The sequence below is a fragment of the Phodopus roborovskii genome, unplaced genomic scaffold (assembly GCF_943737965.1).
Source record: "Phodopus roborovskii unplaced genomic scaffold, PHOROB, whole genome shotgun sequence".
Classification (NCBI taxonomy): Eukaryota; Metazoa; Chordata; class Mammalia; order Rodentia; family Cricetidae; genus Phodopus; species Phodopus roborovskii.
In genome coordinates this window covers 2161973-2302220 of record NW_026126611.1, presented here as the reverse complement: position 1 = coordinate 2302220, position 140248 = coordinate 2161973, and the positions used below count along the sequence as shown (strand labels likewise).

Sequence of the window (140248 nt, the reverse complement as noted above, 5' to 3'; positions counted from 1 at the left end):
CACAAGGTGAATGGATCCTGCCAAATGTCCCCACCAATGACAAACACTAGGCACAAGACAGAAGGAGAAAGGTAAGGCTTACCTGGTAGTAATTGATAGATGGCTTGATCCCAAACTTTAGCAGTACACTAAAATAAAATTTGAAAATCGGCTGCATTATGACAGTACATAGCACTTTGCTCTTCTCACCGGATCCCAGAGTGAAAATTAGGACACTTTTTAAAGAAGCGTGTCCTCCCCACTTCCATTAACAAGAACAGCAGAGACGCAGTCCCCCAGTCTATGCGGGCACTTCTAGGATCTGAAGCGGCAGAGCAGGTACCAGTCCACACCACCCCATCCAAAGCAACATACCCTGTGCGACCTGCAAGATAGCTTAGCAGGGCTCACCCTGAAGGTCTGTGCTGGGCAGACCTTCAAGGAATTAAAAGACACATAGCCTAGAATCCTATCATAGTTTCTCGAAACACGCTTAAATCCCTAGACCACTCACTCTGAAGGAATTCTCTGGATAGATCAGGCTTGTGATCCAAAGGGGTAGGTTTGAGGCTGCATGTCCTTCTAATTGCCATCAGTCTGTGGCAGCAAGGGACAAGGTCCCTGGAACCCCAGAAATGCACCCCCCACACACACAAAGCCACCTAAGTGTGACACTGCCTGCCCTGGCTTGTCAGTCTATGAACAACACAGGGTTCCAAGAAAGTATAAAATATTCCAACTTCAAAGCAACATTTACTATAAGTTAAAAAAACTTTAGTGCTCTGAATAACATGTTATGTTAACGTGTTAATGTAATTTTTGACCAGAGGGTTTTTTTTTTAAACTGTTGTTTTTTAATAGCATTACCAGAAAATGTTGCTGAGCATCTGTGGGTTAAAAGCACTGTAGGAGTCTCTAAGGAGGAGCTAGGGGGGTTCAGAGGATACAGACAGGAGCTACCAGTCACTCTGGCCACTCTCAGATCATAGCAAGAGTTATTCTTCTCCTGTTTGTTACGTGAATTAGCCTCAACTCACACCACAGTGTGTGGCTACCAGGCTGGTACCTTCTCACCAGAAGATGCTCCCAGCCTTCCTGCCGCCTTCCTGTGCTCCAGAAGCACATGACTCGCCTTCTTGAGGGGTTCCTCACAGTGGCTTCCAAGAGCCTCGTAGATTTCCAAAAATCCTTCACTTTGGAGGTCAAGGATTACTGCATGAGACACTGTCTTCTCAGAAAACCCCACAGGTTAAATAAACTATATACAGAACTCACGATGCCGAGGGCCTGTTACAGTCCCTGGTACGTACCTCCCAGTATGTACTTAATAATGCAGATATTTGGACATTTTATTTTGTTTTGAGACAGGGTCTCACTGTGGAGCCCTGGCTCTCCTGGAATTTGCTGTGCAGAGCAAGCTGGACTCAACCTTACAGAGATCCACCTGCCTCTGTCTCCAAAGTGCTGGGGTGAAAGGCGTGTGCCACCATACCCAGCCTAATAAGGCAAAATTTTAAAAGAAAAAAAGCAACTTCAAAATCTGAGCACTACCCAACCATTCTTTTTATATCACAGGGATAAGATCTAAAGAGGTCTTACAACCAAATCGGACGATTTATGTCAGAAAGGATCACAAGGCCTTCGGTCCTATGCTTCAAGGCCTTCTCAGGCTTTTTATTTTATTTTATTTTTGGTTATCTCATCTCTCCAAAGGCACCCGCCTTTCCTGTTCTACTGCCAGATTAATTGATCAAACCCCAGCTGCTTTTGAGACCCTGAAAACTATGTGTGAGAAGATGACACATCATCTTTCTGTGCTAAAGATGCAAAGCCTGTGTGCAGAGGACCAATCGGGGCTTACTCATCTCTTCAGCAGATCGAATTCATGAACCTCAAATATGGTTGATGAGCAAAGGATCTTGGGATTATTCTCGTCTGAAGAACTGCTCTGAGTAGAACAAGCTGTGCAAATGGCAAGCAGTGTGCAGACGCTGAAAAACTCCCTCGTTATCAGCAGACATTTATTCCTCACATGTCTAGAGGCTGGGGACTCTTGAGATCAAAGTTCTGTGCCTGGTGGTCTCACAGTCTGTATATCTGTGTCCTTACATGGGGGCGGGGTTAACAAGCTCCCTGACCCTCCAGAGGTTGCTGTAGGGGAACTAATTCCACTCATGACAGCTCCATACTCATGGACCACCTGCCTAGGGACGAAGATTTCAGTCTACAAATTCTGAAAGCTATCTACACTCAGCCCACTGCAGGCTGAGCCCCTACTCTGAGCCCTCTCCTTAATCTCGCAGAGTTCGTTGGTTTATAGTGTTCACTCACAATAAGCAACACTTAAGAGCCTGCAAGATGGCTCAGCCGAACTACCCGGGTTCAATCCCCAGGACCCACCCGTGCAATTTGTGGAAGAGAACCATCTCCAAAGTTGTCCTCTGACCTCCCCCTATGCATGTGTGCATGAGCGTGCGCACGCACGCGCACACACACACACACACACACACTAATAAACAATAAACAAGAAACACTTAATACACTTGGCACAATACAACATGTTGTTCTTACATATTTACTACCATCCAGAACTGAGGTCAGGGCAGGCAGTAAAAATCTACATGGATTTGGCTTATTTCTAGGGCTTAAAGGACCCTTGGCCACCACCTCACACTGGTTCAAGGAGCACTACAACCAGATACGAAGATCGACTGACGCCCGGTGCCTCTAGGGAAATGATCTTAAGGCAGCAACTTTTCCAGAGACGTGCCCGCCAGTCAGGCTTCACTTCCCAGGGGCCGATGATCATTAATAACACCATGAGGCAGGCTAGGTCTGTGCACTCTGTGGTCGTAAACTAAAATCATCAAAGACTTTTCAGGGGCTCAATTACTTCCCGGGAGTGAGCCCAGCACACCACTTTTGGGGACCGTGACACACAGGTCGTTAGCAGGAGTGGCTGACCTCAAGTCAATGACAGAAAGCCTACGGTGAGATGTGTACACACCTGTTGAGGTCAAGCTGCTTGTACAGATCCAGGCTCTTCCCAAAGTATTTCTTCTCGGAATTGAGGGCATCCACCTGGGCAGCACACGTGCCATGTTTATCCCACTCATGTTTCCTGTGAGATTCACGGTAAGAATGCTCAGACAGGTCCTCTAGACCAGAGCTGTCACATGCACTGAGCCGTGCCACTGCATTCACAAAGCAAGGTCAGATACCCTGTGCTAAAGAGCAAGGCCCCAGCAACACGCAATGATCGCCAGAGAGCATTGCTCACTCTGCGCATGTTTTCCATGCCAGGGCATCTCTAAACCACAACACACTCCAGGCGGCGGTGGTGCACGCCTTTAATCCCAGCACTTGGGAGGCAGAGGCAGGTGGATCTCTTGTGAGTTCGAGGCCAGCCTGGTCTACGGAGTGAGTTGTAGGGCAGCTAGGATTGTTACACAGAGAAACCCCTGTCTCAGAAAAGAAAGACAAAAAGAACAAACAAAAACCCAACAGACTCAAATAATGACAATTTAACTGAGGAGGAAAATGTCACTGTTGTGACATCTGGCCCATTACACAGCAATGTGTGGTCCTCTGTAGAGCCAATGCATAACTTCGGAGAGTGGCACAATCCATTCATGACTCCATGGAAGGCCCAAAGAGGGGGCGGGGTGGTTTGTCACCATGATCCCGTTCCCCGTCAGCCTCCAAATTAACACCACTCACAGAGGTATTCTCCAATTCATTATAGCCATTAAGTTGAAGCACTTTCTAGAATACAGGCTATCAAAGACAAGTTCAAGGCTTGCCTACACTGCAAAATGAGTTCAAGGCTACCCTGAGCAACTTAGTGAGCAGCTTCCTCAGAATTAACAATACTGGGAGTCTAGCTCAGAGAGCTCAGAGTGGAGGGGACAGCCTAGATTCCATATAGTAAGCTATTCATTACCCAGGCTCTCACTGAATGTTCTGATCGTCTAAGGGTGATCACAACCATGGATCCTAAAATAGCACGCCCTCCAGAAAAAAAGTCATCCTCCACGCTATGATCCAGGAAGGGGCATTGTTTATATTCAGCTGCTTTAAATCACTTTACCAAACTTAAGCTTTTTATTCCCCTAAAAATTCTACACACAAATATTTCTAGGTTAAATTGAGGTGTCTGGAAGCTGTAATATGAATTACAAATTTTCACATTGAAAGACGATGTAGGAAAAAAAATCACCTTTACTTGAATCAATTTTATTTACTTTTAAAAGCACAGTGCTTTTCAAACAACTGGATTAATTCCAGGCTGACCTCCTGCTGACCTGGAAGGAGTCTGTCCCTGTAGACTGTCCCTGTGATACTCTCAAGTCTCTGGCCAGATCACCATGAGATCACTATCTTTAAGGCATGCTCTGTGTGTGTGTACGTCTGATTTGGATTTTTTTTTTTTTTTTTTTAAATATGCCAGCATTTGGCTTGCTAAATTTTAGGAGATATGGCTTTTTAAATGAAGCAATGGGTGAAATAACAACAGACTAGAAAAACAAGCTCGTAACATAAAAACCACCTGACCCATCCATCTTAACCCACTGGATAGAGGCCTTCAAAGCTACACACCAGAACCATTTCTTGACAAAAGGCAGCGCTCGGCCTCTAGAGACAGTCTTTCACCTGTTCTCCCTCCCACAAGCTGCCATCCAGAGCACCCTGAGAAATTCTTCACCCCCTACATTAAAAATGCATATGGCCATCGGAGACTCACACTCACCAGAACTGGCTGCGATTGGAAGATGGGTGAATTACATCGGGCCAGTAGATCTTCATGTCTCGCAAAAGGTCCTGTGTGTAATTTAAACACAAAGTTTACCCAGGACCTAACAAACTCAAATTTAACAAGCTAATATACTAAGCAAAGGGCATTCAAGCGCTGACAATTTAACTAAGCAAAATGATTGTTATGTTTCTTATGCGTGAAGTGTGTGGTGGCACACGCCTTTAATCCCAGCACTTAGGAGGCAGGGGTAAGCAGGCCTCTGAGTTCCAGACCAGCCTGGTCTACAGAGGGAATTCCAGGACAGCTGGAGCTATACAGAGAGAGAGAGAGAGAGAGAAAACCATAGACAGACAGAGGCAGAGAGAGAGAGAGAGAGAGAGAGAGAGAGAGAGAGAGAGAGAGAGAGAATATAAAGGGAATGATAAACTGATGAAAAAATGAGCCTCTAAAACTACAAAAACACATGAGGAACTTTAAATGTACTTTGATGTGTGATAGCAGCAGACTGGAAAAAGCCATGTACTGTACAACTCCAACCACAAGACATTCTGGAAAAGGGCAAATCCTGAGTCACGGTGAGATCCCTCAGCCCCAGTGAGACCTCTGACAATAGTCTAGGGAGATGATGTAACTTACAGCCAAACGAGGGCACTTTCCTGTTGGAGACACACTCCATCAGACATTAATGCTACACAAGCAAACCAGGATTCTCTGAAGGAGAAACAATAGAGCCTGGCCACTACAGACCCACTGGCCCAATGCTGGCAGAAGTCAGCTCAACCCTGCAGTTCTCAATCTCCCCCGGTGAGACGGCTAGCAGTGAAACCACTTAACCCTCCCCTCTCCTGGCCTCCTTTGCCCTGGTTGCTTTACAATCACCTTGTACAGTGGGCTCTGTGCAGCAACAGCATCATATCCAATGAGGTTCCTCCCAGGTTCAACTGTTGCTAACTGAAAACTTTGCCTCGTACCTCAGCGTGATGGCTTGCAAAATAGTGGGCACTGGCAACTTCTTATACTCTCTACAGAAACTGAGTGATTTTGGTTTTAAGGAAAATGAACTTCGTAAAAAAAAAAAATGTAATTTATTTTTATCTTCTGTTCACTGGTGTGTTGCCTGCATGTGTTGTCTCGTGGAGGATGTCAGGAAGTCCTAGGAAATGGGTGCTGGAATTGAACCCAGGTCCTCTGGAGGAGCAGCCAGTGCTCTTAATCACTGAGCCATCTCTCCAGACCCCAATGTGGTTTTAATAAATTACAGTCAGCTATGACTGGGTAGTCAGCTACAGTCAGCCTCGCTATCTACGTTTACCTCAGCATCTGTTTCCTGGAGGACCTGGCCTGACACAGACAGACTTGGCACCTGGATTCTTGAGAAACCAGAGAAGCCTGGAATTGTCTGCAGTTTTTATGTGCCGCTGGCAAACTTCTATTGCTCTCCCCAAAGTGTAGCAAGGACTGATAACACAGTAACCACCCGGTGATGGGTCACATGATAGCTGTAACGTATGCATAGTTACATAGTGTAAAGTCAGACACTTAATAAAAGACAGTTATTCCTGTCACCCAAAAACATGTTTGGCTCTTTACATTCACCTGGTGGGCCTGCCATGACCAAACACAGTTGTTGTTGGTGTCCCTTAAGGAAAGATGGAACACGTACGAGTAGGTTCAATACGCCACGGGAATCTCACAAGCATTTCTGTTAAAATCTCTCATAAGCTCATGACTTAGAATCCTACCATCTACCTGTAGCAGGGATTTTGACGCCGGAGAGGTCTATCAATTCCTCCTTGCTAAGAGTTCCTACTTCGAAATGCATAGCATCTATGGCCAGAATGACCAGCCTTGGGTACCATGTACCTACTCTCCAAGCCACAGCTGTCTGGAAGTGTGTCATCCTTACCACCCAGACCAAGGGCCCACTTAAACACTCACTGACCCAGAAGCCCCAGGGCTAAGGACTTCCTAGGGCTGGCATATGAGCATAAGAGTCTGGGCAGACAGGACAGACTCTGCTACCACCTGAACTTGCTTCTAGCAGCCACTCAGACCTAAGACAAGGAGGAGAAAGGTGGACTTTGTTTCTTCCTTTTGTGTTGATGAGGCTGCTGTAGAGTGCAGTAATTACTCCATAGACCAAGGGGCTCAGGGCTAGTGTATTCATTTATGAGGCTGCTGTAGAGTGCAGAAATTACTCCATAGACCAAGGGGCTCAGGGCTAGTGTATTCATTCCACACCCTGTGATTTTAAGCATGACTTTGAAGGCAGACTTTTGAAGAACGAGCTCATTTAGCTCAACACTCTACTTGCAATAGGGGTGTAACAAAAAGACGACGGATACCTTAATCTCGTATAAGTGGAACTGCCAGGACGGGTTGCAGTCTTCTGCTCTATCAGGCCTTGAGATCCAAATGGAAAGAGAAGAGGAATTATTAGTCTTAGTGAGGGAGCCTTGTACCTGGCATTACGACACTAGAAAGTGCTCTCCTTAAAGTCTGAACTAATCAGGGACCCCCTACTCCAAGCCAGAACGGTCCTGAGTAAGCCCTTTGTTCTGAAAAAGGGACAAACGGATTCAGTCAGGCCCAGCTTCAGACAGACAGACAGACAAGCTGGACTGTCAGGATGGGAAACAGACCGGGACTGAGTCCACTCTACAGATGGCAAATGAATATGCACACTTCAACACCACAAGTGCACGCATAGAGAAAGGGCTAAAGAGAAAGGCAGCAGCCAACCACGGTGGGGGCTGGCTGACTGTAAAATGTGTAAAACCGATTATTTGTCTGTTTATCTACTGGCCTAACACTTTGAGTTTTAAATATTTATTTATGATGGTCCCTAAGAACAAAGTAAGAGAGGAAACAGGACGTCTGCTTCTCTTTGATAATAGGTAAATCACCTATTATAAAATTTACAATTACAAATTAGGAGGCTGGAGGGATGGCTCAGTGGTTAAGAGGTTAAGAGCACCGCCGGCTGCTCTTCCAGAAAAACCCTGTGTTCAATTCCAGCACCCACATGGTGGCTCACAGCCACCTGTAACTACAGCTCCAGGGATAACGCCCACTTCTGGCATCCTTAAGCACACACACACACACACACACACACACACACACACACAGGTAAAACATCCATACACACATAAGAGTGTGTGTGTGTGTGTGTGTGTGTGTGTGTGTGTGTGTGCATACACATGAGTCTGGTCAGCTAAATAAACACCTAACAAGGGTGACATGTCTAATTATGGTGACTAGACTCAAGCTAGCTTTTCCCCAACTGCTTCTATGGCTTCTACTGAATTGGATGCTTGCCATAGTCCATGTATCGTCCAATAATCCAGAGTGTCTCGGCAGCTGTTAACTTCCTAGAGGAAAGAAAAGGAAAAAAAAAAAAAAACACACAGGTAAGGTAGGTAATTGGTTGTTTAAGTATTTATCAACTCTGTTTTCTTTTAATGTACATCAACTAGACATACGCACATTACTAATAGGAGGTAAATCCGGTGTTAGCATTGTGCAAGTATAGTTTAGCATCATACTCATGAGGAAATACCGGGCTGGGCAGCGTAGGTCAGTCCTCAAACAACTGAGCTGAAACTAGTTTTGCCCTTTTCATGCATTCACAGATATGGATGCGCACATTTACCTATGAACAATCCACTCACCAGAAGCAAACGTGTAAGAAAACCCCAATACTCTATGACTCTGAAGCCTGCTCTGGTACCAGACCCAAAGGCATCAGTAAAGCAAGAAGTACTGAACACTTGACACCAACAAGTGTAATGGAGTGAGTGTATCCCTGACTTCAACCATAAAGATAAAATCAGAGACGAAAAGATAAAAAAGACCTTCTTAGAGCCCTCTAAGGTGAAATTTTTCCATAATAAATGATAATAGAAATAAACATACTTGGGTTATCAGACCAGATGAAATGGAACAGAAGTCAGGATACACACACACACACACACACACACACACACACACACCAGTAACCAGGCAGATGTGACGCTTGGACCCACTTACTCCAGACAAACATGCACCTCTTGTCCAGTCACCTTCCCACTACGAAGCCTCTTGCTGTGGGGGGGTCAGTCTAATGAGTCCCGCTCGGGTGACTGAGTCGCTGGGGAGAGCCGCCTGCTACAGGATGACTGAATGACTAGAGCAACTGGCCGTATGCTATACCTCAGCCAACACCCCAACTCCTCTGTGAAGGAGAGCTCATGTCTCCTGTGGGTACTCTGTGACTGAGAGAAGCCCTTGACGAGCTCCAGTCAGGCTTCTATGAAGGTAACCCAGATAAGAGGAGACTTTCTTCCTCAATCAGAAAACACTGAGGTCTCTCTGGCAGATATGCCCCGGTGTAATTCATACATGTGTCTATCTCACTGGGGTGGGGTTGGGGGTGGGGGGAGGGACACACAAGACAGCAGAAGGGCACACTGAGGTAGGAGCTGTCCCATCCCTGTGGGCCATCAGTGACACTTTTACAGTGACTGATTTCCTCCGAGTTGAATCCCTCAAGTTTTAAGGCAGGAGGGCATGTCCACGCATACTCGTGGCACAGGCACACCTCCTCAAACAGGCCAGACTAGCCTTGTTCCTCCTTGAGGGCAAACTCTAGTGCTGGCCTGAAGCAGAGCTCTTTTCACATGGGCCCTGCAATGGGAGTCATCCCTGCTCTGAGAAGAGCCAATGGGGTCCTAGCTACCCCCACACCAGAGCCAGGGAACCACAGTGGTTTGGTGTAGCAAGAGCGCTACGGCAAGCTTCCAGGCCAAGAGTATGACTTGGCAACGATAACAGAAATGTCTCTTCATTTGTCAACAGGAAATTAAGACAGGGGAAGTGAAAAATAAAATTCCCACTACTCCAAGCTCAAGGAGAGACACAAAGCAGGAACTCTCTCAACCTGGGGAGAGATGATCAAACTGCATCAAAGCCGCTGGATACATAGTATCTGCTGCATAATTAAACTCAAATAGGTTTTCAGAAAAACTATCAACAAGACTAGTGCCCAATCGGATACACACAGAGATACTGTATTTGTGTGTGTGTGGGGGGGGGGCTGAATGAATTGACTCCCACAGGTACATGTATCTGAACGCTCAGTTCCAAAATTGGTGGCACTCTCTGGGAGGTGTGGCTTCATTGAAGGAGGTTTACGGAGCTTTGAAGTTTCCAAAGCCGCAGCCATTATCGGTACCTCTCTCTCTGCCTCCTGTCTGCATCTCAAGATGTGAGCTCTCAGCTACCGCTCCTGCACAGGCCTGCTGGCCACCTGGCCATCATGCTCCCCTCCCTGATAGTGATGGACTCTAACCCTGTGAAACAGCAACCACACACACACACACACACACACAAAACAAAACACCTCTTGCTTCTACAAGTTGCCTTGGCCATGGCGTCTTGTCATGGCAAACAAAAAATAAAATGAGTAAGACACCACACGATGAAGGCAGTCGTTGGAGTGGTGCGTGTATAGGTCTAGGACACTAAGGGCTGTCACCTCTAGTAGGAGCTGGGCAAGAGAGCGGAACAAATAGTCCCAAGAATCAGTCGCACTAATTGATGCCTTCATTTCATGCTTCCAGTTCCAGTCCTGAGAGAGAGCGTACTCCCAAAGTTCCAAGGCGTTCCAGTCACCCTCAGAATCCGACACATGCAGATCACCTGTCAGGAGGTCCAGTTACACTACAGCCACTACACAGACTTAATGCACCTGGCATACAAGGTGGGCACGTGTGTGTACACCCAAAGCAACCCATACAGGTTTTACCGGATCAAGAGAGCCGGTCAGAGCAGAGCTCACCTTGCACACTGTGGGGGGCCAGTGCTGGGTCATAATTAGTTTCTTCCACTCGTGGCCGCCACTGTGAAGAGACAAATGTATTTTTCAGGAATGTTTTAAAGTGACAAACGTCCACCCATCCAATCGACCACTCTTTGGACATGGAATCTATAGGACTAGACATAGTTCTAGGGACAAACTCCCCTACCTCCTGAAGCACACGCCACAGAGCAAGGCAGAAAACAAACGAATAGCATGGCACGTATTTGTGTGTGAGGGAGAACGCAGACACAGCCAGAAGAGGGTGGGCTGTAGCCAGGAAGGTCTGCTGGTGAAAAGGAACTGAGCCATAAGTTGCCTTCCCAGGATGTTCGGGCGGTTCATGAGCACTGACTCACAATCCCTCAGCTATCTTTGTGAACCCCAGGCCCTGAAAACTTACCCTTTTCCCTCTAATTCAAGCGGCGAAACAAACCACGGCCCGAGAAAACACTACCAATACCCTATTCGGAGTTTAGCTTCACCTAACCCTGATCACAGGCTGCCACTTCAGAGACCATCGTGGATACGAATGTCACCTAGAGCCTGGTCCGTGCGTGATCCCTGGTCACGTGCATTGGACACAGTGTAACCTGGGTAAGGAGCCTTGTTACAGGTTAGCTAGGGTATGGAAATGGCATGGGCTCTATGCCTTGTCACATGTTACCTAGACTACAGTATGCACACCAAGGGGCTTATATCACAAGCCTATGAGCTGAGGCTCCCCCATCCAGAGACCTCACACAGGGACTCTGGAGCTGTCGTGCGGTTGTCCCCAACGGTCCCTATGTTAGAGGCAGAGTTTAAGCAACAGTGGTTAGATATGGGACCAGCTGGGATTCATTATGTCCCTGGTGGCATGCCCTTAGGAGGATTATGGTAGTTCTCCTGGGAATCGAGACATCTGGTTAGGCTTTTATGGCCTAACCAGATGAAGAAAGCCTTCTCCACAGAAGAGATAGGACACACAAAGTTAAAGCTCTGGCCATCCCGTAGCAGAAACTTTCTCTGCAATTTTTACATGAGCCAGGGAGGTAAGACAGCAGCGGCCTTGGAACAAACCTCAACCAAACTATCTCTATTCAGACAAAAAGATAAAACACCTCAGGCCTCACCTACTCCAATACTCCAGGTCAAAGACACAGGGAAGCTAAAGGGAGACCCACCTAACACAACGGATTCGCCTGGCCTTGGGGCTTGAATTCCCTGGTGCCTAATCATTCTTTCAGCTGCATACATTACGCTGGTTATAGGAGAATTGCACACTGCAACCTAGGGTGCCCTCAGCTGACATTCATTGCTCCAGGTGATATATACCTTAGCTGCTCACAGGTACCAACCGTGTCGCGAAGGGCAGGTCTGCGAGTAGGTGGGGCTCCAAGGTCACACTCCTAGACAGGGACTAACTTTTGTGCACACATACACACCCCGCACACCACGTCCCGCCCTGGGATGGGCCCTGCCTTAAAAACAGATAGGAAAGCAAACAAATGCAACCGCTTTTCAGTTACTCTCTGGGAACACGGTACTTCTAGCGAGCAACTAAGCCCCCCCTCTTCCGCTCCAGCGGTGTAAACACGGAAAGCTTTTGCTAAAGTTACATACAACGCAGAGGAGCGGGGAAAGTCAGAATGTGTTGCCGGGATTAACCTGGCAGAATTGAAGCAGAGACGATCAGAGCTAGCCGGTGCGTCCCAGAGAGACCGAAGGGGCGCGTGCGAGCGCGCGGAGGTTTGGGGAGGGAGGGGGGGGTAGTTGGTGAGGACGAAAGACTTGAAAAAGAAGAAGAAGGGCATCATCCTCCGGCTCGAACCCAGCCTCCAACGCTGCGGGCATGCTCGCCACCCCGCCGGCGCTCACCTCCACAGCGGGACCGCCCCGCACAGGCACCACAGCGCCAGGCCCCAAGCCAGCACGGAGACCCAGCCCGGGAGCGCTCCGCGAGCCACCGCCGGCGCCATCGCGCTGCCCAGGGCTCCACGGCCTCCCAGCAGCCTTCGCGCGCCAGCACCGGCACAGCTGCTGGACCGACAGACGGACGGACCGACCGCTACCGCCGCTGCAAGGAGGAAGAAGCCTTCTGCCAGTCGGAGCCACGCCCCGGGTCCCCGGGCGGACACGCCCCCCACAGCCCCGCCCAGAAAAGTCCCGGGGCTCCAGTTCCGGACGCCGGACCTGCGGGACGCGCTCGCCCGGGAAGGACCCACGCTGCAGGGGCAGCTGCAGACCACCTGATCCCGACCGACTCGCTCGCCCGCTCGCCCCCAAAGCAAACGCTCCCTTTTAAGGGACACGCCCCCCTCGCCCCGGCCCACCTGACCGACCTCACCTGCTGCACCTCGTGCCCTGCACCCTGCGGGCCGCCCCCAGAGTCACGCCCCCTCCTCGTGCAGCCCATCCTCCCACACCCCCGGTCCCTCCTGTGTAGGAGCTGCACTGTAGCCAAGGACACGTAAAACTGTGGCTTAACACGAAGGCATAGCTGACTTAAAACATGAGGGTTTTTTTGTTTTGTTTTGTTTTTGTTACTGTTTTGCAATCATGATTCCCTAGGATAAGCGTAGAGGATAATACATTGTGTCACACTGTCAAAAGTCTAGATAATGCAGACACCCACGGTTCTGTTTTGTCTCTCGTGGATAAAAATAACTATAAATCACCCCCCCCCGAAACAATACCCCGAATCCTACTTCAGCCACTATTCTGTCTGTTTAAACATCTCAGAGAAGCCTGCTTTGACTCAGGCCAACAAAAGTCAAACCTGCACTTCCTAAGGCTAGGTGTTATTAGGGATGGTTGTGGCAGGGGGTTGACTGTGACCTACCCACCCGCAATCATGAATAGTCTCTGTGAATCTCCTGGCTTAGCACAAAATGTTGGGGTGTGGCTTTACGGCTGTACCAGAGAGCAACCTCTTCTTAGAGAGTGCCAGCCGAGGCCCCCTCTGCCTGGGTAGAGAGGAGCTTAGCCATCCATGGCTTGGAGCAATGGGCCTGCCTTTTATTTAGGTCACAGTGAGCCGCTTTCCAGAACCCAAAGAGTGAGGGTTTTGGTTTTGTAACATTTGCCATCGTTTGTAAGGAACCACTCAGGCATTTATTCTCAGCTTCAATAGTAAGCCAGGCATCAGGGAGGCGGAGAAGTTCTGGGGGTGAATGGCTCCCATAGCGCAGTGTGAGGGGACAAATGATGAGGTTTAAGGGATGGATGGGCTTCTGCTCGCGATTTCCCAGGGATGGGCACGGTGAACCAGGCAAATTAACTGGCTTCTTTCCAGTCTGCTTTTCCATGCCATGTGGCGTGGACAGAAAGTGTCAGTGACGGGCTCGGGAACCATTATACACCCAGTCCTCTGGAAGACTGCTTGGTGGTTTATATCTCCTAGGACAGAGGCTGGGGACCGGCAAATCAGGGTTTCCCCGTGGAACTGCCTTGGGCTTGACTGTAGGCTTCTGTGTGTGTGTATGGTTCCTGCTTTATCCCATATTCTGAAGAGCTTTGTCATACGATGGGGGGTCTCACTTTAAACCCCTCTGTAGTCTGTGTCTTGAGAAAAGCCAGCTCTGGTTTGTTCTGCCTGTTTTCTCCTTGGGGTGCTTTGCCGCGTGACCATGTGAAGTTGGCTATTGTGGGATGGATTTTATAGTTCTGTATTCCGAGCTATGGCTACGACAAAACAGGTGTTCCTTGAAATGTCATTTTTTTTTCTTGTAGATGTCACGGAGATAACTAGAGCCACAAGGATGAAGCAGAATAAACCAGACGCCCTGATGCTCTGCCATGTGAAAAACGTTATTTTTTATTATTCCACAGTCAAGTTCTGCACCTCTGACCAAAATATCATCTACAAAATTTTACCCTAAAAAAAAAAAAATCTATTATCTGTATATTTCTGACTCATTTTACAAAGGATATTTACTCTTGGGGGAAAAAAAAAGACAACTGTGCTTACTCACATGCAGTCATATGTACAGACGCCCACATGCACCTATAAACACTCCTACGTGGGTATTATGAAAGGCTGTTTACTTGACTTTTTTTTAAGCATCATCTTGAGGGAAATAAGCCAGCCATAGTAGACTCCGCGTGAATGCGGGGGCAAGGTGAGCACCCAGGCCCTGCCCCTCCCCTCCAGAGATGCTACAACCTTGGCCTGGTTTCCTCTGTCTTGGGACCCTGGCTGAAAAATAAATACTGGGCACTTTCAAATGACCTTCACCAAGGTCCCCGTTAAAGGCTGGCCCACATAAGGGACTCCTTCTGTCCTGGTACCCAGCCTCTGACACTCCCTCTGACACTGTTGAAAGTTGACTCCCACTGTGAGGTATTCACAGACTAGAGACTGAATCCAACCTTGGATTGTAGGGCGGGGCTTATGGGGACTGAGTATGGTCGCAGGCAGAAGGCTCCCAATTGTATCTGTGGCTGGAGAAGGAGAGAGAGAGAGTTTAGAGGATGAGTACACAAGATGGTTCCTGTTCCCACGATGCTACCAGCACCACCTTGGGACAAGAAAACTGTCAATGACCAGGGTTAGTCTGTGGTATTGTGTCACTAACAACAGAGAGCAGACCTAGAGGACCTGAGACCCTGGGAAGCAATTAAGCCGCCCAGATGTTGCATTTCTATCAATGTGATAAAATACATCCAAAGGAACAAACAAAATGAAGAAATGTGTATTTGGGCTCCAGGGTTAAGATGTATCAGGCCAGGGCCAATTTGTTTTGCTATTCCGTGGTGAAGCAGAACATCTTGTTGGGAGGGCGTGCTGGGAGAAATGGGGGGGTAGGGTTAAAATCTAGGCCAGAAGGCAGCCTAGACTCCTCAAATAGGCTTTACCAAATAGAGTTCCAATCAATTAGAAAGCCCTCAATGAGTAAGCCATCGATGAGCTCAGAACCCTCAGGATCCAGTCAGAAATCCCATTGGCTGGCAACCAAGATCTTAGATCCATACTGTAACATTCCCATCATACTGTAGGTGGTGGTCAGCGTCTGGATCAGGTGTCTCCAGGCTTTTGCGATCTTTCTTGTTCAAAGAATTAAAAGCTCACACAAATTGCAAAGCAGCGAGGAAACACTCCTCTAAGCAAAGCAATAATACAGGTTAAAGAAAAACTGTCAAGATCGACAGCAGGCTCTAACGTGCTCGGGAGAAGGACGCGTTTGGCCACATAGGAAGGGTAGCTGTCTATTTTGATTGACAGGCTTTTAAGTTATACAACCTTCTCCCTACCATGCATATCACGTCCTATGATGCACCTGATTTTTAAGCACGCATGTACCCAATTATGCACAGACAGTAATAGGGGATTTCTCCTTACACGTTCACTCTGAAGACACAGTTTGCCTTATTGCACACACGTGCCCAAAGCAAACAGGTCAGATCAGCCCTCCCACCTTCAAACCTTTTCATAACTGGAATAGGATAGAATAGAATGTCTAAGGTTGATGGTTGTTATGAGAAGAAGAAATCCATTGCTTCTTCTCTTATTTCCGCTGTTCAAAGAGGGATGTGCATGCAGGTTGGTGCAGGTAGGGGACCTACGTTGATGCAGGTTCTTAGATGCTTCTTTCAGAGAGGGGAGTGTGTGTCGAGAATGTGCAGGTCAGGATCTCAGGCTACAGTCTAAGCCAAATAGGATCCTATGCTGTTGAACTGTCCCCTATTCTTCCCTGACTCGAAGCCTTGTCCAACTTTGCAACCCACAGAATGTACCCAATGCCTGTGCAAGCCACTAAGCTTTGGGGGTAATTTGTTGCGTCGTCATGGCAACTGGAAGAAAAGATTGTCAATAGAAGAACAGACAAATGGGATAGCATGGAAGACACATTTCTTTGAACTTGACTGTCTCGTGGACTTGACCTTGGCCTGGTGTATACGTTCTTTATAATTATGAAGCAAAACTTGATGCTTAAATGGCAACGCCTAATAACAAAAAAAAAAAAAAAAAAAAAAAAAAAAAAAAGGTAGAAGGGTTGTGTGGAATGAGACATGGGTTGGTTGCCACGTCTCACAGTAGGATATTTCATAAGGAAACCAAAACCAAACAAAGCAGCAGAGAAATCTTAGACTGCCTTCAGTTTCCATTTTGTCAATGATTACATAATACAATGAATCCAAATACATAGAGCAAATAAGTAATGACGGTGATGGTAGGGATAGCTGGTGTTTAGAGGGATGAAGAGAATCAAAAATTGGATGAGAGAGATGGCTCAACTGGAAAGTGCCCCCTGCCAACCTGGACAAACTCGAGTTTGAGCTCCAGAACCCCGGGGGCGGAAGGAGAGAACGGACTTTCTGGAACTGTCCTCTGACCCCAGTGATAATGAGCAACTCAGGGCCATAAGCCCCTTAGGACAAGAGCATCTGAGTTCACATCTTCACTGAAAGGAGCCAGGACCTCTTAGAGAAGCCTGCCTTTGTGGGGTAGCAGAGGAATGCCTTCGATTGACCTCCAGCGCTGTGCCAGATGCACCTCGGGTTAGCCAAGCAACCTGGAAGCCCCCATCATCCTAACTGCGTGGGATACAGCGGGACAGACGCTAGCACGGCTTCATGCAGCCTTGAAGTCTGGCACTGCTCTGCCCTTTCTGCTGTTTGGGGCTGCAGGTCATGACACTCAACATGTTTGGTTGTTTGCAACATGAGCCTTTTAGCCTCCCGTTCCACAGCCATGGTTTTCGCGTGCTTACTCCACTCCGAGTTCACTCTGTCAAGCGGGGCTGGTGGTTTGGAATTCTGTGTGGACCCCCACAGCCAGGCTCACGGAGAAGGACTTCTCCTCGCCACTAGGCTAGTCCTTTCTAACCCTGCTTGGGAGACGGCGATGGGAGATGGTCCTGTTTGAGTTCACAGTGTCATTTGTGGATCTCACTTGGGATGAGGGACTCCTTCATCTTGCTTCTTTGTGTTTATGGGCTTTCCCACTTTCCTTTAATGTCTTACGAGCATTTGGCCACGGATTAACAAGGGCGTTCTGTTTTGTCTAAATGGCACCCTGCTCCATCTTCAAAATATAACTAGTCATTAAAGTAATTCTCCCTGGTCCCTGGGGGGCAGACTCTGTTTTAGAAAGCTGGTTAAACCACAGAGAAGTCTCCCTGGACCAGATTGAGGTGGCGACACACGGCTGGCCTCTGCCAATTTAAAAGCCAGCACGATCCCACCGTGAGTTACTTTCATCGTTGCTTTAGAAGCCTAGCGGAGGCGGAGGCGGTGGCCACTTGGCGCATTGTTAATATTAACCTTCTTACATGTCTGTCGGGACAGACTTCAAAAAGATGTGTAGGGGTGGAGAGAGTGTGGAAGTGGTTGCCGGGGCGGGGAAAGAAGGCCACCCTCCCTCACCAGGAACAGGATACAGTGTAAAAGACTCCCCAAGATGCAGTCAGCCACGTACACGAGCTGGAACACTGGAAACCTCTTCCTAAGCACCCTGACGCTGGCACGGCACAGAGCTGTCTCATGATCTTGCATGCTATCACAGAGAACCTGAGTGACACGTAGGGGCTTGTATTGTTTCTTTCTTACTTCCAGCCACTCAATCCAGGACACTCTGTCCACAGACATCCAACCATAATGCTAAGAAAAAGAAAGAGACAGCCGCTGTTGGGTCAGTACACACTTAACTTTCATTATCTTCTTTAGTTTTCTTAGAGACCTATGTCTAGAAAACCAGGTGTCTGTGCCCCCCACACTGGGACGGAAATTGGTGATGCTTGCTTGGTGTGTGTCAAAATAAGACACATCACTAAAAATGCTGTGAATGCCACCAAGGCCTCAGGGCTCTGAGCTGTTGCTGTGTGCTAGCATTTTAGTTCCAGCAAACTTCCCCCCCCCCACCCAAGACATCTATGGCAATGGTGGTCAGGGTATGGGGCACATGCTTCCAAGGTTTTGATGCCCCGTACAAGACTGATGTAAAGTTTCAAGCAAATTCAAGATTGCAAAGCAGGAAGAGCACTTTATTCATGCAAAGTGCAGATAAGAAATACCCACCACAGTTATATAAAATAAATGAAAAAAAAAAAACCAAGGTTAAATCAAATTAAAAAAATTAAAAGAAATACCTTGTCAACAGTGACAACCAGTGGACTGGAGCAGTTGGCTCAGCGGATAAGAGCACTGGCTGCTCTTCCACAGGACCAGAGTTCAATTCCCAGCACCCACATGTCAGCTCACTGCTGTCTGTAACTGCAGTTCTAGGGGGCCTGGCATCCTCACACAGACATGCAGACAAGACACCAGGCCGCATGAATGAGGACAAGATGGACTCCAATTATTTTTATTTTCAAGAGAGGGAGTTTTGGTTGCTAAGGAGCATGTCATAGATGGTTCTCTGATTGATTGGCAGGCTTGAATTACTTAAGCCTTAGGTTGCCGTACATTCCCACAATGCATCTGATCTTAATCACATACGTGTTGAATCAATGATGAATGCATAAGAAGGTGAGTAGGGAATTCTCCCTAGAAATTCACTTAGAGCCCGCAGTTTAGTTTATTGCGCATGCACCCAAATCAATTCAGGTGAGATCCGCTCCCCACCCTGCTCACCCTTGTACGGGGCCCAGGGTTGCTAATAGGTTGCTGGGTGTATTATTAGGAAAAGGGCACTACTTAGCCCAGGGCCAGTGAAGAGCCCCAGCTTGCTAAGCTACTCCATATTTGTCCACGTCTACAATTATTCCAAGTTAGAACTGAGAACATTTTAAAAAAAAACACTAATTAAAAAATAGCTTTGATAAACCACTGAATGACTTGAGGGAGTCAGTTCACTCCGTCAAACACGTAGGTTCTGGAGATCAATCTCCGGTTGCCTGCCTTGGTAGCAAGTGCCTTTACCCAGGGGTCCATCCCCCCCCCAGCCCTCTGATGGCTTTTCAGACACTGTTATTTTTCATTGCTGTAGCTCCCGACCTGACAGAATTAAAGAAAGATAGTCATCCGAGCTCACAATTATAGAGAGTTCCAAGCCCAAGCGGGGTGGGGGGAGCTGCCAGCAGTATGGGGGAGGCTATCCACACCTCGGCAGACAGGGAGACAAGGCACTAGGAGGCAGCAGCTGTTGGTGACATTCATAGTCCCTGCAGTAGTGGACCTGCTTCCGCCAAAAATGCCCCACTTCGAGAAGGTTCCTCAGCATCCCTAAGCACCACCACCAGCTGGAAAGGGGCTCCTGTGGAGGAGCATCTCAGATCTAAACCACCGTGGCGCTGACGGGGGGGGGGGGGAACCACACAGATTATCTCAAAGGAGACAGGAGACAGTTTATTCTGGAACCGTATGTGGGAACTGGGATTCGGATTGCCCCGAATACCACGTTCTCGTGTAGTAGTAGTCTCTTGACGTTTTCAGTAACACGACGACGACGACAGCATGGTAAGTCGACGTGCTTTCAAACCCATTGATATTAACGCTAGGCAGGTGGGTCACCACGCCAAAGCAGGAAATCTCTGTTACAGACTTCACGCCTTTGGGATTTGCCTGCTAGGCGCAAGGATGGAGGTGAGGCAAAAAAACACGCGGAGGGGAGGGCAAGTGACTGGCGATTTGTGGGCTAAAGGTGGCCCAAGATAATGTGGCTATGGGCCAGCAAACTGCACAACCACAGAAGTCCAGCCTGTCAGTCAGCCTGGTGGAATTTCCCCCAAGAAATGCCCCTGCCCCTTCTTACCTCACCATGGGATCTTAATCCCATTGAGAGCTTCCGTTCACAATACTTAGCTTTCTTTATCAACAAATGCTTGGACGTGTTAAGAGTGGTCATATTATATTCTTTCTAAATTTATTTACCATTTATGTGTATGAGTGTTTGGCCTGCAATGGTATCTGTATATCATGTGCAGGCCTGGAAGACAGCGCTGGGTCTCCCGGAACTGGAGTTATAAATGGCGGCGAGCCACCGTGTGGGTGCTGGGGTTTGAACCTGGGTCCTCTGCAAGAGCAACGTACTATTACGGTGTGGGGAGTGGCGGGGGCGGGGGGGGGGGGGATGCAGGCGGAGGTCAAAGGGCAACTCCACGGTCAGCCCTATGAGCCCAGCCGTCTCACGGGTTCCCACATCCGGGAAGACCTACCCCCCTCTCGTGATATAGAGCATTTCCTCCTGGCCCCCGAGAACGCCCCTCCCCCTTCTCTGCTTCCCATCTCACGGAGCCCCAAAGCTCTGAGTCCCAGCAAGTGGGTTCTGCCCGTCTCCTTGAAGATAGGAAAAGGCGAAACAAAAGAATGTGCGAAGTTTTGTGTCTGGCACCTGTTGTTGCTCAGCGTTGTGTTTGTGACATCCACCCCACCCGTGTCTCACACGGTTATTGCTCGTTCCTTTTTATCAGTGACTGCTATTCCACCGTAAAAATACCACCGCCGTGGTTTATTTCTTCCCTGCATTTGGATAGCTTCCAGGTTTGGCTACAATAAATAAAGCCACTATGCGCGTCTCTGTGTAATTCTTTTTAAGTTTCTGTTTCTTTCCAGTAAGCATTCGGGAGCATTGCTTGAACACAGAAAAAGAAAAGAAAAAAAAAAGTTGTCTAGTGGGATTTAGTCACAGTGTGACTAAATCTGCAGTGCAGGACCCAGATGTTCCAACCTGTGGGGATTGGTTCTGTGTGGGCTGGTCTAGACTCTGTCACCTCTACGTTTCTACATGCTGCCTGGAAGGTGTTTCCTGAGATGTGCTTGCGATGTAAACGACTAGAATTTGAGGTGCTTTTAAGGCCCTCGTGTTCATGGGATTTTGCTATGGCCTAGGGCCTGTGCTGGAGAAGTGTTGGCCCCAGAAATCTGCATGCACTCTTAACGGCTGAACCGCCTCTCCGGTCCCCTTTCTCTGCTTCTTTTGGACGTAACTACTTTTCCAGTTAGTGGTGCATTGTTGAGACAGAATGGATTTTCCTTTAGGAGTACTGAAGGTCAGTGCCTGCGCCCTTCCCAGAGTTCATGGTCTGCAAACTGGACTCCAACCACAGGGGTGTGGCCATAAAGCCGAAGAAAGCGTGGTGGCATTTCCCCAGTCCTGACCCCTGGAGCTCTGTCTTATTTCCTCCGCTCTACTGTGCCGGCTCACTTCTTGGTTTTTGGTTACACTTCCCTGCGGCTTTGTTTGGAAATTCTGCTGCCATTCTCTCAAGGCCGCAGCACTGTGGAGTGTCTAATGTCCAATGGAGTTGTGCTGTTGTGAGGCGCTAGACCCTTGACAACTCTCCCAGACAACCTTCACAGATACATACCCCGTACATTCTTCCCATTCCTATACAGCTGTCACTTGTATGGAAAAAATAAAATTAAAAAAGCTACCCTGATTTGCATAGCGGTCGTTTATCTCTCTGTAGTTTTATTACCCAAATGGGCACCCTCAAACACTGTAATTCCAATCTCCTTCCTCCCTCCCTCCCTTCCTTTCTTAAATGTCTTTAAGCCTGTTTTAAATTGTAGCTTCCCATACCTCTTCTCACCCTGAGACTTCTTAAAGCGTGTTCTATAATCAAGGCTTCCTTCCTCGAGTTTCCCCAGTGGGGATTAGAATATCATTCTTCTGCATTTCATATGCATTGGTAGCCAGCCAGAGACTTGTTGAGGTGCAGGCTTGGGTTTGTTTGTTTGTTTTTAGTTTTGCTTGTTTGATTGTTTTTGGTTTTTCAAGACAGGGTTTCTCTGTAGCTTTGGAGCCTGTCCTGGACCTAGCTTGGTAGAGCAGGCTGGTCTCGAACTCACAGAGATCCGCCTGGCAGGCTTGGTTTTTGACATTCATCTACATCGTAAGTGTTAGTCTGTCCATTCTCAGAATGATGTCTTGTGTCTTTGTGTTCATGTGCATTGTTATGGTATTCCTTGAATGATTGAAACATAATAATTAAATTATGTTGGTTCCCTTAAAAAAGACTGTTTTATTAGTGTGTGTGTGTGTGTGTGTGTGTGTGTGTGTGCACGTGACTGCAGGTGTCCATGAAGGCCAGAGGTATGAGAGCCCTCTGAAACTAATCCACAGTGCCTATGCACCACTCAACATGGGTGCTGGAAGCCACACTTGGGTCTTCTGTAAGAAGAGCTTGTGCTCTTAACCAGATCTCTCCAGCTCCCTCCCAACACCCCTCCCTGTTTTGATAATGAGTACCATTATGCAGCTCAAGATAGCCTAGTCGAGAACTCACCATGAAACCCAGGCTGGCCTCAAATTCATAATCCTCCTGCCTCAGCCTCATGAGTAACTGAGATTATAGGTGTGCATAGACACCTGGCTTGTCATTATTTGCCCCCCCTCCAAAAAAAAATCTATGAATTGGAATTTCTCCTGGTATTCTACTTGAAGACACAATAGTATAATTTGAATGAGGAAGGCATCAGTTTCTAAATTCTGTCTGTCTGTCTGTTTCTGTCTTTGTCTCTCTCTCCCTCCCCACTCTCTCTCTCCCTCCCCTCCCTCCCCCTTCTCTCTCTCCCTCCCACTCCCTCCCTCCCCTCCCTCCTCTCGGTTCAGGGGACTGAACTTAGAAATTGTGCATTGCTAGGCAAGCACTCTGAGTTACATCCCCAGCTCTCCCCCATTATAGGTCATGATCTTCCAATCGTCCTGCCTCCTCACCGTCTAAGCAGCTAGGATCAGACCTGTGACACTGGGTCCAAAATCACTTTATTCTCATTTTTTTTAAAAAATAAGGGGTTAATGAATAATATTCTTTTTAAAGTTCAAATTTTTTTTTCTAACATTTTGATGGTAGTAGGTAGGTGTGTCCGCGCTTGTGTGTAGCATGTCCATGTCCATGTTGGGAGGTTGCTGGGGGTGGGGGTGTGGGGGGGGGTTGTAATGGAGGGCAGAGGTCAATGTTGGTACTTAGATTTATTTATTAGTTTACGTGCGTGAGTGTTTTGCCTGTGTGTAAGCCTGTATGCCACCCGTAGGTCTGACGCCCTCAAAGGTCAGAAGAAGGTATCAGCTAACCGGGGACTGAAGCTACAGATGGTTGTGAGCTGCCATGTCGCTGCTGGGAATGGAACCTGGGTCCCCTGAAAGAACAGAGTTTTCTTAACCACTGATCCAACTCTACTGCCCCCGCCTTTTGAGACGGAGTTTCTTACTGAACCTGGAGTTAACCAACTGTCTACACTGGCTGACCACAGGACTTCACAAATCTTGTCTCAGACCTAGCTTCCTTCGCCCCAAGTCCCGGAAGTACTGACACCTACCACTCACTCCTAGCTTTCTGTGGAATCAGTGTTCAGGTTCCTGTCACTGTAAGGCAGATACTTGATTGACAGGAGCTCCCCCCCCCCCACCGCCTGAGCCATCTCTCCAGCCCGAATTAACAATTTTTTAATTAAAATACTATTGGCAGATAACTGGGGTGGGGGTGAGGTCTTTGTCAGATTTACAATGTTAGCTTAGCACACAGACTTCCAGCCCCAGTATGAGAAAAATGTCTTTAATTTAAAATATCAAATAATATCAACACCTGTTTATCTTAGCACCATGTCTTAGAGTCTGGTCAGATTCTAAGCACAACTGTGGAATGCACTTAAGCAGTGGATTGAAATGGTGGGCTAGCAACAGCCGGAAGCCGTTTTTCAGAATTGTAACTCCAGCCACAGCCACTGCAGCTCTAAGAACCTTCCCAGGCTTCGATGTACCAGGTATTGCGCCGTTGCCATGGGGACAACTTTTGAACCTATCAGTTTAGCATAGGCACGTACTTAGCAACAAGATAATTACATTTATAAAAAGAGCTAGGCAGTGTGAAATAGGAGGCAGAAATAAATAACAAGACACTCAAAAGCTTTCTCCTATTGCTCAGATTTAAGCATGGAGCTACAGCTCAGTGGTCGAGTGATCGCCTACTATGTGAGAGGGCCTGGAGACAAAAAAACAAACAAACAAACAAACAAACCAAAAAAAACCCTTAGGGTGGGCATGAACTTACCTGATGACACGGGCTGCACACCTCTGCATGGTAGGAGAGGCATTTCCTCTCTACCCATTTCAGTGTCTGGCCAAGAGGTTACGGGAAAAGCAGACAGAAGCACACCCTCACATGCCGTGAAGGGCCCAGAGGCTAGTAGGAGGGTGGCTAGAGGAGAAACTGGGCTTTTATACCCTGGAAAAGTGGTGGCATGTTTGATAAAAAACTGTGGTTCCAGGGCAGGAAACGTGGGCAGATGCGCGCGTGCACACACACACACACACACACACACACACACACACACACACACACGAGACCTAGTGGCAGAAGGGGGCTGGCGAGCATGGTTTGATCCCTCAGTACCTCCCAGGCTGCATGGGGGCTCATAGTAACTGGCTTTCCTTTTGCCTGGTAGGGAGAGACATAGACGACACCTTTGTAAATGCTTATCCTGCCGGTAGGCAGAGAGGCAGAAGACAGACGTTTTAAAAACACATACCTGCTTCTACTAAATTGCCTCCAGCTCAAAATAGTCTTTATGCCAAAGTGGGTCTTGGGGGTGGCATTTGAGGGGATCAGAAGGTATGGCAAACTCTAGTTACCAAGTCTTTGAGCAGGTAATTAAAGAAAAAAAGACCCTGTTCCTGTTCTGCTGCAATGCTGCCCTCTGGTGGCCGTGGGTATGAACTTCTCTCGCCAAGGTCCACTTGTCTTTGGCTTCCCATTTTATTACTAATTTTATTTTATTTTATCGCATGACTGCTGAGGCTTAAAGGTTTCCAGTAAGTCCGTGTGCTTACAAGTAGTCCCCATTGCCCTTCAGGAGGGAGGAGCCCCTGCGATGGCATTAGTGGCTTTATGAGGAAACAAACAAACAAACAAAAAGCCTGGGCTAGCATACTTGCCGTGGGTTGCCTCACCAGAAGCCAGAGACAGAGCTAATCTCCAGAGACAGGAGCTAAATGAACCCTGTTCTTTATAAGTTACTGTTACAGCCACAGAAGACAAAGCCAGACAACTACAGCTTACAATATCGGAAGAAAGTAAGACGGCACTCACTGTGAGAGCAGGGATCCAAATAATCTTGGCTGTGCACAATGGGGAAAACCACTTATGTTTTCTAGGTTTTGGGTCTTCTCTGGGGCATGAAGCTAGTAAGAAAATACAAACAAACAAAGAAAGAAACCAAGCAGTTTCTTCACAGCATCAAACAAATTTCCAAAATAGTAAGTTTTAACAGTGCATTATATGTTTCGGACATTGAATGCTAGCTACCAATAACAAAACGCACATCCATTCGCACAAACACATACCTGCTGCACTCTGGTCCTGTTTGCAAATGAGAAACCGAGGCACAGAGAGGCTCAGTAAGTTGCTATAATCGATACATCTGGATGGCGTATTGAAACCCAGGCAACGCAGCCCCAAGGCCCACGCTAAACTTTAACCACTATCCATAACCTGGTGGCAAATCTTTGTGCAGATAACGGCCTGAGCGATTCCAGTACGCCCTGGTGAATATTCTAACAGAGGAAGAGTGAAATTCGTCTCTTTCCCCCAGCAGACCACATCACATGCACAGCCCGTAAACATTCGTGGAGCTTGGTGGGCCACAGAGAACATTCCATTCTCTACCTGCCTGATCCTCTCTGCCCTTTCTAGTGAGAAAGAGCTAGTACCCCTGTGTCCAGACAGAGACCATCTCCATGATCCCAGACACATTTTTAATAGCAAAGAAATATCCAACAGATCTCAAGTGGAAACTGGGAACTCATTCTCCCTGCGTGACCCTTTGTTCTTAGAGGAACCTAGCTACGTGCATCTTTTTCAAATCGTTTTGTTTTTGAGACAAGTCTCACGTTCTCCAGATTGGCCTCAGATCTGAATACAATGGAGGATAAACTTGAACTCCTGCTTCTAATCTCTGAGAGACTACAGGCATGCACCGGCTAGTTTTATGCGTTAACTTTACTGGGCCACCGGTACCCAGCCTGTGACGCAGTTTAAATTTTGGTAGCTGGAGTAAAGTGTGTAGTGTATTGCTTCCTCTAATTGGGTGGCACGTTCTCACTTTAAAATTTGCTTTCTTACATTTGAAGGAAGATTTTGTTTTTTGTTTTTTTTTTTTTTTTTTTTTACTTCATGTGTATAGGCATTTTGCCTTCATGTACATATGTGCACCCCATTGTGCAGTGCCTGTGGTGGCCAGAAGAGGGTACTGAACCCTCAGAACTGGCAGTCAGTTGCCATGTGGGGTCTGGGAATCAAACACAGAGCCTCTTAACACCAAGCCTTCCTTTCGGTCCTTATTTGTGTAGGTATGTGTGTATTTATGCATCCGCAGGCATCTCTATACCCCCCCTATACACAGTAATCGTCCTTTTGGTCCTGACCCTGCACTCTGGCTAGCTCCTTCTGTCTGGAGTACCCTTTCCTCCTCACTCAACAGTAAGCTGTAGAGCATCACCTCCTTGGGGGAGCCATCGGGCTTTGGCAGCTCAGCCTGCCATAACAAAATACCACAGAGCTGCGTGCTCAACAACAGAAACCAGTCTTGGTCCTCAGCTCTGGGAAAGTGGAGTTTGGGAGCTTGGCCCCCACTGATTATGACCTCACCCAGCCTTCACTGACCTGTGCAGGTCCCGCCTTCAAATGTAACCACACTGGGGTTTGCAGTTCTGAGTCCTGAGCACCCCCCAGTCTCCTTCCCGACCCTCTAGCTGCACTTTCTCCCGTCCTCCCCACAAGGGCTTCATTCAGACGGCTTGTGGGGGTTGTTATCTGAGTTCAGGGACTGAGGGCTACCTGGCTGTGGGAAACAGGTTCTGATCATCTCCAAGCCACTTAATTTAGGGCCTAGAACTAAGTAGGCATTCAATTTAAAAGTGCCGATTAAATGCATCTCACACCCTCCTGAACATCCAAATCTAGGTATCAGCTGAGGCCTCAAAGCGCTTTATTCTCCAAACTAACACGTCGTTATCTGCACTGGACCAGCTCCTCCCTGAGCCCACCTTCCTTCTACCAACCACGCCAATGTTGCTTTCACTGCACGTGGGCCAAGCTAAGCACAGACAGGTTTCCTCCTTGCCTGGAGCGCACTCTCCTCCATCCTCCCCTAGCTTGAAGTTTGCACACTCCAAGGACCCCTCTTAGTTTGCCCATTTCTTTCTTTCATGGAAGTACTCTTTGTGGAAGGATCCATATCAGCCTCGGGAGGAGGAAGTGGCCACCTTGGCGGCTAGCAGCTTCAGGAATCTAAGCTGACGGTTTTTCCGCAAGGCAGAGCCACGCTCGCCCCGCTGGAGCTGGGCAGAGCCGCTTCATGTCTTCCCCCTCTGACTCATGATGCTCTTCGTGTTAGGTGTGCGCCTTCCAGCCTCTAACTGTCCTCCTTACCCGCCGGTTTTTAAAAACTAACCTCTCGGCTCCATCAACCGAAAAGCTTTCCACGACGCACAGCGACAGCACGCCCTGCTCGCCTCGCCCCTGCCACCCAGAGCCCTCACCAGAGCCTCCGGGGTCTCTTTGCTCTCGCCGGGACCGGGAAAACCAAGGGCAATTGAGTTGAATGGCGCTGCTAAATCAATTCAGGGACCACAGGGGGCGTCGCCAAAACCCGGCCCCGCCCACTTCCCCGCCCACCCGGAGGACCCGCCCACCGCCGCGTCATGAAACCCGAGGCCCCGCCCCCTACGTCACCATGAACCCCTGAGGCCCCGCCCCCCGTGCCTGCCCCTCCTCCCGCGACGGCGTCGAGGGGCGGGGCTGCGACTGCGCGCTCGCGCGCCCTGCGGCTTCCGCGGCCGCCGCTGGCCGTTAGCGCGGCTTGGGGTGGTTGTCTTGGAGAATCAAGATGGCGACGACGGCGGCGGCGACGACGGCGGCCGCGGTGGTGGCCGAGGAGGACACGGAGCTGCGGGACCTGCTGGTGCAGACGCTGGAGAACAGCGGCGTCCTCAACCGCATCAAGGTGCGGCGGGCGGGCGGGCGCCGATGCGGGGCGGGCGGGCGCCGATGCGGGGCGGGCGGGCGGGCGGGCGGGCGATCACCCTCGCGCCCGTCCCTGTCGCGTAGACGGCGGGCGGGCGGGACGCTGCAGGTTTGCGCGACTGACTCGGGGTCGTGTCTCCCGCGCGCGTGTGTTCCTTTTGCAGGCTGAACTCCGAGCGGCCGTGTTCTTAGCACTGGAAGAACAAGAAAAGGTAGAGGTAAGCGATCGCCCCGCCCCAGACCTGGACGGGACCTCGCCTCCAAACGCCCCACTTCCATTAGGTCAGAAAGCCGTTCAGTGCAAAGTGTGCAGAGGAGAGGGTGCTGGCCCAGGCTAGCTGGAGGTCATTCCGGCGCTAAGGACTGCGCTTTTTGATTTGTTTTGTTTTTAACTGCTGCCCATCCTCTCTACACCGTCGTTTGCATGTCAGGGTGGCCTTATGTGCCACGCTTGGTTCCGGCAGACCGCACTGGTAGCTGGATCTCCCTCCCTCCCGGGACTTGCTCAGTGAGTGACGACCTGCAGGGTTTGCTCTGAGCAAGCTACACCAGTACATGCACTCTGTGGACGTCTTGTTGGTAAGGGGGGGGGGGGTGGAACAATGCAACCTGTCCCCAAATTCTGGCTGGTCGGTTAAAACTCTGGCCATTCGATGACTTTAAAATCGTCTCAAACAAGCAAAAAATATCAGGAAAACCCGTGCGTTTAAATGGTTGCCGTTCTTCCCGCCCCCGTGGACCTGCATGCGTGTCTACTACTCTGTGACTGTCCGGCCTCTTCCTTCCTTGTCTCTATCTGCATCATCCTTTCTATGGGCTCCAGGCTGGTCTAGATCCCACTGTCCACCCCTCAGAGGCCCACATGTCTTTGCTGTCTAGTTATATCGCGACCAGCTTCTGAGCCAGCAGACTGTCTCCTCCTACTGTTCCTGTCTGTATACGCATTGCCAAAGAGAAGTCACTTAACTCCCTGACCCCCTGCAGATGCGGAGTGGTGGCACTAACCCCGGCTGGGTGAAGGTGCCCTCCTGGCTGCCTTCACTTTACCTTCGCTCTGTTCAGGTGGCCCGTCTCCCCCCTCACAGGTAGAGTAGAAGTTGCTAGGTCCTAACTCTGTATCCTGTCAGTGCAGGGAAAGCTTACCTGTGTCCGTGTGGATCTGAACCCCATCTGTCCTGTTTTAGGAGAGGAGGCTCTGTGTAGCCAAATATGATTTGCCTGGTGGTATCTCCCACGTATTGTCATCTCCTCAGTTAGTGACTGTGTCTCTGACTTTTCTCCTGGCTCTTTTGAGCATGAAGCTGTGTAATTGCTCTTTAAATAGTTTTCTTTTCCCTACTCTCTTGACCACCGAGTTTTGAAAGAATGTGTGTGTGTGTGTGTGTGTGTGTGTGTGTGTGTGTGTGTGACCAGCTGCGCCTCGCTCCATTGGAAGTGTGTGTGAATGTAGCAATGCTCCACCCCGGGACTCACCCTTGTTGTGGTCGTAGGCTCCTGCAGCTGAGTGTACTTCAGTTCTCCCTGTATTTGGTCACTGGGGCATCTGTTGGTACTTACGCTGTGGCAGCTCCCCGGTGGTAACCATGGAAACTTGGCACCACTTGGAACTTCGCCACCCTCACATCTTCAGTACACACCTCCCTCCCCTCCTGAGCTCCAGACCTGTATGTATGTCAGACTGTCCTGCACACTGACGCCCCTCGAGGGAGGGGGCTCGAGTGCCTGTCTCACTCGGGCTTTTCCAGAGTGGGCTTCCAACTCTTCACGCTCTGTCGCGCCCTCACCCTTCCCCTCAGGCCTCCATTGTCCCGGGCTGCCCATCTGTAATGCAAACCTGATGCTGTCCATTCCATTCCATTCCATTTTCTTTGGTTGTCATGAACTCTCTAGGCCATGTACTTCTGTTTCATTTTAACAAGATACGGTTGTTTCTGTAAACTCACACTTTAAAATGTCAGATTTGATTAACATTTACAGGATGTGAACTGCACAGCCAGAAAGAGACAATAGCTACTATCCTTTAACTTTTCCTTATCTCTTTGTAAGCTGCTTTCCTCAACATCATCAGAGCCACACTGATGGGAACATGTAGAATGAACGACTTATGGACTTCTTTAAGTCTGGGGTCTTTTATTCAGCATAATGTGGTAGTGTTTGTCATTCCTCCATTTAATCCTGACATGAGGAATTGTGGGCCATCCCATTAGTCGATGGGTGGGCATTGATCATTTGTGTAGTCCTGTATACTCCGATGCTATCTTCGGGTTGTCCTGTTTTTCACTTGTAGAAAAGGCTGCTGTGATGAGCATGTCCAGATCATTGCTGGGGTCTGGAATTTATCTGGAGAAAATGCTTGACAGTAGAATGCTAAGTTTATATGCTACGGGTGTGGGAACCTAAAAACAAACAAACGTCCTCCAAACTGTTTTCCAAAGTATCCCTCCTGCCTTTTTGTATTTCCATCACCAAGATGCGAGTCTGCCCGGGAAAGCCCGTCCTTTGTTGCCTACATTAGCCTCACTCTGAACAGTTACCACAGGCTCCATTTGCAAGAAGTGAGTTTTACAGTACTTGTTCAGATCTGTAATCCAAAAGAATAAGTTGGCCTATGACCACACAAAATCATGTCATATACTACTGATTAATTTGGAATTACAGTGTATACGTTGCAAACGTATCTGAGATGATAAATTTCAAATTGCATATACTTGAAATATAGAGTTAAAGTAATACCACATAGATATTCATAAACAGTTTCAAAAGCAGATAAGTTATAAAATGTTGAAGAAATAGGTGGTGTAGGCGAGTGTAAGAGCTCTTACCTGTCATGTGCAAGGCCTTGAGTCCAGTCCCCAGAAGTGTAAAAAAATGGTTCAAAAAGTTGAGAATAAGTATCTTCCTGTACAGTTTGGCTTCATTACCTTGAAAAGTTATTAAGTAGCACAAAGCAAGGGCTATTCTAAGTAAACAGTTATAAAATGGATTTCACAAAACCATGATGTTTATGAATGGCAACGTATATGTTCTTTATATCTTTGCCAAAATAAGGAAACATGGCTGTTGACACTCAGCTTGGTCTGCTCTCCACTCTGGACAGTGTCCTTTGCACTTTTTATTTGCTCATTTGCTAATAATAAACTTTGGCAATGGGGCAAAGAGAACATTAATGTGTGCTTTTTAGTTATTTTAGAGTAAACACATGACATGTAAAATATGTCTTTTTATTTTTAACAGAACAAAACTCCTTTGGTCAATGAGAGCTTGAAAAAATTTTTAAATACAAAAGATGGTAAGATGTTATTCTTGTGTTTATTTATTGTATCTGCCTCTGAGTTTTAAAATTCTACCGATATTTGGGAGAAAAATCGTCTACCTCTGTGGCTTGTGCTGGCCTCTAACCCTCAGTGACCTTCTTGCACGAGGATGACTTTACACAGGAGTATACCACCATGTCTGGCTTAGTATGGAAAGTGAAACATTGAAGTCCATTTATGAAATCCTACAGTTGCAGATTGTTGATCCTAAATGGCGGGCGGGGAGGGGGGGAGGGGGGATGGGAAGACTGGGATTTTTATACTTAATTGAATTATTCAGAGAAGGAATACGTAATTTTAAAGAACTTAGAAACTTCCCATAGAATGCTTCAGGCCACAAAGAAAACTGAGAATTATTCTGGCTTTGTTGACAGATCTTTTTCTTGGTCTTTACAGGTCGTTTAGTGGCTAGTCTCGTCGCAGAATTTCTTCAGTTTTTTAGCCTTGACTTCACCTTGGCTGTTTTCCATCCTGAAACTAGCACAGTAAGAAAAATGAGTTTGCATTTATGCTGTTTAACGTGAAGCTGCTAAGAAAGGAACGCTTCTGTAGAGTTGATCCTACTAAGATATGATATTACCCTGCAGCTGTCAGGGGAGGCCTTACACGTAGATGTTGTGTATAAAACGGCCAGACTTGATGCAGATACACAGTTAGCCTTTTGACTTTAGAGACGTCTTTAAGTTCCTAAAATGCTCCCTTTCCCACCTGATTTCTTCTGCTATATTTTTCTACGCCTAAATCTTCTTTCCTTTCTAGTTTCAGGGTCTTGAAGGACGGGAGAACTTAGCCCGAGATTTGGGTATCATTGAAGCAGAAGGCACTGTAGGTGGCCCCCTACTGTTAGAAGTGATTCGGCGCTGTCAACAGAAAGAGAAAGGGCCTGCCAGTGCAGAAGTAAGTGTCCAGTGCTGCCCTTTGTATCTGATTTTAGTAACTGGACAGGGTGCGTGCATAATAACTGAGGCTTGTATAAAAATGGGAAGGACTGAGATGGTATGTAACTATTTTAATTACAACGAAGATATGCAGATAGTCCTGTGTACCTGCCTTGGCCATTGGTCCGTCCTCAGAATGTTATGTTTGGGAGCCGGACCAGCTGTTGACCTTGCCACTTCAGCTCTCCACGGCGGCCTCCTTTATAAATGAGGCAGCAGGAAAGTGTGAACGGAAACAAACGCTGTGAGAGTCATTGGTGCTCGTCAAGACCGGGTGGCCCGTAGAAGGTGGCTAAGGGAGTAGTCTGCAGGTGACTGGAATCTGGGTGGCGCATGTGTATTCAAACTAGAGGGCAATCTAGCTAGTGAAGGTATTTGTGAAGAGTGTCTGTCGGCATGGTGATCCTAAATGCTAAAATACTGACGTTCATTGGCGTGATGACGCTTTAGTTTCAGTTTAAACTGATTTTTAGGGTGCACTGGACCTGTCTGATGGACATCCTCCATCAAAGTCACCTGAAGGGAAAACAAGCGCCAACTCCACCCCAAGTAAGGTGAGTCTGCGCGGACAGTGAATCGGGCACTGTAGCAGACACGTGGGGCTCTGCTCTTACCTGGTACCTGTAAATTTCCTTTTGTGACAAATCATTTTAAAGTTCCTAAAGGTAATTTCCCTCTTTTCATTAAGTAGGTGTTTTTGCTTTTGTTTTTTTTTTTTTTTTTTTTAAGTTGCTTCTTGTGTGTCATTGGTAATATTTTGAATTTTGTATCTGAGGACATTGATACTTAGAATATTTTTGTATTGCATTAAGAAGGCTTTCCTTACTTTGCATAAACTCTGAGCTTGAGAGCATGAGGTCCCAGAATATAAAAGGTTGTAGTTGAGTTTGTAGACTTTTAGATGACCAGATTTGGAAGCATGGCGGTATTTAATATTAATGAACTATTTTTGACAAGATTTTTAGGAAAGTGTACTATGGTATGTATGTGTGTGTGTGCGCGCGCATGGTACTAAAGATAATACCTGATTTCAGGAATAGTACATGAAGAAGAAAAACATGGAGTTAATATTTAATAATAGGAGATTTAATAAACAGTGATGGTCTCCCATGGCTGGCTAGAGTATATCTTGATTGGTTCTAGTTGTCCTGTGAAATAATGGGTTGGGTCCCGTCTTAGCCCTCCCAAGCCACTGTCGCGAACTACCACAGACGGTGTGGCTTACAGCAGGAGACGCTGATCTCTCAGATTGAGGCACTGGCAGGTTTGGTGTCCGGTGTATTGTCAGCTGCTGGGACCTTGTACCCACCCTTATGGCTGGGAGGAGAAGAACTCAGTAACCCTGTAGCCCATGCACAGTGCTCCACTCTTGACTTAATGACTCCCCAGGGGCCCCTCAGCTCTCATTACCTTAGGGTTGGGCTTTCAGCATACTGGGGGGGTTCTTAGGAGGCGGCTAGGCCAGCACTGCAGTTCATCACAGGTCAGCATTGTACTCTGTGGCTCTTCCATAGGGACACTGCTGTGTTACCTGTGTTGCTTGATCTTGACAATTTGTTCCTTTTTAAGCTTTGAAAGCCAAAGAAACTTCGTATTTCTAGCCAACAGGGCTACTCTGCTAGTGTGGCTCCCCCTGAGATGGCCAGGCCTTTCCAGATAAGGAGTATTTAAAGATGTTTTCTTTCTCTTGATGCTTATGGAAAGTTGTAACCCTGGTGACAACAAGTCATGAGTAACTTTTATAAATTCCTTTACATGATGAGAAAGAGCCTGTGGAAGAAGCATTTTCCATGACAATGTCAGGTATTAGAAAAAAACAACATTCCAGACATCTCTCAGTACTTGAGGCATTGAGCTGCTTGGAAATGCACTTGCTCATAAATTATTTTTAGGAGTGGTACTGACATTCCCTGTATAGTTTACCCTCAAGAAAAAAAACACAGTAAAATCTGTTAGTAGGTGCTGTACTTTAGTGTTGTGATGATACTGTTCTGAGTGTTTTAAGGACAGTCTCAAAGGCTAGTGTGGGGAGGGGCCTGTGTCTCTCCTGGGTTGGGTGGCTGCCACCTTTCATTTCTTTTCGGAGCAACCCTTGAAATACGTCCTTGTCACTTAACCCTACCCCACCCTGACCCCCATTAGTCCTCACCCGCCTTGTGAGCCCAGAGAGTGAGACTGTGAGGGACCCTGGGAAGTTGTAGCCAAGGCTTAGACTTGGCCTTTAAAAGCCAGTCTTGTGTGGCCTTGAGGAAGGTCGAGTCAGGCTAGGCGGGCCCTGGGCAAGCTGCTTGGGATTCTCTCCATGCCAGTGCGGCACGGAGCTAGAGCGGCAGCCGGAACGCTGCATACGAGGATGAGGCTGATGGGGAGAGCCCTGCTGTAGCTGACCGGGAGCCTGTTGGGAACGTGCCTTCAAAAGCAGCCAAGCGTTAGTTTTTGCATTGACAGACTGCCTAATAGGAGTCTTTACTAGTCTGGTAGTGAGTTAGTTTATTTTTAAAGATTTATATTTTATGGTAAAATGTCATTTTATTCTCATGCTCAGATACCAAGGTATAAAGGACAAGGTAAGAAGAAGACAAGCAGGCAGAAGTCCGGTGACAAGGTAACAGAGCAGAAGAGAGAAGCAGCCTGTGCTGAGGCGGCCTTCACACTCACGGGCCCCTGCCGGCCTGGGTTCCAAGCTTCCTTTAAACATTACTGTCGTCTGTTAGCAGACCATGAGAGCTAGGCATAGCGGCACAGGCCTGCCATCTGAGCCGCTTGAGAGGGTGATGAAGGGCTGCAGTTCAAGACTGGCCCAGGCAATTTAGTGTGATCATGTCTAAAACTAAAAAGTCAATAAATAGGCTGGAGATCTAGTTATCTGGTATACACTGGACGCACAGATGTACACTGGACACACAGATGTACACTGGACGCACAGATGTACACACTGGACGTACAGATGTACACTGGACGCACAGATGTACACTGGACGCACAGATGTACACTGGACGCACAGATGTACACACTGGACGTACAGATGTACACTGGACGCACAGATGTACACTGGACGTACAGATGTACACTGGACGTACAGATGTACACTGGACACACAGATGTACACTGGACGCACAGATGTACACTGGACGCACAGATGTACACTGGACGCACAGATGTACACTGGACACACAGATGTACACTGGACGCACAGATGTACACACTGGACGCACAGATGTACACACTGGACACACAGATGTACACACTGGACGCACAGATGTACACTGGACGCACAGATGTACACTGGACGCACAGATGTACACTGGATGCACAGATGTACACTGGATGCACAGATGTACACACTGGACGCACAGATGTACACAGGACGCACAGGTGTACACTGGACTGGCATGGACTAAGCCCCAGGTTCAGTCGTCAGTAATGAGAAAAGGAAGTAAGTGCAAAGAATTGTGGGATTAAAAAAGAAAGAAAAATCAATTCTCAGAGGTCCATCAGTCCAGTGTGGAGTCTGATGTCTAGACATTTTCCTAAGTTAAAAACTTCAAAAGTAAAGGCTTTTTTAGCTTAGATTTTTCTCTTTTAACTGGCTTTTTAGTTATAGGGATTTCAAAGGCAAACTCTCTTTGTAATCACTGTTCTTCATCCATTGTTCAGTGAAAAGGTGTTCCATTGTCCAGTGCAAACTTTTGGAACATTTGCATAGTGAAGATGCTTTGTTTGAACTCACAGTCTAACTGGAAAGATGGGACACCTAGAGACTATATAAAGATATTAACCTGTGGTTTGTGTTATTAAGATTCATTGAACTGGTTTTTTTTTTTTTTTTTTTAGAATTTTTAAGTTAGATGCATGTTTCATAGTATTGAGTTTTTATAACCTTACTAGTTCTTAGGTCTTTAACTTAAAACATTTGGAGTAAATTAGTATGTAACACCAGCGCACACTGACACAGTCTCACTCTGTGTAATGTGACGAGGCTGTGGTGGGGCCAGACTTTAGCCTTCAAGAGCTCGCTGACTTGAGGGGACTCGAGGATCTGATGGGCCCTTCCTCGTAACGGAGACTGTAAGTCTAGCTCCTTGTGTGTCGCTACTGTGCTCTAGAGTCCAGATGTCTCCTCGGTCATGTGGCAACTCTTTGTCCCTTCTCTCCTGTCTTATTTCTCAGCATTGTGTCTTTCCATCCTTAGCTGGCTCGGCCCTTCCCTCTCCCTTCCTCTGCCTCTTTTGCTTTGCCCCCTGCATGCAGCAAGTTTTCAGTTTCCAGAGCGTTGTTAGCAGCATAATCGAGACTCCTAGTTGCATGTAGTGGTTGGGTTATGCCCACCAGTATGCCAGTGGGAGCCATTGCTGTGGCAGGTGAGTTTTTTTTACGACTGCAGGAGCCTCATCCATGGCATCAATAGATAGGAAGCATGCACAGTATGCGTGTATGATTCGGAGGTCTGGAGCAAAAACAAGGAAGCTCAAGGTGGTGCTTTCCGTTGAGCTCTGGAGCTCTGAAACAGCCTGTGGGCACCTGCTCATTAATTCTGGGAGTACACTTGTGAGTTGTCCTTATGTAGTCTCGGTGTGGCCACAGACTTCTGTAACCTCAGCACTCCAGAGACAGAAGCAGATGACGGTGGCCAGGGCTGTTATACTGAGGCCTGCCTCAAGAAACCAAACAGCATATTTTAAATAAGTGTGTGCTTGTGTGCGTGCATGTGTAAATGTAACCGATGTGTGCAAGGTTATCAGTGAAAGGGCTCTGCTTTTGTTATAAAGAAATAATACATAGAATGGATAGATTCAGAATACAGAGATTAAATGAGGAGGAGTTCTTTAGTGAATTAGATTTTTTTTTTTTTTTTTGCATCTAACTATATAGTGTGTGTTCATATAGTTGAACGTGTACCAAAGTACATGTTAAGTCAGAGAACAACGTAAGAGTGAGCTTTTCTTCCATCATGGTGGGTCCTGGGGATGGAGCTCTGGGTACCAGGCTTGGGCGGATGCTTACCTGCTGAGACATCTCACTGGCTGTAAAGCGTGAGCCTTAGCACCAAGCAGCGCCTGTGATTATATCTTTGTGTTACCGTTTTGTTTCACCAAATAATAACTCAGTTGTCTGAGAAATGAACCTGCGGAACCCCTACTCCTGAGAGGAGTTGGACAACACACTGGACTTTGATGCAGACGGTTGGGGAGGAGGGACTCCGTTGATGGGAAGGGAGGAGGGGGTGACTGTGTTCAAAATACATCGTGTGAAATTCTCGTAAGAATTAACAAAAATGTTCCTTACAATATGATGAAGTCAGGGACTGGGACAGCTAGGTGTAGTGTGTGCCTGTTTCCCACTCTTGAAAGCAGAGGCAGGGGTATTGATAGTTGGGAGCCAGTCTGGGCTGTGTGGTGAGTTCTAGGTCAGCCTCTTCTATGTAGTGCGACCCTCTCTCAGACTCACAGCAGACTTCACCGAAGCTCTGCTCTTCGGATCTGTACCATTTGATGGGAAAAGCAAACCAGGGTGGCTTTGTTTCCTTTCTGGCTGGGCTGGGGCGGGGGTGGGGTGGGGTGGGGTGGGGGGACCTTTAAGGCCTTGGGTTCGTTCGGTGCAGTCACTTTCCTGCTGAAGGACCTTCGGTTCTAGAGTGAGTGCTTTGCATCGTACCACCAACGCCTACATGAGACGTCGCCCTTCATTAGTCTCCAGCCCAGTGTGTATTGAGGCATTTTTACTTTTAGTTCTTAACGTCACATTTCAAGTCATTATTCCTTTTCAGAATTCTTGAATAAATTGAATTTCATGTTCATGTTGGGCATTGGTCACAATCACGCTGTGTGTGCCTTTCAGGATAGGTTTCTTTGTGTCTGTGGCTGTCACCTCAGGGTGTTCTGTATGAGTGTTGTTTACTCTTTATTGGACGGTTGGAAACCGGCACTTACCCAGCCCTCTGGTCCCTACCTCTTGAGCCTCTGGACCTGAAGTTTGGTACTGGCCCTCATACGAGTCTGAGCTGCTAGAGCTGAAGGAACAAGGTGGACACACCTGTGCAGGGGCCAGCTGTTCTGTCCCGTGATGGCTCCCGAGGGCCGTGGGTGGGGAGGAACCCTGGAGGTTACAGATTGGTTGTGGGGGGCAAATTAAACTTTGTAAGTATAGTGCCCGTTTTAATAAAATTTTTTCAATACTTTGTTAGTAAATATTAGAAGTACTAAGAGTAAGCTTCATAAGTAAGTCATGAATCAAAAGCTGCCTTTGGCAGAGTAGAGGAGGAGGAGGCAGAGGGTGATAGAGGCCTGGGCAGGGAAAAGAAATGCTGCAGGAAAAGGCTTGAAACATTTGTAAAACTCTTGTGAACAGTGCATAGTAAGCTTTCATTTTGGAAACACAAATTATATTGTCCTTTTTTTCCCCTTAGTACTGAGAGTTGAGGCCTTTGTGCCAGCAAGTCCTAACTTTGAGCCATACCTAAGCCCTTCCTTGGGTTCTTAAAGACTTTGTAGCAATAATTCAATTTTTGCCTATTAGACAAAGAGTATTTTCCATTGTGAAACCTTTCTTTGATGCTCATTTTCTATTATTTTTTAAATGATTAAAACTGTGATTGTTTTACTGGAAAAACTTATTATCATAATTTACCATACAGTTTGATAATCCTGAGCTCCATCGAAGGGAATGGCTGATGCAGTGCAATTCAGTAAGTCCCTTCACTCTTCTAAAATGACAAAGCTAAGTGTCGTACTATAGGCAGCTATGAGAGAGCTAGGAGTCGTGTCACCAACAGCTGTGACTTTCCTCAGCGCTTGTACCAAAGTTTGTGCAGTCTGAAGGCAGAGCAGAAGGAAAGCGTCCCTCTCGGCTGCAGTTGGTTGGAGCAAGCCTGGGGGTGGCCTTTGCCTTATGACTGCCAGTCTCTCTGCCCGCCCCACACAGGCTCTGCCATCATTTGTGTCTGCGTGGACTCACTCCGGTGTGCTTTAGGAATTGAACTTGAGCACTGCTCACAGCAGAAATTGAAACGGATGTGAATCTAATTTAGGTACATATAAACACACTGTACTTCTGTATTTCACAGTGCCAGAACTTGAAGAAAGTTGTGAGGGGATTTTTTAAAGAACCTTCTTGGAAGTTTCCTACGTTGTTTAAAAGATTAGCATGAATAATTTGCTTTTCCAGACATCTCTTTATGACCATTAGTCTATCACTGTTAATAGCCCATAGACTGCATAGTTCCATCCAAGCCCCTAGAACGATATGCCTTGCCTCTGGAAATTAACCAAGGCCTCGGGTCTAAAACCGTAAGTGTGCACCTGAGTAAGGCGTGCTGTGCTCTGTGCGTGTGGGCACACGGGACAGCCCCAGCGTTGTGCCGTGTGTGTGTGGGTCTACTCCACTGACTCCGCTTCTCGCCTCGCTGCTGGTGAGCTTTGCCCCAGCCTGTTTGTAACTTAATGTGCACACTGGCCTCATTGAATTCTTGATGAAATTCATGTCAGAACACATTCCCTAAGATCACACAGGACTGGCCCAGGACCGGCACTTTCCGGGTTCCTGACTTCAGGCATGACATCACACTCTCCTATAGTTGCAGTCATTGGGAGGCAAGAGCAAGGAGATGGGGGTTCAAGGCCACCCTCAGCTAGTCAGCCACCTCAACGCTACCTGTGCCACATGAATCCATACAGATAACACACCCTGCATGCATGCATGGCCTGAAGATTGCGTGAGCATTTGCGTAGTCTCCGTAATTGTTAGTCACTGCTCTTACTACTGCCATCATTTTTGTTCCTAAAACAGTTAAAACCAGGTGGCCCACACCTTTAATCCTAGCACTCGGGAGGCAGAGGCAGGTGAAGCTCTTGAATTTGAGACCGGCCTGGTCTACAGATTGAGTTCCAGGACAGCCAGGGCTATTACAGGGCTGTCTCAAAAACAAAGGCCAGATACAGACTAAAACTGTGCTGTGGTGGTCAGGGTAAACCACACACTCTGATGTTCATGCTGTGTGTCAGTGGGCAGAAACAAGCTTCTCAGTAGGGATTTTTAGTGTTGGTTTAAGATAGCTAAAGGGTTTGTGTGTCTGCTTGTGGACATTACATGAAGTGTGGGGTTACTAAATAGCCCAGCAAGCCTGAACTAAGGTAATTGTCATAGCCAGCTCTGCTTGTTGGAAATGTGAGCATTCAAAGGCCGTGGCTTTACCTTGAGGCTTTCATTGATGTTGGGTAGAAAACCACTCTCCCTTCTGATGAATAGTGCAATTTAGTTTATTTTTATGACATAGTCTTGTTAACACTTTACCGTTTGAAAGTTGCCCGTGTCAGGGAGCCTAGGAAAGCATAGGAGGCTGCACTGTAGTTCTTGCTGTGGAAGGCCAGGCACAGGGTGCACGCGCACACATACATACATACAACACACACACACACCTATGTTGACGACTGTTATAAAATATCTTAGAAGTTTTATTACCACGGAGACCTCTCCCTTCCTCTTTCTTAGAAGACCAACAGCGAGACCAGTCAGAGCGAGACCAGTGTCTCCTTGTCAGAGCCAAAGAGCAAGAGCAGCCTGCACTCCCTGGCCCATGAGACGAGAGTTGCATCCTTCTTGAGCAGCAGCACTTTGGATGCAAAAGACAAAGGTGCCCTTTGTGCAGAGGAAGATGATGCAGACGGGGATTCTTTCTTTGATGACCCCATTCCTAAGCCAGAAAAAACTTACGGTTGGTGAGTAGACAGCTTTGGATCATCTGACTTGTGATGTAAAAACAAAATTTCTAAAATGCTTTCATTTTATATTTAAAACTAATGATCTGCTAACAACTACATAGTTATTGAATACGTAAGTCTAGTTTTGTGTCAGTAAAACCTAGTGTGTTATAAAATAATGCCAGGATTATTGAAGGCACCGGGTATGAGCCATTTTCACCAGATGAGTCTGTCTGTCAGGTGCTCACCATGTGATAGAAGCTGCTTCAGGGGTTCAGTCTGTGCGTGTGTGGATGCTTGCTAGTATCGGGGAACACCTGGGGGGGGGGTAGAATAAGGCAACAGTATTCCTGGAGTGCTGTCCTGTGGTAGACTCCAGGGAAGAGTTGTCAGCAGAATGGAGGGGGTGGTCAGAGTAGACCCCGATGATGGCAGTGCCTGGGAAGTTAGGAATGCACGAAGTTGTGACGAAACAGCCCTAACAGGTTGGAGGGCTTCTGCAGCTTCCTGAACAGTTGTGCATTTGAGAGGTAATGCTTACTTGTTGATTCTTGTACTGTGTCTTGTGTTTCTGGGAGATGGAGGAGCCTTCTGAAGGCGATCCTAGACAGTGCAGGTGTTGAAGGTCCGCTCGCTCGCTTGGCTGAGAGAGAGAGATAGCAAACAGCTGTGAATTTAGGGGAGCTGGCGCTTTACCTGCAACCTTGTTTACGATTCTGTAACCGTACACGTCGGCCCTGTAGGAATGCTGTATGATTTTCAGTCTGTAAGAGCCCATGTCCAACCTTATGTGCATATTTAAATTGCTCTTTTATGTTTATAGAGTAAAGGGCAAGGTCTGAAATTATCATGTAACTGTCAATTGCTTCCTGTTAGGAGAAGTGAACCTAGGAAGCAAGTGGGAAGTCTGGCCTCGCTCTCCGACATACCCCCCTTAAGGAGTGGTCTCAGCTCCCTGGCAGGAGCCCCTTCATTAACAGATACTGAGAGTAAGTACTTGAGCACCCCAGGTTGTAATGATACCATGTTTGTACTCTAACAAATAAAGCTTGCCTGAAGACCATAGAGGTCTGGAGGTCTGTACAGACAGACAGGAAGTGGTAAGTGATGAGGTGGGAGGGAGAGGGGCTCCGTCTCTTTTCAGCTGGGAAGTTAGCAAGGTAAAGGTGGCTGTGCCTTGCCCCTGGCCTCTGTATCTGACTCCAGGCTTCTATTATTATTATTATTATTACTCTTGCTACATCTTCATTTGTTACAGTATAAGCAAGAAATCACTACACCAGGTTTTTGTTGTTGTTTTTCCACATAAGTATAAAATCATGATCAAAAGTAATTGAGGAAGGAAGGGATTATTTCCGCTCTTCCTGAAAGGAGGGCAGGGCAGGAGCGGAAACGGGCCGTGGAAGAGCACCTTCCTGGCTTACTCCCCGAGGCTTACTCCGTTTGCTCTGTGATGAAACCTATGCAGGTGTAGCTCCGCTCACAGTGAGCTGGGCCCTGCTACACCAATCTTTAATCAAGAAAATGTCCACAGGCTTACCCTACTGGCCAGTCTGGCAGAGGCAGCCCCTCCGTTGATTGTTTAGTCTCCCAAAGGACTGGCTTGTGTCAGGTTGAAAAACAAAATTTAAGCAGTCACATGTGATAGCGATTATTCTCCACCATTTGTGTCCTCCTCTGCTGTGCTATCAAGATAGTGTTAGGAAGCTGACTTTTTAACTGCTTTAGACTCTCCGTAGTTATTCTGTTTTTAAATTTTATACAGAAGTAATACACAATACTTCAAATTTAGTCTTGGTTTTACTCTGGCTGCAGTGACATGTCCCTCTGTGTTTTATCAGCATGCTGATAGATAGCCACGTGATCACTGGGGAAGGTAAATGGCGACGCTACAGCGTACTGCTGGGCTGGGGTGGTTAGTAGGTTAGGCATGTCCAGTAGAGTTTTGAGAGGAGTATTGTCAACCTAAGATGAGTGTTAGGTGCTGCTCCAATTCAAGACAGACATTGTAGCCTGTAAGTCATGCCTCATAAACCCGTAGAATAACTGTAAAGTTTAGAAGAAGTTCTGTGGTAGAGTGATCATCACAGTTACTCTGCCGTCAGGCTTGTGTCTGACCTTTTTATGTGAACAGAGGAGAGGCTGCTCGCAAGGCAGAAGGGTAGCCAGCCCCCTGCACTTCCCAACTCATCCTATCCTCACCCCTGGGAAAGCGTTGCCGCGGCTTTAAAGAGCGTATGTGGACATCACCCTGTCATAGTCAGAGTATGTAACCAGGTGTGCAGAGGGAGCATCAGCAGAACTTCCTAGGGTGCGCCCACTTGATTCACAGTACTGGGTTTTGTGTGCGATTTTAGTTTGGTAGTTATGTTCCAACAAAGAATAGTGTAATGTGGCTTCTCTCCATCACATGAGTGTAGCCTCTACTGATTATAATTTTACTCTTAGGGGTATAAATGCTTGGTGTGGCTTAGAGAATGCTGCCCTGAATTCTTTCACACGAGTACTTTTTCCTGCCTGCAGGTAGAAGAGGAAGAGCGGTCCTGAAGGATCTGAAATTGGTCAGTGAGAAGATCGGATCGCTTGGGCTAGGTAACTAACTGGCTTTCAGTTTAGTGTGTTGTTGAAATCATCTTCCAGGTCTACATGGAGAGTCTTCCTGGTGTCACCAGCAGGTGTTGGGGAGTTAGCATGTGTCTGGAGTTGGCCCTGTGTGTGTGTGTGTGTGTGTGTGTGTGTGTGTGTGTGTGTGTGTCATGTCTGCATACACATAAGTACAGTATCTGGCTCAGGGGCATCTCCAATGCTAGTTTCCTTCCCCATTTGTAGCCATCTGCAGAAGAACAGGCGTTCCCTGGGTTGCTGGGGGCTTGTTCCACGCAGTGCCCTGGAATCTTGCTACCTGCCACTGCACCAGCCAGGTGTGGTTGACTGGAGAAGTTGTTGGCACCTTGCTGTTATGTGTCTTATTGGTCTGTTTTTGTGGTCATGAGGGTAGAGCCAGGGTTCATGAATATGCTAATAATATGCTAATAAGAAAGTGCTGTGCCACTGAGCTCCACCCCAGCGGGCTTCACTAGGTCACAGGGACCACCACTGCCCGTGACTGCCCCATGAAAGCCTCCTGAACCTGGAACACAGACAGGGTGTTTACTTTTACCATGTGGTTGAATCACTTGAGCAGCTATAGTAATTTCCTTCCTTTTATGCAGTAAAATGCTGAGGAAGAGATGGCCCGGTGATCAGGAGTATGTGTCGCTTTTCTAGAGGACCCAGGTTCATTTCACAGCACCCACGTGCTGGTTCACCACCATCTGTAACTCTGCTTCCAAGGACCCCAAGACTCTTTTCTTTGGCCACCGGGCACACACATGATACATATACATACTATACATGCAGGCAAAATTTTCATACATATAAAAATCAATCTCAAAAAATTTTAAATACTCTTTTGGTACTTATGTCTTCATGATGTAATATTCAGCAATGTATTCTTTTGGCAGGAAACACACTTATTTAAAACAAGTACTTTTCTGTAAGCATGTAATAACATATTTCTTTTCTTAAACTCATTACCAGGAACTGGAGAAGATGAAGACTATATTGATGATTTTAATAGGTAAGAAAAACCTTGAGGTGACTATGTAAATCTTTTAAATACTTTCTGAGTACAACAGGTCTGGCAAAATTACATTAGGATTTACTCTACCCTTGATTCTCTTGCTCATGCTGACTGAAAGAACAGACAGGTGGTTCAACCACGAATGTGTTTTAGAGTGGGAACTCTAATGAGGGTGCAGACGATTATGCGTGTAGTATTGGGAGAGTTGGGGATAATAGGATAAAGAAATGACATTGAGGGTTGACCTGTCCTTTGGAACCAAGTCAGTAGCTTATCCTGGTTTTTCTTGTGCCCTTTGTCTTTGTGGTGGGCATTGTCTGTGTTTGGCTTTAAACAAAACAGCTTCTTCAACATGACATTACTTAACATTTTGTTGGAGGTAAGTTGTATGAATTGCCTACTAATATGAAGGTAATTTTGTTATAGATGTGATTAGAAAATTTAAATTACATACCTCAGAATTCTGACAGTGTCTTGATTAGAAATGTCTGTCTATTTATTACAGTAATTTATGGTACTGTATTTTAGAGCTAAGAATAGCGTGTGATGAGTGACAGTGGAGAAATGCAGGTTTTCTGTGTGATGACCCTGTAAGTTTCCCTAGATGACATGTAAGAAATTGATGTTTAATGTTGCGTGTTACTTGCCACATTTAACTAGGGCTAAAAATCTCTGGAAACTGGTGGTTTACTCTAGACTCCTCTTCATTTTCCCTCTCTGCATAATGCTAGCCATCGCTCAGAAAAAAGCGAGTTGAGTATTGGCGAAGAAATTGAAGAAGATCTTTCCGTGGGCGTAGACGATGTCAACACCAGTGATAAAGTAAGGTGCTAGCACAGTCTGTGGCTGTCTCTGTCCGTTTGTTGATTTTCTGTGAGGCTTTGTACACTTATATGACTAGTAAAAAAAAAAAAAAAATGTTTGAAAATTGGTAAAAGTTGGTGACAGTCCCCTGTGCTAAGCCTGAAGCAAATGTTGAAGGGCATGTGACTCACAGCTGTCATTATTTGGTATTTGTACTCTGGCAGGCCTGGGTTAAGGGCGGCATCAAACTTGTCTCACTTGGATTTAAAAGTGAGGTTGCGTCTGTGGGGCATCTGGTCATCTCAGGCTAGCCAAGGTCAGGCTGGGACAGAGCTGCGGAGGCAGGGTAGCAAAAGGCTTGAGGTCCACATCGGCGCTTTCGTGAAGTAGAGGAGAGCTGTGGCATCTCTGTTGTTCACAGCCTGGCAGGTCTGATGCCGGCCAGATGAGGTGGGTGTAGGGTGTGTTCAGATTATCACAAGAAGAGGGAACCCTCGAGAGAGGTTGTATTTTAAAACGACTAAGAAGAATTTGGGTTGTGTCGTTTTTTAGTGTGTTCTCTGGTTTGGATTTTTTGAGCTAGGACCCTGGTTTAAGTTCCAGGCTGGCCTTGAACTTGGCATGTAGCCCAGGAAGGCCTCAAACTTGAACCAAATCTCCTGCGTCCACCTTGTGGTGCTCGGTGTCTTGGGTAAGCCTGAGGCTCTCCTCTCGGTCTCTTTTGTGTGTTTTCTGTTGGTGTTTGCTTTGTTTTGTTTTTTGAGATAGGGTCTCTGTCTGTTGTGGAACTCACTCTGTAGACCAGGCTGGCCTCAGACTCACCAGCCTCTGCCTCACGAGTGCTGGAATTAATGGCATGCCCGCTACTATGCCCAGCTTCATCTCAGTTTCTTTTAAGGTGAAAATATTGATACTTAAATGACAATAGGTGATAAATCATATCTAATTGCTGTCCCAGTATATAAGCAAATATCCACTGTTCCTCATCAGTGAGAGGCAGTGAGCGCTCTTATCAAAGACTACTACGGACTGTTTAGCATTTGTGATGAAATTCATATTGGAGGTCCACTGGTAACTCAGCTTCTCGGTGATATCACGGATTTCAGAACAGACGAAGGGGTAAGCAGTGAGCACTTTTGTAGCGAGCACGAGGCCTTGGGATTGATTCCCAGCAGTAGGTAGCACCAACTGAGAGGGGAAGGGAGAGAGGAAATGAGGGTTCTGAACAACTACTGTTTTTCAAATTTTCACAGCATTCAGCATTTTCTGTGCTTTTATTTAACCCAGTGCAGGAGATCCTAGCCAAAGCAATCAGGCAAGAGAAAGAGTAAGTACCCAGATAGGAAGGAAGAAACCAAATTGACATTGTTTCAGCTGGCTTTATTGTAACACATGTAAAATACGAAGGAGTCCGCCTTAGAGCTATTAGAATTGATAGCAGACTGAGCACAGCTACAAAATCATAGAGTCAGCAGCATTGTCTGCATTAAAGCACAAAGCACAGTCCTGCTTGCTGTGGTCTTCCCTTGCTTTCAGTCAAGAAACTACAATCCCCTCGGCTAACTGTAGGCGGCCGAGGGTCACTTTCTATCCATAGTTTCTCTTCATTCTAGTCTAAAGTTAGCATTAATACAGAATTCAGTTGTCTTGCAAATAAAATGCAATGCCTTAATGAGTTCATTATTTATTAGTGGAGAGAAACAAAGTGTCAGTGTTACCTACTTCTCAGGATGTGGGCTTTTCTGAGTTTTGTTTTTAAAAATGCAGTGACTTGGGCCGGGCAGTGGTGGCGCACACCTTTAATCCCAGCACTTGGGAGGCAGAGGCAGGCGGATCTCTGTGAGTTTGAGGGCAGCCTGGTCTACAGAGCGAGTTCCTGGACAGCCAGGGCTACACAGAGAAACCTGTCTCAAAAAACAAAACAAACCAAAAAGGTCAAAGGGGACAAAACGAACTGGGGAAAGAAAACCAGCTTTCAAAAAAAAAAAAAAAAAAAAAAGAAAAGAAAAAGAAAATGTAATGGCTTAAGGTTCCCGATTACAGATTTCCTGATGGTTGTATGCCAAAATTAATGTTTGAACAAGAGGGAGGGAGAAAATGAGGGAGATTTATTTAAAATGATTTCATTTCTGACATTTCCAAAGAATAACAAATGAGACGCTGTGAAGAGCCAAGTGCTCAGACCTAGGGGAGTGTGTCGCCCGTCTGGAGAGGCCCCTGTTGGCCATCTCAGCAGGTGGCAGGAGATAAATCGGTTATAAAATAGCAATGTGCTTTACAGATTGAGTCTGACTGTGTTGTAGACTGATTCTTCTCTTTGTTTTGGACAATGAAGCTCGATGACCTCACACAAGACCTGACTGTTTCCCAGCTCAGCGATGTGGCCGATTATCTGGAAGACGTTGCATAGACAGGAAAAGGAAGTATTCTGACCAACAGAAGAGAAGGAACGGACTTGTCGGCTCCGTGGTCCCCAGTCAGTCACTCTTGCTGGAATGTGTGCCCCTGCTGGTGCCTTGCATTTCAAAGACTGCAGATATTTTTAAACGTTAGCTTTTCAGTTTAGTAAACAAAATACTTCCTATGTGAGCCCATGTCTAGGAAGTTAATATTCTTAATTTGGTTTAGCTGTACATCGCCAGGGAGACTGTGCATTACAGCAAGGGAACCCCTGAAGTAACAGGTGTTAAAAACAGCAGAAAGCGGGATCAGGACAGCCGTAGTTTGTGTCACTGTTTCTCTGGCTGCTGCTGAGATCTCTTAGACCTTACGTTAGCCACAGAAAGCTAACCCACTTAATGTCCGTTAGGTGAGTTAGCCCCAAGTTGGTGACCTGATCTGATAAATCTGTGATGCTGACGTGTGTCAGTCAGTACGAGCTAAATTGGGTAATTGGGTGTCTGAACTTGATGTTGTATTTCCTTCCATTTGGAAGGTTTGTTAGACCATTAAGGTTATATTATAAGTACTCTGTGCTATTAGTTTTGCTTGTTTTAAACTAGAAGTGGTTAGGACTCTTCATTCATAGACTTGTCAGTAACAGTTAAGGTTTAAGGTCACATTTCTTCCTGCTGTCTGTAAGCAGCTGTAGACACAGATTACTTCATTGCAGTCTTAATTTATTTCTCAAGATGCCGTGAAACATTCAGTACCAAAATGCATCTGAAACCGTTAAGCAGTGCTTTTATTTCAGATCTGTAAGTTGATTATATTTAAATCCAAATTGGAATGAAATAGTAGTAATGGCCTAAGACCATGTATATTCAGTTTGACAAACTTTGTATACTGTACATAACTGCATTGTAGTCCTTTAAAAATAGAGCCAATATTGGAATTTCTGGCAAATTTGGATCATGTTGTTGTTGAGCCCCAGAGGTATAGGCCGTTGGCGTCTGTAATGCTGAAGTATTTAAATGTGTGAGGAGGAAACTCAGTCCTACGCATGCATAGTCATCCCGCAGCTAAGTCAAATTTAGGAGCTGTGAAACTTTGATACATTTTATTTCCACTGTGACTGTTAAAAGTTACCTTTATTAATAAAAAAAAAAAAGGGAAATTAGAAAAATTGTCCATCCATGTTGAATAAGTGAGCAGAGGCTGTGGTTTTTGTCAATGCCACTTTCCATTCCAGAATTGCTAAGTAGAGCAAGTGACATTTATCAGGCTGCCAGTGCAGAGGAAATGAAAACGAGTGAAGATTCCGACAGTGGAGTCTGGCTTTTTAAACCCTGAGTGACAGTGAACTATAAACGCCGAGAGGAAGTAGGCACAGGAAATGGGCCGTGCGGCCTGGAGCCCCTGGGTGTTTCTGTCCTCCGTCTGCCTGACATGGTGCTGTCTGTGTTTCCTGTTTGCTCTTAGAAACAGTGCTGTATGAAGACACTGTCTGCTTGTTAGAAACTGCATTGCCCTGGGTCGTCTCTCCACGGCTCTGTGAAAGCGCTGGAGCTCGTGGACCCCTGGAGTCCAGAGCAGACGAGATTTGATAGTCGGTGGGCACTACCTATGAGTGGACTGGCCTGCGAGCAAGGCAGGATGTGGCTTTCCAATGGTCAGATGTGAAATCTGTCACTTTCTATAACCCAGTGACTGACCTTTTGCTCATTCTTGAGAAGGTGGAGGAAAAAGGCCAAGCTGCTACTTTGTGGTCAGCACTACATAAGGTATTGAATAATTCTGTACAACGTGAAATTCAACAAGCAGGAAGCTGCTTCCAAGTATCCCTTGCTTAGGTATTGTGAACCTGTTAAACTTGAGCAGGTTCTGCATATAATAATGTCTCTTTTGTTTAAAGTGGATTAAAATGCTGGCCTGCATTTTACAGTGGTTTTGTTTGGTTTGGTTTTGACGCTAACAGGACTTTGATTTTGTAGCGTGCTTTGATGAGCAGCTTTCCTGCCCTCTTACCCGCCGCAGCAGTGGTACCGTGATTGACAAGGCACGTATTACATATTACTCCCGCCTCCCTCTCACCTCGTCCGCCCCAGGCCGCCCTCTGTCCACTCTCCTGGGGCTGAGCACTGCAGGCCGTGCAGCCTGTGCAGCCTCAGCTGCTCAGGGTGCTGTATTCGCCTCCCCTTGTCTGAAAAGGCTTCCCTGCAGCCACACAAGGCTGATTATCGGAGCAGCCTGAGTCCTAGACTGGCCGCCCCTCTCTACATCGGTGTTTTTCCTTGTGTTCTATTTATCTCACTGTTATGAGAGATATAAGCAACGCCATTCACTCTGGGTAGGATACCAACAACAGACCAAAGAAACACTTCAGGTCCTGTAGCCCATACCAGCACACATGACTGCTTACATCAGCATGCTTGGAGCTTCCCAGTCAGCTTGAAGGAGCTCTGCTGGAGTCTTCTCCTGGCAGCTGGACTGCATGCATGTCTAACCTTGGAGAGGGGAGTGGCACACCAGCTTTGTAGCTTTCTAAACTCCCGAGTCTACACAAGTTTTCTTAGCCTTGTCCTAGAGAAGGGAGTGTTTGGATTGGGAGGTCTCCAGAGTGCTCCCTGTCCGTCCCGAGTGCTCCCTGTCCGTGTGTGTCGTCTGGATGCTCCAGAAGAGCAGGAACTTTTCTAAAAAGTAGTTTCCCTAGTAATAGGGCAGGTTCGGGAGAGCAGAAGCCGCTCTCCTGGAGGGAGGTGCCCAGCGCCAGCTCTAGGCCCTGGACTAGGAGGTGGTCCCCATGGTTCTCTGCCTGTGTGCATTAACACGGCGCGCTGCTAGACCCCCGTTGTAGGAAGGTACTAGGGGGGAGATAACGTCCAGAGGATGTTTTAGCCTAAGCAGATGAAGTCAAACCTATCAAGCTGGTTAGATTGGAGATGACATTTTTTTCTACCCTAAAACACATTACTGTGAAAGAAGAATGAACTAAAAATGTTTTCCTTTAGTTTTATTTTATTCTTGTGGGTGTCTTGCCTGCATGCATATCTGTACCAAATGTGTATAGTGGCCACAGAAGCCAAAAGGTGGCATTGGATCCCCTGATCTAAAGTTAATGATGGCTATGAGCCATCATGTAGGTACTGGGACTTGAACCCAGGTCCTCAGGAAGAGCTCTTAACTGCTAAGCCATCTGGCCAGGCCTATGGGTTTTTGTTGTTGTTTGTTTGTTTGTTTTCTTCTGCATGGGTTCCCGCCATGTTGCCTGGGGTGTTTGGGGCTTCGGATGTGTACCAGTGTGGCTGGCTGACTCTCAAGTGAATTTGGATTTTAAATTGTTGGGCTAGGATTAAGGGCTGGAAGGTAGATGGACAAGACATATCCTGACCTTACTTGTGAATTTACAGGTTAATCCAAACAATTCTCTTTACAAAAAGGCCCAAGATGACACAAACAGTTGGAAAACTTGGACAGAGGTCCATGTCCCCACCCACTGAGGTGGAGAACAGATGTCCCCCCGGGTAGGATCCTGCAAAGGAGGCCATGGTTCCCAAGAAGATCTGTACTTATACCATGCCAGTGAGGTCGGCATCATCAGAAGTTTCACCGTAGTCCTACCGGGCAAATCTACTGCCAAAGGCAGTGCCTTCCTTCCAAGGGCCCCAGACAGCTTCTAGAAGGTTGTGCTATCCGTGTCCACCTGTCTTTACAGCAGCTGTATGGATTGAGGTTTATTTCTGTAGACCTGCCCCTCTTCCTAAGAAACAGGAGCCAGGAAGGGGAAGGTCCTTGTAGCCAGCTGAGTCCGTGCTATTATGAGGGTGAATGGACAAGGGCACCCAAGATAATCTCAGTCTCTGGCATCTCCGTTGGGAGCTTGGTTTGGACTCTTACAAACTCAGTGAGTTTCCTGTTCAACTTTTCAGAGCCTCCTCAATGAAGCCTCTGTGTTGCACACATTTTATGTGGCGGAGGGGGCTCCGTTGACATTTTAACTGTTGCTGTTGGTGATGAAGGCCCTACTGATGCAAGGTTATGAGTAGGAAAGACCTTTCTAGGCACAGCCATTCTTGACTCAAAGACCTAGGGTGCCAGACGGACATAGTCAACAAAGATGGCTCAGGGACAGTAGTAGCTCACAGGTCCATTATCTCTGCTGCTAAAAACTAAAGACACACACAGGCACTTGTGAGCATATTCAACGTGGAGGCAAGCTTTACCGACGAGAATTACAGGAGAAAGTAAAAAGTGAGAGAAACTCCAGGGTGGGAGGGATTTCCAAGAGGAAAGAGCTTTTATAGGACCTTGGCAGAAACTGGGTAAAAGCTGAGGTAATTACTGTGAGACTGGGCCATTATGGGCCATGCTAGTAGAGGTCACACGTGCTTCGTGTACGCCCCCCCCCCCCCCCCCGTCCCAACAGAGCACGGTCATGTACTTGTGCCTGCCTCAGTGGGGACCTGAGCTCCCAGGGTTCACCTCTGTGGACAATGAGACCTCCCCTCCCGCCCCCATTTTGCCAGCCAACCCTGTCTCCGGGAGGACAGCCTTCTCTTGCTCCGAACAAGGCTCCCACACTTCCCAGAGTTTGTACCCTGGCATGTGTCATGCAACTTACTGTGGTTTCTCACGAATGGCCCGGGGTTTTTTCACTTATGTTTCAAGTATTTAGGGAAGAAAACTTTCATAGCTGTCTGTGAGCATTTAAGGGATCATGATGGGCCCTTCACCGTGACAGTCTAGAGGAAGCAGAAGCTGCTTCCTCTGCACAGCTCCCCAGCAGCAGCAGGAGAGAGGGGGCTGCCAGAGATGGTCTCTGCCCTCCACCTCTCAGTGCATCCGCCCACTGATGGCTAGTGACGTTTGAGATGCAATTCTCGCAAAGCTGGAGGATTAGTGTTTTCTTTGTTCTCTGTTATCTGTCTTTGGGGGAAACATCTGTTACATAACAAAGATGAGTAATGGCAAAAGAAGGTCCGGATGGTTTCCCTGACACATTACCCTAAAACCACTGCTTCTGTGGTGGTCTTTTATGCGCATGCGTGTTCACGTGTGAGTGTTGGGGCATTCATGCCAGGGCACGCTTGTAGAGGTCAGAGGACATCCTCAGATACTGGTCTTCACCTGCCACGTGGCTTGAGACAGTCTCCTGTTCACCGTTGTGTGTAGTAGGGTAGTTGACTGACCCTCATGTTTCTGTGTACCCTGTCTGCACCTCAAACCTCACTGTAGGACACGGATTACAGGTGGGCACTGGGGAGTCCTCGCACTTCGGAGGGAAGCACTTCATCCACTGAATTTATCCATTGAATCTTTCTTTAAGTAGACAATGATGTGTTACTTTTTTTTTTTTAAACCCTGCATTTGTTTAACTATGTAAAGATGTGTTGCATTTGCGTTAAGTAAATTGACCTGAGCTCAGAGAGGCGGGGGTTAGCAGCTGGTTGATAGGAAGTAGAGGGGAGGAGGGTAGCCTGGGTTTTTTAGTTGGGGCGGTGTGGAGAGAGAGAGAAATTTAGCCAGTTGCTAGTCTAGCTGGCTGAGCTGGCTCTTTTCACAGTCAGTGTATCCATCTCCAGACTGGGCCTTAAATATTAATCAAAATAGATGTCAGAGTGAAGCTTGGGTCAAATAGTTAATCAGCCTGTATTTGTAAGTATGTGTCCTGAGTGAGACAGCACATACAAATGACAAGTGACAGCTTACTCAGGGAGCGTAGGACGTGCCCCTGCCTGTGGTCACACAGCGTCTGGGTCCTACTGTTCGCTTCACAGCCTGTGTGGTAGGGTGAGACCCCCCCATCTCTTCCTCAGAGCTGTGGCAACCCTCGCTCTCGGGGGTCGGGAAAGTGCCCCTCTCCTCCCCACAATGTGACTTCTCCCTAAATGGCTGCGTGGACTCCAGGACTTTGGAAATGACTAGCTAGTGCTGTGCAGATCTGTTCTCGGGCCTCAACCAGGGCCGTGGGCCGCAGGCTGCCAGGCCATGCAAGGCTTGGTGAGGGACGCCAGTGGACCTTACGGCTCACCAAGGGAACATACCAAAGAAGCCATCTACCCCTGATCCTCAGGATGAGACGAGAAATCAGCCTGGCCTCCAAGGTCTGGGAAAGCTGTGCTCAGAATCAGTGAAGGAAGAACTAAATGTCTCAAAAGCTCACCTTGAAAGAGTATTCAAAAACACCTTCATGGTGTTGTTTGTTCTGTGGTGTCTCAGCGAGATCACACGAAATGCCCCACAGTGAGGGCAAAAGGAACTAGGTCACCCACCCTGCCCTGCCGCTGGGGTTCTGGGGTGGCTTATCAAAAGGGATTTTTCACTTCTTTGAAAAAAGAAAAACAAAAATCACCATGGGCTTACAAAAATATTTGGCAGTGAGCCCTAAGAAACACTAGCTACTTTACAAATCACACACACACACACACACACACACACACACACACGTGAATTGGGGGCTCTGAACGATTGGAGGAATGAACTTTTCTAGGCTAAGGCTAGAGCTTTGTGGTGAAACACTTGCCTGACAAGGTCCTGGGTCCAACCCCTAGTCCACCAAAATAAGTAAGTATGCAAATGAAAACACCGACCTGTAGATGGAAATTGTGTTTGATTGAGCAGTTTTGTATGACCAGGTAAGTACTCATCTAGTTCACTGTACTCCAGTTCCCGATCCAATCTATCCAGTCTACCCAAAATGACAGGTTCCAGATGTAAGGAGAGCTTCTATCTCAAAAAGCAAGCCGGAACGGGGGTTAGATGGGCTCAGCAGGTAAAAGCCTACTGGCCTCAGTTTGGAAGGGGACCAAACGCTGTCCTCTGACCCCACCTGTGTCCGTGCATTCACGTACTCTCCCCCTCCCATACCTACACAACCACACGCGCAGATAACAAACAAGAAAGCACTCACACATGGGTGTACACAGGCACAGAAATATAGGCCACGTTAGATTCGTGCCCCAATAGGAAGGCTTGCAAAAGATTATCTTGCCGGTTCTCCCCAGATAAGCCAAATTTTTCCACTGTGGTTTGACTCGTGTGGTTTTAGAAGTAATGTAGCCGCTGAGAGTGAGTCCTGTCGTACCGCAGCGGTGCGCTGACTTGAGTCCTAATTCTCCGGTCCCCAACTCAACCCGTAGCCTTGCCTAGCAGGACCACTCAAAGACGGGGTGCCCAACTCACCGGCTCAATCTTCTCTTCAAGTGGAAGAATTACCGACGTCAGTATCAGTAATATGCGTAGACTGCAATTCAGTTGTTTGATAAATTGTTCCTTAAAGATCTGACTTCTTTTGTGAAGTCAAGGACACCCTCCTCAGTGTCAACCACCATTTAATCCTTTAGATGTTCCTGCAGGGCCAAGCTAAGTGTCAAAGGTTACCATCTGTCAGTGGATTTTCTTTTTTTTACTGGAATCAGAAAATCAAGCTTCACATGGACCAGGACGTTTCTTTTAGAGTCAGTTTCGTCAGCCATTCTTTCCTACCTTGGGTCCTGTAAAAGCATCTTCTAGAAACAAACGTCTTGTAGGTGGAAGTTTCCTGTCTCATAGTTGCTCGGTCGGTCCCAAATACCCAGCAGCCACTCCCAAAATTACCATACAGAGGATTAATAATACTTACAAATGCTTGGCCAATAGCTCAGACTTATTAACTTGGTCTTACATTTTAAATTTGCCCATATTCCTTATTTACGCCACACGGTGGTGCCTCATCTCAGCAAGGCATGCCCATGTTGCTCTCTCCGCATCTGGCTGGCAACTCCTCACTCCGCCCTTCTTCCCACCAACAAAAATTACATCCCTATTTCGACAAAAGTTCTTGTTTGCCAGAATACCACAGCTGTGCCAAGAATCGAACATTTGTTTTGCTATAAAAAGAATCAGTGTGCTCTTTATTACTTGACCAATGCCCGAGGCCCAGGGAAAACTCCCCACAAGTGGCAAACTCAGTGGACAGCATCGAGACTCCTCTGCCACATAGAATTATATTTGGCGAGAGAAACAGCAATTATGTGATTAAATTTTATTAAACTAAGTTTTGGAATCTGCTTCACCAAATGAGTTCATTACTTCTGAATTCAGCCTCACTCCGATTGTCACAGCAACTACAAAGCAGACAGGGTTTGCCAGGCTGTGACACCAGTGTTCTCCAGCCTGGTCCCAGTGGACCCCTGTCCCCTCCCGTCTGAAACCCCGGGAGCCGAGCCCACTCTTGACTTGTGCGATAGCCCTGTCATCCCCGTCTTCCAGGCTCACACCAGATGGCCCGGAATGTTCTGCTCCCAGCATGGGAGGGCTCCTCACCCTCCCAGAGTCCTCTCACACGCCGGTTCCAAAGGCCCAAGTCCACATGATCATATTTGGTCACAGCCATCACTTCCTGAGTTTTAAGTGTCCCACAATGCAATGGTCATAAAAGGACAGCGCTGACACAAACAGAGAAATGGAAATCAGAGAGGAACTGGGAGCAGAGAAGTAAAACCAGGACACCCACAGCCAGCTGAATTCTGTTAGTGAGCCAAGTCCATCTACTGTAGAAATAGCCTTCTCTATCGTGATACCAGATGAGCAGTCCTCAACCTTCCCGACGCCGCAGCCCTTACTTAATACGGTTCCTCATGTCCTGGTGACCCCCAACCATAACTTTCTTTTCTGTTGTTGCTACTTCACAACTCTAGTGTTACTACCGTTAATGAATCATAATGTAAATATTGGGTATGTAGGATGTCTGATAGGTGACCCCCAAGGGGTCATGACCCACAGGTTGAGAAGCACTCACTGGGCTAGATTAAACGAGTAGACGCCTGGAAAAGAACAGCAGCTAATGCTCACCTCACGTTTTATACAAAAACTAATTTAAATGGAGTAGGAACAAGGTTTTTTTTTTTTTTTTAATCATCCTCTGGCATCCATATGCATGCATGCTGTGGCTTCATGCCACCCCACCCACGCACAATACATAGATGGATAAATAATAAATAAATAAAGTAAAAAAACAAAGAAATGGGTCACAGCCTTTAAGATCAAAACTAAACTACTTCAAAGAAATTATGAATATAAACCTTGGCACTATTGTGTTTGGCAAAACGTTCCTGGATAAATAACCCCAAGTCCAAGGGATAAAATAAAACGGGATAAAATACAATAAATTTGCTTTCATCAAATTTGCAAACGTAGTGATGATAATGATGGTGATGATTGTTGTACATTTTTTTTTTTTTACTCTTTGGCTCTTTGAGGGGACCCACCACACTGGTCCCAAATAAATCACTCGTGGAGGCTTATTTTTACCTGCAAACGCCCAGCCTTAGCTTGGCTTGTTTCTAGCAAGCTTTTCTTAAATTACCCCATCTACGTTTTGTCTCGGGGCTTTTTCCTTTTCTTACTTCTGTATATTGTACTTTCACTCTTACTCTGTGGCTGGGTGAGTGAGTGACCCCTGGCCTCCTCCTCTCCTTCTCTCCGCTCCTTTCTCCTCCCAGATTTCTCCTCCTAGTTATCCTCTCTGCCTGCCAGCCTCTCCTGTCCTTGCCCCCGCCTTGCTATTGACTATTCTGATCTTCATTAGACCATCAGATGTTTTAGACAAAGAATCACAGCCTCACCAAGTTAAACAAATACAGCATAAACGAAAGTAGCACACCTTACAATAGTCTACGACAGATGATGATGGAAAGCAGAAATACTGCAAGGGGAAAAATATGGAAGAGAAATAGTTGATCCAAGTGGTCCAGCTACTAGAGACCCTGAACTTGTATCCAAAACCTTTCAACGAAGGAAGCTCCAGATGCCACAGTTGTCACAGATATCACCAGTCACTTCCTCAAAACACAGAGGGACCAAGTCTGCTCATTAGTGAAGAGTGATTCAGTGATGCCAAAACCAGATAACGGAGAAGAAATTAAGACATCACACCAATGTTTTTCACAAGCAAAACCAAAAATAGAGAAAATATCATCAAACCAAATCCCAGTGTAGACGAAATTAGTAATATACACAGGGTAGAGAGGAGTTGGGAATGTAAATGAGAGCTACTACGGTGGCGATCTATACTTCCAGGCATAAAGGGGTTGTTTCGAAACCGTTGGAGATATCGGTGAGCTTCCGGCATCTTAAATATATTATACATTAATTGTGTAAGTAGGCCAATGGTCAAACAGAGACTTAAATTTTAAGGAGGGAAACAAACTGAGTTAACATCAGAATCGCGTGGGAGAGCTTGTTTAAAAACGAAGCACCCGGAACTTTCTGGGTCCCACTCCCACTTGTGAGGGTCTAAGGTGTGGGCTTCCAGGTGAGGCCCCTGTGTTAAAGGGACAACCTCCACTGTCAAGGGCTTTGCTCATAAGAGGAGGTTGCGCCCAATTTCAATGATTGCTGGAGAATAAAAGGCAGGAGATTCATGGCCCCACGTTCGTGAGTGGCTGTTGTCTTCTCCAATAAGGGGTACTGCTTTCAAGGCCGGGTTCAAGAGGCAGAGCCGGTTAGGCCTTACTTAAGACAGTGAGCCCTGGCTGAAGCCTGGGAAACCCCTTCCTGTTCAGATGCTGTTGTACTGGGGTGGTCCTCAGGAAGAAGCAGGGATTCCTGGGGACTCCAGTGTCACCGGCCCACACCAGCCTTTAGAGTGGTCTTCTGTAAAGGGAACGGGAACTCTAGGGCCCTGTGCAGACAGAGTGGGAACGTAGAGTCCCTGTGGGTACAACTGGAGTGTAGGCACTTGTGTGGAGAGACCTAGGGACCTAGGGTCCCTTTTGGGACATGTAACCAAACCAGATCTCTGATGTCTGCTGTCTCTCTCAGCCACTCTGCCTCTTGGAGCTATTTTGTTCTTTCCTTCCATTTTTTGGTCCCCACACCTTCTATTTAGAGAATCCTTTGTGTCGGGCATTGTGCATAGTTCACATGGAGACAGACCTATAGACCTTATGCCTGAATTCACCTATTTCTCCCATCAGCTTTCTGAAGAGACGGCTCCCAGAAAGCGCCATCAAGTTAACAGTACAGAACTGTAGCTGTTTAGTGTGAGCATTTAGCAATATTCTGACAAGTCAGATCCATAAAAACTCAGGTCTGTGGTATCCATACTTTAATAAGAATTAGACGTGAGTTGTCCTGCTTTCCCTCTGACTCTTTATATCTGGTGTGTGTCGAATTTGTGCTTTTAAAGTAGTCACATTGGTGTACATTCCAGAAGAGAAAACAGAGGCTCAGAGACAAGACTCCTATGCCAGCCCATGCCCTCAACTTTAGAGCCCTCTGACCTTTCATTCCAATAAACATCCCATGTATCTTGCCAGCCCCTACATCCCAGGGGCTCTCATCTCTTAGGGCTGCATTTGCATCTGCTTCTGTTTCTCAGGTTTGTGCCCATGATGCTCTGGTCATCTTGACTGGATTGGGAATTGCCTAGTAGATACAGTGCTGAGTGTGTCTGTCGAGGTGTTTTCAGAGAAACTGAACTGAGGAGAGGATACTCACTCTGAACATCAGTGGCTCTATCCAAGGGCCGGGCTCCTAGGCTGAATAAAAAGGGGGGGAACGAGACGGCAAATCGGACAACAGGGTTTGCCGCTCTGCTTTCGGATTTGAGACATGGACGAGGTCCCATGGCTACAGCCGTGGGCCACTCCTGTCCCTCCGTGATGAACAGCACCTTCAATCCATCACTCCAAATAAACCCTTCCCCTTTCGAGTTACTTCCTATCAGTTGCTCGGTAACAGAGATGGGAAAAGTAACTAACTCAGAGTGCCATACCAGTGTTGTGAGAGAGGGTTGACCACTTTAAAAGGAAACTGAGAAGTGATACCGTCCAGGATGTAACCCAGTAATAATGTCTGCAGTTGTTATCTAATGGCTGGAATGGCCTTGTGGATTTTGCCAAGCATGGAAGCTCGGCTTAGGGAGATATTTGATGTGTCTGCAGGGACCTGAGCACGGTGGCAAATGAGCAGGATCTCCGGTAAGGAGAGGTTGAGAAGGAAGTTCTACCTCTTCTGTGTAAAGACCATCCACGGCTTTTCTTTTTCAAGTCAAAATCTCTTCCCCTCTGAGGACGACAAATCGCAAAGCTGGCTTGCCCCAGATTGATGCTGCTTTGCCTATCTCTGCATCAACTCAACATTGACACAAGATCGGTTCTACAGATTGCTGCAAAAGTGAGATTAAACGTATATATAAAAACCCACACTCTGGTTTCCAGCGCCAATCACTGCTTTCAATTCTCAGTGTAAATGGTCCAGTCCGTTAGCACCTTACTCACGTGGCCCTAACCCAAACAACGGTGACAGCTGCCCATCTACGGGCGCTGAGCACATCCAGGGGACAGCATGGTTGCCATGGCGACTGGTATAAACAGGGAGGGAAGTGGAACTTAGAACTTGGTCATTTTCCCTATGAACCTGTAAATCCTACTGGTCGCACAGGGTTCTGAGGCAACTGGGTGGCCCCAGGGAGTCCAGAACAGAACATAGACATGATCCAAATACCACTAAACCATCTCTTCCTTCCCTGAGGGGGCAGGCTTACAACTGCTCTGACACAGCCTTCGCGGTGGAGGCCTCATGGCGGATCTGCAGCCATGAGCTCTCACCCCTCCCCAGCCTAGGACCCAAACACAGCCTCACCATCTTCACTGCCAAGGCTGGGGGGGGGGCTTATATTTTAATAGCAGATCTCCTGGCATAATTGACATACAGCTAAATGCATTCACTTGAAGACTGTTTCAGTGAGTTTTAGCAAGTCCATACCATTAGAGCCAAAACAACCAAGACATAGTGTATCTGAATCCTGGCCCACACCCCCAACTTACCATCCGCACAGTCCCCTGCATCTTCTCCTCCCATGTCCCGCCCTCTGACAGACCCTGACTTCCTGTCCCCATGTCCCGCCCTCTGACAGACCCTGACTTCCTGTCCCCATGTCCCGCCCTCTGACAGACCCTGACTTCCTGTCCCCATGTCCCGCCCTCTGACAGACCCTGACTTCCTGTCCCCATGTCCCGCCCTCTGACAGACCCTGACTTCCTGTCCCTCTCCCAGTCTCTGTAGCAGCTGATCCTAAAGAGCATGTTCTCTGAACGTGGGTTCTTTCACACACGGACACCTTCAGTGTCTATGTTGTGGCACTGAACGCAGCCGGCAGACGCTGAGTCAGCCCCATCACAGCCAGGAGTACAGACCCTACAGAAACAGGCAGGCTCTTTTGTCCTGAACACCGATGGGCCTAACGCGTCGTCCACCCTGGTGTATCCGCTCATTCCGTGTGGGTTCCTGGTCACTCTTCTGCCTAAGCTGGTACACAGTCACGGTTTCCTGCCCTGTCACCTTTCCACCCCCCCCCCAGACCCCTGGGGCTGTGACCTGGGCGCCTGTCCCACCAACAAGGGCATAGATAAGGAGACATGAAGATGCCAAACCGTCCCCGGCTTGACTGTGGCCAGGAGGCAGGGATGGAGGTCAAGCTATTTCACATTGCCCTTGCTTCTGTATCCAGAAGGGCTTTCCACGGTGTCATCTTGTATCACGGTTCTCAGCTGTGCTCGGCAGGCGTCAGTATGGACTACTCCCCAGGGCCTGCAGCTGTGACAGGAGTTCCCTGACCAGTCTCTGCAGGACGCCTGGAGCTCACCTAACCTCCCTGGGTCCTGGCAGGTCTCCATTTCCTCTTACTTATGGCTTAGTTCCTCTGTGAGCTTCAGGAACTAATAAAGGACCCTCAAAAGCTGTCCGACATTGGGGCAGAATTTCCTGCCTTCCCCCAAGAGATGAATATTTATGCAAACTCAAAGTCAGGCAGAAGGCAGCTCTGGGCGACAACTGGCTTTCCATACCACCTTCCGCAGATGATTTTTGCCTTTCTTCTAGCAGCCACCGTCTGTTCTGAGCTTCCCGCTGATTGGTCAGATACCTCTCAGCATCTAAGGACGGCTTCAGTGTCGGGGTGCCCTCCTGTGTGCTACCCGTGCATCGGAATTCCTGGGCTTGATGTGTCTTGGTGTGTGAGGAAACAGGCATTACTCAGTCCCGGGCTTTCCACATAAGACGGACATCTTGTGGGCTGACTTGCAATCCTGGTTCTTTCTCTTAATGGCCTGTTTCACGGTAAAGGAAACACGAGGCCTGTGGTCAAACAGCAATGAGGAATTTGTGATCTGCGTGGAGTACCACCCCACAGTCTGTTTCCCTTCCAGTCTGCACCAGTGTCTCGTGTGATCTGGGGCTATTCAGACGCTGTGCACTTCTCCACACTTCAACGTAACAGGAGGATTTGCTAAGCACGTGCTAGTCAAACACTACATGACGCCCCCTCCAGACGCAGCCCTCCCATTAAAGCTCTTTGTAACTCGCTCCTATAAGTACGAAGTTATGTGTCCCACAGGCAGAGAAATCGCGGGGACAGAGGGGGTGGAGAACCAGGGACTCTTGTCCTTGTGTCCTGCCTAAGCACGTTCAGATTCAGCCGCCCTGTGTCAGCTGAATTTGAGACACTGGTGTCCAGGTCCATTTGTTAGACCACTGTGCTTCAGGTCCAGCTTGGTTCCTGGTATGCAACCTATAGACGCTCTAGGGGAAGTGAGAACAGGGCTGTTTTCTTCACCACCACAGCTCTGCACAACCTCAAGACAGCTACCACGATACCCACACCTTCCCAGTTTGGAGTGCACTCATTCAGACCGACCGAGCTCTGAGGCAACACACGTGTGCTAGTCCATGGGCTGGGTCCATGGGCAGAAAAGGCCCACTTTATTGTCTGAGCAGTAAATAAATTGGAGCCGGGCGTTGTGGTGCACACCTTTAATCCCAGCACTCGGGAGGCAGAGGCAGGTGGATCTCTGTGAGTTTGAGGCCAGCCTGGTCTACAGAGCTAGTTCCAGGATAGGCTCCAAAGCCACAGAGAAACCCTGTCTCAAAAAAAAAAAAAAAGGAAAAGAAAGAAAGATAGGAAGGAAGGAAGAAAAAAAGAAAAAAAGAAAAAGAAAATTGGTGAGACTCTTGTTCCCCACATCTGGTGCCCTTCCCAGTGGGTGAAAGGCACTGGAACTGGATGAGGAGGGTCCAGTACCCCTATGTTTTGGGGGTGTGGCTTCACAACTCGTCCTTTCACAGGCCACAAGATTCCTGCTTGACCTGACACATGCTCTGATTGAGTGCAGCTTAAGGACTGAGTTCTAGGCTCCCAGCCTCCCCCATAGCATGAACATGGTGTGAGTGAGAACTTCTGGCCCGCACAAGCAAATTCAGACAGCAAAGACTCTCCCTAATGAGAGCTACTCTGTCTGTCCAAATGCTGTGTGTGTATGTGTGTGCATGTGATTGTGTATGCTTGTGTGTGTACATGCTTGTGAATGTGTGTGCACTGCATGTGAGTGTGTGTGGGCATGTGTGTGTGAGTGTATGTAAGTGCACACACATGTGTGTGTGCGTGTGCGTGTGTGTGTGTGTGCAGAGGTGGCTGTCCAGTGTCTTCCTCCGTTGCTGCACCCTATTTTTTTCAGACACTCTCTCACTGAACCTGTAACATATCAATTATCTCTGTAGCTTGGCCACTGGGTTCCCAGGATTCATCTGACTGTACTCACTCCAACCCCCCAGGGCTGGGGTTACAGATGCAAGCTGCTCCACCCAGCTTATGTGGGTGTTCTGCTGGTTTTGCATGGTGTCAGGGACCCTAAACTCAGGTACTAATGCTTACGCCGGAGGCTCTTTACTAAGACATCTCCTTAGCCCTACCCAGAGGGTTTGAAATGCACTAAAGTGGTTTGCAAAGACCAGGATGTGTTTGTGGCAACACAGCTCTGTTCTAACCCCATTACCTCAGCTGCACCCAGGCTCAGAGCCACCCAGGAAGGAAGCAGGTTGCTCGGTGACTCAGGAAGGTGAGCCCGATACCTTTTCTATGAGCTCACAGAGTCTACAGCATATACTAAAATCTTTCCAGGAACTCAGTCAGAACCACCCACTTCCTCATCATGCTCTGTTTAGATCCTGGGATCTTTGGGTCCAGCTCCAAATTCCTTCCATCCTCAGCTGTCCTGTGGGAGCATAGACCCTGTGTGTGAGTCACTCAGGAAACTCACACAGGAGAGACTAGGAGGTGGTCAAGGAAACGTGTGGTCCAGAGAACTCCATAGAGCTGCTCTGATCCTGAAACAGACGTGGAGCCACATCTGGAACTTTCTTGAAGCTGTTGGTCGGAACTTCTTGCCCCGGAGTTGTCATTGGTACCCTTCCCGTTTTGATAACACGCACCTCAGGGGGACGAGCTGAAAATCCTGTTGTTTTCCACTTGTGCTGTGAGTCAGTATTTAAGCCCGTACCATCCCCTCAATAAACGGCATTCGGCATCCGACATTGCCATTGAACGAATGACCCGATGTTGTCTCTTATTTCAATCTCTAGGCCTTCGACAGATTCATGGAGCAGATCGTAGTGCGGGCGATACAGCCTCCACAATTTGATGTCACCGGTAACAGGCAAAAATTAATCCAGTCCTACAATGCCATTTCTTCTGGCTCTAGGAGAAACTTGAACCGCTTTGTTCCATTCAAATCTACGGATTTCCGGAACCGAACTATCAAGGGTTGCTCATCCCAGCAAATCAAAGCAAACTTTTTCATTCTAAATCCCTCTTTTACACATTTTAAAGACTATTTTTTAAATTTATTTAACTTTATTTTATGTGCACTGGTCTGGAACTGGAGTTACAGACAGTTGTGAGCTGCCTTGTGGATGCTGGGAATTGAACCAGGGTCCTCTGGAAGAGCAACCAATGCTCCTCAATAAAATGTGAATTGTAATGCCACAATCCCCACCTTGCTGTGATGCATGGATAGGACGGGTTCCCCTTCCCCTTGTCCCCAACGGTTCCACCTCTAAATACATCAGCACAGGACTACTTTTAATTTTTGACACACAGATGTTTACAGAACACTTTCAAACTGCAGGCACTACCCTGTCCTCATCCATGGCGTGGATTTTCCACGCCGTCAGCTAACATCAGTGTGTGAAAGTATTAGAGGGACAAGGAATTTGGGGTGTATGATGTTCCCTTCAAAGGGATTGCAGGTGTTGGGAAGGGAGGACTTGGTGACAGTCTGTGTAGATGGTGATGGCACCATATTTGGATTGTATGACAGTGCGATGATGGCCTTGGAAGATACTGTGCACAGAGCTTCCTGTACCAGTGTGAGTAGCATAGTGTTGCTGAAGTCACTCAAGCTGCCTTTCTCCTCTTTCGTGAGCTATCCCTACAGTGAAGGCCAGCTGCCCCTGTCCTGACCAGGAGTAGTGCCTGAGCAACTAGCATGCACATACTTGGGCTGCTGGCTCCAAGCCAGGAGGACAGGGTGTCTCTACGACTCTGAGCTGCCGACAAGTTTCTGTTCCTCTGGCTCTCCTTGGTCAGCCTCTTGGGTAGGAGGTAGGTCAGGGGCTTTTGCCTGTTGGGAAGCTAAACCTTGACTCTCATGCTCTGTAAGACTGGTTGCACAAAGGCTACCATTTTAATGTTTCAGCCAAACACGAGTAAAAGTCCTTACATCCAAGGCTCAGTAAGTAATTCCCTGAAGGTGGTGAGACCGTGGAACGCCATGAGTGAGATGAGTTGCTTTTAAAAGGGCACAGAGAGCTCCTTCTAGCCACATGCTGTGTAAGGACACAGCAACGTGACACCATCTTTTTTATTTGTTTCTTAGCTTATATAAGTGGGTGTTTTTCCTGCGCGTGTCTGTGTACTGTGTGCCAGGAGAGGACATCTGATCCCTTGGTGTTAGACATGACTGTGTGTGTTGGGAATTGAACCCAGGTCCTCTGGAAGAGCTGCCAGTGCTCTTAATCACAGAACCACCTGTCCAGCTGCCACCTCCTTTTGATTTTTCTTCCTTTAACACTTGTTTATTGGGGAGGAGGGACACCCATACCAGAACATATTGCGGCAATCGGAAAATTTGTAGGAGCTGGTTCTTTTTCTTCCATCAGGATTCCTTCCGAGTGTCAAATCAGATTGTCAAGTTTGTCAAGCAACTGCCTTTACCAGTTGAGCCCCATCTCTTTGCACACACTGCCCTTCTTACGAGGTCACTGGATTAGGACCAAAACTGATGACTTCATCTTAATTTAATCTCTAAAAGGACACCATTTGTCAGGTGTCAGCCAAACTAACAAGGTTGAAAATTATCCCCCCAGCTGGGCATTGGTGGTGTACGCCTTTAACCCCAGCACTTGGGAAGCAGAGGCAGGCGGAGCTCTGTGAGTTGGAGGCCAGCCTGGTCTACAGAGCGAGTTCCAGGACAGGCTCCAAAGCCACAGAGAAACCCTGTCTCAAGGAAGAAAGAAAGAAAGGAAGGAAGGAAGGAAGGAAGAAAGAAAGAAAGAAAGAAAGAAAGAAAGAAAGGGAAATTATCTCCCCATTGAAGTATTGAAGTGTCAGGGCCTCGCTAAACTCCTGATCACACTCCCGTAGTTCTGTCTATGGAAAAGCCAACCTCATCCTTCACAGCCAACCCACAGTTATCCTGCTTTCCCTGTGTGTGAGTAGGGTGGGGTTGCCTCCACATCAGCCCCTCAGGCAGGAATCGATGTTTCCAGCTAGTGAAATGCTGTCCTTGCCGCAGCAACCGCTTCAGGCCGCTGTGGGACCAGGCAGACTGGTGACTCCAAATGTGCTGGGCATTGCTGTCTTCAGTGAGCTGGGGTTTTCCTCAAGTGAGATCGACGTGGCGACACACTGCATGAAAATGGCATGGATAAGCAAGCAGAGAAAAAGGGCTCCAAGTCATAAGCCGCATCTCTTCAAGTCTCAACACAGCTCTAATTGCCCCGAGTCTGGGTAGCTAGCTGTCTGGGATTTCCCAAGCCACTATACCACATTGGGCTCAGGTTTGACAGCGTGGGCGGAAATGTTAACCAACCTCCATGATGAGATCTCTGTGTTGTTGAGTCCAGGACTGTCTTATCCTGTATCTTGCATTAAGTCACTGGCCTTTGTGGGACGGTTGTGAGGGGCTGGCCACCCCCAGAGCAGGTGTTTCAGTCGGACTGCTCTGGGGGTGCTTCCTGGGGGCGCTACTGAATGTTAGGGTTCCTATGCTCTGTGTCCTCATGCCCACTCTTCTCCACCCTCCCTTAGCAGTCGCCTTGCTCTGAGGTCCTTCCTGGCAGGTGGAGCTTGTCCCCGTAGCTGATTCTGTCCCTGCCAACCTCCCTAGGTGGTCTGATGTGGGCTGCTGTAGCTGCTTCCAGCTTCTGCCAGCCTGGCGCTACACCTGTGATCAACAAACCCTTTCTGCCATGTCTATCGCCACAAAGAATGTCTGTGAAACTGTGTGCTGTGGCTGAGCTAGAGACAAACAGGCTGGAAATAAGAGCCACGGCGTAGATGACTTACTGACGCTCCCTTGCCAACCTGAACAGGCTGCTTTTAGTGAATGAGGAAGTGGTGTTGGGTGTGGCAACCCCAAGACCCCATGGTTGTGTGGTAGGTAGCAAGGTGCTCTCAATCAGGTCCAGGTTCACAGTTGTTGGTCATCAGTGGAAAGGCTATAATGCCAACAAGAGCTTGACCCCACCATCTACAGACCTGAAATTCGATTTCCCGAGTGGGTCCCTTGAGAGACCTCACACAGGACCCTGAAGACGGAAGGTACTTGGAGCCCAGGGTAGCTTGTCATTGAGCCAAGTTGTGCGTGCGGCCTAGAACCTAGACGACTCAGGACATTTGTGTCTACGCTCGGGCCACTCAAAGCAGCCATTTTATCAGGCTCTCCATAAGCCAATGGGAATAAGGCCATCAAATAATTGTGTCCAAACCAGAGGTGGATAAGCACAGCTTTCTTTGCGATAATGAATTAGTTCCAGAGGTGGGATTTGGAATCATCTAGAATCCAGGCCGGTCTTAAGGTTGCATCATTTGTTCCCTCCGTGGGGATCTTTTCAAGGCCAAGATGACTTCAATGGTGCAAGCCTGTCAGCAGTAAAGACCCTGGTGCTGACAAGTGTGATGCCTGGGGTGGGGTTAGGGGGGGCAGGTGTTTCCCAGGAGGTGGCCACACCTTGGTCAGCTCAGTGAATTTTCATGCCCCCAGGTGGTAAAATATCCCTGGTGATAGCAACTCAAGCCAAAATAACGAGAAGAACTGCAAGTCTTCTCCAGCCAGCTGTGTGTGAAGCTGGAGTGCTTCAGGTGCAGTATGAACCCCCCAGTCCCTTTCTGGGGAAGGTAGTTCACGCATCGGTGCAGAGGTGGGAGGTGTCCAGACCCCCAGGCCCCTAGACCCCCAAGCTGCTGCTTCTCTTGCTTCTGACCCAGCTTCCTGACATTGCTCTCAGCTCCTAGACTAGGCTTCTCTTCCTATGTTCGATCCCACACCCCGAAAAACACTTCTTTATTCCTTCCCAGAGTCCCCTCTCACCTATGGTTAATGTATGAAACAGGGTCCTTTAGCTAACCGAGTCACAGTAAAGGCCACCATTCTGTGCAAACACTTGATTTCACAGTGTTTGCTGTCCCATGACAAGCATGGAAATCCTTCAAGGTCAAGGATTTCACCTGTTTAATACCCTGCTTTCTCTGCTTTTCCCAAGTGTGTTCCCACAGGGCGCTAGATGAGTGTCTGTTGATGAACGACGAATGTGGGTTAGTGTAAAAGGACCTCAGCACTCCCAAGCCACATCAACTGAATCCATCAAATGACTCAACACCTTTGTGAGCTGGCTTTTTCACAACTGACAAAAGGGGGTAATAATATCCATTTTGCCAAAATTACTTGTCAGGAGTAAATAAATGGAAACTATCCTTTCCTTGTGCCTGGGTAACTACTGTTACAATGTTAATGTCCTGGCCTTTAAAATTGTTACTAATGTTACAATGTTAATGTCCTGGCCTTTAAAAGTGTTACTACTGTTACAATGTTAATGTCCTGGCCTTTAGCAATATTACTACTGTTACTATGTTAATGTCCTAGCCTTTAGAAGTGTTACTACTGTTACAATGTTAATGTCCTGGCCTTTAAAAGTGTTACTACTGTTACAATGTTAATGTCCTGACCTTTAGCAGTGTTACTACTGTTACAATGTTAATGTCCCAGCCTTTAACAGCATTACTAAGATTCACAAAGACAGGAGAGGTCTCGGTATCAGAGCCCTGAACTGTCAGAAATCACTGGTGTTTTCCACCAAGGGCCAAACAAAGACTGTCCTGGGCGATATGTAGCTTCGAAGATACTTACTGAGATTTTTAGACTTCTTTCCTTCAGAAGCAAAAATGTGGGTAGCTAACTGTAGTCCATTGGGTGGACAGGACCACTTTCAGGGAACTTTATAATCATCTACCTGATATGTAATTTCCAGGAATCAAGAAACATTCCACAGACTAATAATTCTGAAACAAAAAAAAAAAAAAAATTTGCATCTCGAAATGAAATCATTGACCTAGTTACATAAGGTGTCTTCCTGCCTCTACCTTTACTGCCTTCATATGGTCTGCAGTGTGTTGAAGACAGACATTTGTGGCGAGGCAGTTCACCACCCACCCCCATGAAGGTGAAGAGCAAGCCACACTGCCTTGAGGAGTCGAGCCCCGGGCCTGGAGCAGGACAGCAAGGACAGACATCATTCTAGACACCTGCAGCTTTAAGTCATCACTTTCAATCCCGTGTGACTAGGACCAGGACCTCCACACCTGTGAGAGGAAGCAAAGATCTAAGAAATCTGAAATCTAAGAGAAAAACTGCTGGTCTGTGGGTCGGAACATTGTTGGTAAGTTTTGTTTCGTTGTGGACTTTGGGAAACACTCTGGCTTTCTGCTGTCGTTGCTAATGTGTGGCTTTGAGGGCAGAATACTGCAGTGGTCACATTACCGAGTCCTATATTAATGGGATGCTCACAGACTTGGGTCCCTTCTGTCCTGTAGAGATGGAGGACAGGTGTTCACTTTGTCAGTCTTTTGAGTACCATGAGTATTCTTTGGGGCTTAGGGCTGGGGAGGAGTTGTGCCTTCGGGTGCAGTAGAGAAGGAGTCTGAGTCCCAAATTGCCAGGTGTCAGGGTCTCTTCTCTTCCTATCGAATAAGAAGGTAGAATATGATATTTTCTTATCTGGTTGGTTTTGAGACAAGGTCTCGCACATCTCAGACTGGCTTTGTTTTTGCCTTGGCAAAGGAGCATGAGAAATATTTGCAAAGGGAGAGAAAATACAGATTTCACAAACCCAAACTAGCTGCGGTGTCTCTCTCCCCAGGGGCTCGCTGGACAGCAGAGCCAGATGATCCTACCTAAGGTGGGTGGGGCTCAGAGGAGAAAATGGACTCATAAGAGTAAGGAAGAGTTAAGGCAGAGGGACAAGGCCAGGGCAGAGGGAGGGGCAGCTGCCTAGTGCTGACGGATAGCAAACAATGATGGAGGAAGTGACCAGTGAGCCTGGAGCCACTAAGCGGAGTGCCCAGGTCCACCGAGGGCCATCCGTGTGTCCCATCAGGAGAAGGCGGGATGCCACACAATTCGTCGGAAGACATTCTTCCGGTAACATCGACTTCCAAGTGAAAGTGACAAATAGCGGGTTAATGGGTGTCATTTAAAGACGCTGTTGTACTGTGACTATGACAGCGCCAGAGGTCTGTGCTTTCCCTGGTTGTCCTCCCACTAAGTGCCTTAGGCTTCCTGCACCCTGGCTTACCTGGAGATCTCCTCTCTAATAATATCTCCTAAGTCAGTCCCCCAAAAGAGGAAATGAGCAGAAAAAGAGACCGTAGCCAAAATAGATACCGCAAGCCCCTGCTCTGAGCCTGGGTGCTTCTCCCAGGGGAGACTCTCAGGTGTCCCTTCAAATATACTGACTCTTATTTTAGGCACAGTTCTGATAAATAGGACTGTCTGGTTTCCCAGCCCGGAACTTCTAAAAGCAGAGAGTTAATAGGAACACCAACAAAACACGATAGACAAAAGCTGATGGGAATTACTAACACAGCCACACCATACAGTTCACGGGTGTGTGTGTGTGTGTGTGTGTGTGTGTGTGTGTGTGTGGTGTGTTAGGGGGTATTGAATGAGATTTCCAGCCCTTCGAAGGGTCTTCATTTGCCACATAGGGAATGCACACCTGTGTCCAGCAGGAAGCCAAGAAAGGGGAAACTAGGCTAGAAGTGAGTGTGCTCTTAGTGCAACGCAACCAGGGATTGCACCAGCTGTTGGGTTACAGCACGGCTTTCTCCTGTGGTGTCTCATGGTGAGTGTGTGAGATGCTCAAGTTGGGGGAGCCTTCCCTGAGAGCTAGGTAGGAATAGCCGTCTCGCCAACAGTTACAGATACCAACAATCTGGTCACTGTGGTTGCCACATACAATACAGCAAGCTCCCAGGGACAATGGTAAGAAACTGAATTCAGAACCTACAGAAGGGCAGGGCAGAGGCTCTGGGTTTGGTCCCCGGCCCTGTAACTGGGAATGATGTACACACCGGTAATCCTGGTACTGGGGAGGCGGAGGCAAGAGGGTCAGAAAGCTATCCTCAGTTGCACAGCAAGGGGAAGGTCGGCCTAGACCACAAGAGACCCTGTCTCAAAGAACAAAAAAAGAAAGACTTCACAGCCGAGATATAAATGCCTGCCAACCACACATTTCCTTTTACTCGATAAAATGTTTTTATTTGACAAGCCTACAGATGACGAAGCAGAAAGGGGAAACCAAGGCAGGTGGAAGAGGTTTACATCTTAAAAACGAGAGATATATATGGGTGGGGTAGGACAGCCAGCCAGGACCAGGGTTGGGCTGGGCAGACTCACCACAGCAAATAGTGCTTTTGCTAAGAGCAGCTCCCCCACAGCCCCAGAGACAAAGGAACTCAGTATTCGGTGTGGACGGCCCCCGTTGAAGTGTAGCTTACCGCCACTCAGGCCAATAGCGCTAGAGGAAGTAGGCACGGAGGAGCAGGCATGGAGGGCCTCCACCCCTCTCCAGGGCTGCTAGCATTTTGATGCCCTCACCGTGGAAATGCATTCAGAGTAGCCTATCTGAGTAGCCCTCACTGGTGTAGAATTCTCAACCGACAGTGTTTGGTAGCAACTGCTGCTGCTGTTACATTTTTGCCCTGGAACACAGACATGAGCAAAGCCCGTCTCTGTGAGTCAGTGTGGCTTTTCCCCGCAAGCAGAACGGAGGTGAAGGCCCTCAATCCATGTCAGTGAACCTCACAGTCAGGCCCCTTTGCTCACTACCTTTGCTAAGTGGAGTGGACGGTGGCCAAGTACTGTTTCCAGCGGCGGGTGTTGGGGACTGCACAGCTAGTCTTCTCTTCTGACACATGTGGTGGTTTTTTTTTTTTTCTGTTTTTTTCTACCTAGTTTTCCCCCCCCCCAGCATGCAGTATCCAGACTGTAGTTAAAAAGATGTTCACCTATGTGACCATCTCCTCTCTTCCCAGCCGCACTGGAAAATGGGTCCATGGGTGTTTCCGGGGTGATGTATAACTTGGATTTTCCTTTGAGGCGTGGAAGGAATGTTGGGACGAGGCACACAAAGCACTGTGAAGTTTGTTTGGGGGAGCAGAGTTCCATAACAGCTGCACCAGTGGCCGCCTGAATGGAAGTCATCCGGCAGGGACTGAGAACCCTGGAAGTCAGAGGGAGGATATTCTGTGGTTCACTTTACTCCCTAGGGTGGAGAATGGAGGTCAGAGCCGGCCCTGAGGACCTTTCCCCTCCAGCCTCTTGGAAGTTCAGCTCTGGATCCCTGTTTTCAGGATAGGAAGATGGCTCCCAGCCTTCGGGGTGGTTGTCCCACAGTGCTTGGAGACTAACATGCAGGATTTCTGTTTAATATATATATATATATTTTTTTTGGTCCTTAACAAGGTTTAATCTGTTTTATTGATTTTTATTTCTCTGAGATGAGTCATTTCTGGGGCTATTTTTCTGTAAGAGATTTGCTTCCTATGGAGGGGGGGGGGTGAGTGTGGTAGCACACCCAGCACCTGAGAGGCAGAGAAGCAGGTTTGAGGCCAGCCTAGTGTACACGGTGAGTTCCAGGACAGCCAGCCGGGGTTCCGTAGTGAGACTCTGTCTCTTCTTCATGACAAACAAGGCCACGGAAGGAGTGGGAATCACTGAGTAGAAAGGCCAAGACAGCCATGTGTGTCCACAGGCATCCTAGGAGCCCAGCATCTTCCTCTGTGTGGCCAGAAACCCCCTGATGGGTACTCATACCAGTTTCTACCCCAGAAAGAAGTAGAAGCTGAGGCCACTGCAGGATGAGAATGGGGTCACAAGGAAGAAGCATTTCCAGCTTCCTTCCTATCTGTGGTGACAGTTTTAGGCACGGGAAGGTACTTTGATAGCGAGGGCTTCCCACAGGCAAGAGGCCCAGGCTGCTTGGAACCAAGGGAAATCCCAGGCTCTGCCATAGAAGAGGGAAGGAGGCGTCTGTCCGTCTGTCCAAAGAGCAGGGGCATCTGTGATCACGAGATCTGCAGACAATTCACCTCCCATGTAGCCCCAAAGCCAGTTCCCTGGAGGAATTGAGCAGGACAGGTCCCAGCTCTCCTGTCACACTCAAGCTTGGGGACAAGCTGAGTTCAAGGCTCTGTGGGACATAAAGGTGTAAAACAAAGTGTATCCAGACCGAGCCAGTCGGGGGCGCGGGTTGTGAGACCGCGTGATCGACCGCTCTAGGAAGTGAGAGTAGGGGTCAGTCAGCCATGCTGGGAGGTGACCGCTGCGTCTCCGCTCTGTAGTGTTCAGCATTTCCTGGGACTTGCTTCCTGGCCACCGAAATGTGAACAGCTTCACGAGTCTGTGCTTCTGTAGTATTAAAATGACTGGAGACACGAAGAAACATCTCTTCACGGAGCTGGAGACACGGCTCAGTGGCTAAGATTCTCACAGAGGACCTAGGTTTCGATTCCCAGTATCCCCATGGCGGCTCACAAACACCTACAGCCTCAGTTCCAGGCGATCTGATTCCCTCTTCTGACCTCTGAACACCAGCACTATCTATGTACATACATGTAGCAGAACACTCACACACATGCCATAGTTTTGTTGTTGTTGTTTTTAGAGGGGTCACTCAAAGGTAGGTTGCATCCTGGAACCCCAGCCTGGCATTGACGGCAATGCATGGCAGCTGCATACTTGGAGCTCCAGGCACAGCCACCTCTACGTATATAACCTTGTGACTCTCATGAACTTTAGGAATCTCCTCAACCTTGTAAATTTTGTTTGCTTTTGGCATCTTTCCAGCCTCCTTCCAGGAGGGGGGCATCTCCAGTGAGAGGAACGAGCTACACATCCAACACCGGTACCTGAAGGCAAGCTTTTTAACCCTCACCAGCCTTTTCCTGGAGATTAGGCGTTCTATTTTAGCGCTCCCCCCCCCACTTTCGGTCTCTGACCAGGAATGGAAGCTAGCTAGCATCGCCGTAGCCCGCTCCCCCTCCATCTCTGTCCCATGAGGCTGGCTATGGTCTGGTGCAGCATCCTTCCCCGTGCCTGGAGGACTTGTGAGCAGGGCACACAGCCAGAGGAGCTTCAGACAGACCCTGTCTTGAGCCACGCTGAACACTGTAAATGCCCTCTCTTGCCTCCAGGTGGCCCCAGCATCCTCCCTCCCAGGAGACTTTGATATACACTCCAATGTTTCACATAGAAAAACCGCACAAAGGCTCTCTTCCTTGAGAAACCACAAAACAAAAGTTGTTCTCCTCTTTACTCTGGTTTGACTCCAAGTCAGATTAGGGTGATGTTTATTGATAGTGGTGGTGATAGCGATGATGGTGATGATGATGATTTGTAATCCTTTTACAATCTACAGGCTGTACACGGTTAACCATTTGCATCCAAGCAGATAGGCGTTGCTTTTAAATAGGAAGTAGTGGCTCACTACCAGTCTCTCAGTGACCACTGCCGGTCGCTTCTGTTGACAGAATGGTCCTCACAGTCCTACGGCTGGAGCGTGGACAACCACCAAGGCGTGGGTAGCTGGCCACTCCACATTGGATCTCAGCATTTCCTGGGTGAGCATGCATCCCTTCCCAACTTTTTTTTTTTTTTTCTTCAGACTTGTCTTAGCTTCTCACATATGGTAGGGATGCCTGGCTGGAAGAGTTTCTTACTGGATGTGGGCATGCCAACCGAGCTTCCACGTAATAAGTCCTTATGATTTTGTTATGTACCTGTCCTTGTGGTTTTAGGAGAGAGGAATAGGGCTCACAGGGAGGTTTTATTCTCGCCGCCTCACACTGGAGCTTTGGAGATGGTTGGCCACTGCTTCCTTCTTTGGGAAGCATCTGAGAGACATCAGTCTAGAAAGGAAGTGTGTGTGTGTGTTCTGTGTGTATATATGTCTGTGTGAGTGTCTGTGTGTGTCCATGTGTGTATCTGTGTATATGTGTGTGCATGTATCTATGTGTGTATGTGTTTATGTGTGTCTCTGTGTGTGTGTGTGTGTCTGTGTGTGCATCTCTGCCTGTGTGTCTGTGTGTCTCTCGGAGTGTATGTGTATCTGTGTCTGTGTGTACATGTCTCTGTGTGTGTGTGTCTATGTATATGTCTCTGTGTCTGTGTGTGTTACTAGGAATTGAATCTAGGGTATTGTGCATGCCAGACAAGCACTCCACCACTGAGCTACATTTCTAGATGCACTTTTACCTTTTATTTTGAGACAGGGTCTCACTAGGGTGTGTGGCCTGATCCCACAGTCACATTGTGACCGCAGGCATTGAACTTGATGCTCCCCTGCCTCACTCCTGAGTACCTAGGATCACAGCGTTGTGTCACCAAGCTCAGTCTACTGTTTTTGTAGTGCTGGGAGTGAAGCGTAGACCTCATGAATGCTAGGTGACTGCTCTACCCTAGCTACACCCCGTCCTAACACTGTAATGCTTTCCTTGAGGTTTGGTTTTTTTTTTTTTTCAGATTTATTCATTTATTATGTATAGAGTGTTTCTGTCTGTATGCATGCCTGCAGGCTAGAAAAGGGAATCAGACGGATCTTATTATAGATGAATGTGGTTGCCAGGAATTGAACTCAGGAACTCTGGAAGAGCAGCCAATGCTCTCAACCTCTGAGCCATCTCTTCTCCAGCCCTCCTTAAGATTTATTGTTTATTTTTCATTATGTGTATGTGGGGATATGAACATATTAGTGTAAGTGTCCAGGGAGGCCAAAGGTGTGGGATCCCACTGAAGTTGGAGACACAGATGGCCATGAGCTATGAAGTGTGTGTGCTGGGAACAGACTCTAGTCCCCTACAAGAGTACTGCTTACTCTTAATAACAGAGCCATCTCTCTGGACCCCTACAAAATGCAACTTTTTATTTAACTCACTACACAGAGAGATTTTGAGAAGCCAACACAGAGACAGTAAGAAATTAGGCACAGCTGTGGGTGGGACACCCAGCACCCTAAATACACAGGGTGGACACAACAACCTCATTACAGCTACTTTTGACATGGTTAAAGATTTCATTCCTACAAATAAGTAAAGGGAATATTAGCTGTGCAGATATCACCAGCCTGCATTCCCAGAATTTAGTAGCTAAATGCAACTCCACCGTGTGTCAAATAGTGAGACCTTGTCTCCAAAAACAAAGCAAAGAGCAACAACAAAAAATGCAGTATAAAAGTGAGCTGCCAGACAAGAAGCAAATCACTGGAAAATACCTTCTGGGTTCTTCATAACCACCAGCTCAAAAGCAGAAGGAAGCTGTGTAGAACTTCAGCTGTACTGAGTTTGACAGAGTGGAGAAGCAGGTGTGCCTGTGATCCCAGTGAACCTTTAACACACACTCAACACCTGCCAGCGTAGCGAGAAAACACTCGATGCAAGAAGTTTTAACTAAACTTATTATTGAAGGTCTTGTGGGAACTGCATGGCCAAATGACCCAGATGCTGAATGACAGGCAACGGGGGAATTTTAGCACTGCTCATAGTCTCAAGTAGGCTGTGGTCTGTCTGCTAGGACATGCTGTCTGTCTGGAGGAGCTTTGTAAGGTTACAGCAGTAACAGATGGGAAGCAGTGATCTCAGTGCCCAGCATTTGTCTGGAACCAGATCTACAGCCTGCACACCACAGTATACACACACACATACACACACACACACAGCTATGTACACACACAGCTGTGCACACACATACACACATGGAGCTGTATACACACATACACACACACACAGCTGTACACACACACACACAGCTGTAAACATACACAGCTATGTACACACACACAGCTGTGCACACACATACACACATGGAGCTGTATACACACATATACACACACACAGCTGTACACACACACCCAAACACACACACACACACACCTTCTGCATGCAAACTTCTCTGTACCCATCTGCATAGGCACTCACTCAAATGCACCTAAGCCAATATATACCATGCATACTTATATATGTATATGCGCACATACACGAACACAGGAACACACCCATGCCTACCATCAGAAGTGCTCATGCTTGGACGACAATACGTGTAGACCTATAGACACATGAACATAGATATGTGTGCATACAGGCACAACTGTCCATGCCTACATACCTACATACACAAACATCATTGCATCTACACAAATACACATACACACATATGCACATAAACAGACACGTACACACATATGCATCCTAGCACATGCATAAAATCTCTCTCCCCCCTCCCTCTCTCCTCCCCTCTTCCTCTCCCCCCACCCTACCCCAGGCTGCCTTCTCTGTCTCATCTCAAAGACAGTTGCAGCCATTCTCCTAGGGTTACCATTTATCTGGTACCAGCTAAGGCACCGAATGCCATGATAGCGGCGTGTGCGTCACCTTCAGAAACACATTCTTTGCACGGTGTACACAATGGAGATGGCTCTAGAAGAACATACCGTAGTACACAGAAGATTACGGTACATACAAGCTTTATACTGTGCTTAAAGCATTACTAGTATCAAACTTTCCCTAAAATGGTGGGGTGGTTTTCTATGTGGTTAAAAGAATTGCCCTGGAAATGTTAGAACCCAGAGGGAGAGGCAGAGTTGGCCTGGGGGGTGGGGGTGGGGGGGTAGTGGCATTGGCCTGGGGGGGTTGGGGGTGGGGGTAGTGTCGGGGTGGTGGCTGTGATTGCTCGTGTCATTCCCTCTGCACCCAAGCACTGCTGAGCGCATTGGGAAGGGGAAGCGGTCTATGTGGTGTCAGACCTTAAAGGCGAAAGCCATGGAAGAAGGTAGCTTATCATTTGGGTGCTGGATGGTGGGGAGAGCAGGGGGCGGGGGCAGCACCTCTGGAAGGGCAGGAAAAGCCACCCAAAGCTGTGCTCTGACTGGCAGCTGCTCTCTGATTCTAAAGCCAGTGGAGGGAGCTTGAGTAGTGGCCGGTTTTTACAGTTCTGAGAGACAGGATCCACTGGGACGTGGTGTAGCAGGGGTCAGAATGCTACTGGAACGCCGCCACTGTGAGTAGTGACACCACCCCCTTCCAAATCAGGTGTATCACCGTCACTGTAGGGACTGCAAGCTACTGCAGCCCAGCCTGGCACGGCTCTTGGGAGCCCCGTGGCACCTGCCTTTTTCAGGTCAGCGTTTTCTGAAGTCCTGTCCAGAGAAAAAGTTCCATGGGCGTTGTCGGTGTGAGGGACAGGGACACAGATCTGCCATGGATCATCCCAGCCTGGTGTGTGGGGGGGTCTCTGGGAAAAGGGGCCTTGAAGACTAGGTGGGTAAGGATTAGGCAGTGACAAATGGAAAAAATATAGAGGTAGTTTGAATCTGAGTTTATTTTGTAGCTCTAAAGCAAGGTTTTTCATCCAGGATGAAACAAACATTTTCTTAGGGTTGTGTTTAGTGAAGTAAAACCCAGAAAGAACACATGGCATCCTTGTTACTAGGCACAGTAATATATAAATTGTCCAAGGCTAACCAAAACAATAAATTAGAAAATCATTCAAGACCAACTGCCTGCTTCTTAGATCAGGCTATAAATTTTTATAGTCAGTTATTGTTTAACATCTATTACCTAGTTCTTGTGAGTTTTTGAAATATTGAGCTATTTTTGACTCTTTCTTATTAAAAAGCTATATTTTTTAACCAAACATTTAAGCCCATTTTCGATGACATATGTATAGCCATATGAAATGTTACTGTTGGGAGAGTATTTGCCTTAATGCTATTTACTTATGTGAATAACGTGAATGGTTTGAAAGGTGCTGGTTTTCCCGGAGACGAAGTCATGGTCAGGGGACGGTTTCTCATTTATTTCTTTTGTTTATAATGTCAGTGTAGGCTTTCAGGAACGTTTCATTAATACGAGAAAAACAATAGAAGAATAGAAATTGCCATGACAACTACAGCTTGATATTTTTCTCCGGCCGAGAGTCCCACAGCCATTTCCAGGAGACCTCCTTCTTTTGAAGTTATCTCCTCTGTCTGTGCAACTTAGTACACACAGAATCTACCGGATTTGGTGTGGCACACATCCATGATGTCTCCCTCAGCGTCACGAGGAGCTCCCATGATCTTTTGGGGACCTGGGCACGCGCCAAGCTGGCCTGAAACAGGAGATTTTATTGAAGTTATCTTAAAATAGATGTGAGGCACAGGAGTTAGGGGAAAGGAAGGTGCTTGGGGAAAGAAAGTAAGATATGCTGAGGGTTGGGGCCTCTCCATGAATCGTGGAGAGTAAGACAGCAAGTGTGGTATTTTTCAGTGTCTCGGTATCAGCTGTATTGCAGTCTTGGTGGCCCTGGAGGTGTATCTTAACATCTGCTAAGACACATTTCCCTTCTCTGCTTTTGATGTGTAAGATCATGGGGTGACCGGGATTCCGTGGACGGAGTTATCATGTGATGAGCTTAACCCAGGAACACAAACAGTTGAGTACATGTCCTTCCCGTGTGAATGAGGTTTGTGGTGTGATTCCTGGAAAACTGAAGCTCAGAATGCATGCATCTGGAGGACCTCCAGGCCTCACTTTGACAGCAGCTTTCCCAGGAGCCCGCATCCGTCAGTGGGCGCCCGGCATAGGAAGCAGTCCTTTCCCAGAGCAGGGTCAAAGTTCCCCAGGAATGTGTGTGGTTACGGAGTAATGGAAAGCTCCGTGTGTGCACATGTTCTTCTCAAGGCCCCTGTTATTCCCACTCCTCACCAGAGTGTAGGTCCTGTGTGACTCTCTCCTGCCTCCAAGAGGCCTCCCTCGGGTCACCCTTCACCTCCAGGCGCATAGGTAGTAAGCAGTCTAGGTTTTACCCTGATAATGAGCATTTGCAGATAGGACTCCTGGGCTCCTCATCCTCACCCATCTCCTGCAGCCTGGGGTTCCTGGCCCAAGAGGTCCAGCCCATGCTGGGCTCTCCAACTGGCAGTGGTCACCCACGTCCCAAGGGTACCTGTGCTGCTGTTGTTGTTGTTAAACCAGCTGCCAGTTCTTCTTGGCATCCATGTCATCTCTACTCCCAAGCAGAGTCCTGCTTTAGGGCAGAGCAGAAGCCCCTCTTTGAAGCCACAGTCTGTCATGCCGTGATGGATGTCCCTCTAGCTGGCCTGAGGCTGAATAACACTTCACTGTGCTTCTCCAGGCACTAAATATCCCCCATACCCCTCTCTCCCAACCCCTAACCACTGTGTAAACCTGGCCCAAGCCAGGTGCAGACGGGCACGGACCTCATTCTGAGCCTGATGGTTTCGGTGAGTTTTGCCTGAGCGTTAAAGATTCTGCTGGACTTTGTGAGTCTCCTACGGCTCATACGGCTGAGCTTCCTGGGTTTCGGTTCTGCCTCCAGGGACCTGATACCAACCTCAGCTGCAGGCCAGGTGGGTAAAAGGTGTCACATTCTCTTCTGGGCCCCTAAGGGGGGGAGGGAGGGGGAGGGATCTGTGCCCGACCATCCCTGCCTGAGGTTGCAGGCAGACCTCAGTCCCTGTGGCGGGACACAGATTCCTATTTTCACAATAGCTGTCAGAGAGGGCCCTTGCCAGCCTCTTCAGGAAACCCGCTTGGCTTGTGGCTCCTCAACTGCTTTCAACATAAACAGCAACAGACACTTCCCTCACGAGTCTCCATGTCTTCTCCTGCCTCGGATGAGAGAGCCTTGAGGGTCAAGGACTCTCGGTTCTAACTGTCCCGTGTGGCTACTCGTCCAAACTCAATCTGCACAGTCCCCTTTGCCATGTGAACTGACACACTCACGGGCTCCGGAAACTAAGTAGTGGTGGTGAGCACAGCGCTGTTGGTGCATCAGACCGCTGGCTCTGAACAGCTGTTTTTAAGCATGAAGGCTGAGTGCAGGGAGACAGTTGTGCCTGATGGAAGCATCTCCACCGGCTTGTCGGACTTCCTACCAAATAAATGCTAGTTATGCTCTTTCAGAACTTGGGGTTGTTCTTGTTTGCCTGTTGTTTTGTTGCCTTCGTCTGAGTTGTTGACCGTTTAGATGCAGGTGTGGGGGCAGGGCCGGAGAGATGGCTCAGTTGTTAACAGCACGTACCCATCTTGCAGAGGACCCAGGTCATCCTCTTGTGTTCTCTAAACTTTTGACGTTTTCCAAATGCGATGCATTGACTCCTTTCTTTTGCCCTTATACTTCATGTGAACAGTGAGAAACGTGTCAGTCGAGGTCTGTCCCCCAGTGTGCCTGGGTTCCACATGGGTGTCACCACACCCAGAATGCCAGTCCAAACCCCCTAACAGCCCAGCTGGTGGCCCACGGGCCTCAGCGTCCTAGTACCCAGACGACAGTTCCTTCTCATGATTGCTTCCAATTTTCAGATTTAATCACAGATTTGCAACGTCTGTCACACTTCCCTTACTGTTGTTGTCTGATGACTGGGAGTGGACCAAAGGCTCTGGATCAGGTGACAGCTATATGCCAGCACGTGTGGTAACTCACTCGCGAATTCTATACCAGGTGCCTTGATTCCTTCATGATATTCTCTCTCTCTCTCTCTCTCTCTCTGTGTGTGTGTGTGTGTGTGTGTGTGTGTGTGTGTGTGTGTGCGCGCGCGCGCGCACGCTTAATGAAGGTTTCAAGACAGGGTTTCTCTGTGTAACTCACTCTGTAGACCAGGCTGGCCTTGAACTCACAGAGATCCAGCTGCCTCAGCCTCCCGAGTGCTAGGACTGAAGATGTGTGCCACCACCATCTGGTTGTTAATGATGGTCTGGGGTGCGTATTGACTGACACCAAACCTCAATAGTGACGTTCACTTTTTCTGCATCTATCGATAAGTTCCACATGTGTGGAACATGTGCGTGTATGTGTTCATGTGTGTGGGCACATGAACCTTCTTCAGCCCCTCTTCCATCTTACCCTTTAAGGCGGGGTCTGCCAGTCAAACCTGGAGGATGCTTAGCCTCACTAGCCAGCTTGCTCTGGGGAAAATCTCGTCTCTACCTTTGGAGGCTAAAATTGCCTGGCATTTGCAGGGCTCCTCATGGAGTGGGCAGCCTCACAACGACATTCTTTGGGTAGTAGTGGAATGTTTAGAGTGGACAGGAGTCCCCGGCAGCCCACCAAAAGGCAGGCAGGGTGGCAGAAAGTGTGACATTTTACTCAAGGCAGCTGACAGCAGGCAAGGCAGGACCCTAAAGTTTTTCATACATTCTCTCTTTTTAACAAGAAAAAAATATTTACTTATTATATATACAGTACTCCGGCTGCATGTACGCCTGGAGGCCAGAAGAGGGCGCTAGCTCTCATTACAGGTGGTTGAGAGCCACTATGTGGGTGCTGGGAATTGAACTCAGGACCTCTGGGAGAGCAGCCAATGCTCTTAACCGCTGAGCCATCTCTCAAGTCCTTGCAGATTCTCTTAATATCAATTTGTTCTTTAGAATATTTCCATACAGGCTTGTTTGAGATATGCTGACTTGGGCATAAACACAGAGACGACCGACTGGCCATAATGTACATTGAGGATCAGTTGACAAACATGGGTCTTGTGCGTGACTTATTTAGGCCAAAATAAGACCCAGTTAGTGGGCATGTGTGAAAGAGAATGTCTTGCTTGGGGGTAGCTTGACTGTAGGTTCACAGAAAGATAGGCTGTAGGCTCTATACTTTCAGCGGCACCCATCTTGGAAGACTAGCAGTCTGCTTTGCTCTAAATCCTTTAAAGGAAAGACATAAACATTCAATTCAGCACTCAAGAGGCAGAAGTAGACAGATTTCTGTGAGTCTGAGGCTAGCCTGGTCTACAGAGGATTCCAGGACAGGCAGGGGTACACAAAGAAACCCCATCTTACCCTTCACCCCCAAAAATTCACCAGTGAGGGCTGGAGAGTTGGCTCAGAGGTTTAAGAGCACTGGCTGCTCTTCCAGAGGTCCTGGGTTCAATTCTCGGCACCCACCTGGCAGCTCACAGCTGTCTGTAACTACAGTTCCAGGGGATCTGACACCCTCACACAGACATACAGGCAGGCAAAGGACCACCAAGGCACATAAAATAAAAATAAACAAATCACTAAAATAAATAAATAAATAAAACAACAGATTGCCCCTCCAGATAACTAAGTTATGCTCAGATCCGCGACCAGTGCCATTTCCTAGCAACAACATGCGCGTTCCTATGACAACAATGGTGGTTTGACAGACTGATTCATTTCCTGTGGAGTGTCTGGCCTTCGAGCAGATGTGACAGATGTCATCTCACGGAGAGCGCTGATTGCCAGGGCCCGCTGTGCTGAGGTTGTCATTATTCTGGGTTTCACAGTGCCTTGGGCCCAACATGCTCACAGCGTCCCCTTGCAAATCTGTGGTCCTTGGGAATTGCTTCACCATCCCAATCGGCAAGCATAATGAAGACACTGTTTCTTGAGTACATTGTGCATCTGAACAATTGTCTGCCCTGTGGCCTAGCCTGGGAACTATGCAGGCCACATTCCCCATTCCCCTGACCTTGAGGAATCACTGTGGCTGGTGCTGGCCACCCCTTCAGCAGGAGCTGGCCTGGGTTTCTGTACGCCTTGTTTGCATGTAACCAGGGTTACCGTCTTGACTCTCAGGCAAGACAGTTTTGCTGTGTATCCCAGGCTGGCTCTGAAGTCACCATCCTCCTGCCTCAGCTCCCTGAGTGCTGAGGCTGCAGCCCTCACCACTGCACTGGGATTCCAGCTTTCAGTCCCTCAGTCTTCTTGCTAGGGTAGGATCATAGTGGCTTTATCCATGAGGACTGTGTGTGCTCATGGTATTGGTACCAGTAAGTTTCTGTCACATGCACAGAGGTGCCTTCAGAGGCCAGGAGAGGGCATCACTCTCCCTGGGACTGGAGTTATGACTATGCGCCACCTGACGTGGGCCGGTGCTGGGAATCAGACCCAGGTCCTCCAGAAGAGCAGCAAGTGTTCCTAACCACTGAGCCATCTCCCCAGGCCTCAAATTGTGCGTTCCTGATCACGTTTAGGTCATTATAGATTTTGTTCCATGAGATTTTCTTGTATATTTGTAACTGGAATTTGGGGTGAAGACTCCAGTACAGTTTAAAACCTGTGGGGTTTGTTTGTTTGCTTGTTTTTTTCTGATAAGACTTTTCTCAAGCCAAAGATGAGAAATTGGAATCTCACTAATCAAGTCCAATCAGGCCCACTGGTTCGTATGCTCTTTATGGTGGATTTCCAAGCTACCAAAGCTGGCCTGAGACACCTAGATAGAGCCCATAAGAGCTGCTGGGACTGCAGAGCCCTCCATGGTGCCCCCCTCTCTGGCTCTTCGGAAAGTGTCAGGGAATCCTTCCCGTACAGCTGGTGTTTTCACAGCAAACAACTTCGGGGTAGAATGTTCCAGAGCACGGCATGACTAAAGCACACATTGCCCTCTCTCCTCCATAGCTTCCTAACGTCTGTGCGAGCGACCGAGCGAGCCTGTGACTGAATCCCTCCCCACTTCACACTCAACACCAAGGGACCATCGCGCACGTGGGCGTGGGGCGCGGGGGAGTGAGAAACTCTTGTGGTGGGAGCTTGCCTCGGTGCGGTGGCTTGAGAGTGTGCTGTCCCTGATTCTGTCCCCATTGTTTTCCAGGAGGCAATGAATTCCACAGAGGCATACTTCTCAACTGAGGACTACTCAGACCCCGTCTATTCCGTGCCTACGGACGACTTGCCGTGCTCCCTGAGAGAGGTCAGGGAGTTCACCCGGGTATTCGTGCCTATCACCTACTCGTTAATCTGTGTCTTCGGCCTCCTGGGCAATATTATGGTGGTGATGACCTTTGCCTTCTACAAGAAGGCCAGGTCCATGACCGACGTTTACCTGTTGAACATGGCCATCACAGACATCCTTTTTGTCCTTACTCTGCCCTTCTGGGCAGTGACCCATGCCACGGGGTCATGGGTTTTCAGCAGCTCACTGTGCAAACTGATGAAAGGCGCCTATGCAGTCAACTTTAACTGCGGGATGCTGCTCCTGGCCTGCATCAGCATGGACCGGTATATCGCCATCGTCCAGGCGACCAAATCTTTCCGGGTACGATCCAGAACCCTGGGACACAGTAAGATCATCTGTTTGGTGGTGTGGGTCATATCCATCATCATCTCAAGCCCCACCTTCATCTTCAACAATAAATACAGGCTTCAGGGCAGAGATGTCTGCGAGCCCCATTACAAGTCTGTCTCGGAGCCCATCACCTGGAAGCTGCTGGGGCTGGGGCTCGAGCTGCTCTTCGGCTTCTTCATCCCTCTGCTCTTCATGGTATTCTGCTATCTGCTCATCGTCAGGACCCTGGTGCAGGCCCAGAATTCCAAAAGGCACAGAGCCATCCGTGTCGTCATCGCCGTGGTCCTTGTGTTCCTGGCCTGTCAGATCCCTCACAATGTGGTCCTTCTCATAACTGCAGCGAACACGGGCAGAATGAACCGCACCTGCCGCGGTGAGATACGCCTCGCCTACGCCAGGAACGTGGCTGAGGCGCTGGCTTTCCTGCACTGCTGCCTCAACCCGGTGCTGTACGCGTTCGTCGGGCAGAAATTTAGAAACTACTTCATGAAGATCGTGAAGGATGTCTGTTGTGCCAGAAGAAAGAGCAAGGTGCCAGGCTTCCTCTGTGCCCGGTTGTACTTGGAAAGCTACACTTCCCGGCAGACCAGTGAGATCATGGACAACGACATCGCCTCGTCCTTCACCATGTAGCATGTGCGCATGACGCTACATACCCCCGGAAGCCTTTGTGAAACTTGCTTGTGTGTGTGTGTGTGTGTGTGTGTGAGAGAGAGAGAGAGAGAGAGAGAGAGAGAGAGAGGCCATGCCCAAATAAATACAGAAATTAAGCAGTCTCATGCAGGATCAGAACCAGTGGGCAGGAGGTGGACCCTGATAGCCAAACTCGCTTCCCCACCCCCAAACCAGCCCCTGCCCCACCCCACCCCCACCATATGGTTGACAAGAAACACCGGTGGGAGGCTCCTGTCTTCTGAGGTCGGTGTTCCGCTAAACAAGCTTTGGGGAATGCTGGATTGGAATGAAGTGTTCGTGGACACTCCAGAAACATTTGTGAAGGGTTCGCAGACCCAGTCACAGCACAAAGCAAGGACTCAGCTCAAAAAGAGAAAGCATCAGAAGTCTTCCTGTGACTTCCCGTGAGGCTAATGAGATGTTTATCATCCCTGATGGCCAGCTGCAAAGATCCCGTACCTGGCTCCCTCTTATCATCCCAGCAAGTGCTAGGCAGTGGAGGGTGAAGGCAAGGGCAAGCATCCACAAACTGGAACAGCAACCTGGGAGGCAGGGATGCCTGGGCTCCGTCCCAGGGCCCCAGCGTGTGAGCTTTGCTTCCATTTCAGAAAGTGGCTTCCTATGGCTCTCCTCCTCTGAGGTGGGCAGAGCTTGAGTTGTCAAGCAGGGAGCCTGTTCCAGGCTGGGCTATGGGTTCAGCAGCCTCTAGCACAGCTTAACATTCATCCCACGGATGGTGAACCTGGCTCGTCTGTAGCTGAGAGTGCCTTTCTTCCAGTTCTGAAATGGAACTGAAGATTCCAGTCACCAAGAACTTCAAGTGAGTCCCCTGAACAGTGGGGAAGCCTCTGAGGCCAAGTGGATTTGTCGTTTGCTCAAATTGGGATTGAATCTACGGTCTCACATGAGGCTCTGCAATGTACTATATTCTAAGACCTTTGCGCACCTTTCCTTTAGAAACGGGGGTCTCACTAAGGACTTGAATTTGGAAGTCCTCCTGCCTCCACTCTATGATAGCTAGGATTGCAAGCCTGTGCCACTGTGCCTAGCTCTGAGACCGATCCTAGGACAGCTTTACCCCGAAGTTACGGTTAGCAGTAGAATCAGGTTTTGGTAAGTCTCTCCTGCCTTATCAGAAGCTCACGGGACTCTAGTCCTCAAGGAGCTGTGTAAGCAGATGGCGAACATGAACTGGGAATGTGGAAACAGAAACCTCCTTACAAAAGTTACTGATAGGAACGTCAAAATACTGACATGTTCAATCTGATACATCGTTTGGAAGTTGGATGGTTTGTGAGCTGTAGCAATGCCTTTCTATAGTGTGTGTGTGTACTTGAGGGTGGAGGACTATTCAGATGTATTACTCGGGTGTGGTTGTCTTTTTCCTTGTTTAAGACAGTCTCTCAGTGCCTCAGGACTGAATAAGTGGCCTCGATTGGCAGGTCAGGGGAGACATGGACCCGCCCACCTCAGTTCCCAGCATGCACCACAGCTTTTTTTTTTTTTTTCATGGGTTTTGGGCATTAAAATAGCCTTTGTGCCTGCAAGGCAAGTGTTTTACTGTCCGAAGCATCTCGCCACCCAGCATTTGGAACATGATTCCCTTGGTTTACTGCCATCGTTTCACACATTGAAATATAAACTTATTCACGAGCTTTAACAATTGTGGGTCTTCTTGTGTGCTTTGTTTTTAAGAAACATTAGGAAAGGAAGTAGAGCTGGGTGGTGTTGGCCCACGATTTGGATGCCAGTGCTTGGGAGGCAGAGGCAGGGGGATCTCTGTGTGAGTTTGAGGCCTGCCTGGACTACAGAGTAAAACTCGAGGACAGGCTGCAAAGCTACATAGAGAAACCTTGTGCAGTGTGCGGACTGTGCACCTGCTTTCACAGACTCCTGGTTTAATGTCTGCGGATGTGATAAAAGTATTCATCCTGACCAAAAGCTGCTTTGGGAAGAACATGTCTGCTTCAGCTTGTAGTTCCAGACAAAGGCAACATGAAGCAGCACACACATCTGTACATCACTAAGCAAATGTCCCACAGCATATACAAGTGTAACACGTCTTAAAATAATAAGTCTACTGCAGCGATGAACTCCACCACTGTACCTTTCCTCCTCCTCCTCCTCTCCTCCCCTCTCTTTACTTCACTATTTCAGCAGCAGGAACCTGGGGTTGAAAGCTGCCAGGCTGTGGGAATGGCAATTGGAACTCAGTATGGATACTGCAGCCTGCAGGTTGAGGGAATGTCCTAGAACCATGTTCTGGTATCACTGGTCTGTAGCTACACACGCTCTAAGTGAGGCTTTGATGTTCCTGGACAACAACATGCCCTTCTAGGACTTATTTATCTGGGGCTTTTCTTTCTGGAACTTGACCATACCTCACAGCCAGTTCTGTGTGCTTGCAATATTATGATGTGCCACAAGGAGGTGTCAAATCCACATGCATGGTAACAGCACTTGCCTGCTCACACAGCTGGCAATTAGAGCCTTGGCCAGCCTGTTCCCTTTGACAGAGCTCTCACAAGAAGGGCACTGACTGCACCACACAGGGCTCCCAAGGGACACTGCGGGACAGACCAACGATTGCTTCTGGCTCCTACACCATGGACAGGCGACTGCTGGCCCTGAGTTCTGAGCACAACACAGAGTCTGAGCTCTGATGATCCATGCTAGGTGAAGCTGAGGAGCATGAATCCACCCTAGACCTGCACAGGTGGAGGTTGTTGAGGTGATCAGGGTGTGGTTGGCTTGGCAGGGACCCAGGGTGTGAACACTGTTCTTCGTGTAGGAGGTTTAGACGCAGCTTTTAAAGCAGCTGCTTCCTAAGCACCTTGTGGGGGTTGGGGGTTGGGAGAAGGACAGAACGTCTTTCACTATACAGGCTGCCCTTGATCTTTAATTCTATGTCTCCACCTAAAGGCAGATGTTATTCTTTTGGCTAGAAGTTAACGCTTCCCCTGTTTGAATGGGATACCCAGGGAATTGTCTCTGGGATTAATTTCTGATGTGCTCATCTGTCTAAGTACCAAAAGCTACAGTAGCTGAGACCTCACAGTCTCAGGCAGCAGCAAGGTTCACAATTAGTGGCAGCAAACTAGCATCACCCATGTATTGTGGTGAAGGATGCTGTAAGGTTACATACGGGGCGTGGCGGTTTGATGAAGCATTGGTCCATATATTTGAATGCTTAGTCACAGGGAATTAAATTCTTGACAGGGTTAGAAGAGTTGACAAGCTGGGCGTCGGTGGTGCACACCTTTATTCCCAGGACTCGGGAGTCAGGGGCAGGTGGATCTCTGTGAGTTTGAGGCCAGCCTGGCCTACAGAGCGAGTGACAGGACAGCCTCCAAAGCTACACAGAGAAACCCTGTCTCAAAAAACAAACAAAATAAGGACAAGTGGTCCAGGGTCTCTCTCTACCCGCTACCTGTGGATCAGGATATAGTAGCTACTTCTCCAACGCCGTGCCTGCCACCATATTCCTGCCATGATGATAATAAACTAAGCCTCTGTAAGCAAGAACCCAATTAGGTTCTTCTACAATGGTGTCTCTTCACAGCAGTAGAACATCGGCATAGTAGGGTCATGGTTATAGAGATGTAGCAACATCAGTAAATTGCTTGTCATACAAGCGTGAGTTTGGATCCCAGAACCCCTGTAAAGAAATAATCCAGGCATGGTGATCACTGACTGAGACTCCCAGCTGACTTGGGTCACTACTGGGTAGAAGCCATGCTGACAGGGATCTCCCCTACTGAACGGAACCCTTGCCAACCAGTGTCTCTCTGAATGAGAGTCCCTGACCTTAGAATCCTCACTGCCTGTTATCTGTGTCTGCAGTCCAAACAGACTGGGGCCTGTCCTACCTAGAACACTCCTGATTGTGAGACCGACCGTCCAGTCTACGTATTTTGAGCTCTTGTCTTTTCCTTCCTTCCAGTAACGGGAGTGTGAGCAAACAAGGTTGTATTTCAGTGCAGTAGTTCAAGTTCAGAAAGGGACATGGAAATGCCAATGGGAACGTTCTAGCTCTGAGACACTCTACTGCAGCCGACTGCAGGCCAGGAGAGGTCCGAGAGAGCAGGTCTCGGCAGCCTGGAGGCTCACAGGGTTGACCGGATGGGAAAGCAGGGAGGTTGGTCTCCAAGACAGGGCTGAGTCTCAGGGGCTGAGGCAGGAACCAGCCTCCCGCCGCCGGCAGCTTTACCGCGGAAACGTTGAGTCTTAGATGGCTCTGTCTTTTCAGGTCATACGACAGCAGCAGTCTTGATAGACAGAGACTGTAGAGCCAGACTGGGCAAACTGGGATGTAGATACTTTCAGTCTCAGGCCCTGATTGGTTGGGAGTGTGGACGAGGAACCAATCAGAAGAAGGCCTGTCAAACCTGGGGAGAGAAAGAAAAAGCCGGTTAAAACCGGGGAAGATTTTAATCTGGGTCCCTGTCTTGTTCTGGTTCCCTCAGTGTTGCAGAGGAAGCTGGTGAAGGGTGTGGGACCCCAATGCCTAACTCAGTGCCCACCCCACCCCCCAGTTCCTGTTTGCTGGGGTTGTTTTATCTGTTGATGTGAGGTTCCTTCTATCCCTGCTATCTGGGATAGTTCCTTGTGGCAGGTGTCCCTGATGACTGGACTACCCTACACATGAAGCCTAATCCGTTATCTTCCTGCCTCCCTCTGCGCTGGGAATGAAGGGCACAGAGCAGCTAAGGCTCTTTCACGGTACCATCCTACAGCTCTGTCCCAGCACAGTGGCTTTGGTCTGCATCCCCAGCCTAGCCACCTAACCGTGCAAGGATCCGTGTGAAGGGGACTCGTAGACGTCACTGTGCACTTGCTGAAGGAGGTGACTCAACCATCCCACAGTGTCTACACCTGGCCTTCCGCACACTCTACCCTGTAAGTGCTCATAACTACCATCTGCCGGTTGATGGCGGAAATTAATAAAAGCGGAGGTACAGCTGAACGTGGAAACGGACCTGGGCTGGCTGCAAGCCTCACTTTTCTTTGACAGTGACTCTGTCCCCTCATTTCTGGGGAGACACTCTGTTCTGCCATGCAAGAGGCTCGTTCTGTGACGGCAAGCAGCAACAGAGCTTCGATAGACGCTGCCCAAGCCTCCTTGGCCACGTCTTCCACTCACTGTGTTGTCTGGGACTCGAGGCTGCGCACTTGCTAAGATCTGGCTTGCCGGGGAGGGGCTTCTCCTCGAATAATGCGATGTTCCCTGTGTTCCCCTGACGGCTGGATGGGGGATAAATGTGGGGAGCCCTGGCGCCACACTGGTGAGCAGTGCCGAGAATATGCCAAGAATAGAAGCAGAGAGGACTGTCCCACTCAATGGCACTTTGTCTGGGCTGCCGTACAATCTCTAGCCTCTGGTTTCCTGTTGAAGATAAGATTGTCTGAAGGGCAGGCTCAGTGGCCCTCCTCCTCAGAGGCAAAGGGAAGGAGACAGGGTCTGTGGGTGAGGTGAAGTGTGTCACCGATGTGTCCCTGAGCTTGTGGAGGACCGAGCCGTCCTGTCCCTGGCGGGCTTGATGGTGTAGTAAACAGTACGATGCCATCGTCTCATCAAATTTCCTGTTCAGTAAGGCCTCCCTTATATCTTGGATGTTAAAGCCGATGTTTGCCATGGCTGCCATGATTGCAGGGTCCGGGAAGCTCGGGATTGTCTCTTCGCTGTGAGTCGATGTTCTCTCGCGTCTCAGCCACGAGTGCCTTTTGATCTCTTTAACTGTTGGCCTCTGGCTGGGGTTGACAGTTAGTAAGTGTCTGATCAGGCCCTGGAGCTCTGTGGAAAGCTGGTTTGGGACCTCAAACCTCCCTTGTACCACCTTCTCCCAAAGCTGTGAGAAGGAGGGCGCGGCAAAAGGGAGCGTCCCTGTTACCATGAAGAACAGGAGGACCCCCAAGGTCCACACGTCCACTTTAGGGCCGTCGTACGGCACACCTAGGAAGAATTCAGGGGCTCCAAAGTGAAATGCCCCTCCAGGCCTGTCAAGCTGTTTCCCAGGCCTGACTTTGGTGCCCAAGCCGAAGTCGATGATCTTCACTTTTCCAGAAGGGTCTACAATGATATTATCAGGTTTCAGGTCTCGGTGGACTATGCCCTGGTCGTGGCAGTAGCCCACAGCTCCTACGATCTGGTGGAATAGTTCCCGGGCCTCATTCTCCTGCAAGCCTCCAGACTCACAGACGTAATGAAACAGCTGTTCTCCCTCGGCCATCTCCATGATGAGGTAGATATTCTTCTCGGTCTCAATGACTTGGAGGAGAGAAACAATGTTCGGGTGGTTGATGGCCATCAGAATGTCCACTTCTGCAACAGAAGGCTGGCGCCACTGCCTGTCCCTCGACAACACTTTCACGGCCACTCGGACACCTGTGAGACGGTGCTGGGCCAGCATCACCTTGGCGTTGGCACCTTGGCCTAATTTCCTCAGGACGGTGTATTGGCTGGTGAATATCTCTTCACCAAAGAAGATGGGCACAGGGTTGAGCCCTACTCTCTCTTCCTTGGTCTGATTAGACTTCTTTGTAGGTGGCATGTCTGCAGGAACTGTGTCCGAGGAAAAGGAATAAAGTGAAACGAGGAATTAAAATTGAGAAAAATAAAATAAAATGAAAACAGAAGGCAAAATTAAAAACCAAAGACCTAACTCAAAACTGGAAAACCAAACCACAGAAACAGAAATTAAAACCCAAACCAAAAAGCCAGCTCACAGTCCAGTGAGTTAGAAGGGCCACCGCTCGACTGCTGGGATGCTAAATGAAAAACAGATGAAAAGAAATAAATATGAAAGGGAAATAAGGGGAAAGAGGAATGAAAACAAATAAAAACACAGAAAATATGCAAAATGTTAAAACCCAAACTCCGAACACCCAAAGAACCAAAATACCAAATCAAAAAAATAAGATACAAGATAGCCTCAAAACTAAGAACAAACACAGAAACAAAAATAATAAACCCAAACTAGAAAATTGAAAGCAAAAACCAAACCAACAAACAAAAATGAAAACTGAAACTAGCTAAAAGTCAAATAGGTATAGATTCCATGGGTCAAGAACATTCTCAATGGTAAATAATCGATTTTTGTTTGGGGGTTCATGACAGGGTTTCTCTGTGTAGCCCTAACTGTCCTGGAACTCACCTGTCTAATATTCATTTTTTTAAAAAAGGGAAAAGATTAAAAGGAATGAAAAATAAACAAACAAATTAAAAACAGAAAACATTAAAACTAAAAACCAGACAGTCCTCAAATAAAACCATTAAATACACTAACTGCACCTCTAAATTCAAATAAGTAAATAGAAGCAGGGGGAGGTGGCAGACGCCACCTCCAGGCACTACAAGATGGCATCAGCTCCTGGAAGGAAAAACTTCTGAACTCTACCCAAGAATCAATGTTAAAAACAAACATTGAAAACAGCAATAACAATCCAAACCAGACAAGATTTAATCTCACACTGGGGAGATCCCCGGGGCTCATTGGCCATCCAGCCTAGCCTACCTAGTGAGCTCTCTGGCCACAAGTGGAACACACATGTGCAGATAACCAACCCCACACTTACACACAGGTGTACCCCTCCTATCCACGCAGTCACATGTATAGGAGGTGTACATAGACAAGCAATGCTTGCACAAACATACCTTTACACACTTACACGTAAGGATGGACAAGCACACACACAAACTAAGCAACCAAACACAGGGAACCACACACAACCTCACTAGAGACAATAGAGTCACACTGGGCACCTCTCCACAGCTCTTCCCAATTCATCCCAGTAAATCCAGGCCTGGATGCAGCATAAAACCTGCTGGCTGGACCCCTCACAATCGCTCCCCGTGAGGTCATAGCAGGACCTGCCCTGCCCTGACACAGCTGGGCAGGACGCACAGGTTCTGGCTCAGGTGGGCTATGGAGACTGGCCTTAGGCTTTTAGAAGCCAAAGCCTGAAGGACGCTGTGATGCCCTCAGTCTCTGGTTTGATTGTCTCTGCGCCTCCTGTCTTGCTGTCCGTGACACCTTTCCTTTGAATTCTGACTGATGGGTCCAAATGAGACTATAGCTAAATGTATATAAAAGAAGCTCTGCTCACGAAATACAATAAAACAATTTATTACCATGTGAGCTGGTTCTCGTAATTTATCAGAAGATAATTAGAGTCTCATCAAGAAACCGGGGATGCCAGCGGAATTTGATCAATCAATGTATTCCATGTTAAATGTATACTCTGTCTCAGTCAGGTCTCTATTGCTGTGAAGATACACCATGACCAAGGCAACTAGAAAAAATAAAGCATTTCATTGGGGGGGGGGCTGGCTTACAGTTCAGCGGTTTAGTCCATTATCCATCATAGGGAGCATGGCGGGACGCAGGCAGACAGGGTGCTGGAGAAGGAGCTTAGTGGTCTGCATCTGGATCCAAAGGCAGCAGGAAGAGAGGGTGACTGTAGTGAGATAGTTCTGTGGCACTGACCACGCCCATTGGGGGTGGAGCCATGGGCGGAGTGACCTGTGGAAGGAGGTCGGAGGGGGCCAGGAAAAGGCTCTCTTTCTGGCGTGACTCGGACAGGAGAGGATCGGGTTGAATTTTCTGGTGTTCATCTGTCTAGGTTGTAAGTTATTTCTCCCTGAATAAACTTCTATTCGGCCTATTTGTTTATCCAGATCCTTATTTAACCGCGTTAGGTGACAGTGGACCTAACTTGGGCTTTTGAAACCTCAACGCCCACCCTTGGTTTCTTAACATTTATATATATGAACCTATGGGGGTTATTGTTTAAACTATCACATACCCCTTGCCAAACACGACCAGGTATGCGAGGCTCACTTTGGTGAGCAAAGGTCCCTGGGTGGAAAGAGGACCAGCTGCTCTGTGCACCCTTGACCAGAAGGAACAGGGCAGCTGCGCTGACATGGATGAAATAGAATGTGAACCACAGTCAGGCACAGGACCCAGGATGCTGCATCATTCCTGAACACCCAGTGTGGCTCGCTGGGAGCTAACGCTCGCTCACAGGACCGAGCCCTGGAAAAGCCTCTGCTTTTCAGAAGTACTGTGCACAGGGCAGTGTCTGCTGCTCTCCTGAGGACTCTCTCCTGGGGCTTTAGCCGCCCTGTAGAGGAGCTACAAGTTTGCAGACACTAAACCCTTGGAGCTCATTGCCAAGCCTGAGAGTTGAAAAGCAAAGAAGCAAGGAAAAGCCTGCCACCCCTGGCCATGCCACCGTGGCTCAGATTCTGACTTTGCAGCTGAACTCCAAGTACCCCGAGTCAGTGATCTCAAGTTCAAGGCCCTGCTTCCTTGTAGCATCAATCACAGGACAATTTCAGGCTGGGGAGCTGTGGACACCATCTATGCTGTGAACCTCAGAGGAAGCAAGGGCTGCAAGGTTGTGTAGACTAGGGGCAAACACTGGGCCGGAGCTGGAGTCAAACATAAATCATCTCCCCTCAGATACACAGGGGCCCTGCAGCCTTAACCAGCTCCCCAGATTCTCTGATCCTTCTGGCCTTGCAGGCTCTGCAACATGTCCCTGTCTCACCTCAGGCAATTGTTAAAGTGCATCTCATCAGCTCCTTTGATACAATGTGACATTTCAGACAAGAACAGAAAGAGATGGCCCTTCACCACTAGGGGACTCAGTCAGTTTTCAGTTTCTGGTTTAGTTGCCTTTTAGTTATTTCTCAGACAGCACTCACTGCCTGTCCCAGGCCACAGAACTAAGAGACGGAGCAAGACACTATCTCCAAGATGTCCCATAGCCGTCAAAGCAGCTGTTCTGAGCCTGGGCTACCATGAATAGATTTAAGGTAGGGGCTGTCCCATCTAGTCCAGATGGAACATCCCTACCTGGCTAAGGCACCACGGTTTCCTCCTCTATGGCTCCTGGGGGGGGGGGGGGCAGAAAATAACAGGACCCCAAGGGCAGGAATGTTGTATTGAGGATGTCCCAAAGACAGCCCAGGTTACTGACATGCGGGCAGGACAGAGGCCCAAGACGACTAGGAAGGCTGGGGTCCTGGGCCTCCCCACACCTGACCAGCCAAGCTTTCACAAGGAGTGGGGCAAACTGTTTTACAGCTCCTGCCACTGTAGATAACAGTAGTGACTGTTCAGAGGACGCCATGACACTCAGGATGCCTGTCCTAAGTGCAGCCACGCATGAGTCAGGAGAGAACTGGGACTCATCTTGTGCCAGCAATAACGACGTAACAGAGAAAGCGCGTATGTTAAATGGAGGGTTTGAGCGAGGAGGAGAGAGCCGGAGGTGCTTGTCCTCTGGTGAAGGAACAGCCACAGGCATCTATCCAGCAGACCTCAGTCTCAGCATGGTCAGGCCATAGTGGACAGTCTCAGGCCTGTGAGAGTCTGCTCTCATAGGAGGAAATAAGTCCTGCAAAACAGACTACTGCTGCACAGTCCTCATTCCCCGGGGGCACTAAGTCTGGTAGGCCACCCTGGTCCATGGGACTCTTGTATCCTTCTGAATAATGTCTCAGGTAGGTCCCAACAAGGATCCTCCAAGCAGGCAGGGAACCCCATGAGTAGACATGGTATTGCCAATGCCATCAGCTTTCTCGTGAGCATGGGAACGGATGTGGAATAGTGAAGAGAGTTGCTTTCAAATCCTCCTGCTCACCAGCTGTCCCTGCCCTGTATGTCCTAGGGCTGAGGTGACTGACACCATGCATAGCAGCCCTTAGGCTCCCCTAGGGGCTTGCTTCAAGAACCATTTCAAAAGCAGGTGCCTTTCCCAGGACTAAGATTAAGAAGTGGCCTCTCTCTCAAAGCACGCCGGGGAAAGGAAACCGTATTCAGACACGAAAAGCTCAGCTAGAACTTCCGGGTCAGGTTTGAGGCAAGCAGCAGGCATCTCCTTCCTGCAGTGAAGGAGGTAGCTTGCTGAATGGTCCTATGAAAAACAAAGGAGAGTTTTATAAAAACACAATGTGACCTGCAACCTCTTCAGAACCTCGGGGATTGCTGGCTTCCGTTGTCCTGAGCTCCGTGGCGGGCAAGAAGAAAGCAGTTTCTCACTCTGGAGAACTGAAGCATGGGAAGTGAAGATGATCCAAGAGCCCAGATGGCACTGGGCAACGCCAGCATCCCCCTCCGTTAATACAGCCCATTGGAATCCTCCCCTGTGGATATGCAGAAGTATTCCACCTCTACTCTCAGCTTGGCAACTCCATCTGGTCGACCACCATGCAAAGGAGACAGGATCTCCCCAGCTGGTTCTAGTCTGCCACTCTGCAGTGTGATAGAAACAGGGGGAAATCCAGGTGAGTCAAGCGTGCTACTCACTGACTGACTTTTGTCTGGGTCTTTGTAGTGCAGTTTCTCCCTTCTGACCCTGAGGTCACTGGGTTATTATTTAAGATTCAAGGCAGTTCCTGAAAAAAAGCAGAGCTGAGGATCCCAGCAGTCGTCAGGAATAGGAGTCCCTGTGGTTGCAGCTAGCTGGCTCTGCTGTTTTCCTCCAGCCCCGAAGGCTCCTGAGCACCTTCCGGTATGAGTGGGTGAAGGCCTGGTTGGAGAAGCAGTAAATGGCTAGGCTCAAAGCACTATGCAGGCAGCTGAGGCTGCCAGCGACGTCCGAGACCTGCACTAGGGCTTGCTGGACACTGCAGCTCTCAAATCCCTGAAGGACGTTCACCAGGACTCTGGCCAGGATGCTAGGCAGGAAGCACAGTGCAAACATCACCAGCACTATGGCAACCAGCGCCCTGGCCCTCTGGAGCCTGGGCTGTTTGTCAGACTCCCGGAGTCTCTCCTGGAGGGTCCTGATGAGCCTAGTGTTGCAGAAGAAGATGAGGCCAAAGGGAATCAGGAACTGAAGGAAGAAAAGTATCTCCTGCCAGGTGGCGCTGGCCTCCGTCTCTCTGATGGGGTAGAAGCTGGGACACTCGGTGGAATTCTGGAGAACCTTGTGAGTGAGCAGGCTTTGGGGAGTAAGGGCAATCATGAGAAGCCAGACTAGGCTAGAGATGCCCCAGGCTGCCCTTGGAGACAGCAAGTTGACTCTGAGCCGAGGGTGGACCACACGCAGGTACCGGTCTAGAGCCACTGTGGTCAGGAAGGCCACCCCCACACCACGGCTGAAGGACAGCAGGAAAAGCAGGACTCGGCAGGGTGCGTGGCCGAGTTCCCAGGTCTTGCCCTTCAGATAGAAGACAGCGAGGAGAGGCAGACAGGCGACCAACAGCAGGTCAGCCACCACCAGGTTGAACAGGTAGACCGCGTAAGGCTTCCACACTCTGAGACGGTAAAAGAAGGTCCAGAGAGCGACAGCATTGCCTGTAAGGCTCACAGCACATTCCACTGTCAGCATGGTGCCCACCGCTATGTCCGCCAAAGAGCTGCCAGTTGAGCAGTTGGGCTGCGCCATGGGCTGGAGTCACTCTGAGGGGAAGCAAGAAAAGAAAAGCAAGGGGGTCTCCTGATGCCCCTTCCTCTGAGAGAAAAAAGAAAATGCCCTCTCCCACCACAGAGCAGGCAAAAGTTCTGCGTTCGGTGAGAAAATAATACTGAAACAGTGCTGGAATCTGGTCCAAGGAGATGCAAAAATCTGTATGGGGAGAGAGACAGGGGGAAACCCCGAGTCTTGTCCTGCTTTGTATGTCCCTGAGAAAGGGGAAATTGTGTTTCGTTCCACTTTAGCGGCGCCAAGCCAGGACCTTAGCGTTCAGAGAATGTTCAGCGAACAGAGCCGTGCCCTGGCCGCTGAAAAGGGAACTAGAAACAGTTAACAACACGAAGGCTTCTGCATCTTTGGACATTTAAAACAACAATTGGAACAGGTAGATTGTTGTGCCGTGTGACTGTTTCACAAGGAAGGTTTATGGCTCTCTGACCTTGGTAAGTCTCGTCCCCCCCCATCCCAGTCCCCACCCCCCCTCCCCCGCCAAAAGCATGGTTAGATTTGATACGTGAGGTCAGATCTGGTTTGCCACACCTGCTTGAAATATTCCCTGGCCTTTTAAAGTTGAATGTTTTCATTTATTCTTCCATTCTGTCTCGTGTGTGTGTGTGTGTGTGTGTGTGTGTGTGTGTGTGTGTGTGGTGTAGGGAGGGACAGGTTTTCTGCTAAGACTCTTCTGTGATAGTCACACTACCTGAATAGGACCTAGAACATTGGGGGCTGGGCCCTGCGAGTGAGGTAAAATCTTCCACCCATTCGGTCCTCATTCTGTCCCTGGGAGTGACTGGAGGTCACAAGCTGTGCGGATGCACCATGGCCAAGAGTGGTGGAGGCAGGGGGACAGAAGGTGATGAAGAATGCCAGCCCAGAGAACTCTGCCAGGCCCTTTATCTAAACAAACAAACACCAAGCAAGAGAACCAATAAACAGTGTCTCACATGGCAGGCTTTTTACTGCTGACCTAATGGGCTAGGTAGGCTTTCCACCTTCCTCTTTCTTTTACTTATATGCTCCTTCCAGAATCATCTTTCACAATCCACCAGTTTCATGGTGGTAAAATAGCAACGGGTCCCCTTGCTTCCTCTCTCCAGTCTAAGACCAAGGATCTAAACCTAACAGGAATAACATCTAATCCCACTGTTTTGTGCGGTCTGGAGACGAACCTAGAATAGAATGAGTGAGTGTGTTAGGTGTATTCCAAGCAGGAGTAAAATAATAAATACAGAAAAGAGGTAGGAAAGCATTAACAAAGCTGGTTGCTCACAGCATCCAGCAGAAATGATTGGAGTGGCCCAATCAGAGCAATCAGAAAGCTAACATCATCAAATCGGGTCTCGGGACACCCACCAGAAACCAAGTCGGGAAGCTGAGGGGGTCAGAAGCAAAGCTTAGGATGGACTCTCTCTGTGAGCTGCCCATGGCCGAACCTCTGTCATGAGATAAACAACAGTAGTAACCCCCACTGCAAGTGGTTGCCCTCGTAGTTGCTTTCAGGAATGCTGTTCTCTTCCATGCAGTTACGGGAGCCACCTCACACCCCCCAGACAGGAAGATTTGGAGGATTCTTTAAGACAAACATGCTGCTTGGGTCTAACATCAACCTCGATCCCAAGGTCTTCTCTTAACGAGCATAATCACGGGCCATCAGGTCAAATTGTCATCATCCGGCAATTTATCAATGAAGCCTGCATCACAGCAACCCTCCAGTCTAGTCTTAGAACTCCTCTTCCGCAACGGCGGTCTCCTGGGACAGTCGCTGATTACCCCTCCTGGCCTTTTTTTCCCCTCACTTCTCTTGACATTTCAGGTCTCTCTCTCACCTCAAGCTCCGCCCCGCCCCGCTCTGCCCCACCCCGCCCCAGGCTGATACAGACTTCTTTGCATGAGTGTCCCACTCCGCCCCTCTGGCTGCCCCTTTGCTCCCTGAGGTCAGGAGCAAGCCTCACATGTGAACATGTGAATGCTCTCTCTCATCATGAGCTAAGCCAGTGACCAGTTTCTATTTCAAGAATTAAAAAAAAAAAAAAAAAAAAAAAAAGCAGAACAAAAGCCCATGAATGAGACAGTGACTCGTGGCATCATAATTTTGTGGAGTTTGGGGACCAACATCAGAAATCTCATCTTCGAGTCTGTTTCTCCTGTGGGATAGGACAGAGTTCGCTGCAGGTAGCTTGTTGTTTAGTTCCTTTAACAAGCCCAAGCCTGCAGCGCTCTGTGTCTGATATTTGCATCGAGGGAAGAGAGCAACTCTGTCCCCATCACCTTAGCTGCATCCTGAGCTTCAGCATATGTGCAGATCCTCTGCGCAGATCCTCCTGGCTTCTGGTTGCCCTCCCCCCTCCAGGCAATCTTGGTGCTGTGGTGAAACGACTCCTGTAAATGGAGTTATAATTGCTCTAGATGACAAAAACCCTTCATCCCACACTGCTGACATGAACGGCCCGGGGATCTGAGAAAGGACACTTTGGCCGGTTTGCTAATTTTCAGGCTTGGTTAAATGGGTTGCTTGTCAGATTAAAGTACTTCTCAAAAGACAAAAGAAGCCAGGCAAAATGAAAGTGAGCGCCGGTGACTCTGCACTGGGATCCAGGGGGATGCATCATCCACAGGAGAGTTCCCACGCCCGGGCGCGGTGTCACTCGGCTGTCAGGATCATGTGTGTTCACGCTGGTGTTCAGATTCTCATCAGGAAACTGTACACACCCTACACCTGACACAGACGTCTGGCTTCTTCGGCTGAAGACCAGCTGAGGCATCCAGCATCAGGGGCTGAACGACTATTGGATTCTTCGAACTTCCATTGGTAGGCAGCCATTGTTGAACTAGCTGGGCCACAGCCCACAAACCATTCTAATAAATCCCCTTCTTCCTTAGCCATACATTATAGTTTTGCCATCATTATGCTAGGACAGACTATCAGGACACCTGCAGACCGTCCCTAGAGTCTACTGTTACCCCAGCTCACAGAGGAGCGGGAATGTCCAAGAATGCATCTTAATGCAGATCTCATTGACACACGGTTACATAGTCACACTCAGACGTCTACTAGGAGGTAAAATCCCGAATCACCTTGCCAGTCTAGAATGCAGTACAGGTACTGTACTGTACTGTACTGTACTGTTATTGCTTTCTGCTTTATCCCGTGTCACAGACCGTCCGACCGAACAATGTCCCAAGCAGGTTCAGGCACTTCCGAGGGGCTCACCCCAACCAACGTTTGCCCATCGGAGTGGGCAGAAGGCAATGCAGTGTGGCCTTTTCCACCTGTGTACTAGTGACATCCTCCATCCAGCCTGCTCTCCAGCAAGGCAGCAGCTGCAGTGGTGTGGCGTATGCCGGAGGTGGCTGACCTCTGACCTCTGCAGCTCTACTCTCTCGCAGCTGTGAGGCGGGAGGGTTCAGCAGACACACTCACATGGACCCATGCTAGGGATCCCTCATCAGACAGGATCACCTCTGACTAGAGCCAAACACTGGACATCGTCTTGTACAATCAAAGTCCCGGGCACCTGGCTTCTTCTGGCTAAGAAGGACTGGTCCAAGTAAAACTTGATGATAGAAAGAGAAGCAATTTAAGGTCTTCCAGGAGTGGTGCTGTCAAGCCCAAAACAGTTAGAACTCTGCATGTACCTAGGATCAGTGTGACCAAGGGTCCCTAGGTATGGAATGGCATGCTCTTGTAAAAAAAAAAAAAAAAAAATGTTTCTTCTATTTGCCTTTAAATATTTAATTACTCCAAATACTGTTCTGTGGGGAAGAAGTGAGGGCTAGAGCTTAAGGCTATACTCCAACTCTTTCACTGTTTCTTAATCACAAAACCCAGAGGGATCGTTTATTAGAAGAAGCATTCTGTGGAATGTTGAAATTTGGCCTCCAGTTTAGCTTTGGAGACATCATATTCTCCCTGTGGAACATCCCTGAGCAGTTTTGTTTTTATATTAAAGAAGTTTTATGTTTTTTTTTTGTTTGTTTTGTTTTTAAGAATTTGTGCTGAGAGAATTGAGTTTTCACTCTGTTGCACGTGGAAAACCTGATATCATCGCCGTCAACCGGGCAGACAATCTGGCTCCCTACACTTCTCTATGTGGATGGATGTGAGCTGACTCTAGCTGAATCGTGGGTAATTGTCGTTTAACCTTATAAAATCCCAAGGCTGCATGGGTTGGCGTGGCCCTTTAAGACAGAGAGTCAGTTTAGAATGGACAGGTTTCCCAGAGTTCTAAAGCTAGCTGTGTGCAGGGCACAGAGAGCTGTTGGGATATGATCTAGATGAGCAATGTCTTGACAGAAGCCACCATCTTCGGCTAGGTGAAGTGACCCAGGATCCCTGGGGGGGTGGGGTGGGCATGGAGGGAGGGTACTCCCTGGAGAGAGGGGCTTAGGAGCCAATGCTGGGGGGTGTGGAGTCCTCCTTGTGAGAAGCCATGGATGCCAGTCCAACTGGGCAGAAAACCATGGGGTCTGGGATCAGCAAGGATGAAGTGGTCTACAAATGGCCCTGCTACAGATGCCTTTGTCTGTCTCTCATTAGGAAATACCTCGTCTCCAGCCAGACTCCCTCCCTGTCACTGTGGCTCAGCTTCTCTTCCTTGTTTATATATACAGCCTAGATTTATGAACACAAGGGCAGACACAGGAAACATGTTGTTAATATTTGGGATTTGGGGTCAGGACATTCCCAAAGGCTCTGCCTGAGAAACCCTGACACTATAACCAGCCCTCACTTTCTTTCCCAAACTTGCCAGTGGTCACCATCCCCTACACTGCACTGAAAGGCGGATGGGGATTATCTATAGTGGGGCAGTAGGGTGTTGATTTGGTTGCTGGCACCTGTCCCATCCTATGAAAGGTCGTTTCTAGCTTTTCCTCTCTGCTCAGCCATCTCCTGCTGGGCTCTCCCTGCTGCTCCAATTCTCAGATTTCCACGAACCTTCTAAGTCATCCTTTTAGGTTATAGAGTTGTAGGTTGGGGACAAGGGGTTTGTCCCATTGAGAGGCAGTCAAAGACACCCACAGCAGAGGTCTGATGAAGGACTAAGATTTCCCAGGTGCCCTCCCTGCCCACCTCAAGGTAATGCTGGCCAAGATCACTCAGGTGATTGGGTACCATGCTTACTCTTCAGGTCAAAGCATCTCCCACCCACCTTTGGGGACGCACCACTTTTAAGTGGCAGGGTCCTTTCCACTCTGTGGTTCCCAGACATGGAACCCTTTTCTTGGTCAGGCTCCAGGTAGAAACTTTCCAGACAGTAGGGTAGGCAGCTCAGTCAAGCATGGTTGGGCTTTCTCCATCCTAAGAGGTTCAGAAGGGCAGAGGTGGGATGCCCTAAGATGCCCCCGTGACCCTTTTCCTTTACAATCAGAATGCTCACTGGTCACCTCGAGGCTCAGGAGTCAGGCGATGCTAAAGGACCTGAGTCAGGGAGCAGGGGCTAACCATGAGAAGAAGATGGATGCTACAGCTCAGGGCCCTGGAGAGGGCAGAAAGCCTGAGGAGGTAAGCCAGACCAAGAAGCACCGTGCCCTTGAACGGGGGATGTACTGGGTAGAACTCTGCCTCTTGTCTTGAGACCTGCCATTCCTTTCTACAACTCTGGTTTCCCCTCAGTGTGAGCTGGCTGTGAGCTGGTGTGCTATTCTCTGTTGAGACAAACTCTGGTCCCAGCCTCTGGGATGCCTTTGAGTGGGCTGAGGATACAGAATACCATGATTCCCTTCTAGTCCAGGAGTAGCCTTCCGACTTCTGAGAATGCATCTGATTTTTCGGAAGATTTGCATTCCTTAGATCGTGACAGCAAACTCCCCGGTCCTTACACACACACACACACACACACACACACACACACACACACACACACCGCTTCCACATATCCAGCCCCTGTTCCATGTGAGGCTCTTAGGATCTGACCCCATTTATTCTCAGAACAAGGCTGCAGCTTCCACTGGGTCAATTGGAGAGGTCCACAGAAAACCTGGGGTGTGAAGTTTAAAACTCTCTGGCTTCCAGTAGCCGTTTGAAAGCTAGGAAAACACATCAATCAGAGCCTACCTGAGGACTCAGTGTGGACGCTGGAGATACAGTGGCGTGGCCACCATGACCTTGATGTTGACAGCGTTTATTTATCACTAAGTCCTTACCTAAACATATTTCGTCAGTACTGGGTGGGGTATTAGGTCCCTTACTTTATAGAGGGTGGCCTGTTAATGTCACAGAGCTGCAGTGTGAACCCTGGGGGGCTTTTGACAGAACATGTGAGGATCCTGTTGCAGTAAGGGGCTCAGAGACCATAGGAGAAGTCACCAAGTAGCCAAAAGTAGTCTGAGCTTGTGGAGGTGCACGGGAAAGCAATCACTATGATTGGTGGAAGGTGTTCCAAGACCCAGCAGCATCCCCAGATGACAGTACTAAATGTTCTGTGATACATGCAGGTGCCTCTGCCTTCCTGACCTGTCCTCTTGGGCAAAGTGAGGCAGAAAGGCACTTTCCTGACTTGATTCTTCTCATTTGTCCATTTGCCACCAGCGCCTAGGTCATGGAGCTCAGTGAGCACGTGGGAGCGGCCACTGCCGGCGTCTCATACACTAACAGGAACAGATATGTGACATTGAAGTTGGGCTCGTGTAATAAAGTACCAAACCCCTCACAAATCAGCAGATACAAAACCTAGTGATATTTTCCAAGTAAAGCCCTCCATGCTAGACATTTTCCACTCTTAGGTAACTTTGCTTCAGCTTCTCTAGTGGGGAAAGAAGAAGTCCAGAGCAGTTAGGTGGCAGGGAATTACTAGAGTCTGGGTCCCAGTCATTTCCGGACTCACGGTGGCAACTCCTTATCTACTGCCCCCAAAGGAGATGGCTGCGGGAGAGCAGTGAATGTCTTTCACAGAAATGTTCTAGCAACAGCAATACCTCACCAGCCATGGCTGATTGGAGTGTGTGGAGTAAGTCCTGGTGGACACACTTGGCAATGATGGCCGAAGCTGTGGACATCTCATGTTCCCTCTGGAGGCGGACAGCGTTCCAGGAGTCCGCAATCTCCGTGGGGAGGGCTCTGTTTTTTTTTTTTTTTTGGGAGGGGTTTGGCGCTTCCTTGGGGTTCCTAAGAGTTTTCTTGCCATTCCCCTCCCAACCTCAGGGTCTGCAGAAGCAGATCTGCGACCTTGCGGCAGAGCTCACCAGGCAGGCGTCTTGGTGGTGTGCCGCTCACAAAAACCTCCAAAGCCAGATCGACATTCTGATGAAGGAGAACCAGGATCTCCGCGAGGAGTTGCAGGCTCTGAAGCACCAGGGCGTGGAAGCCACGAAAAGCCCCCCGGCCACGCCACCCACAGCAGAAGCAGCCAACACTCTGGTACAGCAGGTTTTCTGCCTTGCGAAGATAAATAGCACACGAAGGCGTGCCCCCTCCCTTGCAGGGCTTACAGACTGTCCCTCCGTTATAAATCACACAGAAGTGACAGCAAGTCTTGGCTGGGCCTCCCCAGGAGCCCTGAGAGCAGAGCATATTGCCACTCTGTCCCCAGGATACTCACAGGCTCCCATAGAACAGCTGGACACCTGGCCAGGCCACCGCAGGGTTCCAGGTTCCTACTCCACCTTAAGCGATGGGCTGGATCCTGCCATTGACTCCGCTGAGGCAGAGGAGGAGGAAGGAGGACTTAGATATAAATAACCCTGTGACTTAGTGACTGAGAGGGGTCCTATGGAAAGCGCATTGCCTCCGTTACCCCTTGCTTGGGGTGCATGGGTAAGATGTGCCCACGAGGCAACAGGGTATCCCCTCCATCCCCCTAAGATGCCAGCCTCTCAGTGCTCGCTGACTGCGCACAGTCCCCCTCCTCGTGGGACTGCATGCAAGAACAGCACATGCACTGCAAACACTAACCTTAGAACAAGAGACAAGGTACAAACTCCCGGGGATATGTTTTCAAACACAGCTCCAGGGATGAACTCCAAAGGTCTGCCAAGTGTACACGTGTGTGCGAGGCGCACAGCTGTAGGTTAGCACCAGAGAAACAGTGTTGGAGGTTCACACTGCCCCTTCTTCCTCGGAGGAAAGTGTGCATTTCCAAATACCAAGCCCACACTTGCAGACAAGACTCCAGAGGAGGAAGGCTTGTATCTCAGGTCTTTGGACAGCTGTGTGAGCATTGTGTGATAAAATGCCTTCTGAAAAGTCATACAGGGTCCAACTCCTCTAGAAGCTTCCCATATGGAATTTAAATGGAGTCGACATATAATAGGAAAGACAATACCCCAACTAGACATCTTATCCCACCAACTAAATAAATCCTCCGGGGTCAGGAATGGATTACATCTTGTCCAGGCATTGGCCAAAGGCGTACGTCCCACAGAACTCCCCAAACATAACAGGCCATGGCTAAGGCTATTGGTTGCTCTCCAGAAACTGGTTATGTGGCTCTGTGGCTGAAGACACAACTTCCCCCACTGAGATGGAGAAATCAGGCTGGTTATCCAGCCAGAAGCTTCACCCCTACTAACTAGTCTCTACGGTGCTGTAAGGTAACCCCACAGGGTACCAGAGGAAAAGGGTATCCATCAATGCCACCCACTACAGACTTGTTACCTAAAATGGAGACTTGCCTGCAAGCCACACTTCAGAACCATAGATTTCTAAAAATAACGCAAGGGCTAGAAACTCGCTTTCTTAATTTACCATGGTGTCAGATCCTTTCTAGGCTGCGGAGTACCGTGGTTCTGGACTGAGACTGTGGGGGGAGGTGTGTGGAGAGCGGTTTAGCCCGCCCCCCCCACCCCAAGGAACTGAAAACATGGGGTTGTCATAGTCCAGGCTGCGGGGTTGCAAATAACGCCGAATTAACTGGTGCTTTGGGGCAGTATTATTCGATGCTGACACAAGTATCCCCTACATTTGTTTCTAGCCAGTGTACATAAAGATAGAGGGAACTGATTCAGATAAAACAACATCATGGGATGAAAGAGACGATGCCCCTTCTGTAAGTTTTCGGAACGGCAGCACAATGGCAACTGGAGGAACAGACTCCTTAGACGAAAGGATGTCTTTCATGTCTTTTGATGAAAAGGTGACCTTGGGAACTTGTGCTGTTTGTGTATAGTCTCTCTCTCTCTCCCCCCTCCCTCTCCCTCCCTCTCTCTCCTCTCTCTCCCCTCCCTCTTCTTTCTCTCTCTCTCTCTCCTTTCTCTCCTGTACCTGTCTCCACATCATTTTTATGAGTTATTTTTACGTGTGAGTGTGCTCACTCGAACCATCCATGTGCCCATGGTGCCAGAAGACAGTGTGCTCAATCCCCTCCAGCTAGAGTTACAAGCGATTATGAGCCATCCAGCAATGAGTGCTGGGGGCCGAAATGGGGTCCTCTGAAACGGTAGCGAAGCTCTTACCAATGGGTCGTCCGTCCCCAGGCCCCTCTACCTCATTTTGAGATTTCCTAACGGAGCCTGAGCTGTACCGGTTGCCTCCACTCTCTGGCTGGCAAGCTTCAGGGCAGGCAAGCTGTCTCTGTTGTCTGGGTGCTGGGGTCACAGGCATGCTGCCTCGCCTGGCCTTTTGTGGGCTCTAGGGATCAGAACCTTGACCCTAGTGCTTGGGCAGAGTGCACTTTGCCAACCTTCCTTTTCCGAGCTGCCTTACCTCCTCACCCCAGGGACACATCCTGCTTTATCCCAGGGAGCATGAAATCCTGATGTCGCATGAAGTTCTTGATAGAACTCACTTTGTTACTCAAAGCTGACTCGGGAATTTCTTAATCATAACTATGTTCCTATAGTTTAGAAAGCTGAGTGTCTTCATACACAAGTTCAGTACTAAAGCAAGAAGCTAAGTAGAACTGCAGTGGTCGTTTTGTGTCTTCTGATTTTGTTTTGTTTTTACCGGTTGCATGGGTGGGGATCTTCTATATTAGATCAATTGTCTGAGTTCCTGGAACAGAGCCCAGTGCTCTTGGTAGAGTCTGAGATGTGACTGGGGTATCTGGAAGCTAACACAGCTGTGCACAGCACCCGGTCACCGGTGTGATGGCATCGCTGGCTTTGTGACTCTCTCTGTACCCAGGTTATGCACCTGTCTTCCAACTGTGTACAAAGACACCTTGGCAGGATATCACCAGAACTACCGTCGGACACCACAGTCCTGGACACAGAGTCAGTGGCTGGTGAGATGAATGGGGGGAGAGGGGGAAGTAGCATGTGGGTAAGGTCCCTAGAGCTCCCTGGCTTCTGTCTGATTCCTCCTTGAGCCTCTTCATCTGGCTTAGTAACCTCTCCCAACACCATTGCAGAGCCCAGACCAGCTCTCCGGGGCCATCCTTAGCCCTTCCTTTTCTGCTGGCTGGGCTGGGGACATTCCTATCTGTTGTAACCCTTCCTGCCCAACACTTGCTTGACCTCCCTCTGAGCTCAAAGCTGTCTGTCTGGGTGTATATATAGCCTTTCCTGACCCTGTGGGTCTCACCTGCTGGTTCCCACAATGGCAGGAAGAATGTCTCACTACAGCTGCTGACCACCATACTCTCTGTGTCCTTGGGCTTGCCTGAGGGTGGGCATGAACGCTCTGCTACAGAGACTTTACACAGAGCCCTGGCTGCCAGGCTCAGCTGTACCCTTAGTGGGCAGAGAGAGGCCTCCCGGCCACCTGTAGCCTGACCCTTGGGCACCATCTTTCACTGTCCATGTGAGACCCTCTTTGACATCCTGAGCCCTGGGCCCTTGTGCATGGGTAAGCTCTGACTCTCCCTGTCCCTGTGTGGCATTTCTGGACCTCTGTGAATTACAGTTCTGTTGTCGTGATAAAGTACCATGACCAAGGCAACTTGTGGAAGGAAGACTCTGTTTGGGCTTATGGTTCCAAAGGGCTAGTTCACAATGGCAAGTACTATAAGCACACACACACACACACACACACACACACACACACACACACACACACACACACACACAGAGCAAACTGAAAAGCAGGCCCAAGTAATATACTTCCCCTATCAAGGTCATACCAATCAAACCTCCTTCAACTGTGCAACCAAATGGAGACCAAGTGTTCAAATGTCCCAGCTGACCGTATTCTGTTGTCGTTTGTTTGGTTGGTTGGTTTTTAGTTTTGGGGGTTTTTCTCAAGACAGGGTTTCTCTGTATTTGCTTTGGAGCCTGTCCTGGAACTAGCTCTGTAGACCAGGCTGGCCTCAAACTCACAGAGATCCACCTGCCTCTGCCTCCGGAGCGCTGGGGTTATTAAAGGCGTGCCACTGGGAGGGGAATCTTAGTGAGGAATTAATTGCCGCGGGCACGTCTGTGAGGAACTGTCTTGATTGTGAACTGATATAGGAGAACCCAGCTCACTGCAGCAGGCTGCACCGTCCCCTAAGCCAAGGCGTCCTGAGTGACAGAGAACACGAGCTGAGAGCAAGCACGCAAGCATCCATACGTCACTCTCTCTGTTCTTGGCTGTGGGTGTGCTGTGTGGCTCTCGTCCCTCAGCCACGGTGACCTTTCTACCTGCTCCCAACTGCCCTGGGCGCACAGCGTCCTTCACCAGTACCCTTCCACACGTCCAGTGGGCAGTCATCACTGGGTTTGCAACTTTTCTCTCCCTATGTCTGCCCACGCACGAACGCCCCCACCAGGGCAGAAGCAGCCTCAGGACAGACTCCGCCCTCTGCTGGCTTGGCCCTCCGGATGGATCCCAATGTGTAGAGAAGGCACAACCAGCAGACAGGGCTTGGCACTTTGTGGGTTCCACACAGTCAGTTGGCGGTTCTGCGTGGCGGCCTCAGGGGGGAAAAAAAGAGAGAGAGAGAATGTGTTGGGGACATAACTGGGACCCGGAACTCAATGCACTGGTACACTGGGAATATATCCTTTTTTATTTTTTTTTTTTTTTTTTTTTTTTGCTCTCTCTTGAAAAGCATTTCTCTGCTGTTTCAGACGTGTGGTCCTCCAATCCAGACAGTTCTGAAGGGGAGCTTCTCATGCACACTCAAGGGAGCAGGCTCCATCCTAGTTTTTCCGAGAATGCACTGTGGCTGCAGGTAGGTAGGGAGGGTTTCACCTGGGGGTGGGGAGGCTGGGGCAGGAAGCATGGAGGTGCTGGCAGAAACTGCTGCTCCATCCTTTCTTCATGAGCACAGAAGGCTGTGACACAGCAAAAGTATCCCCCCCCCGCCAGGTTCCGAGCACACAACCTTTCCATTGGGAGAAACATGGAGTTCCTTTAGTCATTGGAGGGCTGCATTAGACCCATGACCAAAGGCAGGTCAAGCTTCTGTGACCTGGGGGACCCAGAAACCAAAGTTTTACTCTCTTCTTTTTATTTGTAAATGAACATAGTAATAATAATAATGATACAAATATAGCAGAAATATTCTAGATGCATGGCTACATAATATCTGATAGGGATAGCAACAGAGTTAAGCTATTTTCTCCACAGGAGGAAATGTAGATTGTAAAGATTTTTTTTTTTAACCATGCAAAGGTGGGCAGTGAGGACAGTGAGGAGAGGGTCCCCTAAAAGCAGTCAGTTAGCCCTTCCCAACGTTACCAGCAATGTGAAATGGGTTTAGTCATCTACTAAACCCCTGCTACCGATTCATCTCAAGGCCTCGGTGACGGGCACTCAGAATCAGAACGTGGTGACTGTCACCACGCTCACCCCGGTACGGATCAGGCATGGTCCGTAAGAGGGGAGAAACACCTTTCACCTTTACAAACACAAACTTGGTCCCAAGAGCCAGCATTTGTCGGCCCTGTAGTTCTCACGGGGGGGGGGGGGGGGAACCACAGGAGGCAACAGTTATAATCTCTCCATAGAATCTTCTGGCAAGGTCAGGACCTACTAGGGAGGCACTGCACTCCATGGATGAGAAGGAGGATGAGACACAGGAAAAGCGACACCCAAATGGCAAGGTAGGTGTCGGCATCGCGCGGTTTTACCCTGCCACGTTCCCTGTGCTGCATAGTCGCAGCAAGCAGACTGTCCCGGAGCTGGGGGCCAGCGCACCTCTCTAGAGCACCTCTGGTTACCAGCTTGCTGCCAGTAACAAACACTCCCTCATGGCCTCCCCACTGCTACCTCAAGAAATGCTCTTGTCCCAAAGATCTGCTGCCAGAGGGCTGAGGTTGACTTGGAGAGGGCCGGAAGGAAGGGGTGAGCTGCTGTGGGCGCGGCGGTAGCGTTTAGCGGTGTCGGAGGCAACGACAGACAGCCAGGCCCTTTGCTCAAGGCACCCCGTCACTTTCGCCCTCTCTTTTTTGGAACTTTGTGCTGAGTAGATCTTCACCCTTGAAAGTAGAGAACCCTGTGAATGGACGAGCAGGGAATTCTGCTTGACTTCACAGCTCTGCGCTAAAGTTTCCTTCCTCCTTCCCTCTCCTTGCCCCCTCTTCTACTTTTAGACAGGTCTCAGCTTTTGTGGACTCAAGCTCACTATGTACCACAGTGACCTTGAATTTCCGATCCTGCTGCCTCCACCTCCCGAGTACTTAGATTTCAGGTGTGGACCACCGCAGTCTGTTAAGATGCACTGGCATCCTATTCTGCCATGTCTGGCTACTGGGCATTGACCTCGCCACCCGGCTCCCTGGCTACCACCTCTTTTTACGGCCCCTGTCACATCACTGTGTCTTCCGACCCTTCGCCCTGAATCCATCCATCTATATGTGCCTTGCAGCGGACATGCCAGCATCCATTTCTTGTTCAATTGTCATTATAAATTCTATCTGTCGTTTATTTTAATATTACAAATTTTACTTGCTGCAATTAAAACTTTGTGGTGTAAAAAAAAAAAAAAATTGGCAGTAAGAAAAGTCGCACACTAAAACTAACCAGACCCGAAGAACAGCCAGTCTCAGGCTGTGGTAAGTCAGGATGAATTTTACACTTTCACTATCCAATACATTTTTTTTTTACACACTTATCCACCATCGAAAATAATGAAAACTCCATGGCAAAGTCTAAACTAGAACATAATTAGCTTTATAACTTCTTTTGTGGCTCATATCCTATTTTTTGCGGTGGGGAGGAGAGGGGTTCTTTTGTTCTTGTTTTTCAAAACAGGGTTTCTCTGTGTGACAGCTCTGACTGTCCTGGAACTCACTCTGTAGCCCAGGCTGGCCTTGAACTCACAGAACTCCACCTGTCTCTGCCTCCCACGTGCTGGGATTAAAGGCGTGCGCCAACCCCACCCGACTCGCATCCTATTTTTATAATGTAAATTGTAGTGGCATGCTCTCAGAACCGCATTAGGCGATTTCACCGTTGTGTGAACATTGTATCGACTCCCACAAACCTAGACACCTCTCAGTCCCTCATGCTCCTGGTGCCAGCAAGAGCATGTTGAGCGTGATGAGCAAGGCTGCACTGGCATAGCAGTGTTTCATACCAACGAGGCCTAAAGCACTGCAAGGAAAGCATGGAGGAGTGGATGCACAAAGCTGTCCCTGTCGGAGCTGTCTGCTGTCAGTGTCTGCTGTAGACCAGACAGCCGTATGTAACATACCACACCACAAATGTTTGGGGATGCTCAATGCCACAGGGCACAAGGTGACAGGAAACTGCAGCAGATCGTTTGAAGCCTCTCACTGGAGCTTTTCTGGATGGCAGGGAATAACAACTCACCTTCCGTTTCTGGCCCTAGAACAACTCGTGCATTTGCAAAGCTTTAGTATGTAGATTTAGTTGAAACCTCCTTCTACTGGCTGTCAGCTGGGTTCGGCTGGCTAGTTCTCTGATTTTTTTCAGAAGTATTAGTTTTTAACTATGATTATAGGTTTTTAACCCTCCCTTTCCAGTTACACTAAGATAGCTATCAATATGTGGCATAATTAATAAATGCTACTTTTTAAAAAAATACATTTATTAACTCCCCAAATTGATGTTATTTCTGCCAGTGTCTTTGTTTACACCAATCTTCACAGGATAATGCCATCTACCGAGGGCCTAGCAGCATACATTAGAAGTTACTTATTTGCTGATTTCTTTTTAAATTGAAGCCATTAGTATATGGGTTGACAGGTTAAGATAGGGAAGACCAAAAAAAAAAAAAAAAAAAAGTTAATTTTTTTACATGGTAACCCTGAAATTTCATCTGGCCCAGGATTTCAGGTTCATCAGTCCCATGACCAGAGACCACGCAGAGCCATGGGCAAATGCACACCATCAAGGCAAAGGCAGGCAGACACTGAGGAACAGCTCATAACACTTAGCTATTGACCAACAAAACGGGGGGGGGGGGATTGGGAGCTCATCGGCACACGCCTGCTTGCGTAGTGTGTGCCTGCGTGTGTGTCTGTGTCCACTGTGCCAGGTGGACGGTGGGCAGTGAATCTGAATACGAGGGAAACGGTGGAACCTGCCGTGACCATGCTTGTTGTAGGTCTTCACCGGGAGTTCTTGTGTCCCCATCCAGGTGGAGCAGTTGCTCAGCGATGGGCGGACCGTCATCACCTTCCCCAACGGAACCAGGAAGGAGATCAGCGCTGACAAGAAGACGATCCTCATCAAGTTTTTTAATGGAGACATGAAGAAAGTCAAGCCGGATCAGAGAGTGGTGGGTGCAGCGGGCACACCCGTGTATTTCAGAGCCAGAGCTGCCACAATGTTGCTAGCAGACCATCCACAGATGCTCATCCATCTGTCTTCCTGGTGTCAGGAGATGAGGGAGGGCCGGAGGTCAGAACCTTCTTGTCAGTGAGGATTTTTGTCCTTGGTGTGAGATGCCAGCGAGGTTCTTTGCAGTCTCAGCCCCCACAGATTTGCACCTCAGCGGTGGCCCACCAGCGCCCCGTCCTCCACTGTGAATTCTCTTTACCCAGATGTTCTTCTCACTGAGCTAACTTACATGCCTAGGGAAATGGACCAGGAAACCCTGGGAGACCTATTTAGATTAAACGGTGACTTTCAGGAAGCCCAGTGGGGACAAACAGAAGTGTTGCCTCATCTTGAGGTTCGGGAACAGATGTATTTCTTAGGCAGACATGGTAGGAAGGATGGACAGACGTAGGGTGACAGATGGGTAGCAACAAGGACAAGTTAGGAGAGAGAATGGGGCTCAGTACAGGCTAGGAGGGAGATTCCCCTGCTTTGACTTTTACTCAAGTGCTGGTGACAAGTACAGAGGCATGCCTCTCTCCAGGGGTCTGCCCAGGAGATGCTGTTTCCTTCCGCCCACATCTCCAGATCTGCCAAGAGGAAACAGTGGTATTTATTTACATGATGATGGAGACAGGATCCACCTGGCTTGGGACATGTGGCTAATATAGAGAGAACGCCTCTTTCCTGGCTTGTTTTCTGTTGCTGCTGTAATAAACAGCGCGGCCAAAGACAGCCTCTGGAAGGAAAGGGCTTATTTATCCTACATGCCACAACCACTCACTGAGGGAAGTCGCCACTGCAAGCTGAGAGCAGGAGTTTAAGGGATCGCGGAGGAACACTGCTCACCGGCTTGTGTTCCCGCAGCTTGCTCAGCCTGCTCAGGTGTGGCGCCAACCCACACAGTGGTCCTAGACCTTTCCACATCGATTGTTAGTCACGAAAATGCCCTCACGGACTTCCCTGCAGGGCAACCTGATGAAGGAGGAAGGGGTCTTCTCAATTAACGCTCCATCGCTTGTGCCAAGTTGACAAAAGGCATCCCAATGCCAGAGCCACAGATTTCCCAGTCATATTATGACTTTGGTGGATGTAGAGACACACCTCCGTCTCAGAGGGTCACAGCGGTGTGACCCGCCAGGAATGTGAATTAGGAGCAGGGTCTCCCTTATTCATCCTTTTCAAACAAATGCCCCATTCGACCCCGTGGTTTTTAAATGTGGCTGGGCCTTAGCATCAGGAGCACCTGTCTCCAGCCCCATGGCCTGTCCCCAACCCCAACCCCTTCCCGCTTTGTAAATGTTGTTCCTGCTCCCTCTGTCTCCCTCCCTGGAAACCAAGGGAGAAGGGAGCATTGGAAACACCCGGGTCAACGGGCAGCTCCTGACGTGTAGTTGCGTAAATGTCCGAGGCACTTGGGAGAACCCCGCCACTACCCAGAAAACTGTGGGGGCCCACGTCCACCTCCCAGACCTCACCAGCTACAGACCCCGCGGGGCACTAAGGCCCAGTAAGTCATGCATTAGCGCACGGTTAGTGAGAAAACCAAAAGCTAGGCTGCACCCCACACTCCCGAAACAACCAGGTGCAAGTGGCAAAGCCCCGATCCCCTTGTCTCCAGACTGTGGACGTCCCCACAGAACTCACCTGCAGGAGGTAATTAATCAGATTCACTTGAGGCTAACATGACAACATGGGTGGAGGTAACTGCCTGCCTCCCAACGTGGGTTACCTGGTCTCCACAGATATATTACTACGCGGATGCTCAGACCACGCACACAACCTACCCGGACGGCGTCGAGGTCGTGCAGTTTCCAAACAAGTGGACCGGTAAGAAAGTCACCCAGCGGAGCCTGCTAGCTCCTATGAGCATCAAGGGAAGGGGCAGCAGACATCCTGCCTTTAGATCTGCCAGAGAGAACAGGCTGCCCAGTATTAACACATACTTTAAACACATGTACCCTGCAGAAAAGTTCTACCCGGATGGCTCGAAGAAAACCGTGTTTCCCGATGGGACCGTGAAGCAACTTAAGGATGGATGTGAGGAGACTGTGTTCCCTGATGGGACGTGTGTGACGGTGAAAAGGTCAGCACCCCACCTGACAGGCGTGAGCCAAGACTCTGATCCTGGCGTTTGTGTTCTATAATGTACCTGTAGTCATTTAGATGTTTGTAAACGTTCAAGCAGCCATTTAAATATAACAACAAGGTGGGTGGGGGCTGGAGAGGTGGTGGCTCAGAGATTAGGAGCACTGGCTGCTCTTGGAAGGAATACGGGGTCAGTTCTCACACCCACATGACAGCTGGAAAATATCTGTAACTCCAGTTCCAGGGGGCCCGATGGCCTCCTGTGACGTTCATGGACACCAGGCACTCATATTTGCAGACATATATGCAGATAAACATTCATGCATATCAAATAATTACTTTACAAAACAGCTGTGATTCCAGGAAGTAATGCCATTGGACCTACAAGAGTTTCTGTGCCCTCGAGTCTCTTTAGAGAGACTATGAGTTTAGATGTTAGGATTCCTGGGGCAGCCGTATGTACCCCCAAACTGTGCTCACTCAGTGACTGACTTCAGGGACAAAGGTGGCCCCACAGTTAACATCATCAACTAATGTCGTAATCACAGAAATCCCCCCCCCCCCCCCCCCCCCCGTTTTTCGGGATGAGCTACTGTGTTTAGCTGACACGTGCTGTGCGGACGCTTAGGTGACTGAAGCCGGCCCGCCCTGAGTGCAGCTTCAGCCTCCACCTCTCCAAGGCCACTCTGTGTAGAAGTGCGAATCAGTCGCAGCGTGTGTACACAAGAACCTCAGACGCAACAAGAATGTGCCAAACCCCTGTGCAGACAACAAGGTCCACAGGACCTTCGTCCATATCTTGCCCAATAGCCTGGACAAGAGTTCAGTAAACTCCCCTTAGCAGCTCCCAATGTCCCGTATTCCTTACACCCCCCCCCACTATGGTGTGTCCTGGGGGCATGTTTCCTTCATGACCTCAGCCCCATCAGCCCCTGCAGTGTGTTCCCACATCCCAGATTCTATAGAGCTCAGGCCTCTGGGTCCCTGCAACCCCACTCAGCTCCCTCATCCACCCCCTTCCCACGCTCAGCCAGCATGGGCTTCTTATGTCTTTAAAACCTCAAATGCCTTCCCCTACTCCATCCTTCCTCCTCCAAGACAGATGGGGGGGGGAATCTAGGCGGTGTTACGGTACCACTTGTCTCCGGCGGTCCCCCCCCCCCACGCTGCCCGCTGGCTGGCAACCGCTCACCAGAGTGTCTGTGCTCCACAGGAATGGAGACAAAACCATCATGTTCAGCAACGGACAAAAAGAAATCCACACGGCCAGGTTCAAGCGGAGGGAATTCCCAGATGGCACCACCAAGACCGTGTACTGCAATGGCTGCCAAGAGACCAAGTATGCCTCAGGGAGGGTCAGGGTCAAGGACGAGATGGGGACTGTCATCCTGGACTGGAAGTAGAGCATCCACCAGACTCGCTGTCAGGCACCAGGCTCCAGTTACAGTTCTGACCAAAACAGACAAAACAAACAACAACCAACACTGGTGGATTCCCCCCACCCCCCACCCCCCACAACCCAACAGTTCTGGAGATCTCCCACACATCAGGAGAAAGAGAGGCACCACCACCCCCCCAAAAAAAATTGTAAGGAAATAAAAAGGAGCATCTATAGTTACCATCTGGGGAAAGAGGTCAGAGGAGCAGTAGCCAGGAATGAGGCTCCCATAAGCATGGCTTCCGGGGCCTTGCCCACACTTCAGTGTCTTCTATCAGAGTCTGGACCTGGAGCAGAGGATAAAAAAGAGAACAGCCTGATCACTGGCAGCCGATGCCCAACACCTGCCTGCTGCCTTCTCCTTTTTAGACTCCTCATAGCGGGATCCTGGGGGGTGGGGGGAGATGTATCCTCACCGGTGCTTGGCGTATTAGTAGACATGATTTAACCACCTTGAAGAGCCTGGACAGAGCCTCACGTGGCATTCTATCCCATTAATTTGAGTAATTATGATCTGTCAATCAGCAAGGACATGAGTAAAATCCCATATAAAACCACAGAAACACACTTGAACCGCGCCTCCTGATTGTTCCTGGTGCCCCCTCCCTTCCGAGGGAGCACCCCACTGCGCCCCAGGCAAGGGAGGTCTCTCCCCAGCTGGCACTCGGCAACCCTTCCAGCCCACCTTCACTGGTGTGGGCTTGAGCCGCAAAGCTTGTCTTCTGACGGATAAGGGGTTCCAAGAATGGGTTTTTTTTTTTTTTTTAATTCTGTGTCCTCTCCCCACACTGCTGCAAATTGAGTAGATGCAAAGAACATTTGCTGCAAGCTATCAGACTGTGCCCAGTAGGTGCCCCCTGGAGGCAGGGGAAAGGAATGGCTGGCCACGGTCCCCCCCCCCCCGCCCCCTTGCCCCAGCTTAGCTTTTGGAGTCAATGATAAGAATTTCCACAGGGCAGGTGCACTTGCCTTCTTGGCGGCAGAGGGTCTGCAAGGTAGGAAACAGATCTCTTTCTGGGCTCATCCTGGGATGCACCAGTCTTTGGAGTAGACAATCAGATGCCATCGCTTCCTTAGATGTCCTGTGCATTCTCCTCTTATATGTCTCTGCAGGGTCTTTACAGCTAGGGTCTGTGTCGCCTCAGCGAGTTGTTAAATCCTCCTTGCCTGTGTAAGCCCGGTACTCCGGAATGCCTTGTCTGGCTGGGCTCTGCACAGGGTTTCAGTTAGGCAACTGATGATGCCCTTTAAATGCTTCTGCAAATTGATGAGGGATGCAAGAAGAAAGGCTCACAGAAGCAAGGCCTCCATAGAGCTGCACGTGTCTTCAGCGAGGGCACACAGCTGCCAGAACTTTCACAGCCACTTTGAGTCCATTCTAAGCGACACCACGGGCCTTGGGCTGCAGAGGATGCAACAGAACTTCACAGAGCTCTGGGCATGTGAGCTGAACAGATTATGTGACTCTCCTTGTCAACCCGACACACAAACATCGCCCCATTAACCTTTCCTTTCTCGTCCATCCCCTAGATCACACATGGTCATCACCATCACAATATAAAAAATTTTTAATCAATTTTAAAAGTCCCAAATTCAAACACTTTAAAATTCAGTCTCTTAAAAAAAAAAAAACAGATATTTTTTTTCTGAAGTCTTTTAAAACCCTATGATCTCCTTTAAAATTAGTCTCTCAACTGCAGGATCTTGTAAAATCAAAAATAAGTTGAATACTCCCTTCAAGAGGGAAGAGCCAGGGGAGAGCCGCCATCTGAACTAAAGAAAACCAAACGGGGTGAATAACTAACTCAATGTCCAATGTCTGGGATCCACTCACAATCTTCTGGACTGCTCCAAAGGACTCAGGTCACTTCCGATCCCACCCCCCATCCCATTCCCCGCCCCATTCCCCACCCCTCTGCCCCCACTCTCCCCACCCACCCCCCTTCACCTCTGGAATACAGCACTAACTCTCAGAAAAACACTTCCCGGAAGATTTCACCTTAACCATGCTGGTCTCTTCTTCATCACCGCTAATTTCTCAGCTCTAGCCGACCAGCATCGAGTATCCCAGTAAGGCAAAGGTTTCACTTGAGCAGTTCTGGTATCTTGTTAATCACAGCTGACTCTTCAGCCCCAGTGAACCAGAACCACCGGACCTTAATTCAAAACAACAAATGGCCCTGACAGAGTCTCTAAACTTCCCTCTGAAACTTCACAAGCCAGGTCCCTGTTATCTTCATCGCTCTCCCTTCCAAGCTCCCACAGAGCAGCAAACCAAGCTCTCAATACTGAGTGGCTTTTCTAGCCCAAAGTTCCAAAGTCCTTCCATATTCCTCCCCCAAACACGGTCAGGTCCGTCACAGCAATCTCTTTTTTCCTTTGTGTTTTTCTAACTAGGTAATTTCAATAGCCCCTGTCTTAGGATTTACTAATCTTTCTCCTACATACATGTTACTAAATTCACCTGTGGGTGTGTTCCTTGGCGTCAGAGCTTCTGTCTAGTTCTTTCCAGTGGCTTCTGTTACAATATTTAGCTTCCAATTTACGCGCTGCTTTCTCAATCCCATCAGTTGACTACGATTTCTTGTGATCTTAGCCTGTTAGACTTTGAGTTTGAAGGAACTAGTGTCTCGCTTCAGCTCTCACACATTGGTTTTAGCCACTTGGTTTCGGGTTAAGTCTGAGTAGATGGAATTGCTTCCAGGTGCAGGGCTCTGTGTGTGTGTGTGTGTGTGTGTGTGTGTGTGCGTGCGTGTGTGTGTGTGTGTGTGTGGTTGGGTCTGGGTCACATGGCTGCTGTTGAGTATGTAGTAGAGATTTCGGTTTGCAGACCTGTCACGAAGGGCTCTGGTGACTCTTGAGTTCTGTTTGGCCACAGGATGGATTGAACTGTCTCCAGGGCCTTGGGCTGTCACTAAAATGAGGGCCATCCTATGACACTGGGTGGGCTTCAGGGTCATGGACAGGCACACAGTCAAGTGGCTCCTGGGCTGACCGCTTTCAGCTAGTCGAGGAGGGCTGAGGCCCATTTACAGAAACACCTAAGACTCCCAGGATAATAAAGTAGGAAGGAACCAGCTGCTCTTCAGCTGGAGAGAGAAGCAGATCTTCCGGACAGAGGCTAGCAAGACTGGGGGGTGTCTCCTGGCAGACCCCTGGGCAGCCAGCAGGGACTGGAGGGAGGCTCCAGGGTCCAGTCCAGCAAACCCAGCCTGGGGCCTGGGTGGTGAGACTCTGTACCGTTCTCTGTGTAGGAGGACTGACCCTGGAACGGCACACAGAGGGGACAGAGGAGTAGAGCCTGTCCCAGAAGCACACAGATGAGTCTCATCCATTGTCTGTGCTGTCAGGAACGGTTCCCAAGACAGGCTGCACCCAACGCAGCCTAGGGCCAAGCCACCCCTGCGGTGAGGTGGGGCTTGCATGCCTGTTGGCGGCAAGGGTCTTCTCTGGGCCCTCCTGTGAGCCGGCTGGCCTTCCGTGGCACCAGCGGGCACATTTCTCATAGGCTGCTGGCAGTGAAGATGGCAGTAGGGCTCATGACCACACAGTGTCTATCCTCTGAGCACGGGGACTTCCCTGTGACTACAACCCTCCTGAGTTGTGGGTCCAGCCATGTCTCGCAAGCTCCCATGTGAATCCCAGGGTCCCTCAGAAGCACTTTATACACAGATGCCTGAAGAATTTTTGTTGGGTGGGTGGGTGGATGTTATAAACGGGGCCTCTTTATTCTGTTACTATGATACACGTAACGCAAGCACATAAGCATCACCCTTGGCACATTCAAGAAGCCACGTGGTTGTCTCAGCTACCTTGTGCTGGGGTGCTTCTATCACCCCGAGGGAACACGAACACCACCCCACCCCACCCCACCGCCCCTCAGCCCTGGGAACTCACTGTCTGTGCCACGCTTCATGTTATGTCAACTTGACAGACTCAAGGAGAGACATCTGTCTGGGCAGCTGTTTGCGCGGGGTCTGATCTGGGATGCAAAATCTATAAACGATTAGGTTTCCTGTAATCCACTGCACTCCTAATGGAGTGTGTGTGTGTGTGTGTGTGTGTGTGTGTGTGTGTGTGCGCGCACGCGCATGTGCACGCACAGCCTGCAGAAGCCCTTCCAGTGCCAGGGTGGCAAGCATGTGTAACCACGTCTGACTTCCTGTGTGGGCGCTGGGGATTAGACGTGAGTTCTCACTGAATCATCTCTTCCAGGACCCCCAAAAATAATTTTTGCAAACAACGACTGATTACAAATAAAAGGTGATCCCTGTCATTTTTGTACTGTTTTACCTAAGAAACCCCTCTAAACATTATAATATTTTTCATGTTTTCCTGTCACGAGGAGCAGATTGTATAACACAGGGAAACGTGTCTCTGAATTAAGAGGTGGCCATTAATATACTTACCGCCAGGCCACCTGAGGAACCTAACCGGGCAGAGTCATGTGACCAGTGTTTGATGGGGCCATCCTAGTGGAGCCACGGTGCTTCGTGACATGTAACAAGGCTGTGTGCTAAAGGCACATGCTAAAGGCTTGCCCTATCGTCTCTTCTGGGGTAGAAATCCCAGCTGTGTGGTGGTGGCTCACGTCATTAATCCCAGTATCCAGGAAGCAGAGGCAGGTCAGATCGCTGAGTTCGTAGGACATGCTGGTCCTCAGAGTGAGCCCCAGGGCAGTCAGGGCTACTCAGAGAAACCCTGTCTCAAAGAATAAGTAAAAAGCCGGGCATTGGTGGTGCACGCCTTTAATCCCAGCACTCGGGAGGCAGAGGCAGAGGCAGGTGGATCTCTATGAGTTCAAGACCAGCCTGGTCTATAAGAGCTAGTTCCAGGACAGGCTCCAAAGCCACAGAGAAACCCTGTCCAAAAATAAATAAATAAATAATATTAAAAAAAAAATAAAAGTAGAGAAAGGGAAGAAAAACAAATCCTTAGTTTTCAAAAGTTTCACCTTACTTCTGGATTTTAGTTTTTACCACTTGAGGGTTGTTTATTCATTAGTTTCTGGAGCTCTTGGATTATTCTCTTGACATTTAATCCATTCCTAGAGGCTCCAAAAGTAGCCTCGTTGAAAGGGAAAATGAGTACAAAGTTACCCGCGCTGTCGTTTGGTGAGGAGCCAGCTTCCGGGAAGACACCCATGGGCCCCTTCATCCTGTGGGGCTGCCACTGAGCTACCGGTGCATACAGGGAGAACACCTTGTGGGGCGCGTGCCAAGCCCTGACCCTTGGCTTGCTTTTGGCTGCATCCCTTGTGACAAGCACACGCTGTCTGTTCATCATTTCTCTAAGCTGGGAGGTCCGTGTGTGCCTAGGGCTCTGTGCAGTGGGGTTGTTTTTACCGCACGCCCTGCTTGCAAACCGTATGAGAAGGGGAAGGGACTCGGGGGCTTTGCGGAGGAGCTCAGGCTGTTTCCCCCCAGCAAAGGAGACCCTGGAGCTCCCAGGGGAGGAAGATCTGCAGCCGCCACCGCCATGCTTTCTGTCTTCGCTTCTTCGGCCATTCAGGTAAATGAGTTCAATAATGTCATGGACAAGGCTTCTCTTCACAGAGACATCCGTGGAACAGTCCAAGGACAAAGCAGGGCTGTAGTTGACTTCTAGAAGCCACGGTTTCAGGTTCTCGTCGATCAGGATGTCAAACCCGAAAAGCTCAAAGCAGTTGTAGGCTTCGGGGATGGACGGCGCCACAGCCAGGACCGTGAGGATCACCAAGTGGTTTATCCTCTGCCACAGCAGCAGATCGTCCACGTCCCAGTTGCGAAGGTACGAGAAGAACCTGCTCAGGGTCCACTTGCAGCCCCCACCCACCACCTCCTTGATCTTCTGATACGAGGCCCCCACTTTGTTGATGCTGCTATTGGTCAGGTGGGCGCAGGAGTCTTGCAAGTTCCCGAGGTCAAACTTCTCCGTGGCGAACCTCACCAGCCCTTCCCGGTACACGTAAATCGTCAAGGGCCTGAAGCCCGTGACGCAGACGTAGATGCGGAGGTCACACTTGTACCTGCCCACCAGCAAAGGGTTGCAGATGTACTTCTGAACCACGTACGCGCTGTTGAAGGCAAGATCCCGGATGTCGCTGAAGACGATTATGCCCCTCCCTCGAGAAAGCTCCGCGGGCTTGCAGATCCAGTACGTGGGCTTGGTGCCCAGCACCTGCTTCTCCTTGAAGTACTCAGCCACGAACTTGGTGTAGTCGCTGGGCATGACGAACGTCAGGGGCGTGAACTCGTAGAGGGACTCGCCGTAGAGCCTTCTCATGTGTGCCAAGTGCCTGGCCAGGCGGTCCTTCCTCGTGAGGGTGGTCGTCCCCGGATGGTGGTTCAGTCTCTGCCAGGGCTTGACGTTGACGTGGTCTGCCATCGGGAAGGAGGATGCCCTCCAGTAGAGATTCCAGTCCTCCACGCCCTGATGCTGCTCGTCGAACTGGTCCCAGCCGCGCTCCAGGAGGACGCTCCGCACAACCCTCGGCGTGCTCTGATCCACTCGGAACACCAGCGGCTTCAAGGCGGCCCCCGCGGCTTCATCATCCACCCTCCTGGGCTTTCTCTTCTAAACGTTGATGGTGCACACAGGGTTAGATGGTATGGTCCCCTCTGTCCCGCCCTCCGGGCTCTCCTGCCTCTGTACCCAGGGCCCCCTTCCAGCTGCCTGCTTCCCAGGCCTGCCATTTCTCTACTTACCCGTATATTATGCCCCTCTAGTGACAGGCTAAAAACGTTTGCAGCCACACCACCCAGACTCTGCAGAGAGCTCATCGCAGTCCCCTGCTGAGATCAGCACTGTTGGTTAAGGAGGGACAGTAGTCAGTAACAAAAAAAAGAATATCGACTTTATAGATAAATGAATTTAAACACATAAGAAGAAGAAGAAGAAGAAGAAGAAGAAGAAGAAGAAGAAGAAGAAGTAGTTGAGAGATTGGAGGGCTGGGCCAGTCACTAAAATGTTAGTCACATAAGCTTGAGGACCAGAGTTTGGATCCCTGACACCCCCCATAAGAAGCCAAGTACTATGGTGGCGATTGCTGGCTAGTCAATTTAACCGAACGAGTTAGATCCTGGTCGTCGAGAGACCCCGTCTCAAAGAATAAGGTAGGAATGAGAGAGGAAGACACCCAATGTCAGCCCCCTGCTGTGTACACACATAAGGGCGTGTCCACCTTCGAAGCCTGAGTGCAGACACCCACTCACACGCAGAAAAGGGGCAACAATGTCGTGTGACTCTCAGGGGTTGCCTCAGCCTAGAAGGGTAAGGGCAATAGGCCAGCCACCCAGTAGTGCTCCAGGTACCCGCCTCAGTGCAGGCGGCCACTGGACACGCTCAGGAGCCATTCAGATAAGGGCGGATTTGTAGGAAAGCCATCAAAAACAAAGTAATATGAGGAGCAGAGGCAGGCCAGCCTGGTCTACATATATACTGAGTTCCAGGCCAGCCTGGTCTACATAATACTGAGTTCCAGGCCAGCCTGGTCTACATACATACTGAGTTCCAGGCCAGCCTGGTCTACATACTGAGTTCCAGGCCAGCCTGGTCTACATACATACTGAGTTCCAGGCCAGCCTGGTCTACATACTGAGTTCCAGGCTGGCCAGGATTGGAACTTCAAAGGGAACCAAGGTCATTTTTGAGAAATCCATACCTGACAGTGAAGTCATGGTGTCTCTGTGACCTAGAGAAGAAGAGACAAATGGCAAAGCCTCTCGGGGGAAGATGCCTAAACTGGCTCCGTGAAATATACAAGTCAAGGACATTTTTATTTTTATGTGGTTTTGGGTCTTTTTTTTTTTTTTTTACAATGTTTGCATCATTTGTGTCTAATGTTTACAACGTGACATAATTAAGACACTGGGTGGAAACTCTGTGGTGTTTAAGAGCTTGTAGTCCTTGAATAGGGAGAGAATTTAGACAGATGATTGTAGTGAGATAGTCCTTCTGTGGCACTGACCACGCCCATTGGGGGTGGAGCCATGGGCGGAAGTGACCTGTGGAAGGAGGTCAATGGGCGTGGTCAGTGCCACAGAAGGACCACCTCACTACAGATGATAAGAGACTGAAGAGGGCAGAAAGGAGGTAAGGAAGGAGAATGGTGTATTACCTGGTGTGCTCACCCACCTTCTCTCCCAAATCGGCAACTAGGAGTTGTCCTCAATGGAATAGGGACCACGTGTTTCCAAACAGCCGTCTTCTCAAATGTGAGGCCCACTGTTACATGTAGCTCGTCACTGTTTGATACGGAGGGCACCAGGCTGGAACAGACAGAGTTGACAGAGTGGTATGCATTCCAGTATTGCTACAACCTAGTCACGGGACGGAGTAAGAGACGGACCGTGTGGCTGCAAAAGCGTTTACTTCAGTTTGTAGTGACATTTCATGCTGAGTTTAATGGTGTTGATAAGCGTTTCAAGTTCTGTGGTTCCTGTGTGTGTGTGTGTGTGTGTGTGTGTGTGTGTCTGTGGGTCATATGGTGTGTGGTTGTGTGTGCTGCATGTGGATGTGTCTGTGCTTATGGTGTGTGTGGTTTGTGTGTGTATATGATATGTGTGGGGTATGTATGGTGTGTGTGTGTATGGTATATGTATGGTATTTGTGTGTGTGTGTGTGTGTGTGTGTGATAAATTTCAGTGTGCATATAAAGAGGAGCCACAGTGCATATAAAAAGTGACACATTAAAGTTAAGAATACTTTTCTTTGGCAGAAGTGTAGCTCAGGGGTAGACTACTTTATTAGAATGGGCAAGCCTGGGGTTTGGCACCAGCATCCTGCCCTAACCCTGTCCACCTCTAAGAAACAGGCATGGTTCCTACGCTTGCTTCATCATAACGACTGTGACGCCTAAGTTACGATCTCATAAATCAATGTGGGTGGGGAAAAGAGACTCAGGAAAATACAGCCAGCTCTTGCCCGTGTTTTGCCGTCCCCACCTGCTCCCAACTCTTGTGCAGAATACAGCTGAGGCTTAAAAGGGGGCGGTGTGCCCCACCTTGAGATGTGCTGCTGGGGGCCAGGCCGCCTTTCCAGACTGCGATCTGCAGATCCATGCTCCCTTCTTCCACAGAAGCGAGACTCTCAGCTGGTGTTTCTCATAAGAGGTTTCTGAACACTAGTCAGATGTACTTATGGGTCTATTTACAGGAGCTGTGGTGAAGACTGGAGGTGTAGAGTCTGTGGTATGGTATGGGCCATGGCGTTGGTGTAGACCATAGTGTGGACCGTGGCTGTGTTGTGGTCATGATGTAGACTTGGTCTTGTCTGGACCCGATGTTCCAAGGGGAGCACGGGAGCTGATTACAGCAACTTCTGGCCTTTCAGGAAGGGATCCTTTCACTCAAGAGGAACCATGGGACCTATTGAAAAAAAGTCCAACGCCCACAGGATCTGCTTCCCAGGAAGCTGAGCACAGGGTTTGCACCATTTTGATTGCTACAAATGTATCAAACTGCATCCTGTCCTCCCACACACACTCCCCTCAGAACCAGGGCCTGGCAGCCTGAGCAGTAGGAACTTGTCCCCGTCACAAATCTGTTGGACCAGGGGTAACACTGCCCAAGCACACCCCTTGCTAGTGTGCAGAGAAATCTGGGGACAGGCTGTTTCTTATATGCTGTGACAGCATCTCACACCCTCTGCTTCGAGAAAAATCTGTCCTTTTATTTCATTTTGTTCCCAGTGGGATGAGTTCCCAGTTCAGCCAGTGCAGCGCAAAGAAATCAAGCTCATCTGTACCGATGATCCCTTCAATCCAAGTAGAAAAAGCGACTCCTCAGCACCTTAACCTAGTTCCCCTGATGGGTCCCACTAGAGGCCACACAGGTGACACAACAGGGCCCATACACACGCTGGTGCTGAAGGGGCCCCTCCAGGGGACGGTTTCTCTGCTGGAAGGATTGGGACAGGGTTGCAGAGTGTCCCTCCAGATATCTGGGCATCTCTGCGTGGTCCCTCACTGTCCTCTTCAGGTCCAGGGGCTTAGGAAAAGCCATTTGGTCTCCTCACCCACACCAGGCCAGTTCACTTTGCTCCTACATCAGGTGCCCTGCGCATAATGGAGCAGACAAGAGCCCAGCAAGCCAGAGGAGGAAGGGAAGGGATACAGGTGTCACAGCCCTCTGTGAATGACCAGGTTTTGTTTTGTTTTGTATATGTGTGTTTGCATGTGTGGAGTCCTGAGGTTGATGCCCCTCAGCTTTCACACAGCTTCTGGGGATCCAAAACCATGGTCCTCACGCTTGTGTGACAAGCTCTGTACCCCCTGAACCGTCTTCCCAGGCTCCGCCCATTTTCCCACAGCAACCATGAACAAGCCCCTCCTGGGCACAAGTCGTCATCACGTGATTCTGCATGATATTTCTGCTCCGGTTTCTCTATTTTTGCACAGCACCTCTCCTACCTAGGTGAGCAGCCAGGAGGCTGACACCAAAGTTTTAACCCCTAAAGCCAAAGTTCAGAGGTGAATTCCAAGGCAGAGTTGTCACAGACCCAAACATTTACAGAGTACACCCCAGTCATTAACAGTGTGAGTGCACGTGTGCTGGCCACAGGGATGCTGCTCAACACTTGGCAAACATTCATTAGGAGTCACAGCTCTCAGCTTGCTTGGGAACTCCACCATCTCCCGATGTAGTTTCCCTGCAGAACACTTTTATCTACAGCCTTGTGAGGCCCAACCTGCATTTCTGGAGGCTTCCTCTTGGGGGAGCCAGTTAGCAGGTCTAATGGGTGTGCGACTGCAATAGGCCCGGCCTTATTGCCAGCACACGCTGCCAAGAGATGGCTTGGCACCAAGGCTTCGTATGGAAAACCCCTGTGAGTGCATCCCCAGAATCCAAGGCCATACCAACCCATAAAGACTGCCTAAGGGGCTCTAGCTATCTGCTGAAGGCTCTAGAAGAGAAGGAACCCAGAGCCACTGAGGTGTTTCACTGTGGAATGCCCCTGCCATGAACCCTTGAAGGCTCAACTCAGAGACAGGGGGATGATGTCATCCCAGATGTTGGGAACTAAGCAGGAGCGGTTGCCAACAGACACAGGTTTTAAAACACTTAAAGCTCGATCGTTCCTTGCCTTCCACCACGATGATGTCACCCGAGCACAGGCGTGGTGGCCTAATGAGCACAAACCTCCCCTCCACCCGCGATTCAGCGGACGCCTCAGTCCGGCTCATGACTAGACCGTTGTTAAAATTACAGGTTTGATGAGCGTTTTGCATCCAGGCCAGGGCTGGCTGCAAGCATTCCAGGCTTAGGAAGGGGAAGGGCCTCTCTTTCCCATACTGTGATGTAATGCAGGGCAGACAGGATACCCTGGGAAGAAACTCAGTGTAAAAACAAGGTTCCCTCTCGCTCTGGGGAGGTCTGCAGACCAGGATGTATGTGTGCCCAGGCGCCTCTAACACAACAGGTCCTCTCAATCTCAAATCAGCTAGGAGTCCTCTTTGTTTATGTTTATCTCCTTGGCACCAAGACAGGCGGTGCCATTTGCCTTTCCCCCTGCCCTGGATCAAGCTGGAGCGCAAGGCCCTGTACTCCTGTCTCGTGGGACTGAGAGGGGAAAATACTTGGCAGCTAAGCAGAGGTCCCCTTCAAGGGGGTCCTGTTACTAGATCCACAAAAGCAGTGCAGAGAATCTGTTTTCCTGCAAGGGGAGGGGGGGAAGGGCATCAGAGACAGAGTGGTGTCAATGCCAGCATCCAGCAGGTACAAAATAAAAGACAGAAAGCAACCATACCTTTTGGAGGGGGTGGGGTTGTTTTTGTTTTGTTTTTTGTTTTTGTTTGATTGGTTTTTTTTTTTTTTTGAGACAAGGTTTCTCTATGTAGTCCATCCTGGAACTCACTATGTAAACGAGGCTGGCCTCAGACTCACAAAGATCCACCTGCCTCTGACTCCCAAGTTCTGGAATTAAAGGAATATACCTTTCTACCTGGGTTTGCACTTTGGGTATTTTTTTTTTTAATTGAATTAGCTGCTGTTTCTGGATTCTTGGGACTTACTCTGGGTGGTGTATATGTGGTGCATGGCCCTCATCTTCAGGTAAGGGCCCCCACTGTATCTGCTGTGGGGACTGCCGGTCTAAGTCACATAGCCTAGCTCGGTGAGCCTTAGCCATTCAGACATCTGAAATGTTAGCCTTTATCAAGCAGGGACAGACCGTAGCTACAGGCCTCCAACATCCCTTCTCGGTCCTGTGACACATACTTGGAAGATACCGTTGAAAGGAAGGAAGGTTTGTGCTAGCCGCTGGTTTCTGACGTTGCCGTCCACGGCCGGCTGGATCACTTGTTTGTTAAAGGTGAGGCAGAGCCTCATGGGGGGGGGGAGCTCACCCCGTGGTGGCATAAAGAAGCTGACAGGGAGGAGCTCAGGGCAAGCAGTGTCTTTCAAAGATGTGTCTTCATTCATTGACCTGCCTCCTCCAACCAGACTCCGCCCTTCTCAGTTTCTCAATATTGAATCCATCAGGGCATGGAAAAGAGCGTTGATGAAGACATTCCTGCACCTCCCCCTTCCACCCAGGTGTACCTCGTTTCCTGTTAGGACCCATGACACTTCCTGTGTACCTGATGGGGATGGCCAGATGCCCCAGCAGGCCACCTTGCTCAAACACCCAACACCAAGACTCATCCTGAAAACGCTGACTGTTCCAAGGGTTTGAGTTGAATTTAGTGGACTCCCTACCCGTGAGCCACCACACAGAGGAGCACTCCCCATGGCCTCCTTCATCACAGACACGAATCTTAATACCATTAATACGACCGGGGAATGCTGTAAGTGCGTCTTTGGGGTTGAAAACTGCCTGTAGGTACGCAGACAGGGTGACTCGGTCTACTTTCGCTAAGCCCCCTCGGGTCCCACAGTGTTGTGCAGGCCAGTGCATACTCACTGACTAGCCTCTGCCCTCTCCAGAAGGTTCTGGACTCTAGGTGTCACTTCTGCGGACACCCAGCCTAATGTACAGGAATCTCGTTGGGTAGAGATGCCAAGAGTGAGTGTCGTCACCTATGCAGCTAGGTGGGTATGGGCAGGGATGACAGAGGTGATTGTTGCTTAGCAATGCACATCCCTGCTGTCCTCACAAAGGCATGGTCTTCCCTACCTCAGAGAAGACAGGCAGCCAGGACCCTGGCAGGTGAGCGCCGGAGGGGCTCCCTTATCTGTGTGACAGCGACACACACTCCTGCTTTAGCTAACCCTGTTAGCTATCCATGACAGGGACCTGAGCACTGCCTACGTGCTGAATGTCAGTGGGAGTCAGGGGACTCCTCTAATACTTCTTTCTGAGCCAGCGATCCTTCTGGTCAGGTACAATAAGTCACACCCAAGACGCTGGCTGAACTACCTACCAGGCAAAACAGCAACCCAGGGCTGGTAGTATGCAAACCACAAAGCATTGCCTTCTTGTTCTGAAGTACTTACTATCTTCCAGCTCTAGCTGCGGATAAACTCTGTGCAAAACGATGTGTAACTAAGCTTGTGCTCTTTGGCCGGGTGTGACATGTATTTTATTTGGATAGCGTATCCAGTCCAGGAGATAACAGGGGAAGGCAGTTTCTGGGCCTGGATTAGCTATTTTAGTGACTTGGAAATCCTAAATTTATTCAACAGATTTTTATTTATTTATTTTTTTAATTTTCTCCTCCATTTGAGAGGCTAAGCTCCTTAATTACATGCATCTCTCCCTTGATTAACTGTTACAACAGCCCCACAGTCCGGAAGACACTAAGCAGTCCATTCCCATCGCCATCTCTCCCCATGTGCGGGTGCTGTGCCTGTGGTGGGCCTTGTCATTTGGTTGGTGAGGTTACTGGGGACGGCGATGAATCTGGAATTCCAGGAAATCTGGTTGCTCTCGTCTCTCATTCTAGCAGGGCAGATAGAAATGCTTCCCGTCCATCATCCGCTCTTTCTGTCCCGTCATCCCCATGGAGTCCTCTTGCGCTTGCTCATGCAGGCCATCGGCTTCATTCTTCCTCTGACCACACACAGGAGCACAAGAGCGGCCCCGGGCAGCCCTGCTCAGAGCTTAGTCGGTCCCTGGTTTTCTTTCTCTCCCCTGTCTGTTCCCCTGACTCTTCCTATCCCTCATGACCCTCGTTACCCGGCAAGGTCCAAGCACGCAGACCCTGGAACTCTGCACCCTCTACTCCCCCATGCAGAGTGGGGCTCTTCCTGTCTGTCACCTCTGTGAAGGGAACATCCAACATTCTCCTGTGACTCCCAGACTCACGCTGCTCTGTTGATAATGCCCAGGCAAATAAGAAATGGAGTGTCCGCAGCAAACCGGAATTAGCACGCCCTGTGCCTGGAAGCTGGTGTTTTTACCCAGGAGTCAGACACTCTCCAGGTAAGGAAGGGGCAGCTCTGTCCTTTGTTAGGTCAACCTCCTGGGGTTTTCTTGGCTCTCTTTCATGTCACCATAGCCTGCAGACTCTGTCTAGAGAGTGCACCCAGATCTGATCTCTTTGCGCTCACGGCCCCCGCCGTGACTTGGGGCCTCCCTGACCTTCCTTCTCTTACCCTGGCGCTGACCCTTCTTGCTGTCACCCCTGTCTTATTGCGTAGTGACATCAGTTGCCCGCCAACTCCTTTCACACTGTTTGTGTAAAAGGGAGTGGAATTTTATTGTTTTGGCATTGCTGGCTGTGCCTGAGACAATGCTAATTAAACACTCGTCAGGTGAAGGAAGGAAACTCAGGAAGTCCCCCCCCCCCCACTAACTTGTGAGCAAACAGACTTGGGTCTATGAAACTGGCCTGTGCACTAGAGCCCAGAGTGGGGCAGGGCGGGGCGACGGTGAGAAAGGGGGAAGAAGACCAGAGAGAAATGGAAAACACCTTAGGCTACAAGTACACTCCTGCGACATACTTTACATTTCCCGACCTCTGTCACTGATGACTTCTCTGAGGGGCACTCGCTGGAAGGCGACAGTTTTACTCTACAAGGCATTCTGGGTTCTGTGTGGGAACACTGAGACATACAGACGATCCACCATCTTCGGCCAGGTTGCCCACCCACACAGCTGAGGTATCTGATAGCAAGCCACCCAGTGCACCGAGCATTATCTGTGTTCGTCCCAACCCCAGCCACCCCTAAAAAAATAAAATAAAGTTAGTACTGACTGTGACTCTGCCTCAGACCGTACCGGAGGACTCTCTGATTTGGACCTGCCACTCCATGGTCTCGTCAGGTTTGCAGACATGCATTTCCTACTCTCATCTTGGTACTAGGACTCTCCGAGGTAGGTCCAGATCAAGCGTTCATGCAAGACTTGTCTGCAAAACCCTCACCTCCAAGCTAGAGGGCATCTGCGTGTCCTTTGCCCCCGTTGAGTGCCTTCCACATAAATTTGACTCCTTCAGAAATGGCCAGATCCCGTGTGGTAGATCCCGTGTGGTAGATCCCGTGTGGTAGATCCCGTGTGGTAGTGAGGAGAAAAGAAGGAAGACGTGTAGAAACCACAGAGGACTCTGGGCAAGGGCCAGGGGCTCAGAGTTCCATGGCAAAGGACTCAGGGGAAAAGCGTGGTGGAAAAACAACAGCTCGGTCCCCGAGGAGCTGTTCAAGATGAGGAAGAATGAAGAGGCTGCTGGAATGCTGGATGCAGATGGTGACTATAGGACTGCATGTGCTGGCATGTGCTGTGTAACACACGCGCCATGTCTGACTCCACCATGACCATAGCATGAACACCCTGCAGGTACTATGCATGAATTACCTTCGACTTCACCACAGTGATAGCTGAGCATCAAGCATCCCTTTTGAAATCCTTCTTATGGCCTCTAACATGCACAATTCCTAACGTGGTAAGCCTGTGCGTGCTTGTGCATGTATGTGTGTGTGTATGTTTGTAAGTCTGTGCATGCTTGTGTGTGTGTATGTGTGTGCATGTGTGTAAATCTGTGCATGCTTGTGTGTGTGTATGTGTGTGTGCTTTGTGTGTGTGTTGTGTACATGTATGTGTGCACGAGTGTTGCATGCGTTTATTTTTATTTTGTGTGTTCGTAGTATGTGGTGTGTGTGTTTGTATGTGTTGTGTGTATGTGCATGTGTACATGAGTGTGTGTGTGTTGTGTTTGTGATACAGTTGAGTGTTTAGAAAACATTTAGGCAGGAAGTAAGTCCATAAAGCAATTGCACTTTTTATTCAGAAAAGTCCCCCGGGGATTTTCAGAGGCACAAACTGCAGAGTGGCTGACCACCCTGTCAGCTTTGTTCATTGACCTTTTGCATCCATTGGTAAAGTTTGTGGTGTTATATGTTCAGCTGTTTATAAAATAATGGTGCTTGTAAAATTATGGTTATTCCAATTATTATACACAACAACAACAACAAAAACTGAGGTAAACCTATTCTGGAAAATTTTTATGTGTTTCTTTTCATATCTATAATTAAATTAACATACTTTCATGGTGTGTGAGTGTGTGTGTGCTGTGACTGTTTAGTGTGTGTGTGTGTGTGACTGTGTGTGTGACGGTGTATGTGTGTATGTGGTGTGTGTGTGTGTGTGTTTGGTCTGTGGGACTGTGTGTATGTATAGGCAAGAGATTGACCTTTAGGTGATTCAGTTGCTGTTAACCTTAGTGTCTGAGACAAGAGTTTCACTGGAGTTCACGGGTCTGGATAGCCAATGAGCTCCTGGCTCTTTCTGCCTCTGCCTCTCCAGCCCCAGTGCTAGAGTTACAAATGTAACTTTTTTTTTTTTTTAATGTGTGTCAAGGGTTCAAACTGGGGTCCTCATGTTCGGCCCAGAAAGCTCTGTGCTGACTGAGCCGTCTCTCCTGTCCCTGTACACAGTCATTGCTTTCTTTCTGTTGTACTAGAACTGAACGTGTGGCCCTTGTGTATGAGAAGCAAACACACCCTCACTGGGCTGTGTTCCCAGCCCATTGCATATACTGTTGGTCTGTGAGTAGAAAAATTGACTGGAAATTTGTTAAATTGAGAAAAATACGTAAAAAAAAATATATAGATGCTCTTCAGAATGCTCACATATTGCTGAAACAGGCTGTGAATAATCGCATGTACCTACTGCACCGTTGCATACGGCACCTCTGCCGCCCCCGGGCCGAGTGTGGGGCCACAGCTTGGCTGCGTTCACATTTCTTTCACTCCTCCCTTCTCTGGCTGGCTTTTCTCTTCTGTGGGAGCGGGGACCTTGCGGGCAGCCCTGGACTCCATGTACTCAACAGTCCCGTAAGCCGTTATGGTCGTGCTCAACATGCCCAAGAGAATGTAGAGCTTGGTGCTCACGCACAGAAACGAGCTGTACACAAAGCTGGTGAGGAACCCCAAGGCTTCCCCAAGACGGTAGTTCGCAAAGGCAGCTTCTTTTTTCGACTCAAACAGGATACCGTAAAAAGCTGTGGAGGAGAGACTAGACTGAAAATACTGTGTAAGACATCAGACAGGACTTGGTGAGTGGAGTGTATGTGTGTGGGGTAGAGAGCCTGAGCTCAGACTCCTGACACCCACAGAAAATGCCAGGCACTGGCCGATGACCCTGGTGCAGAGCAGGCGGGTTTCTGGGGCTTGCTCACACAGCTAAATCAAGAAGAGATCTCAGGGCAGAAAAGGAGGCTTATGGGAAACTGGTGAAATCCCAGGGTCTCTGAACCCTTTGTGAGCCATAGTGAACCCATGTCCCGACAGCAGCCGACTTTCCCTGATTGTGAAGGATGAATAGAATGGGGGCACTATCGCGTGGCTCTGTGCAGACTTGGTGCTGTCTCTGCAGCCTGTGACATATCATCCTTACTCACAAAGAAACTCTTTCAGCTCTCAGCATCAGCCTGACCTAACTGCCTCATCTGCTCAGGGCACTGGAGGCCAAGGTGACCGAGACACTGATTCCAGTCCTTAAACGAGGAGATGTGAATGAGCAAACGGGCATCTCATGTGTTGGGGAGACAGGTTAAACAAACAGGGCACCCCTGAGGAAGGCAGATTCCGTGCAAATAGCCTTACTCCGACAGGGCGGGGTGTGTTTCTAGGTGAGCATCCCATGCCTTCCACTCAGTGCAGTGGTGTGTGAGGGTTGCGATAGCAAACGCACCCACCCTCCCCTCAACGGTGAGACCCAGTGAGCAGGTAGGTAGCTAGGCACCCAGCCCCAGCAAGAAGAGCAAGTGGCTGAGGGGTTTGTAAATGGCTACTCAAATCTGCCACACCGACCTCACTCCCCGAAGACAGGGTCTCTCTGCTAGACTGCCTGGCCAAGCAAGTCTCGGCAATTCTCCTGTCGTGGTTACACCCCCCTCCCCAGGGCATCCCTTATTCAGTGGAGTCATTGTTCAAGTCACCCGCTGGACTTATGTATATCGGGTCTTAGGAAATTTGCACAGTTTAACAGAGGCGCTCTTCTGAGAATTTTATGTCCATTTAAAGAAAGGGAGAGTTAAAGTAATTACCCACATATTTCAGAGGGAAAGAAATTTTTTGTTTTGTTTTGTTTTTGTTTTTCCGAGACAGGGTTTCTCTGTGGCTTTGGAGCCTGTCCTGGAACTCGCTCTGTAGACCAGGCTGGCCTCGAACTCACAGAGATCCACCTGCCTCTTCCTCCCGAGTGCTGGGATCAAAGGCGTGTGCCACCACAACAAATTGTTTTTACAGTGATCATTTTGAACCTCTGCAGTGCTGGAGGGCGGGATAGGGACAAAGCAGGCTGCCTGTCTGGCTAGAGTTCACAGTTTGTCAGCATGCAGAGGATGGGCTGCGTCCCAGTACTCTTAGACCTGTGTGGGGTTTGATGCAATTCCTCTCTGGTGCTGGCTGGATAAGCTAAGCCCCTTAATTGCTCTGCCATGTCACTGGCTTTAATTCTGGACTTGGGGGAAAAAAGTTAAAGTGAATTTCTAATTACCCTACCCTCAACCCTCCCCCTCCACTGAACCAATATATTCCTAAGAACAGGAGCACATCCCAACCCATGAAAACCTAGCTGTTCATTTCTAGTTACTGACTTTAGTCAAAAAAAAAAAACAAACCAACCAACCAACCAAACAAACAAACAAAAAAAAAAAAAAAACTAGATGAAGGCACTACTTATCATTTGGCTTAATCTCCACTAAACGCCAACCACACTATGAAGGCAGCAGGACCTGCAGTATCCAGCTAGCTTAGGTTCCTCTAGGGCATTTTTTCCTCAGTACCTCCAGGCGAGCTCTGGAGGGCACTGTCCACCCTCTGCAACAACATGCTGTGGCCACGTGCAGATATGGAAGGAGTCACCGGACCTCGCATCCCTGGCAACCCCAGCCTCAAGCTGCTGTGGGTGTCCTGACTGACCATATCCATGTCAGGGTTCCCTCAGGCTGGGATCACTAAGACCTTCCAGATTGCAGACACAGAGCCTTGCCCTCCCTGGAACCTGCCATTAGGTGTTTGTGGGAGACTTAGGATGAGGGTCCGACCTTGGCCTTTATATCATCTATAACCATCACCCAAATGCGCATGCCATCACCTATCCTGACCCCATGCCATCCACACAGGATCCTGTGTCGTCCTTACCCTGGAGCCCTGCACTGAAGCTCTCTGAGCTACTCTTAGAGGTATAAGCGAGAGTTCCCAACATCCAGTGCAAGCACCCTGGCATCTCCGCACCTCCTCTGTCACACCACTGACTCTCCTGCCGGTTCTCTTGGGCCTTTCCTGGTGCAACCCTGGGCCTGGCACCTCCATTCCACAGCTCTGTTCTAGAGTCATGCTACCCTCGTGTCTAGGCATGCCACTCAATGGCCTCTTTGATCGGGCACTCTAACTGGGGACGGTCAAGGGGTCACGTTCTCTGTCTCTGACTCTGTGTGTGTGTGGGGGGGTGCATGGGATCTTCTGACCTCCATTTGAGATTCTGACTGTCCATCAGGGGTGCTAACCTCTGCCCACATCAGGCATCTTCCCCCTCTGTGTCCATCTCTCCATCTCCTGCGGCCTCATGCCCACAGGACACGGGGTGACGCATGTAAGAGTGTTCTGTGGCCCCTATCTTTGCGTTCTCTGGTCCTTGCCTGCCATCACTTCGGGTGGGCACACCTGTCAGCACTCCAGGGGACCACGGGCTGCACGGAGCCCCTGGTCTCTCTTGACTTGACCCTCCGTCTACATCATGCAGGCTCAGCTTAGAGAACGCACGGCAGCCCTGTCCCTTCCTCGCCCCTTCTGGCTCCAGAGTTGCCTTCAACTGGGGGCTTCGACTAGACATACACGGAGTGGCTGCCTCCTACTGGCCTTGCTACCCTCAAGAAGGCTTACCGATGCACTGCAAGCCTGTGCTGGGCACTTACCATTGTTCTGTGTCTGCCAGACGGCATCTGCCATTCCCCACAGGGCGGGGATGATGAAGAAGACAGGCAGCTGAGCCAGGGCTGGGCGCCACAGAAGGAGGGTAGTGATGCAAGAGAGGTGAATGGTAGCACCTGGTCAGAGGAAACGAGACAGGACAGTGGGTGGCTGTTCCCTCTGCCTGAGGTGGCTAGTGCCTCCGGTCACCTGTGTTGGGGGCTCCCAGATTTTCTCGTACTTGCATGGAGACAGGACGATGCAGAGAACGTGCATGTGTGTGTGTGTGAGTGACTGACTCTAAAAGGGGGTGTAACACGAATAATAAAAACCCAGAGACAGATGTTGGGGTTCAAGCGTCAAGCTGATGATCAGAGAAGCCAAGCAGCCAGTAGCTCTCACCTCTGCCCAGCTGAAAAGGCCATCCTGTCTCCACGAATCCTCGGAGGCAAAAGCTCTAAGTTCCCATCTCCTCCTGCCTTTTATTCCTCTCTCCACCTCCCTAGTACTGGGATTAAAGGTGTGTGACCCCAAGCGCTAGGACCAAAGGCATGAGCTCTGTTACTCTTTACTCTTGTGTGGGGCAGGGTGGCCTTGAATTCAGAGAGATCCATCTGCCTGTCTCACGAGTCCTGGAATTAAAGGTGTGTATCGACACTGCCTGGCTCTATGGCTTGCTAGTGTGGCTGCTGGGATTAAAAGTGTGTATCACCATTGCCTGACCTCTATGACTTATGGCTAGCTTTGCTTTCTGAACCCTTTGGCAAGCTTTAATAAATAATATATCACTACAAGGGTAGACCATGAGGACCCACAGTCTTACCAGGGCTCTGGGATATGGTACTCCAGACCCTGCTATGTGGCTGGAGGACCAGGAGATTGTCTCCCTACAGTGTGAGCTAGGCTTCTAAACAGTCCTAGGGGGGGTAAAGAGAGAAGACCAGGAGAACCCTGAACAATGATATTTGGAATTGTTCCTTGAGCCATGAATTCTGTGACAGCTATCTGGGGTGGTGGGGGGTGAGATGTACTTCCTTTTTGTGGAATAGAATATTTGTTTAACTATGTAAAGATATGTTGCATTTGTGTTGTACAATAGTTTAACTATGTAAATATATGTTGCATTTGTTTAACTATGTAGAGAGATATGTTGCCGATTTACTTTGCCTGCCTAAGTCACCTGACTGCTCTAGTAAAAAGCTGAACCGCCAGTATCAAGATGTAAGAGGGTTAGGTGGAACTGTTGTACAAAGAGAAAAACTGGCCGGGGGGTGGGGAGGGGAGGTCAGCTAGCCAGACCCAGGGGAAGGTGAAAAGTAGGACATACAAAAATGAAAGAAAGGTTAAAAAAAAAAAAAAAATGCCTGGAGAGAGACAAAACGCATATGAATAGAAACAGGTTAAATTAAGTTTAAACAAGCCTAAGCTAAGGCCAAGCATATATAATTGATAATATTAAGTCTCCATGTCATAATCTGGGGGCTGGCGGTCCAAGAAAGCCAGCTATGCGTCCTCTCCTTGGAGGAAAGCAGGAGGTAGCAGGGGTGGCTACAGGGAGAGCAGCAGGGAGACATGTCACCCACGGGGCTTGCACGGCCCTCGCTGCCCTGTGTGTGCCCTGAGCGTGTGCTGAGTGGTGCATCTACTCACCCATCCCATAGAGCGCAGTCCTGCTGATGTACTTGGCGATCTTCCCACACAGCATGGAACACGTGGAGGTGAAACCCGAGAAGCAGATCATTACGTAGCCCACGAAACGGATGCCCAGGGCGCAGGTAACAAAGGACTAGTGGAAAGAAACAGGGATGCTTTGCTGGCTTGTATATCAGAGGGATCCGCGTACGCAGGAGAGGGCCTACTTTGGGCCAGGATGGACAGACTTCTGGTCAAACTCCTTTCCACACGTTCTTTGCCAGGGGTGTGATACACTGTTCTACAGAGCATTCATAATGCCATAGAGGGACAGCAGAATCAAGGACACTTGGATGGAAGGCCGGGGGCAAGGAGGCTGGCTGCACTGGCACGGCTGGCTGAGGCTGGAATGACAAGATGTCTGATGGGAAGGGGGACCCGTGCAAATCACTGAG

At 48.9% G+C, this 140248-nt stretch overlaps 8 protein-coding genes across 11 annotated transcripts in view; 3 read left to right on the top strand and 5 right to left on the bottom strand.

Moving 5' to 3' along the window:
- Rnaset2 (ribonuclease T2) overlaps nt 1-12626 on the bottom strand; it is a 16544-nt gene extending 3918 nt beyond the window's left edge. Inside the window, exons 1-7 of the mRNA XM_051206145.1 lie at nt 12432-12626; nt 10554-10614; nt 8054-8106; nt 7081-7138; nt 4730-4800; nt 2987-3100; nt 83-128 (exon numbers count right to left, since the gene is read on the bottom strand). Of these exons, the coding sequence (XP_051062102.1) occupies nt 83-128; nt 2987-3100; nt 4730-4800; nt 7081-7138; nt 8054-8106; nt 10554-10614; nt 12432-12532 (504 nt within the window). The 5' untranslated portion in view covers nt 12533-12626. The remainder of the gene's footprint in view (nt 1-82; nt 129-2986; nt 3101-4729; nt 4801-7080; nt 7139-8053; nt 8107-10553; nt 10615-12431) is intronic.
- Nucleotides 12627-28261: 15635 nt separating this feature from the next.
- On the top strand, nt 28262-50149 carry Cep43 (centrosomal protein 43). Of its 3 annotated transcripts, XM_051206140.1 has the most exons (14): nt 28262-28439; nt 28624-28677; nt 31694-31748; nt 32170-32258; nt 32533-32670; nt 33185-33265; nt 35257-35316; nt 39346-39396; nt 41199-41425; nt 42284-42396; nt 43931-43999; nt 44987-45026; nt 45761-45851; nt 48169-50149. In XM_051206140.1, the coding sequence occupies exons 1-14, from the start codon at nt 28323-28325 to the stop codon at nt 48241-48243; spliced, it is 1260 nt and encodes a 419-aa protein (XP_051062097.1). In that variant the 5' UTR covers nt 28262-28322; the 3' UTR covers nt 48244-50149. The 3 variants fall into 3 exon arrangements, with proteins under 3 accessions (XP_051062097.1, XP_051062098.1, XP_051062099.1); XM_051206141.1 differs by lacking the exon at nt 39346-39396; XM_051206142.1 differs by lacking the exons at nt 35257-35316; nt 39346-39396.
- A 24896-nt stretch (nt 50150-75045) lies between these two features.
- Ccr6 (C-C motif chemokine receptor 6) lies at nt 75046-88053 on the top strand. Its single transcript, XM_051206143.1, has 2 exons — nt 75046-75210; nt 85199-88053. The coding sequence occupies exon 2, from the start codon at nt 85205-85207 to the stop codon at nt 86303-86305; it is 1101 nt and encodes a 366-aa protein (XP_051062100.1). The 5' UTR covers nt 75046-75210; nt 85199-85204; the 3' UTR covers nt 86306-88053.
- Nucleotides 88054-89443: 1390 nt separating this feature from the next.
- LOC127237749 (sperm motility kinase 2B-like) lies at nt 89444-94739 on the bottom strand. 2 transcript variants are annotated; one of them, XM_051206137.1, is made up of 3 exons: nt 94683-94739; nt 91327-92909; nt 89444-90735 (listed from the first exon to the last, which is right to left on the bottom strand). In XM_051206137.1, exon 2 carries the CDS (start codon nt 92896-92898, stop codon nt 91375-91377), a length of 1524 nt encoding a protein of 507 aa, XP_051062094.1. In that variant the 5' UTR covers nt 92899-92909; nt 94683-94739; the 3' UTR covers nt 89444-90735; nt 91327-91374. The 2 variants fall into 2 exon arrangements, with proteins under 2 accessions (XP_051062094.1, XP_051062095.1); XM_051206138.1 differs by lacking the exon at nt 94683-94739 and having other exon boundaries at nt 91327-93203.
- A 3050-nt stretch (nt 94740-97789) lies between these two features.
- Gpr31 (G protein-coupled receptor 31) lies at nt 97790-98749 on the bottom strand. The gene has a single exon (XM_051206144.1). It carries the CDS (start codon nt 98747-98749, stop codon nt 97790-97792), a length of 960 nt encoding a protein of 319 aa, XP_051062101.1.
- Nucleotides 98750-102993: 4244 nt separating this feature from the next.
- Nucleotides 102994-118455, top strand: LOC127237754 (centromere protein J). Its single transcript, XM_051206146.1, has 11 exons — nt 102994-103090; nt 104146-104279; nt 105918-106133; nt 107686-107847; nt 108837-108936; nt 110702-110805; nt 111584-111679; nt 114181-114321; nt 116108-116192; nt 116331-116448; nt 117664-118455. The coding sequence occupies exons 2-11, from the start codon at nt 104184-104186 to the stop codon at nt 117851-117853; spliced, it is 1308 nt and encodes a 435-aa protein (XP_051062103.1). The 5' UTR covers nt 102994-103090; nt 104146-104183; the 3' UTR covers nt 117854-118455.
- Nucleotides 118456-122854: 4399 nt separating this feature from the next.
- Nucleotides 122855-124649, bottom strand: Ttll2 (tubulin tyrosine ligase like 2). Its single transcript, XM_051206136.1, has 2 exons — nt 124575-124649; nt 122855-124443 (listed from the first exon to the last, which is right to left on the bottom strand). The coding sequence occupies exons 1-2, from the start codon at nt 124647-124649 to the stop codon at nt 122857-122859; spliced, it is 1662 nt and encodes a 553-aa protein (XP_051062093.1). The 3' UTR covers nt 122855-122856.
- A 10263-nt stretch (nt 124650-134912) lies between these two features.
- Nucleotides 134913-140248, bottom strand: part of Unc93a (unc-93 homolog A) — an 11457-nt gene continuing 6121 nt past the window's right edge. Inside the window, 3 exon segments of the mRNA XM_051206055.1 lie at nt 134913-135247; nt 138167-138298; nt 139812-139947. Of these exon segments, the coding sequence (XP_051062012.1) occupies nt 134913-135247; nt 138167-138298; nt 139812-139947 (603 nt within the window).

What these genes read in the sequence shown, in the direction of transcription:
- Cep43 (XM_051206140.1), top strand. Translation starts at nt 28,323, where the DNA reads ATGGCGACGACGGCGGCGGCGACGACGGCGGCCGCGGTGGTGGCCGAG. An exon ending in GGCAGAAGTCCGGTGACAAG is followed by an intron (nt 35,317 to 39,345) that starts GTAACAGAGCAG and finishes TTTACCATACAG; the next exon opens with TTTGATAATCCTGAGCTCCA. An exon ending in GGCTGATGCAGTGCAATTCA is followed by an intron (nt 39,397 to 41,198) that starts GTAAGTCCCTTC and finishes CCTCTTTCTTAG; the next exon opens with AAGACCAACAGCGAGACCAG.
- Ccr6 (XM_051206143.1), top strand. Translation starts at nt 85,205, where the DNA reads ATGAATTCCACAGAGGCATACTTCTCAACTGAGGACTACTCAGACCCC.
- LOC127237749 (XM_051206137.1), bottom strand. Translation starts at nt 92,898, where the DNA reads ATGCCACCTACAAAGAAGTCTAATCAGACCAAGGAAGAGAGAGTAGGG.
- Gpr31 (XM_051206144.1), bottom strand. Translation starts at nt 98,749, where the DNA reads ATGGCGCAGCCCAACTGCTCAACTGGCAGCTCTTTGGCGGACATAGCG.
- LOC127237754 (XM_051206146.1), top strand. Translation starts at nt 104,184, where the DNA reads ATGCTAAAGGACCTGAGTCAGGGAGCAGGGGCTAACCATGAGAAGAAG. An exon ending in GGACACAGAGTCAGTGGCTG is followed by an intron (nt 108,937 to 110,701) that starts GTGAGATGAATG and finishes CTGCTGTTTCAG; the next exon opens with ACGTGTGGTCCTCCAATCCA. An exon ending in TCAAGCCGGATCAGAGAGTG is followed by an intron (nt 114,322 to 116,107) that starts GTGGGTGCAGCG and finishes TGGTCTCCACAG; the next exon opens with ATATATTACTACGCGGATGC.
- Ttll2 (XM_051206136.1), bottom strand. Translation starts at nt 124,649, where the DNA reads ATGAGCTCTCTGCAGAGTCTGGGTGGTGTGGCTGCAAACGTTTTTAGC. An exon ending in TAGAGGGGCATAATATACGG is followed by an intron (nt 124,444 to 124,574) that starts GTAAGTAGAGAA and finishes ATCAACGTTTAG; the next exon opens with AAGAGAAAGCCCAGGAGGGT.